Source organism: Phaethon aethereus (genome assembly GCF_964289735.1).
Source record: "Phaethon aethereus genome assembly, chromosome: 1".
Classification (NCBI taxonomy): domain Eukaryota; kingdom Metazoa; phylum Chordata; class Aves; order Phaethontiformes; family Phaethontidae; genus Phaethon; species Phaethon aethereus.
Window position 1 is genome coordinate 103,297,902 of NC_138575.1, and position 144,179 is coordinate 103,442,080.

Below are 144,179 nucleotides of genomic sequence, written 5' to 3' on the forward strand. Positions count from 1 at the left end.
GTTTCTCCATGAATAAAGTGGAGGTTATGTTCCCTATTAACTTCGGCAACCAACACTGAAAACATTCTTTGGCATCTTCAGATAGAAAATGCTTATTTTGGAAATTCAACATTTGTACTCTTTCCTTAATTGGACTAAATTTTTTAAAACATGGGACTGACTTGTCAGAAATATTTTTGATGGTCTCTACCTTTTTCTAGGGCTTTTGCAGTGAATAGCTGTGAATATTTTTGTGCAAGATAGAGACTATTTCACTGAAAATTTCTAGGAGAAAATTAACTTCTACTTAGCAGTAGCATTAAAGCCTTTGAATTAGGCCACATTCTGCTGCCCATGTAGTTTTGGGGACACCTGCAAAATATTTTGAACAGCAGGGAAGAACAGCGATTACCACAACACAGTCTCTCAGTGGTGTGAATACTGTGGGTTATTTTGCCTTTGACTGTTTATGGTCTATTTACAGCATAATCACACCAAATCAGCTTATAACACTGCTTTTTTTTTTTTTCCCCTTAATAGTGAAAATAGAATCTAGCATCATTTTTTTATTTACTGTAGCTTCCTCTAAGAGCTAAGGAATTTCCAGGCACTAAGCAAGGATGATTTCTTCTCAGAGGCATTCATAACTGAAGGAGAGACAAGAAGAAAGGTGACTAGGAAGAATAATAGGCCACTTATTTACCATTTCTGTACAGTTGCAATAGCTATACTATTGTCAACATAGCAAAAAATGGAATTACAAAGGGGACTTAATTGTGTATAGAAGAGGGATTTGATGATGAGGTGAGGGATTATTTTACGGTGTGTGACTGTCATCAGACCAAGCTGTGGACACACAAATGAGAACAGTTCAGTAAAATATTCTCATCACCCCACCCATACCAGGCAGTGGCACTATGTTACGGGATTAGAAGACAACACTTAGTTGTTCGAACTTGTAAATGGCAGCTTAAAAGGGTAACAACACTGACATGTTACAGATTGCCTGTTAGACTGTTTGAGCAAAAGCCTTGCCCAAGTATCTGCTCACTAGAGAAAATCTGGCCTAAAAATTAGCCAGCACTAAACCCCTGGCTTTCTAGCATCTCTTGTAGCCAGCGGGGGGGCAATCTGCTAGCCAGCACTGAGAAGACCTGGGCATCGCTCACCTGAGAAAGCAGAAGACGCAAAGTTCTGCCAGAGATCTATGGCTGGAAAGCAACGTCTCAGCTGCCTCTCCAGTGAGCCTATGGGAAAAACAGTATCAGATCAAAAGGGTGGTTTGCTAAGCTGATCCATGGGAGTTAGCAACGGAGACGTTTTCAAAGAGACAGCCATGTTTTCCGTTCTTTACACTATGGTACTATTTCACAATTCCTTTTTGTTGTCAAGGGGAAATGAGCTTAAACGAGAAGTTACATACTGGTTTACATTATCTTGTTAATAAGTCCTTGCTTGCTTCTCTTTTTTTTTTTTTTGTTTTTGTTTGAGACCTTGGCCTCTCTGTGGCTGTTCACTCAACTGCTCAGATTTTGGCTAGCCCAGCTCACGCTAAAGCCTGATGTACGCGGCGAGCAGCACCGTTAGGTCAAAGCCAGATGACCAGGTAGCCAGGGCAGGTGGCCAGAAAGACTTAAAGGGCCACGATGGAGCCATGTTCACCTGCAAATTGCTGTCTCTTGCAGCCATCATCTTTTGTCTGGCGGTTTCCTGTAAGTTTGAGACATCCAAACAGACCGTGACATTTTATTGGTGTCAGAAGTGGGACCTCTCTTGGACACGCTCTGTTGGCAAGCACAAGGTGCTTTGCCATGCCTGTTAAGGCAATCGGTTTGATGAGAGTGTAAAGATACTGTCTGTGTCTCTGTCTTTGTGCCATGAAAAACCAGACACTGAGTGGCAACAACTGGGATAAAAATTTGAGAAAAAGGGATGGCGAAATCCCAGGTGGGATTTGTCCTGGGTCAAGAGCCACTGCATGGATGCTGATCATATTTGGCAGGAGTTTGCCAGATGGTGGGCTGCTTGTAAGTTAAAGAAGGGAAAAGGGAAAGATGCTATGTGCTGGCTACCGGGCAGTTGTCATAGGGCAGCAACAGGTATGACTGATGAGTTGAAAGGGCAAAATGTGTGGCTGAAAAAGGAGAATGAGGAAAAGGAAAGTGGAAAGAATACTTAGGAAGTAAAGTGTAAGCAACTAGAAATGCAAAATAGGCTGCTTGAGTCAAAACTTCAGCCCCAGATCCTTGCAGAAGCTGAAGAGCGCAGGGGGAGGTGGTTGGAACCCAATTAAAGTCCATTGTGCCATGTATGATGCCAATGGGGATGGGGCTATCTGGAAGGAAGCAGACCTGCAAACCCTCCCCTCAGGGCCAGGTGACGGTGAGGATGATTCCCTGCCCTCTTGGCACCCCTAATCAAGACTGAACAACAGAGCATGCCTGCAGGGGCACAAACCTCACCTCCCTCCACAGCAACTACTCAAGGGTTTACTGCCCTGGAGTTAAGAAGTCCAGGAGAAAGGTACAGAGCTAAGCCAGAGGAGACACCTGTGGACTGGCTAGCACGGATCTGGACTGCCGGAGCCAACCAGCTCTACCCTGCTCCTGCTAAAGCTCCATTGTGAGCATTAGGTCTGGGAATATTGTTGGATACTGCAGGGCCAAACATTACCAGTCCCTTATGGATTTGCATTTTGTGCTGGGGAGGCATGGTGCATCCCACTGACCATGGGGGGAAAAGTGCGTGGGCCCTGGGCCTTGGCAGCCAGCCTGCAGACTGCCCTGCTGAAAACTATGATTTTAGCTGAACTAGAAGGACCAGCACCCATTGCCCTGGGTGCTGGACAACCCCCTTCCACAGAGCCACATCCCTGGGAGGTGATTTGTGAGCCTGGTAATAAAGAAAACTCAGGTGGTATTGAAATCTTTAGCTTTAGCCATTAAGACAGGCTTAAACAATATGACTTCCCAAGAGGTGCTTCAATGTACGCTAGCAGATTTACCACTACATGCACCACAGGATAAAAACCAGGGGAGAACTTAGCTAAAGTAAATGTAATGGAAAAGAGCCAGCCTGTCTCCATGCAAAAGGCAAAGGCGAAAAGGGGAAATTGGGAAATGCCCTCAGTTAGTACTTGGCATAAGAGATGATGGAAAATGCGTTTAGAGAAGGGGCTCGATCCGAGTCAGTGCAATGGGCTGCCAATTCCCCTTCTGCAGCAACTGGCTGGGTTTCCCTCATCCACTTCTCGTGATAGCGCTCAGCGACCTGTGCCAGGAGATGGGGGTAACACCAAAAGGGTAATGATTAGGGAGCCAGAGGGTGAAAGGATGTGAGCTCGGGGATATGCCCAAATCTATCAGCACTTACCTAGAGCATGAATATGCAGGGAGCTACGATGGGGGCTTGGTTCAGTGGCAGTACTGGTGGCTGCTGCTCCCACTTCTGAGGATCCCAGTCCCACAGTTAATGATGCCTGCCTTACAGCTTTCCTCATTGACACAGGGGCCCAAATATCGACAGTAGGTAAGGACACTTACAGCCTCTGCTTAGCAAGCAGTTTGTTTCTATTGTAGGCGTTAATGGGAAAATCACTAACCACCCACTGGTCAGGGCTAAACTCATTCCATCTCATGCACAGACGATCCGCCTGACCTTACTTTCAGGTTCCCGTAATATATTGGGTATGGATGTATTGAAGGGTCAGTAATGGCTGGACTCGTCGGGGAAATGGGAGATAGGTACACCACCCTTTTTGCCCCACAGTTTACATCTTAGAAATGCATCCCTGACTGTTAATCTGTTGCAAACAGCTGTTCCTCTACCCCATAGCAAGCTAGTTAATATTCCACAATACAAAATATATTCTGATACTAGTCATCCTGTTACTGAATTGATAAAGAAGCTATAAGAACAGGGAATCATTGTCATGTCTCATTTCCCCTACAGTTCTCCTTTACGGCCAGTGAAGAAACTTAATGGCAAATGGTGACTAGCAGTAGATTACAGAGCCTTGAACACTGCCACTGAACTGCTCACTGCAGCTGTTCCCAGCATAAATGACAGTCAGTTTTCTTAACGAACAATCCCCTGTGCTGAACCAACACCAGCAGGATGCCTGGTGTGGCATCCAGGAGATTGGATGAGATTTCAACACCCATCACTCGGAAAACACAGGGTCACTTGACAGCACGTCTGAGGGAAAGGAATATGGGAAACCGTGGATATTGTGGGAGTGAAATTAATTGTTATTGAGGCTTGGATACGATCCGAGACCTAGGTCTTCTTTCCCTTTCCCTAGGAACTGTTGAACTCCTGGACAAACAAGTGAAAGCTGTCATTCAACTTGCATACTACGGAAAGTATCCATCTAGAAAGTACACTAAGCATTCTCTGGAACTTTGTTAATACTTTCTGTGGTAAAGTGCTGTCATCAGTGATCATGTTGACAACATCTAAAAAGTCAAGAGCCTTCATGTGTCGGGCAATTCTAACCCTTGCATTGGGGCATCTGGCATTCTGTCACATAATGCTGATACTCTGTGCAATGATCAAATAAACCCACAGAAGCTGGTAACCTCCTGTCCTGGTTTCAGCCAGGGTAGAGTTGATTTTCTTCATAGAAGCTGGCGTGAGGCTATGTTTTGGATTTGGGATGAGAAAATGTTGATAAGGTGCTGATGTTTTGAGTTGTTGCTAAGTAGTCAAGGACAGTCCAGCTTCTCGTGCTGGCCTGCAGCGAGCAGGCTGGGGGTGCACGGGAAGCTGGGAGGGGACACAGCCGGGACAGCTGACCCAGGCTGGCCAAAGAGATATTCCATACCATATAACGTCATGCTCAGTATATGAAGCTGGGACAAAGAAGAAGGAAGGGGCGGAGGGACGTTTGGAGTTATGGCGTCTGTCTTCCCAAGAAAGGAGCCCTGCTTCCCTGGAGATGGCTGAACACCTGCCTGCCCGTGGGGAGTAGTGAACAAATTCCTTGTTTTGCTTTGCTTGCGTGCGCAGCTTTTGCTTTACTTATTAAACTGTCTTTATCTCAAACCATGAGTTTCCTCACTTTTACTCTTCCGATTCTCTCCCCCGTCCCACCGTGGGGGAGTGAGCGAGCGGCTGCGTGGTGCTTAGTTGCTGGCTGGGGCTAAACCACGACACCTGCACGACACTTTTAGATACGCTCTTTGCTCTGCTCGGGAGTATGAGGGGCCACCTCTGCTTAGAAGATAGGGATGAGGACCTAGACAGGAATATCTTGACTTTGGGTTCCTAAATCCTTTTCAGGCAGTAGAAAAATAGCCTGATTTTCATCGGTGTTCAATGTCTAGTAGCTCCAGATTACTCCAATGCCTGTTCAGAAATGAGTAGTGAACTTCAGTGGAGGAAAAAGCTGCTCCCTCAGAATATAGTAGAATTGTTTTCTCAGGACTACTCTCATACTTCCACAGCTTTAAAAAAAAAAAAAAATCTATACAAGGGGAAGTATTGATGAACACTAGTTTCAACCAAAACCTGACTTTCCTAGCATGCTCCAGGCTGAAATCTCTCTCTGAAAAGCAAAAATGCTCACTTGCAAGCGATCTCCACAGCCCAGGTCAGCAAGCAGCAATAAGTTTCTCAGCCACTCACTCTTCTTTCCATCTTCCTGATGGATATTTCATCTGAGTTTATGCTCTCCTCCCTCACCTTCCTTTCACCTCTCTGCCTCTCTTTCCAATAAGGCTATGATCTGTCACAGACTCTCAATGGACAAGACCTATACATCCCATCACAACACTGTCATAGGAAGCTACATTAGACAGGCCAGGATGAAAAGTGGTTTGGAAGGGAGAGAAGCTGTCATGCTTCAGGGCATAGACTTGAACTCTAACCAAGGGAGAGAGATGAAGGAGGGCTTTGGGCCAGGCGGGGAGGAAATTTTACTCAGGGCAGGTTATTCCATAATTGCCCACTTAAATTTTCTTTATACCTTCCGAGATGCACCTGGTTCTGGCCAACATCAGAGACAGAAGGGGTGGATCACTGCCCTGATCCAGGAGGGGAATGAGTTTCTTCATCTTTTTGCCGGTGCACTGAGTTTATAACATTTTCTGAAACCACAATGAAATCCCTTTCCAAACATGACCCTTGCTCTGCCAGTGATAGCCAAAACTCCTTCCCCTAGCCCTGTCCTTCACACTTCCACAAGCAATACAGAGAGAAGCTAGTACAAAGCCAGGTCAAGATGATAAGAACAAAGCCTTGAAGACTGCTCTTAGATACCAGCTTTACTTCAACAGAGGAGGAAATTTTCAAAGAGATGAACTCTTTCTGTCTCTCTCTCAGGCAGGAGTCTCCTGGGAGGAGAAGAAAACAGCTTTCATTTTAGCGAGTCATGATATTTATGGCCCTTTTATGGGTTTTGTTTGAAAATATAAAAGTAGATGGACTTAAATCTGTTTCAAAAGAGAGGTGATGGGGAGACACAGGGCATGTGAAGGGCAGGTGGGTCTGAATCAGCTGCCCATGTTCAAAAGAAAATCAAATACTTACTTTGTTTTAATATGGACCCCTTCTGCCAGTCATGAGGATAATGTCTGCCCTTTTCTTGCATAGACCCTTTTTATCCCTAATGACTTACAAATTTTATATGTGCTCTACCACCAAGAACACTCACCCTGGGATGAAACATGACAACTATTGAATTATGCAACTGCAGCACATGCAACAGTTCAGGTGTGATTGCTCCCAGGAAGCAGACTTTCAGATCACGTCTCCTGCAGAACTGAGGGCTTTATACTGAATTCTTGAGGGGCAACTGTCAGCTTCTGCTTGCTCACGTACCAGAGTCTCATGTGGGCTTTTATCCATCCTATTTGTGGCATCTGTTCAGCAACTGAGGTTGTACCCTTTTGAGGCCCTCCTGCTTTTCGTATGTGGAATCTCCTCTGACCCTTTGCCTCTAAGCAATACTTCTGATCCAATTCACAGACTAAGGAGCATGTGCCTTGCAAAATTATTGAGGGAGGGAAGTTCAAGTTGAAGAACTGGGGTTCGCATTTAGTTTTGAATGTAATTAGGCCTGTGGTCACTTTATCTGCTCTGGGAATGAACCTTCATAGGTTCTGACAGCTACCGGGAAATTTCTATGAGCAAAATGTATAAATTAATTGGTAGTTTCATAAAGGCTATTGTGGTTTCATGAAGCTCTCCCCTCAAGCAAGAAGGGAGAGATGTCCTGCCAAACTAACGGAGGCCTTTCAACTGGATCTGAGTTCAGTACGGAGTCATTGCAAAGGTCAAATTGCTGGGATGGTCTATGAAGATGGACCAGTCACACAATGTTTAATATCAGCTGGTGTGTGCTGTATCTCTCTCTTGATATGGAGAGATCACAAATAGGCAAATCTCCAAAATTAGGCATGTTCCTAGCAGGCTGTAACCTGAAGCACTCTGGCCAGTTGTCCACCAGTTCTTGCCACCATGGTTATTTTCTAGTATCACTCAGAAGTCTGAAAAGACTTGTAAGACATTGAGCTCCAGGCAGATGCTGTTAGTAGTTGGGTGATGCTATAAAAATGATCAGTTCCTTTAAATGTGTCTGTCTTCTAACTAGCATCACCTATGTCTGGGTTCAGTTTTATGCCCGCACACATGCCCTTCTGACTGGAGTCATCCTTCCTTTCATGGTTACTTGTGCAGAGTCCTTGGTAAGTTTGAATCACGTTTTAAGATTTATTGATCTGGCCTTGTCCATTCTGTGGTGTGTTCTTTGCTTTAATTTAATGACCATAAAGCATTCAGGCATGTTGGCATGAAGGGTGCACTGGAAAAAAAAAGTGATTGATTGATTGATTGATTGATTATGTAGAGACATTGTTCTCGCCATAGTTAACAAGCTAGTTATCCATTTGTGTCTTCCAGGGCATACATGTCTTAACTAAAGGTAAAACAATCTGCCTGCAGGTATGAATCATATGTGGAAGCAGTTACTCTCTTGTGTCAGGATTAAATTTGTCTATTTTAAAGATACATGCAAATAAAAATCTTTGAAACACAATTCAGAGGGGAAGGTTCAAAGCACAGACAGGATGTCCCTTCTCCTGCTCTCTAAGATGGTTTTCACATCACCACACCCAGATAGCTTGGCATAGACATCCCAACATTTACTTTAACCTGTTGGTCCTGGGAAAAAACAAATTCATATTGTTGCCTGCTTTTATAAGTCACAAATCATGTTTTCCCTTTATGTCTGTGTGTGTGTGCCCTTGTGTGTGTGTGTGTGCACCCTGTGGCAGAGGAACAGCAGTCACAGGAAAACACCAAGCTCAGAAGCTACTGAATGGTTGTAACAGGGGGATAGATGGAAGCAATACGAAATCAAGTCCTATATATGTTGAAACGTACCGAAGAACAAAAGGCAGTCTAGGGAAAAAAAAAAGGAGACAGGATTTTTCCACGTCCAAAAAATTTCTGTTCCTAGGCGTAGCCAAAACAACAGGGTGTTTATTTAAGTAGATTGTGCTGGTATTGGCAATACACAACCTAAATACATGTACTTTGAACCTCTCTCCATTTTTTACATGAAGAAGAATGTAACAACCTTATTGGCATTTAAATTATTACTCCCGGGCAAATAAGTTAGCACCTTGCTGAGACAACTGGGGAAATTCACACATCAACTATGCTCCCACCTCTCTAGAGAACTGTTTATTTCTTACACATAGTTCCAATTTTGGAAGTTTTCTTCACAATTAGAACAGCCAGATATTTAACCCACTTTCATTTTTATAAACGACAAGTGAAATTCCAGAGAATAGGTAGGTAGCTCTCAAAGAGATTTTGCTGGAGTACACGAGCATGCAATATCTGTTTCCAAGCCCTAGACAGTATTAATCACATGCTTTCTGCATCTCTGTTGGATTGTTTATAAATTTAGGAAGGTCATGGATACTGTGTTTTCATGTTATAATGTCTATATTGAATATATTTCAGCTAAACCCTTTAAGGAAAGGCAGGCAATACAACATAACCATCCCCAAGTAAAACTTTTTGTGTCATAATTCACCTGGCTCTCCACTACAGCTAATGCGTAAGCATTTCTCAGGGAGCAGTAAAAGAAGGAAATGGTGCTAAACTCCTTTTAAAATTATTCAGTCTAAACTAGTGCCACATGCAATAAATCAAACTGCCCTGAAGAGCCGGCGGGGGGGGAGTGGGCCATGGCCCCACACCTGTGAGCACTACCACGCAGAATGCAGCTGTTACACGAGGAATAACGTATTTCTGGCACATTTCTGCTTCCTTCCAAACTTGCTTCTGCCACTTTGAATTCCCAGTCTAGCACAGATGTCATTTTATCATCTATGTATGTCCCACTAATGTTTATCACCCTTTCTGTTTCTCACAGTCCCCTTCACGTTTCTCAGAAACCTGTAATTTCTGTAAATCCCACCGTCTCCTTCCTTCCCAGAATGGTTTCTTTCCCATAACCTTTCCCCAGATTTTTATCCATCTAAACAAATTAATATTTAGCAATAGCCTCTTCAGCTTACGTACATATCTTACTGTCTCCGTCCAATGTAAGCCCCCTTCTTAATCTGCCTATTGTCGTCAGATCTCTTTTTGAACACTTCTTATCTCCTAGCTCTCCAGCCTTCATCACTTTCTTACTTCTTACTTCACTCAGACCAACATCAATGGGTTTCTCTCTCATGTATCCCTCCTTAGCTTCTTTGCTTCCCACATACCCTGAGTTTCTACATTGTTCAAAGGACATTTAGGAAATGGGGTACTAGAAATGAGAGGCTAGCTGTGAAAAAGTGCAGAAGGACTTCGTTAAGACTGAGAGACTGAGCACTAAGTTGGCAGATGGAATTCAAGGCTAATAAATGTAAAGCATTACACACAAGAAAAATTAACATATAAAATGATGATCTCGGAGCTGACCATTGCCATCCAGCAACCAGATTTTGTGGATATAATAAATAGTCCCACGAAAATGTTACCTTGGTGCTCAGAAACAGCGCAAAAAAGCATGCAAACTCTTAGGAGTTAATAGGCAAGAAAGAGAGAACAGAATAAGGAAGGTCATTATGCCACAGGATAAATCCCTGCTGCACCTGCACCCTGAATACTGTGTAAGGATTTGGTCCCTGATCTCAAACATGACAAAGCAGAACTGGAAAGGGTTCGGACAAGAACAGCCAGGATAATCAGAGACATGGAGCAGCTCCCCTATGAGGAATGAGTAACTTGGGCTGAAAAATGGAGAGCTAAGGATGGGGCATAACGATGGAGATGGGTAAAATCTTGTGGGGCATGTAGACACTAACTAGAAACTATATGGCATCAAAGGAGGCTAGTGGGCAAGGGGTTCAGAACAGACAAAAAGGAGATGGCTTAGCATTCAGTGCAGTGTGAGTTGTGGGACTTCTTGCCACAAGAGATCACAGCGGCTAGCGGGTACAAGGCTATAATGGCTATAACTCAAAAATGACTAGGCACCTCCATAGAAGGAAAATCTATGCAGGGCTATTAAGTAAAAAAAAAAATCACATCTGGCTCAGGAAGTCCTTGAGTTGCAAATGATTAGAAGCTGGAAGATCATGCTGGGGAAATAATCACTTATATCCCTGCTCTTATATTCTTCCCTAGGTATTCATTGTTGTTCTCTGTCAGAGAGAGGATATTGAGCCAGATGGACCTTTGGTCTGACCCCATACAGCCTTTCTGATGTTCCTGTGTTTATATTCTTAACTGACTGTATGGATGCTCCTTGCACTTTCACCTTCCACTATACAATACCAAAAAAACCTCCCTCCTGCCTACAGCAGCAAACAGAGGCTGAGCAAAAACATCAGTCCCAGTGCATCTTTGATGAAAAATCCTTCCTAGATAAATATGGATACTTACCTACTCTTTTAATCTAGTGTCAGACCAGTGTCGTTGCTAAAAAAACGTTCACTCTGCAGCTCTGGTCACCTGAAACAATCTGTGCAGACCTCTCCCCTTTTTCCAATTCCCTGTCTCCTTCTAAATTCTCATCTTAAAACCTGACTTTCTAGCCTGCCTTCAACCTCTCCATTTCTGTCTCTCCTGGTTATTGGTCTTATGACTGAATGCTTTAATATTTTCACCATGCAAGGTCTTTATGTCACTGTTTCATGTAATTTATACCTGTGAGCTGGAGCCTTTCCCATCTCGCTTTCAAGCACAGGCCGTACACTGAATGGAGTCCAAAATGATCCCCACCCCCTTATTGCTTTGGGGGGTTGGCTTTATTAACAAGGATATAAGCAATAAGAAAATAAAGTTCAGCTATTTCTAAGGCTTCTCCCTCATGACTGCTCAGCCAGCATCTTAGATGGCCTCTCCCCAGCAAACCATTTTTATCTCCCTTTTACACCAGTGAACTAATAAGCCACCTACCTCAGTGAGTCAGCAGAACCCACTTAACCCTTTCCCAGAAGGGTCAAAACTCGCTGTCAGGATGGTTTGGCTCAGGCTTGTTATAGAACCATATTCTGCCCCTCAGTCTTGAATAATTTATTTGTGCGGCAGACCTAGATTACTGTTTAAATCAAAATGCTACCCAAACAAAGGCTGTGCTGTACAGTGCAAAATGAAACCAATTACTACATCATATCATGCTCATTTTTTACAGTGTAAGATGCCCCCTACAGTACTGCAGAGGACAGACATTGCTGTTGAGAACAGCAGCCCGCTGTAGGAAGCGTGAGAGAGATTTTTCAGCCTTTGACAAAAAAGTAAATTCAGTGCCAGAAGGGGCTGCACATTTCCACTTTGATCCATCGAAACTTAGGACCTTTTCTAGACTGAAATTAAAGCAAGCTCCATATATGCATATGCAAAGTTGTTTTCCACAGAGCAACTCACAAAGAAAAGAGGAAAATGCCTATCCTAACACACATTGTAGAAATTCAATATAAAATCTCAGAATGTGGATCAAAGCCTGGAATTCCACTATGTTAAAAAAATTACAATTCCCAGAAGTATGCTGAAATAAGGGATGCATTGTATTATATATAATATTGTAGTGGAAGTGCATTATAAGCCTTATAGAATCTCTGGATGCCTAAAATGTTAACAAGACCATATTCCTTATGTACTTCAAAAATGTAATGAGTTACTAAAAAAAACAACAAACCCACACAAGTAAAATATGCTCTTTTTCTTATTTTTCCACCCCCTTATTGTTCAATCACCAGATTTTGAGACTCCATTCACCTGACAATAAGTAGCCATCATTTACCCTAGTCCTGGCTGTCAGAAAGAGTCATCTTTATCTTCAGAGAAGCAGGGATAATGTCTAATCAGTGAGTTACCGTTGAGAGAAATGATTCTAAGTTTAGGAAAATTGGCAGCTGCATTTTGTTATCAGTAACCATTATTCAGATAGCATTGCTGATGTGTGTGGTGTCTAGAGACAAGGACAAAGACCAGGCCCTTGCCCTGTGGAGCTTACTGTCTATATTACACAATTAAAATAGGAAGAGGTACTAGCATAATAGTAATAGTGAGCTCTAAGCATCACAGTAGGAGGGAGAAGAAATGACAAGAAAAAGACAAAACTTCCTATGAGAGAGCAATACTGTATCATGCCTCCATTTGTGTTTTATACTCGGCTCTGCCAGAAGGTTTTGTTGTTTCAAAATATAGTCTGTAAAGAAGAGGGAACAGATAATTCCACAGTAGAAATCAGGAGAAACTGGCCTAGGTGTTTATAAGAGAGAGATGAAGGATTTTGACTAGTCATGAAGAGTTGGGTGCTTTGATGCGTCAAAGACACAGCGTCATAAGAGCCACAGAAGTGATGCTGTGGCAGGCCTGGCAGGTCGTGTCACACAAGCTCAGGAGGCTCTGCAGGGCATGGAAGGACCCGAGGCTCTTAACTTGGTGTACTCAAGTTAACATGGAGAGCGTGCTCCATCCACTCACTCTGAAAAGTGGGCTCTGTAGCTCATGATACAAACAACACATTAACTGTAACACGCCAACTAACCCTACCATTCTCCTAACAACAAGCTTCCACGTCCCACATTCAACAGACATACAATTTGTCTTTAGGTGCATGGTGCCTTGTACCAATGCTTTAGTTACACATCATTTTATTATGAGGTCATTTTGTGCATCACTCTCTTCTTTTAAGGCAATCATGTTGAAAATTAATACATGACGATCTGACTATAGACATAGCTGAGCTGCATACATAAAACAAACTGAAGTCAGTACTTCAGAAACCCAGTCTAACCTAACACGAATCCTAACCCTAACTCTGTCTCTTTAACTACATCAGAACATAATTTTTAGACGGCTGTTAATATTACTGCATTTTTCCCTTGTTCACCCAAAGTTATTATCAGGAACCAACCATACTGGAGCACAGATGACTCCATCTAATAACAAACAATGGTACCACAGGAATACATACACTACTGCACTGAACTTCTAAAAAGAAGGAGGCATCTTCTTTTTTCTAGTATTTCGCTTTGCTGCTGCTACTAAGTGAAGTAAAACAGTACATGTATTCCCCCGAACTGTCTTATTTCTGTAGACATTCATAAGACTGGTGCAGAAAATGGAGCCTACCTGGCATATCTTCTCAGTGGTATAAAGTAAAACTGATTAAGAGAGGAACATTCTTCAATCTCCTAGAAAAGGCTGTTGGCTTCTTCCATTTATGATCAAAAAGATCATAGAAAAAATATGTCCAGTCTTTAACGAGACTAGGAAATTGAAATAACCAAAATGGGATGTGATCGGTCTTTTGAATTGAGGTGCCACCATTACTTGCTTTTGCTGCTGAAACATCGTCTGGCTCCTAATGGCTTCTAACATTGTGTTCCTACCTACATTGATCATTTAATACTAGCATCATCTTTCTGACAAACCACAAACACTTCCAAAACTTGACCTCTTCCCTTTATCGCTTTTGATTAAGAAGAGAACTATCTGCAGGAAATGCCCTAAAAACCACAAAGGATTATCAGAAATATAATGATGAGTGATTCAGGGACTCTGTGGCTCTGCTTGTGTTCTTATAACCTGATCGTGGTCACTCTTCCCTTCGCCGCCGGAGCTTTGCCGTAGTTTCTTCTAGTCGGCTTCTCCAAGCAGCAATAATGGCATCATCATCCATCTCTTCTTCCTCTTCTTTACGCATGCTTCGCCTGTACTGAGAGAACTGTCTAGATGCAAATCTTTCTTCACTTTGTTCCACTTTTGCCTCCTTCTTTCCATCCTCTTCAGACTTTGAAAAGCTCTGGGTGAACTTTCTCTTGGCTCCAAATTCTGACGTGTCAGACCTGGCCTCCTCTTCACATGCCTCCACATGATGAGATCTAACTTGACTCTGTGTAGATGGTTCAGGGGATTCAGAGTCAAAGGACGGTTCAGGTGTTTGGCTGAAAACATGCAGCGCTGGGCTCTTTTCTCTGGAACTTGTTGTCTCACTAACCCTTGACCTTGTGAGCTTATACATCTTTTTGTCCTCTTTTGCAGAAGCAGAGGAAAATCTTGACGTGGTTCTCAGTGAATCTCCTTTTGACTCATAGGAAGAGGAGCTGTCTAGCTCTTCTCTTTGTGATCTGGAGAACCTGTAACTGGATGTTTCAGAATCCATCTCTCTAACTTTGGATGATCTGATGTATTTCTCTCTAGCCTTCTCACTTTGATCATAATATGACGGTGGTTCTTTTTCTGCTTTCAGGCCACTGAGCCACCTGGTAATATCAGTCTCTATCTCTGACTTCGGTGCACTTGTGTTTGCAGGTTGACTGGACAGATCAAAGACTGGATCGGTTCTGTCAAGATCTGCTTGCAAGGGGTGCCTGTGGCTGTTTGTTGTACTCTCTCTGTCATCTTCTATTTCATTTTCCTCTCCTTTGGTCATCTTTTTTTTAAACAGAGTGCTGCGTTTATTGTCTCTGATCACCTTTTCAATTTGATAATCTGACATTTTCTCTCTCATTTCCATTTGCATCTCCTTCTCCTTTCTCCTGAGTTTCTTTAGGTCAACATCATCAGCAAAGAGGCTGTACAGTGGCTTGCTTGTCTGTGTTGTCCTCATGTTTGAACTAGTCCCTTCTGTCCTTGTACTCACTGAGGTATTGCAAAGCAGGACAGACTGAGACTCAGCCCTGTGCACGTCCTGGTGGCGAAGCTGAGAGGTAGCAAGAGATGAGCCACTCTGAGCACTAAGAAGAGAAACCTTATCATCATCTACACGTCTGCCAAGGTCTCCTGACATTATGCTGGAGGCCATTCCAGACGATGGACGGGACAGCATCATGATCTCATTTTGCTTTTGAGCAATGGTTTCACTGACCACATTAGCAATCCAGTTCTGAATGCTTGCCATGGATATTGTGTCACCTGGGCCAACTGGGAGATTGGGAAGGGGTACACCTGGCATCTGAGGCTGCATTGCCCCCGTGCTGCTCCTGGTCTGTGATAAAGATGAATGATTTGTCTGCATGCTCAGTGCAGAAGCTGCATCCTCGGCACCGCTTGCAGAAGGTGCTGAGGGCCAGAAAGCTGACAGTGGGATACTCCCACTCATTGTACTGTCTGTCTCCCAGCTGCACATGGACTGGCTTTCTTCTAAAATTTTCTTTGAACGTTCAAGGAGCTCTACACGCCTCTGCTTCTTTTTAGCTGAAGCAGAATCCTCACTTTTGGCAAACTCCACAAATTCCTCCTTGCTTTCACTGCCCACCTTCTTCTGCCGCTTCATTTTCCAAGCCTGGTAAGCAGTCAGGTTAATATCTGACAAACTCTTCCCTTCTGTCCCCTCCCCACCTGCCTGGCTGCCATCTTCTGCTGGAGATGGTGCAGAAGATGATGATGGTTCTAAATCCTTCTTGTGAAAGCCAAACTGGATCCTCTTGACCTTCCACCTTTCTAGAGGAGTCAACTTGTCTTTGTTCTTTTGGCAGAAATTGTAAAAGGAGCTACTGTCTGAAAAAACACTCTCCTCATCCACATCCCTCTCCTTTCTTTCTGTTTCTGGGGATCGTCTCTCCCCACAATTTTTGTTCTTAGAATGATACCTCTGAGCAGCTTCTTTCTCAATCTCCAGAAGCCTCTGGTTCCACATGTCCCAAGTGCTCTCTGAAGACACAGAGCCTGTGCGGCTCCTCCTCATCCTGCTAAAGCTACTGGCTTCCAGCTGTTGTTTTAGGGTTCGGATCTCAAAACTGCTCACACTCTCAACATCGCTGAATTCACCTGATGGGTAAGGTCTTCCTCCCATGCTGGAATCTCTGTCCTCCTCCCTAGGTGGATCCTCCACTTGGTACTTCTCATTTCTGCGCTGCCAGTCATGGATCCTCTGTTCCACATCCTCCTCAGATTGTTCCCCTTCCTGATCCAGAAGCTTTGGAGATGTTGTTCTTCCATGGTTAACTCCTGGTTCCTTTGCAGGTAGGCCTTGTTTCTTCCTCCATTCCTCATACAACTGTTCCTCTTCCTCCTCACTGATGAGGGTGGAGTGTTTGGAAACCCAGCTAGTTTTTCCCACAGATGAAGAGCTCATAAGGCTACCCAGCAGGCTGCTGGTGTCCTCTTCTTCTACTGTGATGGAGTGGGCTTTGGCTCCCATGATGCTTTCTGAGTCCCCAGCTCCAGACAGTCGGGAAGAAGTCCCTGCATGGACAACAGGACTTTGACTAGGAGTGACTTCTTCATCTCCAGTATGCTCCAACTCTCGTTCCTCCAACAATTGCTCGTTGAGCTCCCTTAGCTGTTTCAGAAAGCCATCATTGGGGTAAATGGCACGCTTCTTTCTCAGAGTCATCAGAGCCTCCAGAACAGTCATATGGTGGTAGATCATCAGGTAGGCAGCCACCAGCACAGCTGAGCGACTGATTCCCATTTCACTGCTGACAAGGATTTTGCCTACAGATATTGAATATAAAAGTAATTAGTTATTTCCAATGACATAGAGAGGCTGTTCTAATATGTAGCACAAAAGCATCCTCTGAATACTGTTAAAAATTAGACATATTATATGTTTCAGTGACTGAAACTAATACTAAATATTTGTTAGCTTTATCTTAATAAAAATCTAGACACATATGAATAAAAAGCACATTAGTTTCAAAAGCTGTAGGAAGGCACACTTTAAAACAATCTAAGTAATATTTGTATTTTCACCTATACACTTCACTTCCCCAAATAATCATAAAACTTATAATAGGTATTAGAAAGACAAATGTTACGGTATTCTTGACTTGCTGGCTGACTTAGGGTAAGACATTTAAGCTTTCCATGCTTCAGTTTCCCCGTATGTAAAAAAGGAGATACTAGCATTAGCCTCAGGGAAGGTATTGGGAGGATAAGCAAATAACTTAATTTTTTATAAGGCACATTATAGGGCTTGAATACAATTTTATATTAATTTAATTATATTTTTGCCAGAATCCAGATCTGCTGTTTTGCAAGGTACACTCAAACAGTTACATCTAGACTGGCTGGAGGCCAGAGTCATAGTGTATCTCAGAACAGAATAATCAAGCAACTAGCATGAGAGCGCTGATTTTAACTCTGACAAACTGATACAGCTGCTTCAATCTACCAGGACCCCACCATTCTGTAAACAGTGACTGCAAGAGCTAGCATCAAAGCGAGGATCTACTTTATTTCATGGCATTTACACAGAAACCACCTCTTGCAGAAACCTAAGCTTTGGCACAGGAGAATTGTTTTTTTAAAGTTACTTTTATAGAAAATTACAGTTAAAAGAAAAGGTTGTAAATATGAAGAGAGCGTAAATGAGGCTTTGCTAGCTTGCAAATAACTGAAATTACTGTTTCTAAATGTGTGATAAACTCCAGTTCAATCAAACTGTTCGCACTGAAACTTAATGAAGCCAGTTTAAACACCACCTTTCTGACTGCTAGTATGTTACCACAAGTATTTAGCTACTGTACCTATTCCTACAGTCCCAAAATGTCTTTTACACCTTTCTTAGTATCAAAAGTCTCAGTTACCTTCCAAGTGTTTTAACAGCCAATAAAGCCTACCTAACTGCTCACCAAAAGGGGGAGATCTCATTTATCTGCTTATCTGCTTTCTTTTAAGGCTCTTCTGTCTCTGTGCATCCTTTCCTGTGTCGGTTCTGGTGCTCTCCGAGCCCTTTAATGAGCCAGTTCAGCTCACTAACCCAATGGAAAACCATCTCTTTCCTCCTGGGCTGTCATTTTTTCTGGGTTAGTGAGTTGAATGAATGGCCAGAAGCAGTAAGCATCTGTACCATGCCAAGGGTAGCAATGGGAGTTAGGAGGAAAAACATAAATGGGTAGAGTGTCCCTCCTCATCTTGTTGGTGAGCTATTAAAATTGTCTCAACTTTAAAAGTTCTCACTTTTCTTAATGTCACTTCTACTAGGACATAACCTCTTGTCTCCCTACAAAAACTATATGTATTGAATACATAGATGAAGAATTTCAGTGATGTCACTGATTGTGGTGTTCATTTTCATATTGAATTCCACAAAGATATTTCTAATTGGTCACTGAAGCTGCAACAAAATGACCAGTATGCACAGGAGGTCCACAGAATAACAGCTGCCATGGAGTTGGAGTCCAGGTGCAGACATCCAGGGGTTCAACCCAGCTGTTTGGATTGTTCTAGTAAATCAGCCTGTTCTTTTGTAGTACAGATTGTTCTTCTGTAATAAAGATTGTTTTGTAGTAAAGATTGTTCTAGTAAATCAGCCTGTTCTTTTTCTTTCCTGGCAAAGCTGAAACTTGCCGTGTACAGGAATATATCAATATATATAGTATTATACAATATGAATATAAAAATATATTTATTGGAGCAGGTTGGGGTTTTTTACCCTCTTTGCAACAGTAGGGTACTTTCAAAGCAGTTGAGGAAGGTGGCTCACAGCAACTCCAAAGACGTGGGGCTTGCAGCAGGGGCCGCTAGACTGCCTCTCACTGGTTTGCCCCCTCCTGTTTTGAATGAAGCATGGCAGAAAAGGGCAAGAAGTGTTCACCGTAACTGGATGCAGAAAACAAAGTATCTGCCTTCTACTCTATTACAAATGTGGCATCGTCTGTTTATCAGAGTAACACTTATACTCATTACCTCCAAAGCATTCTAGAACCACTGTAACTTTCTCATCTTACCCCTGTAAGTCAGCAGTGCTTCGTCAAGGAACTCTGCAGCTGGGCGGAAGTGTTTGGAGATATCCATGTCTGGAAAATCATCCACTTCAATGCCCAGGTATTGGATATTCAGACCATTGTAGAAACCTGGTCCTGTGTATACCCCTGTACCATGAGCTGCATTCAAGACATGCGTGATCCCCAGTCTCTTCAAACGGCTTTTGTTCACTGCAATACTTCTTCAGAAAAGAAAAAAATATGTTAGATATCATTGGTCCTATTTCAGGCAGGAAACCTGCACTCACCTGTAGAGCTGCATGCTCAGTTTCCACTCCAGCTTGATTTTAAACTCATCCTGCCATCCTAGGTTCAGACTGTTTACTTATTTCTCAATTTTTATCACTCCGTAATCGATGCTTTACACTATATCCCCTCCTAATTCTGTCTGGTCACTTGCACAGGTGTCTCAGACAGCTGAGCCATGGTACAGAAGACCTGACCGTTTCCACTTGATATTTGCTATGGCATTTCTTTTTAAACTCTCTTTCACATAACAAAGACTTTAGTCACAACTTCAGGGCCAAATTCCAATCAGAACAGTGTAATTTGGGCTCATTTTCCTTTTCCTCTCCTAAATTGTCAAAGCATCAAAATAGCATGGGAAAGCTGCTGATTCTATTCCAGAAGTATTTACTTTTCAGTGCAAAGAGATCTTTGTGAGCATATTCTGAAAAACACTTTGGGGCTCTCTAGGGATGAAAAGTATTAGATGCATGTAATACATGTTATGCCTTCTTCATGTTATGGTTCCATCTGACCCTTAACTGGGAATCTCATGCAACTGGATGACAAAAGCTGACACTCACTTTTCTGCTATGAAGACATTAGGCCAGACTTCATCCACAGCATCCCTGGGGGTCTCCAGCCTGTCCTTCACAAGTGCCCTCTGCAAGTCCATCACACACGGCGTGTTAAACAAGCTGGTGTCATCAATCTTTTCCTTAACGCGGTTGTACAGGTCTTCCACCATCAGCTGCTGTGCAGACTCTAACATCCTAGGACACACCGAATCTACCTTGGTGTCCTTTGTCTTCAGTTCTGGAATAAACTGACATTGTAACTAAAAGCATGTAAAAACAACACAAATATATGAGCTGTCATTCTTTGTTCCTGGGACAAGCCCTGTGGCTTGCTTTCTTTCCCAGTAACATCACACCATCCTGTCTGCAATGTGTGGATGTATATGCTTATCTAGTAGCCTCAACGTAGTTAGTAATGGGAAGAGCATATTTCACTGTCCTCTCAATCCGGAGACCCACAAGGGCCAAAGGCCTGGGCCTTAAGGGCACGCTCATTCTATCTGTAGAAGAATGCAGTTGCTCTCTGCAGCTTCCTGAGGGGACGTGGAGAGTGAGGTGCTGACCTGGGATCCAGTGATAGGACGTGTGGGAATGGTTCAAAGCTGCGCCAGGGGAGATTCAGACTGGATGTTAGGAAACATTTCTTTACCGAGAGGGTGGTCAAACCCTGGAACAGGCTTCCTGGAGTGGTGATCGATGCCCCAAGCCTGTCAGTGTTTAAGAGGCATTTGGACAATGCCCTTAACAACATGCTTTAACTTTTGGTCAGCCCTGAAGTGGTCAGGCAGTTGGACTAGATGATCATTGTAGGTCCCTTCCAAATATTCTATTCTATTCTATTCTATTCTATTCTATTCTATTCTATTCTATTCTATTCTATTCTATTCAGTTTGTTGCAGCGAGCAGCCAGCAATCAAACTGTATTCACCATTGCGGTACATGATTCTGTCACAGATTCAGCGCACAACTTCGAAGGAAGTCACCAAACCTTTCTGTAAATTGTTATTTCTTTGTATTTTTCATCTCTACCTCAGGTGGGGTTTTCTCATAAAGGCTTTTTTATCATTTTAGGACCTCTGGAGGAGAAAGGCAAAACCAGTGCAACTCAAGTCTCTATTGCTTACATAGTTCTTTTACCCTCTTACCTTCATTGATTATTTGTTTTGCAGCCACAGCAGATGACAAATGGATTGGCTCCATGAAGATGCTCTCTGTATCAGTGTCCGATATCACTGAATACCTGCCAACCAACCACACTGCCTATTAGGCAAATGCCCTCCACTGGGATCCCATCCCCAGGACTTTAGCCCTTTTCACCCCTTCCAGAAGAGCAGCAGGGAACTGGAGCAGTGAGGATCCTTTGATGGTAGAAAGGAAGCCCTAGATCTTCTCCCACTCCTCACCCCCTCCCTGCTCTCTGGTGTGGTGCTACAGCCTTCAAATATGCCTTGGTACCCAGTGTTTACAGGACACAGACAGGTCCAATGGAGAGGAGCTGCAGTGTGCTGGGAGTGCAAGAGAATGGACCGGTGGAGGAGTTTTTGGGTGGAGAAGATCAGTGTCTAGATTGAGACTGGGAGGGGGATGGATCACAAGAAATAGTCGCATAAGTAGCTCTCACTTAGACAGACAGACATAAACATTGTCTGTCCTGGTTTCAGCCAGGATAGAGCTGGTTTTCTTCACAGAAGCTAGTGTGAGGCTATGTTTTGGATTTGGGATGAGAAACTGTTGATAACGTGCTGATGTTTTGAGTTGTTGCTGAGCAGTCAAGGACAGTCCAGCTTCTCATGCTGGCCTGCCAGCAAGAAGGCTGGGGGTGCACAGGAAGCTGGGAGGGGACACAGCCAGGACAGCTGACCCAGGCTGGCCGAAGAGCTATTCCCTACCATAAAATGTCATCCTCAGTACATAAACTGGAGTTAGCTGGGGGCAGAAATCGCTGCTCAGGGACGGGCTATCGATCACTAGGTGGTGAGCAATCGCTGTACTGGGCATCACTTGTTCTTGTGCATTTCTTTGTCGGTATTATTATTGTTGTTATCATTGTTGTTTCCTTCTCTCTTGTGGTCCTATTAAACTGTTTTTATCTCAACCCATGAGTTTTTTCCGAATTTTCTCCCCTGTCCCACTGGGGGAGGAGGGAGTGAGGGAGTGGCTGCGTGGTGCTTAGTTGCCAGCTGGGGCTAAACCAGTCCTTTTTGGCGCCCAACGTGGGGCCAAAGGCTTGAGATAATAACAGTTGCAGGTCACGATATCAGTTTATTTGTTTTGCATCATGCTCTCCTCTTTGCCGTACATGTTAAGGATTGCTGTTGGTAAACCAGTCCTTTTTGGCGCCCAACGTGGGGCCAAAGGCTTGAGATAATAACAGTTGCAGGTCACGATATCAGTTTATTTGTTTTGCATCATGCTCTCCTCTTTGCCGTACATGTTAAGGATTGCTGTTGGTTTCTGCAGGCTGCTGTACTCTGCGACGATTAGTAATGTCTTGCCTGCGAGATTTGTTTTTAGAACACTGACCTTGAGCTTAATGTGGTATCATCTGAGCTCTGTACTAAAGCAGTTACTGTATTTTGGCTACTATCTTGTGGAGACAATTAGCAATTATACTTCTGCCTCCAAAAGGCTTTTTATGGAGGAAATGCAGAATGGTACCTTTGCTACCCTCTATCATAATGTTTCCACCTTCATCACAATAACTTTTCAGTATTTTGAACACCCTTGGGTAGTTAAAATACTCTGTTGCTACTTCTGGGGAACACTGTTTTAGTTTCGTCTAAGATCAGCAAGCAATTTAAGAATATCATCCAGAGATCTGCCCCAAGGCTGGATAGTCATAAATGGCAGGGTTGTGGAACAGCATGGGCAAATGCCTGGGGCGGTGGGCACCTCCGGTGTTTTGGAACTTCACTCCCGAACAAGTGCAGAATCCTGATAAACTAGCAGAATATTTGGAAGAAGTATGCTGTCAGCCTAGCAGTTCCAAGGAGACACAAATCATTGCAATGTACTGGGGCCTGGCCCGTGCCTACCGAGCTCTATTTAACACGATGCAAAGGGGAGAGAGGGTCTCCTGAGAGACCCTGATGGGGTCTCCCTCAGAGAGGACCTGATGACAATGTGACAGGCATTGCCACTCTCCATTAAAAAGGACTGTCGTGGTTTAGCCCCAGCCGGCAACTAAGCACCACGCAGCCACTCACTCACTCCCCCCTCCCCCAGTGGGACAGGGGAGAGAATTGGGAAAAAACTCATGGGTTGAGATAAAAACAGTTTAATAGGACCACAAGAGAGAAGGAAACAATGATAACAATAATAATACCGACAAAGAAATGCACAAGAACAAGTGATGCCCAGTACAGCGATTGCTCACCACCTGGCAATCGATAGCCCATCCCCAAGCAGCGATTTCCACGCCCCGGCTAACTCCAGTTTAGGTACTGAGCATGACGTCGTATGGTAGGAAACATCCCTTTGGCCAGCCTGGGTCAGCTGTCCTGGCTGTGTCCCCTCCCAGCTCCCCGTGCACCCCCAGCCTTCTTGCTAGCAGGCCAGCACGAGAAGCTGGACTGTCCTTGACTGCTCAGCAACAACTCAAAACATCAGTACGTTATCAACATTTTCTCATCCCAAATCCAAAACACAGCCTCACACCAGCTTCTGTGAAGGAAACCAGCTCTATCCTGGCTGAAACCAGGACATTGTCTTAACTAGAATTTATTGAACAATTCAAACCAGATTATACTAGAAAACTGTTGGGGTTTTTTTCTGTTAGCTAATTGCCTACAAGCACCTTTTGAGTTACCACAAGCTGCAATGCAAATATTAAGATTGAAGCCTGTGAATCTCTCCCTCGGTACTCAGCACATTGGTCACTTCATAGCATGAATCTGTGGTCAGTCTCTCCACTCACATAGTGTTATCTAACTGCAGGTCAGAAACAACTATGAAACCCACAAACACCTTTGAAGGGAGTTCTTTGACACATAGCATAAGTTTTTGTCAAGCAAAAAAGGTCCACAATCTTGAAAACAAATACATTTCCATCTGGGTCCACCTGTACAAGTCCAAGCAAATCTTACCTTTTTATTTAGACTATCTTAACAAAATATTTTAAAGAGCTTTTTCCCCTGATGCACACTCTCTATGTTTCCTCCTAAATAGATGGTACAGGTCATTAGGACAAGTTTGCTGCCATCACAGAAGCTATCGGACAATGCAGGAGTGCAATACTTGCAACACACTGTTTTTGTTTAATTAAAGCAGGAGAGGGCGGGTGATTACCGTGCAGTCAGGGTGCAGCACAGTGTCTGGAAAGCTAAACTGCTTTCATTCTCCAGAATCAAAATGGAGGGCACAGCCTTCGGAAACTGCTTAATAGGCTTGTCTAGATCATTTAGTTGGGTTCCAGCACTTGTCAACCGTGACTGAAAGTAATCCTCTTCTAGCTCTTCAAGAGGGTTTATGAGATGAGCAAGAGGAGTCTCAGTCTCATTTACAGGAGCTGACACATTTGCAGCTATGCCCTGCCTTCAATTCCTTTTGCTGTAAAGGTTGCCTCCAAGCTCAATAAAAAGATAACAGTTGGTAATAATCTGCCATCACTGCCTCAACACATTCTACGTGTAGCTGCCCCAAGCATCCCTGAAACACATGGGTGCAGAACTGCCCAAACCTGGATACTTCAAGGCCCTTGTTCTAGGCCCTTCAAGGGAAGGGAAGGGAAGGGAAGGGAAGGGAAGGGAAGGGAAGGGAAGGGAAGGGAAGGGAAGGGAAGGGAAGGGAAGGGAAGGGAAGGGAAGGGAAGGGAAGGGAAGGGAAGGGAAGGGAAGGGAAGGGAAGGGAAGGGAAGGGAAGGGAAGGGAAGGGAAGGGAAGGGAAGGGAAGGGAAGGGAAGGGAAGGGAAGGGAAGGGAAGGGAAGGGAAGGGAAGGGAAGGGAAGGGAAGGGAAGGGAAGGGAAGGGAAGGGAAGGGAAGGGAAGGGAAGGGAAGGGAAGGGAAGGGAAGGGAAGGGATAAACTGGAGAGGTGCTTCTGTTCATTTTGAGTGACTGATGAGCAGTAGGAGAGTGATTTACCAAGTTCAGTATATAATTTTACTTTATGTGAGCTCAGTGAACTTCCTAAACAATTTTTAAACACATGTCGTTAAATGAAATAAGCACTCTGTCTTCATTTTTACTGCATTTCATAAACTCCTACTTGAGGGCTTCTGGGGCAGGTTCTTTTCAAACTCCATCCCTATTCCCTGCCTTCAGCTAATCTCAAAGTGTATAGAAAGCCCTGCAGAGCATTTTGCTTTAGGAAAAGAGTACAAAGGGATGTGTTTTTCCTTGTATTAGGAGAAAACACATCTAATCATGCTTGTTTTGGTTGAGGCAACTCAATTTCTGCTTGTGCTGTGACAGCCTCCTGTTCAGTGCCTGAAGCCTGTAGCTAAAGATGGCTCTGAACCAAACCCAAATCCAAAGCCCCTCATTCTTTCTGGGGCCTGGAAAGGCTAATATCAACATAAAAAAATTTCACAGGTCCTTTATAGTGGACAGAAAGTTGGGGCTGGATTTGGGAAAAGTTGAAATCCAGATCAGAAGTTTCAGCATGAGGGTAGATGTGAGAGGATAAGATAGGGAAGAGCAGCAATCTCAATAGTAATGCTTTCTGCAATCTATCCCCGCTGTGTGCACGTACACTCTCAGCAGAGTGGACTAATTAGTGCAGGAGTCCATCTCTACAGTCTCCTTGCTGGCAGCCTAACCCCTGCCTCAGGGAGGGAAGCCCTGGGCTCCACGCCTGATCCAAGTGCCTGTGCAGAGAGGAGGCGGTGGAAGAGGAGGGAAGGCAAGCTGATCTACCATGTGCTACCAACAGGCCATGGCAGTGCCTGTGGCAAGCATACTCACCGGCTGGGTGAGGGGCTGCGGAGATAGTGGGCCTGCACGGCCTTCACGTTTGGTCCCTCGTCCTCCCCATCGGGCACCACCTGCTCGCTGTCTGAATCTCTGCCGCTGGCCATGGCAGCTGCGAGGCGATCCGCTACAAGGGGAGCACAGTAGGAGGGAGGGCCATTACAGAGGTATGGAAGGTCTGGAAGCCATCCTGCAGCTGTGGGGCAGCGGTGGCAGGGAGGGGTATAGCAGAAGGGGCTCCCATATCTTGCTCCCACCCTGTGAGCAGCTGTTGCTGCAAGCCAGCAGGCACTGGCTCCTCTGTCAGGGTGCTTGCCGTTCCTGAGGCCTCGTGCAGTTCCCTGGCTGCTGCCCAGCAAGCGTCAATGCCCTTCTTCCCTGTGAGTAAGCGTGCAGGAAGGCCAGGAAGGAAGGGGTGGCAGGGCAGAAACTCTATACCCTCCCTGGCCAGCTCAGCCTGTGCGTGGTGGCTGGAAGGAGCTGTACACAGAGCCGGACTGGAAGGAGCCTCGGGGGCAAGAAACATGAGCCCTCACCTCCCCAAAATGAAACACTCCTAAGGTTCAAGGCCGAAGGTGCTTTAAGCCTTAAGACTTTGTCCTTGTAATCCTTTGTGGGGAGGCTGCTGTGCCCACCCTGGGCACAGGAGAGCGAGGGGGCCCATAGCTCAGTTAGGACCATGAAAACACAGCAGCCGACGCTTCCCCAGGTCTGGCCAGAGTGACTCCTGACTCGCCATGCCATGACAGCTGGCAGCGGCTCCCAAGGGCCCCAGTAGCTGGTCTCAGGAGGGAGAACTGGAGCTGTGTGCCACTAATGGGGCTGAGGAGCGGCTGCTGCTCACGGGGCAGCAAGCAGGGAGGCAGGGGAGCAAGGAAAGGGCACTTACCCTCTGTGCCTGGGCGACTCTGTTGGTGGTCCCTGCTGGAGGCACGATGGAGTCCAGTGAAGAGGGCAGGAAACCTGGCAGGGAACGGGTACTAGAGGGGGAGAGAAATCAGCTGCCCCCTCTCGCTCTCTCTGCGGCTTCTTCATCAAGGGGCAGGACAACTGTCGGCACCAAACCTTTATCAGCTTTCTAAATATAGCGTTGTCCTGACGCTGGCTGCTGGATTGCATGGGGAAAGAATTCAGTGCCTCATAGACGGCAGCTGGTCAAGCACTTAACTCCTTCCCCGCTGTGGGCTGGATCCTCTGACATTTCCCAGTCACAGGAGGAACCCAGAGAAGAGTCCAGAGCCAGTGAGGCTGGACCTCCACCTGCAGGGATCCTCCAGGCAAGTGGGATCCCACCAAGTGCAACTTGAAAAGCTGGTATGACCTCTGATGTCCTTGGGAAATGCAGTGCAGGATGAGCACTCCAAGCTTAGTAGAAGTAAGCTACCTGTCAACTACCTGGACTTCTCTAAGGTCTTTGATACAGTCCCCCGCAACATTCTTACCTCTAAATTGGAGAGAGAGATGGATTTGATGGATGGGCTATTCAATGGATGGGGAATTGGCTGGATGGCTGCATCCAGTTACAGTCAACGGCTCAGTGTTCAAACGGAGATCAGCAACAACTGGTGTCCCTCAGGGTCCATACGTCCAGGATCCACTGTTCAATATCTTTATTAATGACATAGACAGTGGGATTGAGTGCACCCTCAGAAATTTTGCGGATGACACCAAGCTGAGTGGTGCAGTTGATTTGGTAGAGGGAAGGGATGCCATCCAGAAGAATGCTGACAGGCTTGAGGAGTGGGCCCATGTGAACCTCATGAAGTTCGACAAGGCCAAGAGCAAGGTCCTACACCTGAGTTGGGGCAACCCCTGGTATCAATACAGGCTCGGGGATGAAGGGATTGAGAGCAGCCCTGCTGAGAAGGACTTGGGGCTACTGGTGGGTGAAAAGCTGAACATGAACCAGCAATGTGTGCTTGCAGCCCAGAAGGCCAACCATATCCTGAGCTGCACCCAAAGCAGCGTGGCCAGCAGGTCAAGGGAGGGGATTCTGCTCCTCTGCTCTGCTCTGGTGAGACCCCACCTGGAGTGCTGCATCCAGCTCTGGAGCCCTCAGCACAGGAAAGACATGGACCTGTTGGAGCGGGCCTAGAGGAGAGTCACAAAACTGATCAGAGGGCTGGAACACCTCCCATGTGAGGACAGGCTGAGAGAGTTGGGGTTGTTCAGCCTGGGGAAGAGAAGGCTCCAGGGAGACCTTACTGCAGCCTTCCAGTACTTAAAGGGGGCCTATAAGAAAGATGGAGACAGACTTTTTAGCAGGGCCTGCTGCAACAGGACAAGGGGTAATCATTTTAAACTAAGAGGGTAGATTTAGATTAGATATAAGGAAGAAACTCTTTATGATGAGGGTGGCGAGACACTGGAACAGGTTGTCCAGAGAAATTTTGGATGCCCCATCATTGGAGTGTTCAAGATCAGTTGGACGGGGTTTTGAGCAACCCGATCTAGTGAAAACGTCCCTGCTCATGGCAGGGAGGTTGGACTAGACGATCTTTAAAGGTCCCTTCCAATCCAAACCATTCTGTGGTTCTATGATTTATGATTAGCTGATTTTTATTCTTGGAAGGGCTAGGCCTGAGGTACATTGTGTCTCCTCCAATGCCTTTTCAAAGAGGAAACCTCCAGTCCCCATCTCTTCATTCCCCAGCAAAGCTCATGGGCCAGGCTGGTCCAGGGCAGAACTAGATGAAAGCCTAAGTGCTATTTACCTGTACTGGGGGCTCCAGTTTCAAGTCATGCAATGGCATCCCACTGTTGATTCCTTTTGCAAACAAACAAGCAAAAAAGAAAGGAAGTGGAAAAGAGAAATGACCTACCTCATACTACAGATACCTTTCCTGCTTTCATCATGCTGGGCAGGGCCTGCATATCCCCTTTCCTTCTTACTTGAGTGCTGCACCCCCACATGGGGATGGGGCCACATCTGTAGGGATGCTGCATCATGGCAAAGAAGAGCCATTAAATAGGCACTCAAACCTTTGTGTGGTCGTAGCCTAGATGTGTGTTAATACAGTTATTGGGGTGAGCAACTAGGAACAACAGAAAGTGGTATATTGAATCTTGCGTGTCATATCAAGAGGAGAAATGGATTACTGATTACAGGTTTGAGGAGATCCTAATGGTTTCATGTACCAAAAGAGGCTGAATCGTGTTGATCCTACAGCTGCCTTCTCTGGCAATGCAGTTTTTAGCCATTTCTGCACAGTGCCACATGTGTTCTTGTTAATTACTGCTAATTGAGGTAGGAAGTGATCTAAAGACCTTTGCCAATGGACTTCCTTATTATCAGAGAACAGAGTTTTCAAAGGACCTAAATGTTGTGGGAGCACATATACCACTGGCATCCAATAAAAACTGATGCTTTTAAGTCACTGAGCTGCTTTGGAAAATCTTGTTCGTGAATCTTTAGGATACAGCTGCAGCAGGGGATCATGGCTAGACCTGAAAGACCTGCCATGCCCACCACAACCGTTCACATGTAGAGATGCAGACAAGATTGCATATGCTGCAGACTTGTGGAGAATACACAGACAACAGGCAACCTGGCAGCTCTTCCTCACTGCTTTTTACAAGTTGTTGCTTTATGGGATCAAGATGACCATGCAGAACAGAGGCAAGGATGCTAGAAATCTTTGCTAATCATAGAATCACAGAATCATTGAGGTTGGAAAAGACCTCTAAGATCATCAAGCCCAACTGTCAACCCAACACCATCATGGCCACTAAATCATGTCCCAAAGTGCCATGTCTACATGTTTTTTTAACACCTCCAGTGATGGTGACTCCACCACCTCCCTGGGCAGCCTGTTCCAATGCTTGACCACTCTTTCAGTAAAGAAATTTTTCCTAATATCCAATCTAAACCTCCCCTGGTGCAACTTGAGGCCATTTCCTCTAATCCTAATGAATGTATGCACATGCAAACATAGCAAAAAGTAAGCTGGAAGTGGTTGAGCATCTGTCATTCGTGATTAATATATATGTTCATAGATGAACCCAAACTGAACATGGCCAGGTACTGCCCTCTTTGGTGGTAAAGATGGGATCTTGATGGAAGGTTCCTCTTTCTCTGCCTTAACAGGAGTTACTATCATTTATAGTGTTAGCCCTATGCTACCTATGCATTAATCCTCATTGGCTTTTATAGGCGAGCCTCATCAGAGTATGTATTTTTAGCAAGACAATGAAGCTACCCCAGTTTCGTATAAAACTTTTCATGTCAATAGTAGTTTCATTTAAATAAGCTAATAATATCCTCTAAAAACCCTATATATCAGCAAAAAGATTCCACAGAGCTGCAACCATGAGCAAAAATAAGACTTTAAACGTTCGCATTGCCCATGGGTGAGTGATGAAGAAGTCAATGTCTGTCAGCCTATGCTAAGACATAGGCCTGCATTAGCCTACGCAGGGCCATGGCAAAGCTTTGGCAGTGTTGCCGGTACCTATGGCAGTTCTTTTAGCTGTGGTGCCAATGCCTGTGAATATTGGCAGCTCACACTAGACAGGGAAAGAAAGTCAATCCAGAAACAAAATGTCTTAAAATTGCCAGCTGACCCAGTCTTTCTATTTGGGCAGCTCTACCGACTTCTCATAGGTAAACTGTACATTTACCTCCCGCAGTCATCAACAGCTCCTGAGGCCCCAATGAGAACTGTCAGGGAAAAGTGACAAGAGATAAGTGCCTAAATACCTTTTCCAATCTAGGCCTAAATAGCTAACATAAGCAATAAGTAAAGTGCATCTGAACAAGTGTCTTAATATCAGATTTATGTAAGTATTAGGTGTTAAAGCATATGCTCTGTATGATACTTAGGATACCAGTCTGATTTAGCTAAGTCTCCAAAACAACAGAACATTATCAATCTCAGCACCAACTTACTCACTTGTAATGCAACTGATGCACCTTGTTACTTTTACAGTTAAACAACAAATTTATGTGAAAATAGTGCATTTGTTTCAGGGTTAACATGCAGTGCTTAATCAACATACAGTTTTTTAGACAGTAAGGTCACTAAGCTCAGACCTGCTTTAGGTGTTTAAAGAAATATTGTTATAGGCACTGTTTTCAGCTTAACTCTGCAAGTTCTCTCTATTGTGGGTTTTTTAGCAGCCAGGTGCTGATGTTAAGAAAACAGAGTAAACCCCATGTATTTCCACATGCAGTGGGATTAACAAGCCTGGTTTCCAACAGACGTGTGTCCTGCAGTCCAGGCACCTCAATACGATAAACATCCCTCAAGGAGCCATCAGCTCTTGCCCCTGTGACTACTCACTATACTGTATTTCCCTATCTGCCTGGCTGCGCAAGAGATGAGACAGGCCATGGTTAGGTGCATCAGTTGCACAACCACAGATTCTTAGAATGGAAGACAATGATTAATGCCTAAGAGGTACTATTAATTTAGATTTCTCTCTTATCCCAACTGATTGGGATTGATGATTTTTATGAAATTGAAAGAAACTTCCCATCTTTAAGCTTACTATCTGTCTGTCAAATTTAGCTGATATCAGTCAAGTGGATTTTGAAATTGTTGAGGAGAAGAGATATTGTATAAATGATAGTGAAAGTTTTATTTCTGGGTAAAGGATAATGGCAAGCTTACCAAGTTGGTACAGTGTCTGCCAGGGACTGTAACCAACTTCCTTCAGTGAATACTCAAAGCTGTTATGTAGAGAACTGAAAATTAACAGATGAAGTATGGGCAGATGGCGTACCGTGATGGCATTTCTGTCACTATCTCTGCTCATCAGATTCAGTTAAAATCCTAAATGGGAGCAAAATCAAGGAAGCTAGAGTAAAGATCCTACATGTCTCTCCCTGGAGGTGGTGGGATAAAGTCACAAAGATCTTAAAGTCTTAAAAGAAAGTAAAAATTTAAGGAACTCATCCTTGTGAGGAACCTCATCCTTGTGGGCTCCAAAGATGAGAAAGGAGACTACTAACCTTGCTCCAGTTTTGTTTACATCTCAAGTAATTTGTAGTTAGCATTTAGAGGTTAAAAAGGTCTTTTTTTGGAAAAAGGATCTGCTCACTTCGCAGGGTCCCTGCCATCTCTTAATGCCTGCAGCCTATCAAAGATGAGACGCATACAGCAGGATGGATTTTTCTACTGGCTGTCCTCATTTGGAAGATCGCTAAAGAATACAGTTTCTGTACTCTTATGTGCTTTAATTTGCTTTGCGCTAACAGTTTGTTTGAAGAGAACTGAAGTTATGTATCAAGCACAGAAGTACAGACTGTCTTTTCTACCAAAGGGATTGGATTTTCAGTCACTCCTAAGTCTCATTGTCTTGGAGGTGTTTTGAACAACTGTCATATAGACAAAATGGCAGTTTTTAGTGTGACTTTTGGCAGGTTTACTGTGCAAGTATGGGGTCAGCACAAGATCAAGATCCAGATCCAATTTATTGGACTAAACACAGGTATCTCTGGTGCAGACACCCACTTTTGAGGTAGCCTCCTTCAATAATCAAAACAGAGTTCATCAGTATTATCACTGCACTGTGAGTATGCTTAATTTAATCTGCAAATGGTATCTAAAGACATGAAGTCCCCATCTGAGATGCCTAAAATGACCATTCACACCCTAAAAGTACTTTGTCTCTCAAATGGCTAGAAATAGAGCATAGATGACTATCCCAGATGGAGGCATCCCTTGCTGCCTATTGGCAGTGAAGAGTTTAAAAGACATGATAGCCAGCTGCACTCAATTAAATGTAACGTCAGATATTTGCCTGAGCTGCCGTCAGTCCTCCTTTTATTCTTCAGACAATTATAGTAGCAGTTATTTGTGCTTTCCAAGTGCCCATCCAGAAGACATGAGCAGTGGCTGGACTTGCACTGCACGTGCCTCAAAGGATACATAGCTAGCATGCTACAAGCCATTGATGGTTTATCTAACACCTTTTTCAGTAGAAAGTACCTTTGGTACATACGGCTGCTGTGCAAGCCACACACTGGGACAATTGAACAGTAAGCATAAGAACCTGGCGTAGATGCCTCTCACTTATATTTATATAACCTGTTAGTCATCAAATTCTCAAAAATTACATATCCTTACAGGTATTTAATGTAAGTGGAGTTAGGCACCTCAGCTCCTTAAAGCCTGGATGTGGGCTGCTGCCTGCATTGTGAAACACTTCAATACCTTTTTAACTCTGGCCCTAGGCTCCCTTAATAAATATTTAGGATAAATGAGGCTTATCGTCCCCTAGTTTCATGTCATCAAATGCATGACTTCAATTGTTGTATTGACCGTACACGCCCAGTCACCACACCCTTCGGTTTGCCTCTTCTCTTGCTTTATGTGACTGCATGTTTGGAGAAACTGGAAAAGGCTGTTTAATCGGGGAAGAAAGTTCACAACTGGGGAAGGAGTTCACAAGTCTCCTCTCCGCCCCTAAGCAGGGAGCAGAAAGTGATGTCAAAGCCTACTGGTGATCTGGCTTGTCATTCTGCCTGGGAGGGAGTGGCAGATGGGAGAAGCAGCACTTTAAAAGAGACCAAGGAAGTGAACCTGTGATGCCATGATGAAGCAGCCCTTCAGCTAATGCCAATTACTTACCCAGCCACCTAGAGATTACAAGGAAGAGCACCCTGAGGTGAAACAAAGCAGAGATGAGGAGGATGGCAATGAAAAGTCTTTGGCTGTTCATTTTCAGTGCAAGTGAGTACTAATTTGGTTATGTCCTCAAGGGTTGGGTAGAAGAAAACAACATTACAAAGTCTGAGTATTCCAACGGACTTTGTGTCTTTCTTTTTGGTTTAGTAAAAGTTCCTTCATGTTTATGGTCAGGCAGGTGTGTTTACTGTCTCTGTGCTGAATGTCCAGACTCACAGGCATCTCCTGAAGGTGCAAGACAGTGTCAGGAACAGGAAAAGAATGCTATTCTTCATGAGGCTGGAAAATATTTTTTAAAAACAGCTTTAGTGGCTTCCGTTAAATACAATGTTTATCTCTGAAGAAAGAACTTCCTCAGCTGGAAGTGGAAAAGTCCTTGGGTTTTGTTCTTTTACACATAAATCTGGAGGTACTGTATGTCTCCGTCAAGCCTAAATCCTACTGTTTGTATGTAGTCTGATACAACTTGTGTTCTCTATATATTATTCACGCCAAGGGGATACACAGTGATCCCTACTAATGCATACTTATCAGCCAGCTCACCCTTGGCCTTCACAGACTTCCCCTTTCTCATCCTGCCTAGTAGAGCCTGCAGTCTCAGTTTCACCGCTTTTTGACCTGTCTTGTCTTCTCATACCAATGCTTGTACACCTTTTTCCAAGCTTCAAAGCAAGCTATGCCCATGGAAATCACTTGGGTTTTTTTACCAAAAATCCTGAAAACCTCACTTCAACAATAAGATACACAAGAAGGAAATTCACAAATTTTAATGTAATTAGAAAAAGTGGATGTGCGCCACACGCAACAAATATGACTTGGGTCATGATTTGATGATCATTATGTAAATTGTGTAACGCTGCTGGTATTCATTCCTTTTTATTCTCAGCATTCATGCTATCCAAATTATAGATGGGGAAACTTTTCAGAGCAGAAATATGTATGTTGGGTGAAGCTGCTCTTGCCTGTTTGGGCAGGACTCAAATGGGAATAATGAAATAGTGGCCTGTGAAAAATTTTGGGAGAAGGTAGAGTAGATTCCTGCACTGCACCGGAGTGGAGAAACTGCACAGCACATGGCAGTGCAGTGTTGGGATGCCAGAGCTGCCCTGAATGAGCTGCATCAGGATCTCAGCACAGGCTGACTTCTCTTGCTATACAGCTTTTCACTGCAGTTGTGTGAATAACTAGTACTGTGAACTTCTTGCTGAAGGAAAAGCCCAAAACTGTCATTCTGAATCAAACAAAATATTTACTTTTACTGCCAATTTCACATTTAAGAGGTTTCCCCTCTCCCACTTTGGAATTAAATTTCAGTTAAATTCTGAGGTCAAGTATTGAGGAATTAAAAGTTGGAGCATTTCCTTGTAAAAGTGAAATAAAACATTTCCACTCTTCCTACTTTTCTCACTAGCCAAATCTACCCAGACAAATCAGCAATTATAATTTTGCTTGATCAGAATCTCACTTTTTTTAGCAAACAAAATATTCCTCTAATTGCTTCCAGCTCTAATTGCCCTTCCTTCTGTTTTTATTAACACTTAGTAAGAAATGTGAAAGTAGACAGATCACTTTGATTTTCTTCCTCCTTCGTATGAGTACAAATATTTAAGCTGAGCAGAGGAAGATAAAACATTTCTCAGTTTCTTAAAATGTTAATAAACATACTAATTGATAACACACAAAAAGTAATTCTAAGGCTTAAATCTAGGTGACGCCATCCCTCTAGTACTATGTAGTATATTCATCCTCTCTCCTTTTCTGAAGTTCTTTCAGAATTGGCCCTCCTGTTCCTTCAACTGTACTTAGAATAGATTCTGTTTTCTCTCACAAAAAACAAACCCAACCCCTGAAGAATAAAGCCCCAATTTTTAGACATGCTGACTGTGACCGGCTGTTGGTGACTTTGTGAAGGAGTGAAATGTGGTGAGAAGGGGGAAGGAGGAAGTCGGCGTGAGTAAATGGTGTCCCAGAATGAAACCATGCAGCTTGCCCAAGAGCCAGAAGCCCTAACAAGGGAGGAGTGAGACCCAGAAACAGATGTCGTGTGTGAAAACCAGGAGAGTGGCAGAAGAATTTGGGCATTGGGGTGACAGCCACAGATGAATAAGCAGTCTTGCTTCTTAGGGGCTGTGTCTCTTGTATGTGGTGTTTGGTTTAGCTGTTCCCCGACTCTGCACTGAAGACATGTTTGGAAGAAAACAAAGATCTCAGTTATTGTAGGATTTGAGTCATCCAATTGGAAGAAGGAAAAGCATTTGTGAGGGGAAGCCTTAGGGTTGGGCAGTCTCTTCTCTGCCTCAGGGCTGAGTTAATGACCTGTCAGTGAACCCCAGTCTGGTGGAAAGTTTCTGAGTGACAAAAGGATCAGGAAATGGGTTTTGCTCCATCTCCTAGTACAGATGGTGGTGCTTTTCACCTAAATGCAGGAAAGTGCTTCTATCCAGTCACAACAAGCAACAAGAAAGCTTTTATAGGTGTCTCATATGGAGGGCACGATGAAAAACGCAGTCAGAAACAGCTCTAGGGCTACACAAACACAGCCCTTGCACTGGGTGCTCCAGAGCAGGGAAAGGCCTGGGAGTGGCTGCAATAAAACCATGCTAGAAATACTCTGCCCTGCTGGTTTCCCTCTCATAGCTGTCAGCAGCTGTAAATGAATTAATCCCCAAGAGAACAGAAACCACTGAGGAAGAGACTAAAGTAAAGCATGCTTAAGTAATTAACTGTGCAAGACCACAGAACAACTCAGTTATGGGACAGGGAACGCAGGAAGATCAGAACTTCAGCTACAAGCCTCCTGCGCTGGTCGCTCTGCTGCCTTTTATTACCAGGATGCGAACAAGCACAGAAGGTGGTCTTTGCACTGCTGCTGAAAATGTCTGAAGCTGCTTCTGAAGACAGCTGTGGAAGGTAGGAGGGCTGTAGGGGAGGGAAAGGTTTGGCTGCTGTGAAAATTCCATCAAATTCCTCTCAGGAGAGGGAAGATGCAGCAGTTCTGGAAGTATAGGCCACTTCTAACAGACCTGAAGGACCACTTGCTATGGAGAACAGTCTGGATACAGGAAGCTGTTACAGAACCTTTAGCCTCTACTGAGCGGGACCAGATCCCCATGCCAACCACCCCATGTTATCCTGTGCAAGCACCTGAATTGCCACCAGCAGGTTCCTAGCGCTGTGACAACAAAACCTTTTGGGTCCCTACACTGTTATTTTCTAAGGGACACTGTCGCTCACTGCTGCTGTAGTTAAGGATCTGGTCTTGCTCAACTTGTCAATGACTTACTCTTACTGACCTAATGCAGGTGTCTGTGGTTTTTTCCTGTCTTAAACATGTATGCACAATGAGTTTGCAACTCAAGGTGGAATCTAAGACGTCCTTTGCTCTCTCCCTTACACACTACACCTCCTTATGGATCTAATCTGGACGGATATATGGCAGAATGACAACCCAAAGCTTGCTAGACAGCAACTTTTCAGTCAAATCCTCTCCAGGAAACACTGACTCAGCCTGGTTCTTCCAGAAGCAAACCTTCACCACCACAGATAGCATGCCCCTTTTGGGGAGAGCATACATCTCTGCCCTCCTCCACTTTCCTCCTTACTGGACCATATTCCTCTTTGCCATAGGAGTGCCTCTGAGCAGCACTCCCTTTCCCACCTCCCTACACTCTCTCTAACCAGTTTCAGACTTAGATTTTTTTTCAAATTATTCAATTTGATGCCATAAAACAACCCCCACAAAACCCACACAAACTGTAAGGAGAAAGCAGGTGTTTTTAAACGTAGGTTCCCACAGGCATTAAGGTCATCTATGTCAGGGCAGAGGTAAACCTCCAGCCCAATTCTGAGAATAACTAACAGCTGCCACTAGCTAATGCTCTGGTATGATGAATTAAGCATCAAGTCAAATGGAATACAGTGTACAAGAAACACCTCCCTTGCTTCCACATGCTTCACTGGAGCACAGAGGGATTTCTGCTTTATTCAACTCTCGGCCATTCCTGTGCTCCACAGGCAGTAGCTACAGTTCTTGGAGAAGGGTGACTACTACCCTACTCATTTTTAAAAAAGAATAGCTATTCTTCTCTTGTTTCTGTCAAGCTCTCTTTGCTTTTCTAGGTTTTTCTCTTTTCAGGGCATTACCTGAAGAGGTTTTGATTCCCTAGCACAAAATGTCACTTCTTTATGGGCTTGAATTGAGGCAAGTTATTTGAGTTTTCCTGATCCCTGAAATTTGACGATATCAATTTGTTAGTGTAGCCTGAATCCTTAAGACTGCTGATGCACTTGTATTATCGGTTTATCTGTATTTAGAACTGTCAAAGGATGTCAGTCATACTGAAAGAGGGCTCAGGAAAAAAAAAATACATCTTTATAAACTCCATGGCAATGTATGTCCAGGAAAAGAAGAGCAAAGCAAGGAAAGGAAAGCAGAGTTTAGCTCTTGGCTATCCTGTGCAGCAGCTTCCTATAGTCAATCAACCCCAGCATATGTCACCTCTTGCTCAGTGGGGAATGTCATGGATGACAGAAGGGATGTGGGGTTGTTGTGGCATGTAAGAAAGCCAAAAAGACAAAACGTGGAACCCAGATGTCATTGATCTTGCTGACTGCAGAATTTATTCTCTTCCTAGTTCTGGTGACTGCTCATGCCCTCATTGTGGAAGCACCTGCCAAGGAAATACAGGTAGCACGAGGGAACAATGTTACTCTCCACTGTCATTTTAAAACGGAGGCTTCTATTACCTCAGGAGATGTTGTTGTCTGGAGGAAAATCAATAGTGAGGTAAATCAAGTTACATTAAAAAAACCCCATACAATAGGGCATCCAAGAGCAGGGGTGGGAGCAAAGGTGGAAGCAGGAATGTGGGTGTGAATATGTGTTGGAAGAAAAATATTCCTTCAAGACTTTCTTTAATCTCAGAATTATGCAAACAGAAACTCTGATTCTAGATGCAATTTATCCCAAAACTATTGCATGATACTCGCAAGCCCTCACCCTTCTCTCTCCTCTCTCTTGGTCTTGCAACTGTGTATTGAGGATACATCACTGTATGTACTTTGGGTTTACATCTATTAAAATGTGAAATACATACTTCATTAAAAAAGATGTATGTTTTATATGTATTATACATGTATATTTTTATATATATATCTGACACTATGTTAAAAGTTTTAAGTTAATGATAATAATACGTGACGAGATTCTTGAGGTCTCCTACATCCATATGCAGTATTTGAAGGTAGAGAGACCTCTAAAGTTCTCCTAGTCTACTTGGGAATTAGGAGAGGGGAAGCAGCCTTTGGAGATCTCCTTGCAGTAACTGCCCAGGGTTTCTTCTCTGAAGATCGTTGCTGGAAGAAAGCAAGGGAGTTTGTGTAATCATCAGGGAATCTGATTGACATATGGATCTCCGACAAGTGTCACAGTATCCTGTCATGGAGAGGAAAGGTGAATAAGCCCCAGCAAAAAAAAAAAAAAAATCAGTTGTCTCTGACTTCAGATAAGGTGGGAGAAGGGAATTCCAGACAGAAACACAGACCCTTTTGAATTTCTACATTTTTCTTGGTTTTTTGGCAAATTGTGGCAGTTTAAGGCCCACTTTTCCAAGCTGCTCTTAAGAGTTAAGAGTGGACTAATCCATTGAGTTAGGTTGTAGAATCACACAGCAGAAACTAAGATTGATCATTTTCCCTCCCTTTCTATCAGTATGATGCTGTCACTAGGTATTTTGATGGACTTGTACAGTATGGCAAGGGCTATGAAAACCGTATATGGTTTAGTGGTGATGTAAACAAAGGGGACATCAGTATCACCATCAAAGCAGTCACCATGGAAGAAAATGGAACGTACGCGTGCAACGTTCGTCTAAGGAATGACCCCCCAAGGCAGACCGCAACCTTGGCTCTTTTCGTCCTTGGTAAGCATGATGGATGCAACACCAGATCCATTAGGTAAAACACTGTCCTTCCTCTAATATCCACATTGCTTCAGACAACAGATTTTCTAACTGAAAAAAAAACTTCCCCAAAGAAGTAATCATCCACAATTCCATCTTTGGTCTTTTCCTACTAGTATAGAAGTAGGTTGGAAGGCTTAGAGCACCCAACTCCCTTATACACCTGACTGTAGAAAAGAGTCTTTAGAGTTGTATAGTTCACTTTCCTGATAACCCTTGCCTCATTACAGGGCATTCCTCATTCCCCCTGTGGCTTTTCATACTCTGGTCATCAAAGGATGAGTTACACAACACTATGAGGCATATCCCAAAAAGCATCTTACAAATTCTTGGCTGACCAGTGCCAAGAAGGGAAAAACAAATTAGAGACAAGTTCACTCCAGTTCCTTTGATAAGAAGGACCAAGAAGGTTCAAGACCAGCCTCTGTTTAGAAAGGATAAAAACCATTGGTGCAGGGGATGGATTGAAACAAACTACTTCCAATTAATGAAATTCCTTCCTTTTTTCTTCCTTCAGTTGCACCATCCAAGCCAGAATGCAAGATTTTGGGGACAGCAGAATATGGACAGACAATCAATCTGACCTGCATTTCTCATGAGGGCTCCCCAAAGCCCAAATATACCTGGCAAAGCTTCAATGTACAAAATGAGCCCCGTGGACTACAAAGAACAGAAGGTAGGGGAAATTCAAAGACACCAAGTTTTTGAGCTCTCTGTAGATCAGGGTTGGAAAGATTTTGAAATGCAAATACAAAAACACACTTAAGGCTTTCTCTAGCAAAGTTCTCTGAACAGGATTTTGAAAAGTTGTCCTTTTGATACAACACACACGCGCACACACACACACACACAAGTAACTTAGCAGGGGAAAAAGGACTGTTACATGAAGTAACAATGGTCAGTATGATTTTTCACTTCAGCCCTCACCTGGTAAGAAAGCTGGCTCATTCTGGAAGCAGCCAGAAACAATTACTTTGCAACTGCTGAGCATAAAGGGGACATAACATGAGGAATAACATCGAGTTTTCTAACTGACTGGTGTATCTTTATATCCCAGCTTGCTCAACAATGACCAGGTCACTTGCTGAGGTGAAGGGAAAGAAGCGTTGGCTCTGGAAGCTACTTTCCTTCCAGAGATGATTCCTCGCCTAGAGAAAGGTGGTATGAGAAACAGTTACACCATTCCTGCTTTGAGCATGAAAGAGGCTTCTGGTTTGTTATGACTGTCACACAGGCCCCAATATTTTATTTGCTTTCATTTTAAGTCCAAATCTAGGAAAAAAAAAAAGGGAACTGAATTTCCACAACAGGACCTTTGGTAGAACTATTCACACAGAAGTGAGGGTTTAGTACTCTTTGAAGAGTAGTAGTGACAGAGGACTTGGATTTATTCCTTTAAACAACTTTGTTTCTGGCATGTTCTGAACCTACCTCTTATGTATCTGAACCTAGCCTTCCTGGTTTAACTTACTGTAGCATTGCTATGGAGGTAAACTAAATATGATCAGACTCGACAGGATATATCAACACTCACTAGCTGATTCTTGCATAAATTATGCAAAAGATGAAATATCACCAGGGACACAAACCTTATTCACTTGACTGGCCACTAAGTGGTGCCAACGCATCACGCACAGCCCAGAACATACCAGGATGTGTTATCTTACAGCTGCAGCTGCCTGCCTCCTTCTGCCCTCACCCTGTTCTTCCCTGGGACAGGAGTCTCTTCTGATCCATTTCCACCTCAGTTCTGTTTTCATCAGAGTATCGATGTCCATGTAGTGTGCCGACTGTCCCCTTCTACCCCAAGCTGGCTGGATGCCCTACTGTCTCTAGAAACAATTTCTGTCTGTGCTAAGCAAGTCCCAGGGCTGCAGAGTGTGCAGGGTCCCCTTAGGAGCCACTGCAAAATTGATAGTATCATCTGACCTGCATTTTTCCAATTTGACCCACCAGTCAATTACTTTTGATTTAATATAGGAGGATTTACAGTCTGGTTATAGAGTGCAACTCCAAGAGCTATAAACATCACATTGGGAAAAAAAAAGTGAGAAGCAAGCACTGAGAGTATATTAAAAAATAATTAAAAAAAAAATCAAGCATGCAGTTTATTTCCTAGTTTGCATGCTCTTTTATTATCTGGCGCTAGGTGCCAGTAGAGACTAAACAGAATCCCAGTCCCACGAGTGGGCTGGAAAGAAGTGAGATCACAGGGAAAATAAAACAGGAAAGTCACTGAAAAGTATTTGGAGCCTTTTGCTTTTAAAGCAGGAATCTGGACCTTTATCAGTAGCTCAAGCAAAAAGTATGGACTACACATACAAATATCAGCTGGAGATGCAACAAACAAAATCTGACTGCTTGAGCAGACAGAGCTAAGCTTTAGCATATGGTTCTGAGCTCTGTTAGGTTGGACAGAAAACATCAGTATCACAGCAATCCCCTGTCACTGCATTTCTCTTCTTTCATTTACTTTCACATCCTGTGTGGCCTCTCCCAGTCTAAAAAACTATTTCCCCCACTGCTAAATTATTTAGATTTGATATTCTAAGAGCTGGAGGATTGAAGAGCTTTTTGTTATTTTACAAGTTAATTCATCAGATGGCCAGTTCTCAAAGCCAGATGCCGGGTTTGGGCCATCTTATATTTCTCGGCAAAATCCAATGAAAAAAAAGCTTTCACTAAGCACAGATACTTTTTTACCTTCCACCTACAATTTTCTTTCTAAAAGGAATGTTCAAATGCCACATGTTCTCTGTAATCAAAACAGCACACTTCTGTTTGTCCTCCCACAAATCACACTAGAACCTAGGGACTAGCATGGCATCTCCCAAGCAAGACAGAGCAATCCATCGGCTTTATTAACCTCTCATCACTCCCACTACCCTGTGGTGGAATGGAAGGGCTGCTGTCCCCATCTCCTTCTATGCTTTAATTCCTCCCTTTTTTGGACTGGATTTGTGTTTCACAACAGGGGAACAAATAACTCTGAAGAACATCTCGGCGGATACCTCTGGCTTTTATATCTGCACTTCAACAAACATTGTGGGAAAGGAATTTTGCAACATGACAGTCAGCGTTGTGCCACGTAAGAGGCGGGGTTGCTTGCTGGAAGAGTAGTACCAGAGAAAGTATCTTAGCTAAGTGTCAAAGGATTAATGGAGGCAATGCAGACAGAAGTATAAAATTCTGCTTTCTCTCTCTCAAAGAAAAAAAAAAGCACATTTTTTTTAACCTTTAAAACAGATTTTCTGCGTTGGTTTACATGCTAATAGAGCACTCACTAACTCATAGGGTTAGTTCACAGATGACCAAAAAAAAGTATAGAGGGATATAGGCCTGAGCCCCCAAAGCCTGAAACTAAACTGTATTGATGGTTCAGATACTGGTTGTTCACATCCACGGGCTCTTCCCTATCGTGATCTAACTAATTGCTCCTGCAAACTTATCAGCTACCCAGTACAGAATGAATTCAAGTTGCTGTAGTCAAGTAAGTGCAGCTTCCACTCAGTCTGGATCTTGTAGTGAGATCTGACATCTGGTGGTGGGATTAGAAGTCCAGTGATTGTGCTGATCGCATTTGATACCATTCGCACTGCAAAGGACTAATTCTTTTATTCCTGTGTAGCATCCATGAACATAGCTCTTTACGCTGGCATCATTGGTGGAGCTGTTGCTGCAATTATAGTTATTGGTATATTAGCCTATTGCTGCTGCTGTCGGGCAGACAAGGACAAGGACTATGAGATGACGTAAGTACCTTTCTTTAGCAAAGTGAATGGAACATATGAAGGGTTCACATTCTCCCTCCAGCACCAACATACAGAGTGGAAAGCACAGGAGAAAAAACGAAACCAAGAAAAGTGCACATTGCTTCCTCCTTTTAATTTCTACCCTAGAGGCTCCCATCTCTTGACACGGAATATGCCCAGTATTACCAGACACCTCTGTCTCTCCAGGGTAGAACCCAAACATTCAACCCTTAAAACTAGCAAGCCCAAGACAGTCAAGCATGCACAGCTATGTGATAAGCAAGGCCCAGACTGTTTCTCATTTCTCTGAGTCCCTGTAGCTGTTTCTGTCCTTGCTAGCCTAAATCACCATGAGGCTCTGTGTTCAGAATTATCATTCCAAGGTAGAAACCTTTTTTTTATTCTCATGATGGAAAGAGACCATTGGAAGAAAAGAGGGAAGAGCAAAGATACAGCAGTCTCCCTTTCTCTACATACATGCTATGGAAGAAAAAAAAAAAGGTAGTTTATGCACCTCTTGCACCACCATCAAGACTTAATTTATGGAGTTCAGTTTGGTATGCTTCCAGGTCAGCTTAGAGCAGGCTAGAACCATTCTAACAAAACACCTCTTCAGTAAAATTTCTAGCTGGTTTTAATTAACATTGCTACTCCTGAACAATGTTTTAGGGAGCGAGAAGATACAAATGAACCCTCCAAGGAAATACCAACAAGGAATCAGAGAGCAGAGGATGATGTTGAAGATGAATGAAGAAAGAAGCAGGAGGCCAATGCCATCTTCAGGATTTGCTGAGGCACAGACACCACTGTAGAAAAGAAATCAATCCTTCCTTCTTACTGCAAGGAGGTTTTTTGTTGAATAATAAAATGAAAGCTAATGGCTCTGCCTTCAAGTTCTGGGAGAGAATATCCTTGTCTCTCTGGAAAGAAGTGCTTAAGATACAATGAGTACTAATAGAGAATCTCATAGCAGAAAAATGCATGTGAAGCACTGTTTCACCCAGTCGTCTGAAAATAACCAGTCTTCTAGACTTCCCACTTTCTGAAAAAAGAAGCCAGTCAGGTCTATTTGGAGAACAGAGTTGCTGCTGTATCTCCAGATCCACAGAAGGTTTCAAGGTCACCAACTGCAAGTCACAGAGGAAGGGTGGTCTTGTTTAGGGTGTTATGCAAATGTCACAGCTTACAGCATTGTCCAGTATAGAAATTATTTTATGCAGACCAAAGCAAGCTGATTTTTAAGGACATTTTATTCAATGTGTTCTTTGTATATATTATACATGCACATATAAATAAAAATATGGGGGAAAAAAAAAATCACAGATTAACAACAAAAGCCTCCTGTTTGGAACAACAATGCCTACTTATGGAATGAATAAGGTAAGAAGTTAGACGGATTTGTAATTGGCAGCTGGTAAGATCTAGAAACAGTCTAGTAGCCTATATACTGTCAGATGCCTGAACTTATGAGTTCCAGCTCAGAGAGATCCTAAATACTAATTTTCATTACATTATTCCTTCTTCCTACCTGTTGCATGGGCAAGTCAGAAATAGTCGATTGCTCCTGTTTCTGAAAAAAATGACAGTGTGAAAGCATGTACATAGCAAGTATGTAGATGTATTTTATCTTTAATAAAAAGAAAAAAAAAGGAAAAGGAGGAAAAGTACATTTTTATTCAAAACGGTAACAATTTAATCAGAAGCGCCGTATGTGCAAAATGTGTGCAGATATGGAGAGAACTCCTATCGCTAGTATCTTATCTTTGGAAGAGAATGGACTGTCTGTCCAAAGACTGTAAATATGGTATTAAAGCTAATTAAGAGCTGTATGAGTTTGTTTTGGTTTGTTGGGTTTTTGGGTGTTTTGTTTTGTTTGTTGTTTTTAAACACACATTTTCAATAAATTACTTACATTACAATATTTATCCTTTCAAAGCTCTCTATTGCATCTTTGATTTCAGGAGTTTCAGAAGCTTACTGAAATGCCTCCCACATACCCTTTACCCCCAAGTAGTTACTTTTAAATCTGTAACAAAAATCTAAAATATAACTTTAAAGAAGAACCAGCAATCCTCCTACACATGGGCAGCATTTTCTAGATTTTGAACTATGCAAATAAGACTACCAGAATTGTTATTCTGGCTTGCTTTCTGGCTGCCTTTGTTTTACACAGTATTTAAAATATAAATATTCATTTTTACTAATAACTCCAAAGACCAACAACCAGAGTTCTTTACAAAGCACATACAAACCCAAATCTCTCTGGCAATGAACAACCTGAAATGCTATTCCATGAGACATTATGAGGACCTGCTCCCATGCTTGGTTTAGAGGCATGACAAAACACTGCAAAAATAGATGACTAAAAAATAATTTTGCACACAGAAGCTGAAGGTAGATAAAAAAATGAGGTGCATAGCTCAGAAACAGAGCTGATACTTATTTTATTCTCTTTTGTAAGAAGCAAGTATAGTATGAATTATCTAATTAGCATTGTAACAAGTTTTTACCATGAAACAGAAGCTATTTCTTTTATAAATGTGACAGACATTAGTCAGCGCTCCATGTTCCCTCACAAACACCTATACCCTGAGGCTGAAGAAGGCTTCTGCTGAGGAATAATAGTGTGGATTCTCAAGAATCTTAACTGGAAAGACCAGCAAAAGAACCTGACAATTATCAGAAGTATTTATGGCCAGAAACCGGCTCTGGCCTCTCAACAATTTTAATGCTGTGTTACCTATTCCATACTCTTCACGTCTAGGATACGTGAAGCTAAATTGCTACTTGTCCGTTGAAGTCTTGAAGTAACATTTGCACACTGGTCATTTTAAGCATAAAGAAAAATACAGATAATCTGCATTAAGTAATCTGAAGAAGCCAGCCACAAAATACAAAAGATTACATCATTACCCCCAAACCCATGAATTCAATTTCTGTAAGCAGGTTGCATAAGAACTGGCAGGGAAAAAGCAAGAGAGTCAAACTTGACAACCATTAAAGCAGAACTACTTACTTTCTGCAACAGTAAGCTCAGTTCTACACTGGGTAATAAACTGATACCACACAGAGAGATAGCTGAGATATTTCAGTGCTGCTTTTTTTTTTTTTAAAATAAGACTAACATTTTGGAAGTTATGCATTTATTAGGATGCTACATGTGGTTTTCCTCAACCAATTTGTTAAACTCAGTCAACCAGAAATACACATATTCAAATTCCTGTCTTACTCCAAGGTTTTCCTGTGACTGAATTAATTACTTGTATGTCTTTTGAAGCAGGAATAACTCCAAGAGCTTGTAGTATACCCACAATTTAAACAAAATTAAAGGAGCACTAATATATTTGAAGGGAAGATGGGGAAAGCTAGGAATACTTAATTCATTCCAAAGAATTCATGTATGTGTACCCAACTTCAATACTCACTTCCCTCAAAAGGCAAGAAGTAGGCAGAAAATTAATGGCCAGGCAGAAAAGTAAATTCCTACTTTACCCTTTACACAGCCTATAGTAAATTACTGTTATGTTCAACTTTCACATGGAAGAATATGCATATATAAGCTTTATCTGTGCATGAACAGGAAGAACCAAAACACAAGGATTTAAGACCTCGCCAAACCATTTTCCCCATCTGCAGGACTGCTGAGATCTGCTACCCCAAGTGGAATAACCACCACAGTAAGATTTTGATACATCATTACTTAGCAAGATTTCTTTTGTCAAGCACACCAAGAGGATATTTAAAAATTACCTGTTTTTCCTTCTGACCCTACCTCAGCAACCTACAACAGGCCATTTACTCTGTAATGAAGCACATGAAGGAAGCAAAGAAGTCTACTTCATCAGTCTAGCAACCCAATGAAACATAGGCAAGACAGAAATCTTGCCTACAATTTGAAGAATTGGTTCACCCTGCACTGCTCAAAGCGATTACATTAACCAGGACTATACCACATTTCTCTCTTGTGTTTTAAGGGAGGAGTATCTCCATAGTACACTGCTTCTTCCCAGTTTTAATTGTTTCCATTCACATTAACATTTTTACTTGCTTATAAAATTCTGAAGGTAATATACTATACAGCTTACTGGAGGGAAAAAAAAAGTGTTATTTGTTCCTAGTAACAGCCACTTAGCTTTTAGGATTTATTCCTACCTACACACTTTTCATCCAAGGAACTCAAAGGTCTACTGAATGTTGCAAGCAACTATCATTTGTGAGTGACAGAATGATGGGACAAAAGTTAAATGACCTGACTGGAGACTGACATCACCACAATGCAGAAGCATGGAGATAAGGAGTCAGGATTCCCAGTCCCCTGATACACCCTGCAAGGCAAGTATTCTTGTCAATACCCTTGATCCTTCCAAAGGATCCACCTTCCAAATTCCCTTTTTTTTTTTTGTTCCATTCCCTTAGTTTTGGACTTTCTTCTTGGCAAAATTGCTCTCCTGCCAGTCCTGACTGTACTGCTGCAAAGGGTTCTTCCTTCAAGGTGCAGGATTTTGCCGCATTTCATAAGGTTCCTGTTAGCCCACTCCTCCAGCCTGTTTAGGTCCCTCTGTGTAACAGTCCTGCTCTCAAGCATATCACCTGGCCTCCCCAGTTTGGTCTTTTCTGCAGGCAAGAGTACACTCCATCACCTCCGGATCACTGCTAAAGACACTACACAGGCCATAGGATAGAGTTCTCCAGTACTTCACTTGTTACTGGCCTCCACATAGTGTATGACCAGATTTTTACCCATCTGGTTGTCCACCCATCTACACTGTAACATCCCAAGTTGGATACAAGCATACTGTGACAGACTGTAACTGCAAGCCTTGCAAAAGTCACTACTGACCACTACTGTTCTTCCTTTATTCACAGTCTATCATGGAAAGCACCCAGGCTTGTCAGGCATGATTTAGCCTTGGGAAATCCATGCTGACCGTTTCCAGTCCCCCTCTTCTCCTTCACATACCCCAAAACATGTTCCAAGAGGACTCGCTTTATGAGTTTTCCAAGGAGTCCAGTGGAGCTGAGCAGCCTATGGTTTCCTAGATCATCCTTTTGACAGATAGGTGCAAATTAGTTGCCTTCCATTGCTGTGGACTTTCTGTGCTCTCTGTGACCTTTCAAAGGTGAGAGAACAACCTTGCAAAGGTATCAAACAGCTTTCTCAGCATCTTCAGATGCAGCCCATCTAGCTCTATAAAATTGTATGGATCTAGAACTCCCAAGTGATCCCTGACTTGCTCTTCATCCAGTGCTGGTGCTCTCCTCCCTGAACCCTTCCCAAGTATAAAGATCTGAGAGACCTTATTAGAAAAAAAGACTGAAACAAAGAAGATACTGAGCACCTCAGCCTTACCTGTGTTACTCCAGCCATGTTACTAAACCACCCACACCATTCAGGAGCAGGACCACTTTTGCCTTGTTCAGTCTTTTACTGCTAACAAAGTCATGAAAGCTCCTCTTCTTGACATTGATCCCTTGGCAAGCATCAACTCCAGGTGAGCTTTGGCTTTCCAAACACCATCCCTACAGGCCTGGCCAACATTTGTGGATTCTTTCTCTGTAGCCCACACCTGCTTCTACCTCCTTATACTGCACTAGGAATGTGCAGTAGTTCCATGAGTTCCCTATAAAGACAAGACGGTCCCCTGATCAATCCACCTGCATTATTGGACTGTTCTTGCATTTGGAAGTTCATTAAGAACTCCTTTTATTCTTCAGAGCTGCCCTGCAGGGATTCCACCCCTACCCATTCCCCACATAACCCCCAAGATCTCCACTCACTGCTCTCCTCACTCTTCTCAGGATTTCAAGAACTATTTCCAGTATTACAGAGACACGAAAGCCGGCGCTGCCACTGCTTATTACAAGATTCAGTATAGTACACAATTCAGAACTGATCAGACAGACAAGAGCTAATTATCTCACAGTTCTTGTTGCTAGAGTAACAGCACTACTTTTCTATTTATTTGTATCATCTGTTCCAGGAAAGACACTGAGGCAGTCTTTTATCTGAAGAAGTTCACAGTACTATCAGCAAACTGTCAAGATTAATTCCGGATGCATTGGAACTAGTACTAAGTTTATTAAAGCCCAACATAAAAGAATTTGGAACTTCTCTCTCTCCTGCTTTCACCTGTTCACTAACAGAGTGAGGGGAATTCTTTGAAAATGGTAATTAGAGAAGCTTGTGGGAGCTTCTAAGACAGAACCAAGGAAAAGCGAGGCAACAGAGATAATACAGGGTTAGACTAATAAAACTGTTTGCCAATTTCTTCATTTTACTGAATCATTGCAGTAAAAATTAATTAGCAGCTCATTCTAGGGTAGAAGTGAGGGATGATAATCCTGCAGAAGACATCAAGAGAGCAGAAACTAGATAACTTATTCCCCTTCCCCATTACATCTACCCTGCCAAATGGAAAGGTGTTGTTAAAGCCTTTGCAGTCAGCTCTGTGTACCTCTATCTATCCACAATAAATTAAAAACTCAGTTTCACACATATGCTTGAGATACTTAACTTTGGGGGAAAGTTTTAAATTCTTGCTAGGGGAAAGGATTAGCACTTCTTAATTCAATTAACAAGTCAAAAAGCACAGCCCCTCTGTATTAAAAGATATCAGGAACAGAAAACTACAGCTATTTTGCAAGGAAATCCTTGAATAGAGGTTTTCATTCACCTAACACAAATTTTTATTTGGGAGAATCTGACCTTCAGCACACCACCATCTGACTGTGATGGCTCAAGACCCAGAGTCCCTGGAATGGAAGCAAGTTTTCTGTTTGTGTATGATTCAGCATGGACCTCACTCTAGGTAGCTGGCAAAGAACACACCCACTGGAACTAATATAAATGGTGCCATTTGATCAAGGATTACAGCACTGCTTCCTCCATTTTGACATGCACCCGAACAGCAAAATCCAACACCTAATATTTGACAGACCCTCCACCCAGAAAATGCCCACCAAATTACTGCTTGCCTTTTATCTTTTAAGATTTTGATGACTGACATACTGCTAAAGACTTAATAAAGATTCATCTTACTTTAGACACAGCAAACACTCTCTCTTCTATAACTTAACTAGTTCAGATCCTGAAACTGCCACAAGTGTTGAGCCTACAGGCCTCAGGAGTAAAGAGATTACCAGGCTTCCCTTCCCACATATCATTTATTGTCCAGTTTGTTTTCTTACACTTGGGTGGTGAAAAGGGAGAGTTGCCCTTTACATAAGAGAGCAGCTGGAATGCACAGAGGATGAACAATGAGCAAGTCAGGAGCTCATGGGTTAGACATAGAGGGCAGACCAACATGGGTGACATTCTAGCGGATGTCTGCTGTAGACAGCCTTATCAGGAGGAAGTACAAGGCCTTTTTCAAACAGGAAGAAGCTTGACGCTCCTGATACAAGTGACTAAGGAGCCAAGAAGGGAAGGCGCTCTCTGCTAGACCTCATACTTAAAAACAAGAAGTAACTCGTCAGGGGTGTGAAGGCTAGGGGGCAAACTTAGCTTCAGTAAACCATGAAACGGGAAAAGGAAGGAAAAAAGCAAAAAGCAGGATCACAACCCTGGACCTCAGGAGAGCAGTCTTCGGCCTGTTCAGAGACCTGCCTGGAAGAATCCTGTGGCATATTGTCCTGAAGAGAAGAGAGGTCCAGGTGATCTTGTTGGATTTTCAAGTATCACCTCCTCCAAGATAAACAGGAAAACCAGCAGAGGTTGACCAAAGAGCTCCTAACAAAACTCAGACATGAAAAGGAAACATACAGGAGGTAGCAGCAGACACAAGCTATCTGGGAGAAATAGAGAGATGCTGTGTGAGTGTGCAGGTATGGGGTTAGGAAAGCCAAAGCCAACCCAAAGCTAAATCTACTGAAGCACATGAAGGGCAACAAGAAGGACTTCTGTGAGTGCATCTGAATGGGAATGGGGACCTGGTCATAAAGGACAAGGAGAAAGTCAAGGGACTGAATGCTGCCTTCACCTTGGTTTTTGCTGGTAAGATCAGCCTTCCAAAACAAATTTCAAATTAAATCAGAGACATCAAAACTAGGTGTTACCGTTACCTACAGTATATATGTACATATTTAAGAGAACACTTCTGCTAAATCAGAATACAAGGTACTGATAAGAATATTCTTAGCTGGAGCAGAAAGGACTGCTGGCCAATAGGAACTTCTTCCACATACCTAGTTTCTACAGTTTATTGAAAGGAGAAGGTGGACAAACCAGAAATGCACAATACTCAAATTCATAGTTTCTACTACATAGAAGCAGTAACTGCTGCTTACTCTACATAAACATGCTTTATTTTTCATTATCAGTTATATACTCTTTGAATAGAAGGTAAAAGAATATGTGATTACAGGCTAATATATTGTTGTCATAGACTAGATCAAAGTTGTCACCAGAGTCTGCTATGGTCTCATGACCCTCAGCAACTGTTGTCCTAGACAAAACCTTTATAGTAGAGAGTAGTACACACAATTCCACAATTCATCTACTTACTTGTGCAACAAGAAGAAAAATACCTATTCACTTTTTAATGTGTATGCAAAACCAGGATGGATTTTACCCACTGCTGTCACAGGACTGAGTAAGCTACACTAATAGGAGGACTGAGAGTCTGTGAGATGTCCCCTTTACAAACACAACTCTTCAGACAGTTCAATTTGTGTGGTACCAATACCTCCATATGTAGAGAATATTAAGTTACTGTTACTTTTACCATGTGGAAAGTACATGTTTAAAGCTCCCAGGCTGCATCGCTGAAGCTCCGCTCAAAAGCCATTCTACCTTTACTTGGTTTTATTTCCCCTCGAGAATTTTGACATGCAAGTGGGGAGAATTTTGTTCAGATTGATCCACAGCTTTTGCCTTAACAGTACTAGTTCTTGCACTTAGGAAGCGTGCTAAGGTTGTAAGTCACTTTTTCCCCTCATTTTTACTTTCGCATTAAAGGAGAGAAGCATTACTATATTGTCTTTATTAAGCAGAATTTATTTTTCAAGAAATCAAACAGAATGTCAAATTGCAAAATTCAGCCAGGGAAGCAAGCTCCAAAATGAAAGAATTTGCTATTAACCTCTAACAGCTGTTAGAGATCCCCCTCAACATATGCAGAATATTATTAAATGGGCTACATCAAGTTAGTGTACTCATTTTCAATATATAGATCTTACAATTTTCACTACAAAAACTGTCACAGGTTGTTGGTTATTACAGTAAGACAGTTACTGCCCTAGTTGACAGCCCACTGCCTACAGCATATAACTAGATTTTCTACAGCTTATATACTATTTTATGTACATAAAGGAAACCTAACTCTGTATTGCTCCATTTCTGTTCAAGACTGAGATAAAGAATTTGAAGATATACAATACCTTAAGCATATCAACAAATGCTCTTAGGTATGTGTGCCTACACTGGTACTGAATAAATTTTAATAATAATGAATTCTCCTTAAGAACTGAAACTTTTATTGCAACACTGACCTCTGAAAATAATTCAGTTCTGTAAGTTTTGAAATGTCAATGCAGTGATGGCTGTCAGTTAAGAAACTTAAAACTCAAACAACTCTATTCCAAGGCACAGAAGCCTTTACGACTACTAAACAGACACTCTTACTCCGTTACAACATTCCCAAATGCTTCATTGGTAAATCTCAGTCTTAGATGTTTATAGCCCCTTATCTGGTGAAATTTAGCCGGTAAAACAACAGCCTCAAAGGAAAGACATACAGAATAATTCAAGAAAATTCAGTGATATATGCAAACTGTTAGGTAAGAGGCATCAAAGTGGCTCAGTCATCCTGCAATACTGGAAGAAAGGCCTCAACTGGCCTTACAGCAACTGTAACAGGTTTTGAACTAAAACAACTGGCCTTTTTTGACATACTGATCAGCATGCTCAAGTTGATTTATAAACGTGCTGACCTCTTATTTTGGTTGGGTTTTGGTTGGTTGGTTTGGGGTGGGGTTTTTTTTCCCCTATCATCCAAAAGAAGAACTACCTGATTTTGAATTTCAGTTCCTACAAGGAATCAAAGAAGTATCTTCTTACAGTTAGTTGCTATGGAAATAGTATTTCACAACTGCACCTCTGTTGGAACAAAACGTAGAAACAACTCAAAAAAATAAGCTCTTATTTCTGAGAATCAGTTGCTTAAAGACACATGGACTAAGGATGAGGCTCAAACAACAGACAACTTTTTGGGGACTAGTCTAGGACTTGTACCCTCCATAAAATGGAAAATCTGACTTCCTAGTGATATGTCAAACAGCCTCCTAGTTTTTATGTGCCCTCAAAAAATTATTACTGGTATCTAACCAGCCTGACTAAACTTGTGTAATACCTTCAGATTAATTTATCAGTTTGAATTTTATATTCCTTTCAAAAAAAAAAAACCCCACACCCATAACACCTACACTCCTCTTCAGTCTGTAAGTTTGAAGGACATGTGTTTTTTTAAACAGAAAACTGATGCAAAGGAAAAAAAAAAAATCTATGTTGTACTTGTTCCTGATGTATAGAGCCTGTGCCTCTAAAAAAACATTAGTAGATGGATAAATTTGCATTACTCTAATACAGCTCTTCCTACTTCCAATGCTCCCCCTCCATCATTTTTTTGTGAGAGTGTTACACACTGAAATTCTATCTTCCACATTCAGAAGAAGGAAAGGAGATCATGAAAGAAGAAATAAAGCAACTGTTTAAAGTCATATTGGCCACTAAAGAATTCTTCTAACGCAATGATATTGACTAATCAATCTTGAATTTGCACTCCATCCATTAAGAAATAGAACTAGTATGGCATGTATTTTTAAAGAGAGGATGCAACTGTCAGGTCCCTTCAAAATAAGTCTTCCTGTAGATCATAAACAAGATTTTTGTCTTCTTTAAATCCAGTCAATAGATTTATCATTCTAACAAGGACTTGTACTGTCAAGGGTTGCAGATTAGATGAAAAACTGCAGTTTGGAGAAACTGCTGGTTATCTTAGGGAAAAAAGGAAAATCAGAATTTACAGCTGTCCTGGATGTAAAAAAAGATTTTCAATTACTGAAAGACTTGGATAGATTAGGTGCACTTTTCAGCAATCGAGTAATTCCTCTGCCTTGCATGGTACTTGTTCCATAAAGGGAAGTCTTCACACCACACGGAGAATCACCTATTAAATTAAATACAGTTTGCAAATCAAATCAGTCTTTAAAGCTTGCACATATTAATGGAATTGTTCTTCATATGTTGTGGAGCTGAACCTATTCAACAGCTCTAATACAAAAAGGCAGAGACAGAGGTTTCGTCCTCTATAAACACCAAGTCCACATGATCTCATGATTTATAATAGGAACAGTTTCAGAGTTTAATTCAGCATGTATTTTATATGCAAGAAAATAAACAGCAAACTCAGAATTTTCACAGTTATTTGTCTTGCAAACTTGATTCTGTTCCTCTGAAGATTAGCCGTAAACTGACCAGATGAACTGAGCTGATGTGCCTTCTATTAAAAAAATTTTGTCTCCAAAAAGACGACGACTGCTCATTTAAAGTCATAAACTGAGTTAGAGCACAATATTTGCAACAAGTACCAGCTGAGTCTGCACATATGACTTAAGAGCAAGGACAGTATTTTAACAATGGCCCTGCCTCAAAGCACCTAAGCATATGAGAACAGACTTCATGTAGCAGAAAAATAAGGGGGTATAAATCAAAGAGCAACATTTATAAGAAAACCTAAACTTTGAGAGACCTTTTTGACCATAAGATTGTGTCCAGTGAGAAAAGGGCAGCTCTTTATGTTTACATCTTCAGAAATTCAGTGAAATCCATAAGCAGAAACAAGCTCAGCTCATGCACAGCTGTTTAAGCTTTGCACCACTGACAGGCAACATCTAAGCCCAGAAATTTCAAAAAGCAGCAACTGGATTAAGTTTAAATACCTCTTTCCCTTTACAAATGTGAAAGTTTTAAACTCACAATTAGAAGGGACAAACTCTTGATCCTGACTTGAAGAAGTGAGATGTCTGTCCCATCCAGAACCCTCAGCCTTCATTTTCTGTATGAAGAAAAAAAACATTCAAAATAATATATGTGTCTTCTAAAATGCAGTATACACAAATATCCATGAAACCTACAAACTACGGTCAAAAATCACAAGAAATGATCCAGGTAGCGATTATGTTTCTTTCATCAGTCTGCCCAACACATGTCACAAAAGACAGCATCCAAGGAGAAGACAGCTAACCAGAAATTAGCAAGTGTGAACGCTTAACTAGAAATAAAACAGGATACAGTTTAAAGGATCTGACCTGAAAACGTCCAGCATCCAGTATCACCATCTTGGTATTTGTGCTTTCACCATAATCACAGTCTTGAAGAGGTAGGTGAGCTGCTGTCAGTGAGACTCCATACACACTAGCTAAAGATTTACTGATGCAATAACTTGACCAAGAAAAAAAGAAAACAAGAAAAATTTGGCTAAGAGGGCTGTAATGCCTACGTATGGAAGCACAGCATTTTTAGTTCTTCAACTGGCAAACAAAAGCAACCACAGACTGAGATGCACAGATCAGATGACAGGGCAGAAGGACATTATCACAGCAGCTAAATAGTTACCTGCATCCTTCCAAGACCACCCAGACTATTCTACAACTACACCTGAAATTAAAACAACTGCTTCCCCACATTATCAGATGCAGCCACTTAGTAGTGCGAAAAGCAACATTTTTTTGCAAGGCATAGCAGTACATAACAAGAGTTTTTTGAATGAAAGAATATTCATTATTATCGCTCTCAAAGTGCTACTACTACTGACTGAGATCTTAAATGGGACTTCCTTTTTGCCCAACTATTTGCTTTCCCTTTCCCTACACCAAAAAGTTTACAGAACCTTATGTATCTACATTATATGTAAGGCAGTATGAAAGTTTCCAAACTAGAGATATACTAGAATACAGAGAATTTCTCACCAAATACAGGTATACTAAACCTCTGAAGAAAAACTGAATTCTAATGTAATTAACACTTCTCTCAACTCTCCAATACTAAGCGGAGGTAGTGAAAGGATGACTACAGTGATGGACATGACTATCACAGAAATTAAATTACATCTAAATGCTAAGACTTACAGCATACTGCTAAGCCATAAAAGCAACAATGAAAGTAACAAATAGAACAAAATCTTGGGGGTGGAAGGAATATATAAAACTCAAGATCTAGAACTACAGTGCTCCAGGCAGTTAGAGAAGCCAGAGCAAAAAATGTGCATCTATAACAAAACAAAAAGTCATCATAGGGGAGATAACTCCTTAGGAATACTCACGCAATTTTCTTACAGGATGCCAAAGCACAGCAGAGTATATCGCTCTCTTCATGCCACTTGCACCTACATGAAATAAAGTTCAGGCTTATTTCAGGAGCATCCACATCTTTAATAAACAGTTGGTCTGGTCAGAACGAACAGGAACAAACATTAAATATGTTTGTCTCGGCAACCATATAGCACCTTTAAAATTTCACAGAGAACCAACATTCAATACCTAAGCTACAAGTGCTTTGTGCAGAGTTAGAAAGCTTCCTTAACAGGCAACCTGCTGGCATGCTGAGGTGGGGACAAGGGGGAAAAGAGAATCCTAAGAGACAAATGGAATTTAAAGGCAACAATTTGAAGTTTCCCATTAATGTGAAATAGTTCCTGTTAGTATAAGCAACCTCACTTTCCTCCCCAAAAGAGTATTCACTCTTGTTAAGGTCTCCCTCTAGTGTGAAGATACTCATGGAAGTGGAAAACTGCCCAACTATAAAAAGATAAGGTGATACTGATTATCCCAACAGATCTTAAAATTCATACTGTAAATAGACTTCCAAAAATAATCCTTTTTTTTTTTTTTAAGATCTACTAAAATTTAAGATCAAATTATTGGTTCTTACTTAAAACAGTAGCAGAAGAAAAGTTAAAGTATATTTCTAAGTTAACTGCATCACTAAATATTCCCTTGCAGCCCCACAAGCTACATGCCACTTCTTTGTACAAGCACGGAAGAATCTGAAAGCAGGAGAAGTTTTACCATTCAAGACATATGGGATGGGGCGGGGGGGGGTGGAATCCTACAAAGTAGATTGGATTCCAGATGTGTTGTAAAGAACATTCATTCCGGAAGAAAGGATCTAGCTTAACGCTTATGCTTGAGAATTTGATTTATACCACTGGCAAACATACCTTGTCCCTCACCACAGTAGCAGCATGAAGCATTTGCTGTATAGCAACAGCCAGGTCTCATCAAAATTAACCTCCTAAGAGAGTCTGAATCTTCTCAATTCTGTGATTTCAAGTTAAATACCACAATAGATTTTATTCCTGTTTTTTACCCCCTCCTTTAAATTAGTCCTCAGACTCAGCATTAAAAAGCCATCTATCTTTACACTTCTCTTGGAAAAGTAATTTTCATTTCCAGTTGTACTCACGAGGTGACAAGAAGCATTTCTAATTAGAAAGCTTACAGAACATTCTACCCTAACAGCATACAAACTTTATGTAGGGCATCAAGACATGTCAGGCTAACACGTTTCCACAAAGAACAACCCAATATACCTGGTATTACTGGAGAAATCCCACAGGAACACATCCAGTTCTCTACACACCCAAGTCTTGGATGGCTCCTTTTGGTATTTCTTCTGGTACAGTTCTACTACCAGGTCTTCTACAGCAAGAATCTCCATATGGCTCTCAATGCCTAAAGCTCAGAGAAAATCCAGGTCAAGAGAATAAATGAGTCTGAATATTCTGCTCAGCTCACTTCTCAGCCAGTCCCTGTTCACTGCCCAGCCTCTTACCAGAGCACTAAAGCTCTTGTAAACCTTAAGAAGTTATTCCACTAGTGGTTTTAATAAAACCTGTCTTCCTAGCAAAGTGGGTCCTATATTGCATAATTTTCTCCACCTCAGTAATTATGTATCCTACTTGCAGGTCATCTCTCCTCAGAAGCTGTTAGTTTTCCCATGTGTTATCACACGCTCACCTTCACAGTAATCTCACTGCCTCTAGTGCTCCTTCAACTGGCTGAGCAAGAAACAGTGTATGTTATTCTACAGATGTGCTCATTAGCCAGTTAGCTGGAGGAAAAGAAGAGGAAGAAGCATGCAAAGTAGTTCTGGCTATCAGTACCAGCTTTTATGAAACCTTTGAGATCCAAAGATCTTCAAGTACAGCTGTTCATGATTACATAACCCTTCTTTCTTGGGGAGAAAAAAAAGGCCAAAAATGATCCATTTCCCACCTGTTACGCTAGCCATTCGATTGAGACACCAGTTAATTCGGAATCTGTCATTAGACTAGAGGAAAGAAAATTTCAGTCACATTGAAGAAGTGCAGTATATAATTCTGACATCTGCAAGACCTCTGATTACATCTGAAAAAGTCACCTCCAAAACAAAATTCAATGTTTGTGGGACTGAATGTACACTCTTCCTAAAAATTATCTTGAAGAGGAACCAAATGCCATGGAGGCTTTCTAACCAAACCCCAGGAGAAATTCTGGACTAATGTTTGGGGACAGGTTAAAGGTTAACCCATACTACAGATACCTCCATTAAGTGCTATGAGATTTTTTTTTCTAATGTGTATTTCTTCAGAGCCCTATATTAATGGGTGGAGACCAAGATCTTGACCCTCCCTGCCTGTTTAAGGATTAACATTAGGCTCAAATGGAATTAAAACATAATATAACTGTCATGAAGCTTAAATGCCTCTGAATCTCAACGTTTTGTTTTGCTCATTGGCAAATGAAACTTGAGCAAAAATTAAGATGTACAGTATTCTCATGGGGAAAGTGTCATAAAAACATCCCTTAGAAAAGCAGGATTGCATGACTATTTTCAGTACAATCAACTCAAGTCAATCTTAAAAGACCTTAACCTAAGTCAAAACAATGTCAGAGAGCAAGTGAAATGTTCATCAGTGGACTAGAGCCAGAAGTGCAGGCTGAAAATAAGGCGGCAGAAAATGAGGTCTCTGCTTTATAAAAAAGTTACAATGGAGGTTTTGAATTAGGGCATCTTACTTTGACCTTGACCTTACCCTACAGTAGAAGCGAGGCTGAGCACCTCTGGCTGGCTGGACAAACTCAAGAAGTTCCCGTAAAACAACTGCGTAGCAAGTACGTGAAAGATGAAATCCAGATATAGGGATCTTATGAGTGGCATCACCTAATGAAGGGGGGGAGGGGCAGAAAAAAAACAAGTTATGAGAAGTCCTGTTTCCTTAAGTGATACAAAGAAAGAGGGAGTTGTATTTTTTTATATATATATACACACACACACACACCCCCCCCCTCGTCTTCTCTACAACTAGTGTCTGTGATTAAGCGATCAAAACCTTGCTTCCATCAGCAAAAGACTGGTGAGTCTGGGCTGTGAGCAGACACACACTCACTCACCTCTTAAAAGGCCATTATATAAGTATTTGACATTGGAAAACATGGGCCAAGTTTGTTCCCTCTATACACAAGGAGAGGAAGTGTCCTAATAGATTCCAGTTTTTTTCTATAAACACTACTTAAGAGTCATAAGGGAAACAAGGCAGGCCAAGTCAGACACAACAACAGTATAAATACTTTAGCTTTGTCAATATATGCAAAGCTGCAAAACACAATTTTCAAATACAAACTAGTATCTTTGAGTTACCCTATTATGAATTAGCACTTCATGCTGAAGATATAGACAAGGACTATGGAGGGGATGACGCTCTGCTCAGATGGACTTCAAAGCATTTAAAGCCATACAAAGTTGTCCCATTTAAGAACATACTGCAGTTATTATTGAATTAAAATAGGAAGATAGAATACAAATAACTCCGCCATTGCCAAAACCATTTTGGATGAAGTGCTCTGCCATTTGTGGGTACAAGAAACACACAAAACGTGACTGTGACAAGCTGCTCTGTCACTCCTTTGTCTTTAAAACTTGACAAGTTCCCAGAAGGAGAAACTGTAGACTTAAACATGTGGATACAGATCAGATAAGCTGAGTCTAAAACCGTACACCTTTGCATACCATTCTTTTCCTCCACTGATACTCACTAGCAGCCTGGCAGTGGTACCGAAAACCACGTGGTGGTACTTCTGCAGAAAAGCAGGGGAGACAGGAGAAAAAGAACAATCATTATCCAACTTCCACAATGACAGATCCTTAAACTCTCAGCTATACACCATAATTTCCAGTACAGAAAGGAAGAGCCTGGCCTTGTACAAGTGCCACAACTATTTTTAAAAAAGTTATTTTCAGTTATATGCATTTTAAAAAACAAAGTATATTGTATTGTGTGTGTTTAGGTCCAACCAAGACAAATATTCATTGGCATGAAATATAAAGCACAAACATCTGAAGGTCCTCCTGGATTTATTCTACCCTCTTTGTGGTTTCATGCAGTTCTGACACTTAAGGTCCCTCTCTTCAGAAACAATCACCACTGCTCTGATATTTTAAGAAGTCCAACCACTTATAGTCACAGAAATAAATCTGTCTTAATATCAGAAATCCAATATGGGCAGCGCTAAGTGACACTAGAAAGCCTCCCTCTCACCCTAAAGCAAGATGAACTACTTCTTGTCTCCCTTCCTTGGCACTCACCTGGATCTATGAAGTGATGGAAGTCAGCCATTATGCCATCCTGTAGGGAGTACTTGACACACCCAATCTCGCAAGGAAGGAAGCGCTGTTCACAGTGGGAAGGCAGCTTGCCATGGCTGTAAATGTTCAGGAAGTAGAAGACATCTGAAATCACAGCTGAAAGAAAAAACCAAAACATATTCAGAAGAGCCACCAGAGGTTACAGCAAGCCATCCTGGCCTCACCTCATCCAGTGAAGGCTTCAGTGCGCTTCATCACATGAATGAGTAGAGTAATGACCAAGTAAAACACAACAGATCTTTCTCTGTATCCAAGACGACAAGGTAACTAATACTTATGCAGAAGTCAGGCATATCAGTAGTCCTGGTACACCTTGCATAGATGCGTGTAGAGATCAAGGCGAAAAAAAAAAGCAAAGAAAATAATCAAACCACAAGAATGTTAGGAGTCCTGGAATCCAACAGGAACTACTATTCCTTTTTATGATAGGTCCATTCACCCTTTAGGAAAATAAGGTTAGAAAAAAAAAAAAATCACTAACTGCAACACAGCCTCACAAGCTCAATTCAGTACCTTACACAAGTTAAATGAGCTGGTAATAATCTTCTGGAGTAAGAGGAGATGCGAAGTCGGCTAATTAAACTATTGCTTCTCCTCTGTCAAATGAGCTCCCAAAGAAGGCAGCAAGAATACCCATGGCAAATGTTAACAAATAAAATTATCGTTTACTAATTTAAAAAGCATCCAACTATGAAAAATATTTCACAATACACCTTAATCCTTCTCTTCATGAATGTCACAATGTTCTCACTGAAGTTTAAGGTAGGTGTTTAATCCTCACCATTAAGTCCTGCCCCTCATCAAAAAATCCTATTTGTTCTACTAAATAATAGAGATGCATAACTGTTTATACACAGAAATGGTATGCCAGACATTATGGCATTTAGCACCAGTTGTCCTAAGCTTGCATGATGGTGCACTCTGACATGGGTCTTAAACTCTCCAAGTTGCCAGGTCATAGGAAAGATACCTCTCCTACCTGAGTCTGAACTGCTTTTATTATGAGAAAACGGCTATAGCTACAGGGAACCATAGCAGACTTTTCCTGAGAAGTATTAAGGAACAGCATCATAAAATGCATCTCAGTTATCCCTTATCATTATCCCTCTCATTCAGTTTAAAGAACAATTGTGTCAGCTCAAGCCACTGTGATCAACCTGATCAAATTTGCATCGCAATGACAGGGGAGCATGGCCTCTGGCAGGGAGAATGCTAACAGGTATTACACTTTTCATGGAGCTACTCTTTCTTGCCCCTCCATAACCATGACAACATGAAAACAGTTCAAGAGACTTGTTAGGTAAAAGGCTTGAGTTGAGACTTAACCACACAGCAGATACAGCTTATATTAACTGACTGGTTGACTTATCTTGTAAGCACTACCATTTATTATTTTTCAGAATAACACAATATTCATTGGGGAAAAGATTACAGATGTGTTCATTACTCAGTTCTAATAAAAACTTCTTGTCTGTACCCCCACTTCAGATTTCAAGAGTTTTTTCAATAAGGAAGCAAGCCAGAATGTTATAAAAGCACTGACAAAGTACATATCCCCTCTTTTATTCTCCCAAAGAGGCCAGGTCATAGTTTTATTTAACACCTGTACCATACAAATTTTGAACTTTGATATCTAACAACTCTTCACCATTTAAAATTAGTACAAGTATTCTTTTATACTGAATTTAGATTAGGCCTTGTAATAAATGGAGGAGCTGAAGAATTACGATTTTCTTAAAAACCTTAAAGTAATTGTAAAGAAACTATTCATGGCTATACTCCCATACAGCTAAAAAACAGAGGACAGAATTATTTTGGTGAGGGCAGAGAGGAAGGGACATTTGCACTGACTCCTTTCTATACTACAAAATACATTTTTTACAGCAGTAGACCATTAGTTTAAAACAAACAGTTGACACAGATGGCTATTAGCAAAATGTAAACGGGCAAACTTTTATCTACCAGGATCAACTGCTTTAAGACTACTATACCCTGATCATTCTTCCACGATGTAGCAGAGGCATCTGGAAGAGAAGTAACACTGGGCATCTTTGTGGTCAGACAAGCAGGAACCGGATGAGCGAGATTACATGTCTGAAAAAGATGTGAAAGTTAAAAAAGAAAAAAAAAAAATCAAAAGAGTCTACTAATCCCCAATGAAGTTCTTCATCTCCTTCTATGAGAGGAACATATGATGTCCACTAACAGTAATGGTTAGGTGGAACAAGTCTGCAGTTCATATTTAAGTGCCTGTGAACGCACAGACTGGGAAAACAAAATTTCTCTTCTAACAAAACAAGAGATAGGTATCTTAGCACCTTAGTCAACTCACTACAACTGGAAAGAGCTACAGCTAAATTTACAAGATGTAATTTAAAAAAAAAATATTTTTTTTTAGGTTCAACCACTTGTCACAGATGAGGAACTTTTCAATATGGAATTTTTTCCATAAACTTTTTCATAAAGTTTGGCACGTGCATTAGTTGCCTATGACTAGGAATGGAATTCATGAAAAACTGATAAAGCCTGAAGGAAGTCATCAGATTGCTCTGGCACAGAGCAAGTAAGACGGACGCATATGCCCACTAAGCACTGGAAATCCATGCATGAACAATAAGCTTTTAAGAGGACAGGAAGAGAAACCTGGCAGGCTTAGAGAATTCAATCATTCAAGACCCAAATTGGGAACAACATCCACAGCTAGGTACACTAATTCCAGATGACCATCTTAGCCAAAGTTTGTTGATTATCAGTTTGAACTATTTAAAATAAAATGAGGAATTAGTCCCATCCAAGTAAGCTTAGGTCACCTCCAAAAGATGACCAAGACCTTTCACTACACAAGATAACTGTGGTTGTCTGTGTACAGGGGTGTGATTAATAAATTGAGATGACATGTAATTGCACACATATACACTTCCCTATTTCCACTGACAGGCAATAAGAATGACGTTCTTTATTTTGGTAAAGCATTTATTCCTTTCCCTGATTACAGCTTTCTAAAATGCTACCACCTGTGGAAGGAAATACAGAAGTTTCCATTTATGACTTAGTTGTCATTTCCTGTGGCTCTCCATTACAGATGAAAATGGAGCTTCATTAATTACATACCCTAGCCTGCTAAATAACACAATGATGATGTTTTAAACAGCTCTTTCCCATACAGGCAAGCCCCCAAAATCAGAAACCATTGCCTAACATCTCCCTACTAGTTTAGATTGACTAAATTAACCAATCCAGGTTTACTAATTACTCCAAACTACAATCATCCTGTCATTCTCTCCAGCATCATGTTTAAAGCATCATTTTGAAGTCCTAAAATTTACCCTCACCAGTAATTCATATTTCATAGTCAGTATCTAGTAATATGGGATGAAGAAGTAAATGCAGTATTATCCATTTACTCAACCAGGCTCTTTGCTTTGACACACAAGTTTTTACACTGCCAATCAAGTCTGGAATAAAATAAGCTTTCTGACACCTCACGTAATTCAAACTCCAAAGCAATCTATCCTTCAGAAAACTGCTGGGAGAGGGAGACAGACAGACAAACAGAAGGAAAAAAGAAAAAAAAAGGGACACCGCCACCCTCCCATTCAAGACAGTAAATAGAAGGGATCTGTTTAGCAGTATTTCTGACCACAATCACATTCTGCTTAACGTAACTGCTTACTTCTACATTGTGAGATTCTGTCCTCTACCATGGCATTACTATTCCCTCCATAATCAAACCAATCTAAAAATAATAGCAAGGTATAATTATTGTTTTTCTGTGTAGGCTGCAACATTTCATTGACCTGGTCCACCACACAGCCACTCGAGAATGCCAAATCAGCTAGACATAAGATGTGGTTTCAGGCCATCAGACAAGAACCACCTAAATTAAGGACATCCACGAAGCAAAAGCAACATGAACCTGTGACCAGAAATCATACCAATTTACAGTATTACAAATAAAAAAACCCATTTTAAGTCAGTCACTACAAACTATTATTAAACATAAAGCTAAGTTGTTAGAGAACTACATTTGACTTCATAAAAAAGACCAAAGGAATAAGCTGTGCTGGTCATAAATGATATACAGTATTGTCACCTTCAGTTCAAACCAGAACAATTTTCTGGTTAACCTTCATAACAGTATGGACTACCTCAGCTGCCATGACCTCCAGAGGTTGGAGGCTATGGAAAGCAGGTGATCTTCCACAGCATCGCAGCTGACCAAACCCCAACACCACTTACTCTCCCTCTTATTTGGCTACATTGAAGGGTGTTCTTTCCTCAGCATTTACCTCTTTTGCCGTCTTCTGAGAGCATTTCTTTTCATTCCACTTGCGAGCCTTCTCTGCATACACCATCTTTTCTTCCTTAGTCAGCAACTTGAAAGAAAGCACACTGTCAAAAAAAGGTTTTTACTGATTCCTTCTAGTAGTCCCACAAACCAACAAACTCCGTGTAAGAAATAAATTGTGCATTTCCAAAGGACATTACTGATGCTTGGCAAGAACTGCCAACTAGTATTGACTCAAACATTTCCAGTAGCTTTCTCCCTAACGAAACTGTAAGCTTTGATTCAAAACACCAAGCAAGCACATGTTTTTGAGGCATCTTCAGACGAGGGCAAACTAGCACTGTCCCACCACAAACAAGAGGTCTTCTGAAAACCACTCTTGCCAGCCAGGGCCTCCACTACCCACCACACAGGTAAGCCAGAGCTGCCCCCCTGCAGCTGAGGGGAGGATGGCATAGGTTGTGCTTCTTGGCCAGAGAGAGCTGAGGCCACTCAAGATGACCACTTGAACACCTAAACATACAGCAGCTGAGCCACAAGCTAGTTTACCCTTTGAGAAAGGCCACCCTGACATTTTGTCCCAGGGGCACCTCACAGATCCACCTGATGAGCCGCCATGAAAGCCACAGCCACAGCCCCAGCACACTGCAGCTAGAGCAGGACCACGCCGCAGGCCTCCCCCCTGCCCTCCCTGCCATTAAGCTACGTTAACCCCAGGCCGTTCCCCTCACGCCACAAGAGGCCGGAGAGGCGAGGAGCCGCAGGTGGGAAAGGTCCCCTCCCCTCACCGCCCACGCCTGGGAGCAGTAGGGCACGGCATCGACCACGCGGGTCACGGGCAGCCCGCGCCGCTGCAGCTCGGGCAGCTGGTCGCGTACGAAGAAGCAGTAGGGGCTAGCAGAGCCCTTGCGGTGCGCCATGGCGGCAACCGCCAACCTCGCCTCCGCCACGCCACGCCACGCCACGCCAAGCGCAGGCGCTTAGGGCGCGGCGGCGAGTCCCGGGGGCAGCCCGCCCGCCTCTCCGGGGCGGGGCTCCCTGAGGCGCTGCCGGCGGGGCGCGGTACCCGCCCGCCCTCGTCTTTTGGCGGCAAGGGGAGAATAACCGTTACAGGTAACAGCTGGCCGTCCTCCTGCTGGTGTCAGCCGCGGGCCGGACGGTCCCTGCCCCGTCCTCGCCTCGGGTTTTAAACCGTCACCTCCAGGCAGGCCTTGAGGAGAGCGTGGCAGGGTGTTGTTTGGGGGTGGGGGTTTTGTTGCCTTTTTTTTTTTTTTAATGTTCTTTGGGTGCTGAAGGGTAATGGCATGCCCAGTGGGAGCAATACCTTGCACCAAGTTCTCGTAGACATTCACAGCGCAGGCTCCCTGCCCTCACAAAATGGCAATATACTGATTTTTTAAAAAATAAAAGGGTCATATTCCTCTATCTCCTCTCACTCTGAATAATGTTATACACTAAATTTAGCAAAACCCTTGTAGTCTCTACATTCATTTATACAAATAGATACATACATATATGTACAAGCAAACAAAAAAAGGATCAGAAGAAGAAGAAACCAACTGGAATTCCATATCCAAGATACATCCACTGGTATGTAGGACTTCTGAAAATATTCAGAGCTCATTATTAATGGTCATCTAGGCCAAAATGGACATCTTACTGCATAGAATCATAGAATCACAGAATCATTAAGGTTGGTAAAAGACCTTTAAGATCATCAACTCCAACCGTCAACCCAACACCACCATGCCCACTAAACCATGTCCCAAAGTGCCATGTCTACACGCTTTTTGAACGCCTCCAGTGATGGTGACCACCCCTTCCCTGGGCAGCCTGTTCCAACACTTGACCATTCTTTCAGTAAAGAAATTTTTCCTAATATCCAATCTAAACCTCCCCTGGTGCAACTTGAGGCCATTTCCTATCGTCCTTGCTCACTGGTGGGCAAGGTGTCTGCCCTGCAGCCTGCATGACCCCTCCTTGGCTCCTGGCTTTCCTTCTGGAGCCACCTGGCTCCTGCTGCTCCCTGACAGCAAGCTCAGGAGGATCTGGTACATTGTGAGACAAGATGAACATGGTGATGTGCCTATTCTGATGTTTCCAGTAATGCTTAAAGCGTTACCAGGACCTGGGGTCCTAGGTGAGAATAGGGGGTGGCAGATAACAGGGGGGCCCAGGAAATGCAGGAAGGAGTGGGGGAAGAGGCAAAGACCAAGTTCAGTAAAGAGGCCTGAGTTTGGTTTTGAGATAGGTGGTAGAACAGTGGATGAGGTGTGAGAGTATGTGTGTGCTTGGAAAGGCAAACTTGCTTATTGAAAATAATTTGGGAGCTCACATTATACAAAACTGATGCTGCTGTCCAGAATCTCTTTTTGTGGTTTTGGGTTGGGTTTTTTCCCCTTTCATCTGTCTCATTGACATAATTGACACTTCCTTCACTGAAAGTTTGCATAGTGAGTCACAGTTCAGATAGGATAAAGGTTAGAGATAATCTGATCTGCATCATCTTGATGTGCAGCAGGAGTTGCTTTCCCCCCCTTAAACTTTCTACTGATCTCTCTCAAAAAACAAATGATCTTCACTGGCCGTAGTTAAAAAAAAGGAAATTAGCAGGGCAATAACCACAACTGGCTTTAAAACAAAGTTTAATCGGTTTACAGAAGGAATTGGGAAATATGGTTGCCTGCAACAGAGGACCCTATGTTTGACCTAAGACAGGGTTACTGAAGTGGCAGTGTTGGCACAGGCCCAGATTAAATTCTGGCCAGGTTTTTCTTGCCCCAGGCATGTGATGTCTCCCACATTCCTCACTGTTCCCCTTGTCTTCTGGAGAACATCCTTCAGCATGTGGTTGCAGTTCCTTCAGAGCCTGTGCAGCATAATCAGAGCTATCACACTGCTTCTCACACAGCCATCTTCAGTGGAGCTACCCAGATAATCTCGATAGAAATGAATAGTGTAGCCTTCACTTGGAAGATTCTTTCCAATCCTCTGTCCCAGAGTCCGCTTGAACTTACTGTAAACCTAGACATGAGGATACACATGGTGATAAAACACCTCCATGCATTTCCAAATCACTGGAAAACCCTGCCTCTTGCCCTCAGTCTAGTTGTTTTTTTCATCTGCTGGTTAGGTAATGTAAGTCTGTTCAGCTCCAAAGGAGGTAGCTGTTGTTTACGCTTAAATCTTTGGCTCAGCTGATTGTGTTTGTCACTGCTGGAGTTGCTGGCAGGTAAGATCAGATCAGATGGCTCTTGCACCCCACCGGTGGCTGGTTTCTCTGAGGGTTAAAAAATGCTGGTGCAAGCTCAGTCTTCTGGAGGCTATTCTGTCTTGCTCAAATCCAGTGAAACAGCTTGTTTTATGTTTGTGAACCACTTACTGAATTTTCTGTTAAACATACAGGAGTCAATCACAATTGTTAAAAATGTGTAAAATGGTGATGTAAACTCAATGAGAAGCGGTGATCATTTTTAAAGTCATTTTCACTGTTGTGGAAAATCATTTATATTCCAGTCTAGTTCCTGATACATAAATGCTAAATCTCTGAGGAGAGACTGCAAGAAATAACTACTATCTTGTGAATACAAACTTCTGCGAAGAGTCAGAAAGGTGACTTTCAGGCAGAAAAGTGACTACTTGCTGTTATATCACTGTAAGAGTTGTTGCTATTATTGCATCTGAGCGCATTTGTTTTACTTTCCTTCACACCATGTTCCTTTCTCTTGTGTGCAGCTTTGGGACCCACCCTTTAGCAGCCCTTCCTTTTAAAGAAATTCAGATAATGTGTGCATCAGCTGTTTGAAAAACAGAAGGCTCCAGTGATAGCTCTCCTACGGCTAGAGGTGGGATTGGAAAATAAAATTCATAAGCAGTGGCGAGAGAGAGGATTTTCCTAGGTGGGGTGGGGGGCAGAGAAAAAACAAGGAACAGATCGTCTTCAGAGCACCATGTCATCACTATTCTTCCCCAGGCACTGCCCCCCCCAGTGCCTCTGAAGGAACTCGTGTTTTAACTGTTCGATTGTGTGCTGTTTAGCTTAGCTGGCAATGGAGTTCTCTGGACCGTTTATACTGACTTGTAAATAACTTTTGTAGTACTGGGGCCATTCCAGTGGATAAAAGGAAGTATTGTGCCAGTATTTATATATTACTTTTTTTTTTTTTAAACACAGTTTAATTCAATTAAATTACTTGATATGCCAACGCTTAACTCCTAGGTACCTGGCCTTGGAAACCCAGCTCCAGAATTATGGGCCTGTGCTTTCCCAACAATGCATGGAGTTTGTCAGGTATCTCAAAATAGGGTCTATGTACCCTATTACTATGTAGAGAGAAAAAAATATTTGGAACTTTTGTGCCACTAATACATTTTCATTCACTCAGGATTCATGGCTATAATCTTCTTTCCAAGGTATGTCTTACAGTCGCTCCTCAGAAAGAATGAGCAATTTTATTCTAAAAAACATGGCAGCGACTACAGCTGCTGCTACCCAGTTCATAGAATCATAGAATAGTTTGGGTTGGAAGGGACCTTCAGAGCCCACCTAGTCCACTCCCCTGAAATGAGCAGGGACATCTGCAATTAGATCAGGTTGCTCAGAGCCCCGTCCAACCTGGCCTTGAATGCTTCCAGGGATGGGGCATCTACCAGCTCACTGGGCAACCTGTGCCAGGGTTTCACCACCCTCATTGTGAAAAATGTCTTCCTTACATCTAGTCTTAATTTACCCTCTCTTAGTTTAAAACCATTTGTCCTATCACTACAGGCCCTGCTAAAAAGTCTGTCCCCATCTTTCTTATAGGCCCCCTTTAAGTACTGGAAGGCTGCAGTAAGGTCTCGCTGGAGCCTTCTCTTCTCCATGCTGAACAACCCCAACTCTCTCGGCCTGTCCTCATAGCAGAGGGCTTCCAGCCCTCTGATCAGTTTTGTGGCCCTCCTCTGGACCCTCTCCAACAGGTCCGTGTCTTGCCTGTGCTGAGGGCTCCAGAGCCGGACGCAGCACTGCAGGTGGGGTCTCACCAGAGCGGAGCAGAGGGGCGGAATCATCTCCCTCGACCTGCTGGCCACGCTTCTTCCGATGCAGCCCGCGAGGTGGTTGGCCTTCTGGGCTGCGAGCGCACCTTGCCGGCTCATGTCCAGCTTTTTGTCCACCTTTACCCCCACCCCAGTCCTTCTTGGCAGGGCTGCTCTCAATCCCTTCATCCCCCAGCCTGTACTGATACCAGGGGTTGCCCCAACCCAGGTGCAGGCCACTTATCTGCTGGCCTTGGGCTACAGCGCTTTCCCACAAAGTAAAATATTTGGTGCTTATTTTAGGGGAATCTGGCCAGGTCCATCAGCCCAAGAAAGGTGAGGCTGACACAGCTCCATGTTCCCAGGTCCAACTGACACAAGGTCGAGCATGTATTCCTATTCCAACATGCCAGCTCCTCCTGTGGTCTTGCCATTAGAGATGCACCATCTGCTCTCTCCGCCTCTCACCCCCACCTCCCAGGGCACATCACCCCCTCACCAGCTAGTCCACCTTGATCGTCACTAGTGCTCACACCCTCACTTGCTCCCTCTACCACCGCTGACTTAAGGCCTTCTGACCCCTGGTCCACATTAGCGGACAGCACTTGTCACTCACTCATGTCTCTCCAGTTGCTGGCACCCAGGCACACGGTGTTCTGGTCCCGGCCCAGCTTCTGGCACCCAGACCCTCACTCAAACCAGTTACTGGCCCCATGGACACATGGGGGCCCCTACGACCTGTGGTCCCAACTCCAGTTGCTGGCATTTAAGTTGACTCACTCCTACCTCTCCAGTCACCGTCACCAGGCACACGGGCTCTCCAACCCATGGCTTGTCTAGAGGCTGGCACTCAGACCCCCATACACAGGCATACACCCAAAATAGAGTCTCCTTAATTCAGAAAAAGAGTTATAGAAGAATTTAATAAGAAGATAGGAATGGGCTGTGCTGAGCAGGTGCAGGGCGTGGCAAACAAGCACATCACCCAGCAAACCATTCACACACAGCTGGCCCTTTCTATCCCCTTATCCCTCTATCTTCCCACTTGTTCCTTCCCAAATCACTTAGATCTCTCCCTTTCTTTGCCTTTGATTTCTCCTCTAAGCATCACATACAAAGTCCTGTGCAATCCCGAAATGCTCTTCCCCTGCATCCCATAATGTGTCCTGTATCTGTAGGCTTCAACCCCCCTCATTCCTAAAGATGCTGTGGTGTTGAACCATCTTGATGGGCTTCGTGCCTGCACCCTGGGGCTAAGGCTTTCCTAGGACAGCCCTGGGAGGGGCCTGGACAGGTTTTCCCTTCCTCCAAGTCCTTAATTTTGGTTCCCACCTGCCATCTATAGATTTAATGGAGATGGACATTTGATGGGCTGATGGCTGTTGTGATGGGTATGGGAGGAGCCAGGGCAGGGTATTATTTGGGCTACCCCCATGCCATTGTGGGTGTGTAGACAAGTTTTTACCACATAATCTCACAGTTGATGTCTCTTTCAGGCTGGTTATGGAGGTTTTAAACCTACAGTTTCCCTAGAGAGGAGTACAAAGTGGGAACTTTGCCTTTTCAGTCCAATAATTATTATTGTTTTATATGCAATGCATAAACATTTCAGGGATCAGAACCTGCAGGCTTCCCCTTCCTAGGCAAATGATTTAACCAGTAAGTTACAGCCCTCAGCTTTCTCCTGGGCTCACTCCTTTTGACATAGCGAATCTTGGGTTTCTTTCTGAACAGCTGCAAAAGGAGTGGAGGGTGCCTTTCATCTCAGCTGTGTGATTAAGAATGTTACTGTGAACACCTAAGAGTCAGGAGGCCTCTTCACAAAAGGTAAGCCATATCCCCCCCGCCTTGTTCGCCTTTGCAGGGCTTTGCTGAGTGTTAGACCTATTGTGAATGTCCTGGATCAGGCCTCACAAGGTGATACCAGCATCTTCCTTCCAGGTTTCTGGGGGAGCTCAAGTGAGAGCTGCTATGCTTCTGTCTGCTCTTCAGAAATAGTAGCATTTGTGCTGGGAGTTGCAGTGCAGCAGGTTATGGGCTTGTGGGATGCATGGGACTTGCTGGGCAGGTGCTGTAACCCTACTGACCAGCACATCCCAGAACCACTAAACCTGTTAACAAGGTACGTGGCAACCAGCTGCCCATGCATGGTACAGCTGCATTCCCTCTATGCCATAAATTTCAAACATCTTTAATGCTGTGGCTCCAGTGAAACCACCACATTGTTCCGGTATCCTGAACAAATACCGGAAATCCTTAATATCTGATAAGACTAGGTTTTCAGGTGGAAAACAGGGACCTGTCTGTGACAACCCAGATGTATGTAAGCCTTAGTTTGGGTGCTTGTTAGACATCTAAGTGCTCAGGAGCATCTGAACATGCAGAGAAGGAAAATTGTAAGCATGTAGTCAACTTTGACGGTACATGTGTGCTTTCAGTCTCAAGCTGCTGCTGAATGAGGGGTTTTTAGATTGCAGTTCTAAACGTTAGGTGCCAAAAATTTTCCAAAGTCTTGTTTTTGGATCTGGCCCTAAGTAGGGTGACCTGGGTAATTATAGACCTGTCAAACTGACAGGGATCCCAGGCAAAAGAATAGACTCACTGATACAGGAGTTGCTTTGATAATGAATTAATGTAATTAATGCCAATCAACATGCATTTGCAGAAAATAGATTCTGTCACATTGGTTTGTAATTGTATCAAAAAGATATTAAGTGTGGTTACTAAAGGTAATGCATTCAGACAACGTGAGGCCTGTGACTTGACCACACAACACCAAATCAAGGAAATGCAATGATACAGAGACCATCCAGTCCCTAGTTAAAACATTTGCTTAGGATGTCACAAAATGTAATTTTAAATGAGGAATTGCAATTGCACATTTTCAGCAAGATCTTTATTAGGTCATTTCTTGTCTGCATGCTACTAAACATTTGTTGGTATCTTTGAAGGAAACAGTCATCACAGACACTTGCAAATGATACAAAGATTGAGGGAATAGTTAATAACACAGGTGATAGAGTGGGATATCCACCAAAGAGCAGCTCCCCATGTGATGCTATATCAAAAGGACTAACAGCATGATCCCTGGAAGGATAAACAAAGAAATATTAAGCAGGAGTAATGATGCTGTAGTACTTCTGCTTTCACGCTTTTAGCAACTGTACCTGGGATACTCTTTGCAGATACGATGTTAGCTCAAGCATTTAGCAAAATAACAGTCTGTTGAACTTCCAAAGAGAATGTTAAAGGGTGCTTTGATCATAATCTGTCATTATGTCTGTTCAGAAATGCCTCAAGAAGGCCTTTCCATCTAGCCTGGCAGTACTAGAAGTTGAAGTTAGATGAAATTAGGGGCAGGGTGAGGTCCCTTGCAATCCAAAGTATTCTGTGATTCTTTTTTTAACAGATATGCTGTAGTTCAAACAGGATGTAGTGTGGCAAAGTGATGTGACCTGTTTTATTAAAAGATCTGGATTAGACAATCACAAAAGTTCAGTTTGTGAACTCCAGCTCTCTGAAGGTATTTGTGCTGCCCACAGTTTTGCTACAGCCAACAACCATAGAGGGTTTAACAGCTTGTTATCTCCTTGGCTATCTGTAGGTATGCAAGCAGAGTTTGTCTTCTTCCTGTTCTGTGTATTTTTCCGTATAGTGACACACAAAAGATTGTGAGCTAGGATGATTCAGTTATGATCGTCTACCTATATAATAACTTCACAAAATGTTATTGCTGATTTTACTTAAATGAAAATTTCAGGTTCACTCTGGAAGGGTAGCGAAGGTAAGCTATGATTTTTGGTCTCAAAAATAATCAGGAGCAGCATGGTAAATTTATACAGAGGAGTGAATACTATAGAAAGATGCTGTTCTCTTGGGTTTGTTCTGATGCTGAATTTATATTACGGAACTCCAGGTTCATTGGAATGAGAAAGTAAAATTTCTCCATTAAATATTCTAAACATTTGTTGGTACAAATATCATGGTTTACCAAACTACAAAAGCAGTTTACATATCCATATCACCCAGTCCTGACATTAATGGGAAGTAAAAGCTCTGTATTATCGTGCTATCAAATGTATCCAGGCAGCTCAGAAAAAGCAACATATACAGAGGGTGCATGTATTTTGGCAATGTCTTGCTGTGAAGCTATCAACAATTAAGAAGAGATTCCAGTGCAACAAAGCAAACGAGCAAAAGTTATAGTTAGTAGCTATTCTGAAGAGACTCACTAAATGCTATGATTTGATGATGTGTCACCTAATAGCTTCTGTAATGTGCTGGTCTCAGTACTAAATCATGAGAGCAGTGTCTAATGGCTGAACCTAGTATGACATCCTAGAAAGCTATTGAAATCACTGTTTCTATGGAAATTTCTACAAGGGGAATCCAGGGGCCTGAATGGATGTGCAAAAGTATGCATGAAGAGAAGTATTTTCATGCAGTATAGCGGGTTTTCAGGGATGTTGCTGGGATGGGTCATTCTGAGTGAGGTGCTGGTGTACATCATTCCAGATGCTGGTAATTTAAAGAGCTGACTCTGCTTATCAACAGAGGAAATGACCACAAAAGACTGGTACTGGAAGATGAAAGGAGGGAGGAATGAAGTAGTTGGCAAGAAAAGAAAAGAGCCATCAGCTACTACAACACGAGTAAAAAGTGAGTTTGTTTGTTTCCCTGTGTCGTGGTTTAGCCCCAGCCAGCAACTAAGCACCACGCAGCCGCTCGCTCACTCTCCCTCCCACAGTGGGACAGGGGAGAGAATTAGGAAAAACCTCGTGGGTTGAGATAAACACAGTTTAATAGGACAGAAAGAAAGAAGGAAACAACAATGATAATACCAACAAAGGAACGTACAAGAACAAGTGATGCCCAATACAGAAATTGCTCACCACCCAGTGATTGACAGCCCGTCCCCGAGCAGCGATTTCCGCCCCCCGGCCAACTCCAGTTTATGTACTGGGCATGACGTCGGATGGTAGGGAATATCTCTTTGGCCAGTCTGGGTCAGCTGTCCCGGCTGTGCCCCCTCCCAGCTTCCCGTGCACCCCCAGCCTGCTCGCTGGCAGGCCAGCACAAGAAGCTGGACTGTCCTTGACTGCTCAGCAACAACCCAAAACATCAGCACATTATCAACAGTTCCTCATCCCAAATCCAAAACACAGTCTCACACTAGCTTCTGTGAAGAAAACCAGCTCTATCCTGGCTGAAACCAGGACACCCTGAAACAATTCAATTGAATTTGTTCACGATTCCACTGCTTAGAGGAGAGCTACTCCAGGTAGAGTCAGGGTATCGCTTATATCAAACAGTGTTGTAGCGTGGTAGGTATTCTGATTCAGTCTGGGGCTAAATTATGCAGGACAGGCATGGGGAATTTGGTCATACAGCATCAAGGTTGTCAAGTGACTGGGGGAGATGAAGGTTGAAGTCTATCAGCATGCTGTTTTTAAAGGGACAGAGAATCCCTGCTGGGCTGTGGCTTGAAGCGATCTGACTAATTGCACAGGAATTTTACCCACCGTTTGAAGGTGAAATTGCGCTAGCTGCAGTCCTGCAGCTTTCTGTCTCCAAGAACTGGCTAAAAGGAAAGATGACATCCCAGATGACATTAAGCCAGCTCAGACGTTGCAATACTCAGGTCAAAGGTCTACAGAGATCTGGAACATCTATTCAGGGCTCAGGCATCCATCATATGTGCATATATACAAATGACAGCTCACATTAAGTGAAAAAGAACCGTACAGTGAGTTTGAGTATATGAAAATTTCAAAGCAGCTATAAATCCAACGTTACATGCAAAACAATGGTGCTTCCTTGTATTGAAAATCTTTCCTTCCTTTGTTTTGAGTCAAAAGTTTAGCAAAACTGATGTATGCCAAATGTATTTGCAAAAGCTGGAGTAGATGTAAAAAAAAAAAGCTAGGAGTAGCTAACAATAGTGACGCATACGGGATTGTACTGCTCCCAGTGTTAAACATATGAGATAATATCAACATCAACATTGTCTCAGGAAACTGTATCAGCCTCCTGGCCAATTAAGTTACAGAAGGGCAATGCACCAGGATTTCACTTGAAATTTTGAGGGTTATCAGGAAAAATGGCTAAGGGAGGGAGAGAAAAATAGCTTTGTGTTCACCTTTTAGGAGTCTTTGTTCAGCCCATACAAACCTTCATGGATTATAGCCGATACATAGGTAACAATGGTGAGAGGCTCTCAGCTGATGCGAAGTATTATAGCTCCATCTGAGTTTTCTGGAACTGGATGTATTTCTTGAGGCTGAAGTCGTGGCCCTTATGAGAGTTTCCACTTTGCCTTCCACCTGCAAGTATGCACAAAGGCAGTGGGGTGTCAGATCACTGCCTGCTGAAGGAGAACAGCACTGTGCACTGTTGCATATGTACATTTGTGGGTGTAACAGGGTCTTAGTTCTTAACAGTGGCTCTTCGCTTGCACTGCAAAACAGTTAAATTCATAATGTTTCAGGTCAGAGGAACATCAGGACACTGACTGGGGTGTGTGTGTTTGGTTTTTTTTTAAAGCAATGTTGAATATAACTAAACTTCTGTGTGAAAAGTATTTTTAAATAACATTGAATAGCTCCGAATAAAGCACTTAAAAACAGACTGTCTGCCTAGGGATTGTCTTTTTGCTTAATTCCACTTTAACTATATTAGCAGAGGGACTGCAACTGTTCAAAAACAACCAAAATGTTTCAACACATCTTTTATCATCGCAAACATGCTGTTTTGCTTTTTCACTCAGAAATTATTGATCTATTTTTTTCATGCTTTTGAAAAAGCTTATTTTGCATATAGAGAAGTTCAATCTGAAAGGCAAAATTATGAGGAATCTCCAGGCGATTGGAAAAAATTCTGCTAGAATGCACATGGCTTGCAGAGTTTTACTGCTGGCATCCCTGTGCACCCTGCCTTTAGCAGCAGGACATCTCTCACACCGCTCCCTTCTGGGGCCCAACTTGGCGTTAGAAAACTGGAATCATTTATGTTCTTTGGCAGATTCTAGATGAGAAGAAGTTGAAGCTGACTACTCCCATCTCTCATGGGGATCACTGACGTCTGCAGCGATGGCTACTTTGGCTATAAACACCAGCCAAGCCCCTGAAAAGAAAAAAATGCCCAAAGGTGAACAACACACAAAGGGAAGCTGTGCTGGATGCAGTGAATGGTGAGTGCCATGTTGGATGGTGGTTCTCTCTGGTGCTGAGCCACCAAAGGTGGCATGCTGCTGTTTAGCCAGCTGTAGGCCTACAAATAATTGCACTGGCTTATTTCGCTTTCACAGAAAGTTTAGAAGTTTTAAGTACAGTACATATATATACATGTGGGTCCACTGTGGCCAGGACCGTTTAATTTTAGAGCAACATCCATCTTTTTAAAAGTGATCTTTAGCTCTATTTCTAGTTGGCTGTCCCCTTCCTCCCAAAAAACTTCCATCCCCTTGCAAGACCATGTTGGCATGAAAATTTAACACCCCACAACTCGGCTGTCCATCGTTAACAGCCAAGCACCTCCTCCTCATCTAAAATTCTATCCCCTCTTCATCTAAAATTACAGTAATTAGGCGCAATGCCCATGTTCGAAGTGGAAACCCCAGGGGAATTCAGAAGCGGAGCAGTCTACATGCAGTTCCCAAGGCATACATTTGGTTAATTGGGGGGGAAATAGATGATCGGAGCGGACATTTTAAAGTGGCGACTAGAGAAGCTGCCCGCCGGGCCGGGGCCACGGCAGAGACCACTGCGCGCCCCGCGGGGCAGCCGGGGACAGCGCCTCGCTCCGGGCTGGGGGGCCGCAGCACTTGCAGAGAAACGTGCCGTGGTGCCCGTCGGCTAAGGACGGCCCCGGCAGCCCCCCAGCGGCCCCGGGCAACCGAAACGCCCCTTTGCCGGGGGCAGGGAGGCAAGCAGTTTCGGGCAAGCTGCGTCCCCGTTCTGTCCACCGCCGCCGCGCCCGGACAGCCGCGGGGGCGGCCTCGCCGGGCGCCTCCTCCCCTTCCCAGCCGCTGCAGGAGCCGGCAGCCGGCGGCGGGGGAGGAGCGGGGCGGAGGGAAGCGGCTCTGAGCCACACCACGCGGCCGCCCGCCCCGGCCGGCTCTGCGGGGAGGCGGCGGCCGGAGCGAGCTGCGGGCGCGCCGGGAGGGGCCGCCCCCGGGCCCCTCCCGCCGCCCGCGGGCCCCTCCCGCCGCCCCGCGGCGTGGTCGCGCCCGCCCCGCCCCGCGCCTGCCGCCCGCCCGGGCCAGCGGGAAGATGGATGGGCACGTCCTGGGTTGGATCGTCCTCCTGTGGCTCGCAGGTAGGGCAAGCGGGCTGCCGGGCACGGGCGGCCCGGCGGCCCCGACGTGCCTGTGCTGTGCTGCGCTGTGCCGTGCCTGGTGGGCTCTATGTCTTTCTTTAGGGCGAAATGGTGAGGTTTGGGGAAATTCCCCAGCAGGCTGCGGGAGAGCAGCTGCGGAGGGAGATAGCGTAGTGTGGCGGTCTCTTCGGCGGTGTCCCGCCGTGCAGTTTGCGGACACTTCGCGGAGAGGGGCTGGTCCCGTCGGGGACGGGGGGAGGCAGCCGGCGGCTTCTGCCTGCCCGGGCCCGGCCGGGGGGGGCCGTGGGGCAAGTCCGGGGGAGCCGCTTGGGCCGCCGTTCACCGCCGGGCTGGAGAGAGGGGAAGAGTAGCACACTTCTGGAGCGGAAGGTGGGAGCCGGCCCGGAGAGGCAGCAGGAGCGCGGCGGAGGCCGGAGTGTCCTTGGCCGCGGTGCAGGAGGGATGGCGGCAGGAGGGCTACCCCAGCCCGCCCACGCCGGGCCGGGAACAATTGCAGGAACTTCTCCTTACCCGGCGTCCTGGCCGCACACGCCGTCTCACAGAGGTGTGAGAGGAGGGGGCTGCCCTGCCTCCGCCCCGGCTTCCAGGGGGGCAGGATCCGGCCCTCCCGGTGATGGTGCAGTGGTGCCCAGGCCTTTGTGAGCGCCGGACGGGACTGCCTCCCGCAGCGCAGCTCGCCAGCCGCCTCTTGCCCGGCCAGCTCCCAGAGAGGTCGGGCAAGCCCTCTCTGAGCAAGGGGAGCCGGAGAAGACAGCAGAGAGGGCTCTGCGATGGGGAGAGGGTAGGGGACACAAGCCGAAAACGAGCTTGGTCCGAGGGCCGGACAGCGAGGAAAGGAGAGGGTAGGGATTACAGCAGAATGAGAGTGGCCAGGCAGCCGGGAATCGAGGAGAAAGAGGGAGCTCTGTCAGGTCAGCGGCAGGATCGGCCACCCCTGAGCCGGTGTAGCAGCCGGGCACAGGCAGGAGCAGGAGGCTTTAGGAAAAGCTGCAGCACGCTGACTTTGCCAGGCAGGCTGGTTACAGACTGAAAGAAGAAACAGACACGCTTGGATTAAGTGGCATGTATTTCCCACCACCACCAATTTATCCCACATAAAAGACCTCAGGCTCTTCACTCTTCCTATTCAGATTTAGGATTCACAAGCAGTAAATTCAGCTTTTAGTCATAACACCTCTCACCCACCACCCACCCACCCCTTTCCTTGCTCTTTCACTCTGAGTCATCTTCAACACCGGCGCCTGCCTACTGCTCCCTTCCAGGGTTTTGTGGCCTCATCTGGGGCTTCAGCAGCTTCCAGCTCATCCTCCCTCCTTGCCTCTCTCCCTGCCTTCCTCCCTGCCATTTGGCTGCTTCCAAGCATATCCCACTTCACTGAGTTGGTCCAGAGTGCCAGCGCACCCACAACTACCACTACTTTCCTACTAGCCATAGTAGTATGGTGATAAATAGCATCCAGGGACTGGTGAAGGAGTACATGGTGTAGATAAACATGACGTTACATTCCTCCCTCTTTTTAAAGAGCTTCATTATCTGGACATGTCTGGCTAGGTCAGGACTTTTCCATGAAGCTAAAAGGCTGGGCTGTTGACACCTTTCTCCTTCCATTAAAGGTAGTTGATGATTACTGGCAGTGACCGCCGGTTCGGAGCATGCGAGATCTATGCAGAGAGGTACCGCTGCAGTAGGAAGACCTTCCAGTCTCCTCTAGTCCTGGGTTTTTGAGACAGGGCTGCCTGCTGCTGGTGTTGTCGACCTCCAGCAGGCAGAGGCTTCCGGCAGGCAACAGGTTAGCCATAGCTCTGTGCTGAGAGATGGAGGCAGTCGGCGTCAGCTTGCTCCCCTCCAGCCTCCCAGCTGCTGCCGCCCGGCGATAGGGCAGGCGCTGCTGTTCTTTTTCATGGCAGAGAGAAAGCAAATAAGCGAAGGGGTGTGTGTGAGAGTGAGCGTGTACGTGTGTGCACAGAAAAGGGAGAGAGGCTATCCAACATGGATTCAAGATTTTCCTCTCTCCAGTGGCTGTGCAAAGGAATGAAAGGTCTGCATCAAGGTAAGGAGCCCTAATCCAGCCAGTGGTACACTCCACTCTGGAAAGAGAAGTGGGGGTTGGGAAGTGGAGGGGCCAGGGTAAGAGGCAGAGTGCAAGATGGGGAGGAAGCAGGGAGACAAAAGGGAGCAAGAGAGAGAGGCTCTCGCCCCCTTCTCTCCCCTCCTCCCTCCTCGAGGTGGGCTGAGAAATTTCTAATCAGCACTCGCAGTTCCTTTCCTCCCAGCAGTAACTCCTCTCTGTCCTTTGTTTGTTTTTAATTTTTGGCTCTTGCGTTTGTCTTTTGTTTGGTTTTGTGCGCTGTGGCTCTTTACTGCAATTTCAAAAAATCCTGCGTGAGGTACAATGGATTTGGTTTGGCTTCTCTTCCTCCTGCCCTGCTCTCCCACATGCTTAAAGCTAGTGTTTTAATAACAACAGCAAAAGGATGAAGAGCAGGTCATCCTTTTCTCCCTTTTGTGAAGTGACATGGGTTAGGATATGTGTGGGACCGTGTTCTTCTCATTCTAGAAAAAGAAGGTAAGATTTGTCAAGTATCCTTAAGCCCCTGTGTAAAGCTGTTTCTTGTAAACTACCATGTGCAGCTTGATTCTGGAATGAATCCTTCCCTTGTGTTTGCCACTATTGTTATTAATACTGTAATTCCTCATGCATTTAAAACTAGAGACAAGTGTTGCACTGGAGACTGAACACCAGTTTTACGTACAGAGCAAGCAGAGCAAAATTTTTTCCACTTCACAACTCGGGTTAAGCCTGGAAAGATTGCAGTTAGAAGACTCCACATTAGAATGTCATCTTCTCTCCCTTTTAAGTAATTTTTCACCAATAGTTTAGCACTCGGTACCGGTTTACTCTTCCTATGCAGAAGAGCCACTGCAATGCAATGGTATAGTACAAAGTGGGCTAGATTTATTACCTCTGCTTTCCCAGACACAGTTTAAGAGGGCAGGCAGAGGGGACATGCAGGAGCAGAGTTGTGTTTTGCCCTTTCCTGGCCAACTGAGCAGACTTCTTGGGAAGGCAGGGAAATGGATGGACTGTTTTATCTGCCTTGATTTAAAATATTCACCTGACTTCCCTTGACTGGCTGCACACAGCATAAGCATAGTGTAACTGGGAAGAAATCTCACATTTTTCTCACTTTTTATTCCTGTGAGATGACCTCGAGTCAAACTGGCACTGGTGGAAATCGCAATGCCACCCTAAGGACAGGTGGCGTGGTGTTAATAAGGCTTGGGGAGACCTCCCATTTCTTCTCCTTCGTTCTCAGGTTTCTGGTGGTGAACGATTGCAGAGTGATAGTTCTGGGAATGATTTCTGGGATGCTGAACCAAGGCTGTAAACCAGGAGCTGTCTGACAACTGTAACAGCTTTCAGGCAGTAGTAAGACAGGGTGGGTTTGAACTGGTGGCCACAACTGAGATAATTCAGCTGGAAACATCCAGGGTGACTTTTGTAAATGTGTGAAAGGGGCAAGTCTTAAGAGAGTGTAATGAGCGCAGGGAAGCTGGTGAAGAGAGACCGATACCCAGAGAAGCCCATGAAATGTCCTGAGCTCTTGTGAAAGCCCTTACTCAGTCCTTGCCATTTCAGGGCTGCGTACTTCCCCAGAGAAGTCGGGAGCATGGGGTGCCTGGGGGATGGCATCACAGAGAACGGGGAAGACCAAGGAATAGTCCAGTGTCCACTGCAGTCAGCTTGCAGAGTCTGAGCCATGTCCTACATGGAGTGTTTTTGTACTGAGGTTCTGTGCTGGGTGTGCAAGGCTGTGCTTTTCTCCGACTGCTTTGTTTTTGCCTCTTTCCAGGTTAATCGGTTAGGGAGCTGAAATTCTCAGTTTTGCTGTGGAGCTGTAAAAGGCAGTACCGTGCTTTCACCTCAGCTGCAGCTGACCTATTTAGGCATTGGTTTCTTGCTGGCTGAAAAAGTTGTCAATTAGTGGCCACAGAGCTAAGAACACAAGTCTGATAGGAGCCAGACCAAGACATCCAATTCATTTCCCATAAGCCACTCAACACAATCTGATGGTGATGGCCTTTGCTGATAAATTGCATGGATTGGATTTAGTCCAGCATGAGTAGACAAGAATCTGTGCAACACAGTCTCAGTGATCCCACTGGCTCTCCATTCATCTGTTTGCACATCTGTTCATAATCTCTGACTTTTCAGTCTTGAAGCCCAGATCTCGTACTTCCTGTTTCAGGCTTGATCCACATTTGAAAGTGTGGATGGTGTGCCTTTATTCAGCAGTGGAGCAAAGAACATTTTTAATTGGTGCTTAGTAGCCAAGGTACAAAAAAGAAGGATATAGCATCCTTTTGCCCAACAATTTATTTTGTTTGGGGAAGTGATACAAACTACCCTAGGAGCGCTATCTCTTACCAATGAACGTATGCCTTTCCACCAAACCCCTTAGATATAGTCCAGGAGTAGTTCTCCTGAGGTGCCTGATTCCGGGCCCAAGGACTTCTGTGCTCCTGTGTGCACAGCTGACACTCCTGTCAATAAAGGTGCATAACATTGGGGGATGTAATTTTTGTAGTTTCATGGCATCAGCTGTACTGCCTCAGGCAGGTGGTAGTGTGAACCAAATAATTGCAAAGAAAGAGATGTGATGCGTGCACAGATAGGGAGACCTGTGCTGACCTAAAGAACAATGTGTGCTGCCTTCTCTTGGACTCAAATCTTACCTTACGTGCTAGAAGGATGCAGTCCGAGACCTACTACACTGAACTACAGTATTTGTCTTTGCCATTATTTACAGGGATTAGTGCTTCAGATCAACTTCATTCTAACTAGATGATCTTTAAGGTCCCTTCCAACCCAAACCATTCTGTGCTTCTATTCCTAAAGGCTAATTTAAGGCCATGTAGTGAAGCTAAATCTTCTGGGATTCATCTTGCCTCGGGGAGTCACAGGCTTCTCTGGTGGGCAACTGAAAAGCAAGAGCCTAAGTTATCACCTCTCAGTTGCCTTCTCTCTTTCTCATGGAAGGCACTTATGAAGATCAGGCTCACAAGGCTCAAATGCACCCTTATAAATACCCCTTCTATAATCACTTCCTGGAATTTTCTCTAATCACCACTAAAATTTATTAGTGGTAGCTTGTATGTAATGTTGATTGCATAGTTTGAATGCATCATCTGAGCATAGTTTAGGAAAAGATTCAGAGGGAGGAGACAAATGGACATTGCCAATGAGAAACAGACAAAACCCATACAATTATATTTCTGAAGTGTGATTATTTTTAAGCTCTTTCTCTGGGAGTGGATATATACAAATGCACAGACAAACAAAACCATGGATTCTTTTATTTCCTGGGAGTAAGGATGTCTGTGTTTTTAAGATGCACTTGATTAATATTTGCAGACCTTTTTCTGGGGATTTAGGAGAACAAGAAAGAAGGAAAGCAAAATCATCACGTAGTCATGAGACTCCCATGAGCTACATTTTTCTCGTGAAAGTTCAAACATTGTGAAATTCACAATGAACAGGTTGCTTCTCTGGAGTGCAAGAATTACATTTCCATCACGGTTTTGAAATAAGGGCTAGTCTTTTTCTGTCTGCATTAGTGAAAACATAGCAGAGCACAATTCAGTTTCATTTTAGTCCTACTTGTATTAAACTAGGCAAAGAGCTACCACCGTGCTGTCACTAAGCTTGTCATCCTTTTTCACATCTTTCATTCTCTTTTGCTCTGCTGTATAAAAAGCCCAGAGTTCTGTCCTGTGTTATGTTATGTCTGAGGTTTTTCTTATCTTGGCTAGTTTCTTGAAGACGTCTGAGGTCAGCAGTTTCTTCTTGAAGTTGAGGAAGTTCCAAGCAGACCTCTGTAATTCATGTGCATGGATGTAACTGATAGATTACATATAACTGATATATTACTGATAGATATAAAGCCACCATCTTTGTCTTCAGGCAGTCGAACGTCCTGTTGGCCTTTTTGGTGGATGCTGTTACAGCAATGACATACTACATGAATCGATTCTGAATGTTTTTGTTGGCAGAGGAAATAACAGGTGTATAATTTCCCAGTTCAGCCATATGTAATTATATATAATTTGGCTTAAATAGATCTAGAGTTTCCACTGCTCCAGTCTTCCAATCTGAGGCATTGTGTTGCTCTTAAATGCCATTTCTGGAAAGGATCCGAAAATAATGCTTCAAAAGTTAACAAAGAGCTTGGGATAGGATATAGAAGATGCCAGATAATTTACTGCACATCTCCCAAGTTCTTTTGGGTAGAAAAAGTATTCTCATGTTTTCCCAAAAGCTGCTTTTCTTTTCTTGATACAGACATTCACATGGGGGTAGGGTGGGGAAAGTTAGTCAGATGAGAATTTTCTAAAGCTCAGATAATCATTTATTAAAGCAGTCCTTGGCTTGCCAAACTCATTAATCTCATTAACAGGGAAGGAGGGCTACAGTGCATGGTTAGCTGAAAGCACTGTGTTTACTAAGCAGTGTACTTCGTTCACAAGGGAAAGATTTAAATATTCAGTGTCACTGTTTTATCCCTGAAGCTGAAGTAACGTGATGAGTCACTTGATCAGCTCATGTCACATGCTGGCTTTGGCCACAGACTGCGGTGGGGTCGGGCATAGAGTTGCCAGATACAGGTCTGACCTGGACCCCTTCATTTTTCAAGGTGTTCGTCATGTCTCTTGCATTGAGATGCAAGCTGGGAAGCACGGGCCTCTGGAGAGGAGAGAGAGAATAAGACAACGTCACCACTTGGTTCACCTTGAGAAGCAAGCAGCAATGTTCTCTTCGTGCTGCATGGCCCCCACGTTTCTGCCTCCCTAGTCCCTGGGAGAAGGAGGCCTGGCAGAAATGTCCCAGCTGCCACGTCTTGAGTTATCTCTCTGCCTGTGCCTTGGGAAAGCGGGGGAGATGCTTCATGCCCCTGCCTCTCCTATAGGAACATCTTGTTGGGACCTCAGCTGTGTTTTGTGGTACTGTGGAGAACACCCACACTTAAGCATTTAGATTTGGGTCCAGGTGCTTCTGGCAAAACTAGTGACATCTTCTGTGCATCTTCCACATGGCACAAGTACGATGTGCATAATGTCATATGTCGTAATGTCAGTAACTTTTTGTTAGTATCGGTCACTATCTTACCTCTCTGAAATATGCTTTCCCCTAGGTTCTGTCCATACTGTGTTTTTATCCTGTGACTCATATTTGTAGACTTTGTTGTGATTTATAGTTTGGACATTGATAACTTTTTGAAATGAATATTCGGTCTTGGTCCAGCCTCTTTACTTTCCTTTGGCAAGATCTCTGCTTGCTTTTGCTTTTCAGGTCTTCAGCTGTCTCCAACTTGACCTTGTCCCTTCATGCCTGCTGTTGTCATACTGTTGATGCATTTATTGCTCTCTGTCTGCTTCAGCTCCAGTGCTTTAGTCTATGCCTTTTTTTTCCCATCCTAAAGATATCTCCTGTCATTTCACTTTCTTTTGCCAGCTTCCATCTCCTTTTCATCTCTAGCTTCTGGAGTGGGTGGTTTATTTTTGCTGACTCCATTTCCTCTCCTCTCTACATCATTTCTACATCTCCTGCAACCTGGCTCCAGCCCTTTGAAGTTATTTAGACCTAGGCTGAGACACCTTCTTCAGCTGCTTCCAGCTGAACATAAGCTTCCTGCTTGCATGATTGTCATCTTGCTTATCCTTCCTATACTTACCCCAATACTTTACCCTTACTCTGTCTCTTTTCTTCTTTCTTGGCATTTCCCCGTCTCTCCTACTGCTTCCCAACATCAGGAAGCCATTCTTTGTGCTCAGTCTTCCATTCTTCCCTAAGCTTCCCCCTTCCCAACATCAGGAAGCCATTCTTTGTGCTCAGTCTTCCATTCTTCCCTAAGCTTCCCCTAACTCCATCAGTCCTTCCTGATGTTGTGTAAACATCCTCTTCTGCTTTATTCTCTTGAATGTTTTCTTGTGTCTTGTCCTCTTTTTCCTTGTGCAGTGCTCTGGGCCTTGGGGTGTATGGTAACTGGGTGGAGGGAGCTGCCATCATCAACATTTCCCATACTGAAACTGGTTCCCTTTTCTCATACGAACCGTCACTGTCAGGCCCTTCTGCCTGTCAGCTGCAGAGAGTGCCCCTGGTTGCAAACTTCTTCTTTCTTAAATGCCCTCTCCTTGCTCCTGGACTGTTCCTGTGCCCCCACGGGCCGGCATATCCCTGCTCGGGGAAGTGTCAGTACGTGTTTCTAGTGTTGTGTAGGTGCTCTCAGTCATTGCCGCCTGCAGCGCAAGAAGGAGGGAAGCAATGAAGGGCATGTGTGGGAGGTTTTGGCCATTCCCCTGCAGGTAGATGGAGTACCTCACTCTCCCGAGGACTCTCTACTGGTATTGCTGACTGACTCTTGGCTTCTTCCTAAGCTACATAAGGATGTGGCAGCAGTCTCACGAGTCTTCTCTGAGGCCTTAATACACCAGCTCCAGGCTGCAGCTCTCCCGTCAGCTGGTAGATAAACATTACGTGTTGAGATCCATCTCTTCCCTGGGAATGTGAAAAACTTGAGTGTTTGGGCCATTTTTCTCCGCACCTCCCACATGGAGCAATTTCTCTCAGTGATACATGCCAGCCCTGGCAGGAGCTGTGCAATTTGGATCCACTCCTTCATGCATCTCTAGAGTTTGGCAGAGCAAGCAGCACTAACTGGGCACCAGTGCACAATGGGCTGGGCTAGGCACTGTGTGCTGCCTGACTTTCAAAGAGGAGGCGTAATGCCATCAAAATTGGGAGGAGGGTGACTTACTCTGCCTTGGGATTGTTATGAACTCAGGATCTGGCCCCTTGGCTGACCTGCTGTAGAAGTGGAGTAAGGCCATCCCTAAAATACCTCTTCCTTGTCTGTGAACCAGCCACAGAAGCCTTCAATCGTTACGCCACTGTGTTAGGGTTTCTACAAAGCTTAAGAATACTACATTTGAGCCTTCAGCCCAATTGTGCTCTATTTTAACTTGTGGCTGTAGGCTATGAAAAAAGCAAACTTATTTCTACTGCCAACATCTGTGCTTACATGCATTGAGGAGTATTGCACCCTAGCACCTGAAACAGGTGGACATTTTAATTTTATGTATGTGGGGAGAATGATGCTATGATAAAATGCAGTAGCTCCCTCTTCAATTAATGCCAAGGCATATGACACTCATGTTTTTGTCTTTTAGCTGAGGTGGAGGGGTTGCAGGTCACCGTGCCTGAGAAGAAGAAGGTGGCCATGTTGTTTCAGCCTGCTCTGCTTCGCTGCCATTTCTCTACTTCTTCCACCCAACCAGCTGTGGTACAGTGGAGGTTTAAATCTTACTGCCAGGACCGGATGGGAGAAGCTTTGGGCATGGCGACTTCTGGTTTACAAACAATGAGCAAGAGGAACCTGGACTGGGATCCCTACTTGGACTGTGTGGACAGCAGGAGGACAGTCCGCGTCGTGGCCTCCAAACAAGGATCTGCCATCACTATAGGGGACTTCTATAAGGAAAGAGATGTCAGCATTGTCCACGGTAACTCTCCTGCCCCAGTGATGCTTGATGGAGGTTGGAATGGACCCCTAGCAATTTGGGATACTGGAGGCTGGCAGTAATTGTTCAGTTAACTCACTTAGGCTGCTGGAAGGGAGCTCTTGTATGTCAGACATTTAGGATTCAACCAACCAACCCTAGACCCAAAGGTCGTTTCCTTTGATGCTTCCCTTCATCTGACTCCATGTAGGTCTCCAACCCTGAGACAGTATTCTTTTTCCTTTGATGAAGTGAAAGGTTTTTATTCCTAGCTTCTGCATATTACTCTGTATATAGATTTCCCTTAACAAAGGGGTGCCAGCAAAAGAAGTATGAATTCTGTCTCTGTGGGCTAGGTTTTTCTTCCTTGCAAACTCCACTGATCTTTTTTTTTTTCCTCTGTTCCGAAATACTAAAATTATCCTACACCTCATGTTTGCTCAACTGTGGACTTCACAGCTTACCCTGTCATGAACCTAAACCCACGCAGCCTTGGGCAGTGTGAAAGGAAGAGTTTTCCATGGGGTGAAGTCAGGTTAGGTGGAGATGGGGGTTGGCAGGGTCCTTAAACATTTGGTCTGGAAAGCTGTGTGAGAAACCTTGTCCCTCAAAAGTACAAGGCTTCTGCTCTACTCAGGAGACCACCTAGCCAGAAGTGGAGGCTCCTCGGTGTGGAGAGCATGAGATCAGCCTCAGCAAGGGGGAATATTTTCCTTTGCCTTCCTCTAGCCTCTTTGGCAGATGACTGAAGTGCTGTAGAGAAGACACTGTCTAAGCCCTTCTTGCATGGCACGAATACTGTTGGGACCCCAGGCCTTAGGTGATAGGAAGGACAGAGAGTGACATTAGTTACCTGTTCTGCTCTCAGCACTTGCAGAGTGAGCTGCCTCTGTGGCACTACCAGCCTGCCCACTTAGAGCCACAGAGTCCTGACCCTGTTGTTTTTTCCTGAATATTGTGATATTCTGATAAGATTAACACCTCTTCTTAGTAAGGAAATGAAATGGATTTGGGACGTAGAAATGAACCCAGTGCTTTCACTTTTCCTATAGGTGTGGGAGGGAAAGCCTGACTTTTCTTTATTGCCTTTCAGATGCAGATCTTCAGATTGGGAAGTTGATGTGGGGAGACAGTGGGCTCTATTACTGCCTTATTATCACACCGGATGATGTGGAGGGCAAGAATGAAGAATCGGTGGAGCTGCTTGTGCTCGGTAAGCCCCCTTGCCAGATTGCTTTTTCAGCACATCGCTGATGTGTCTTTCCTTCTGCTCTCTCGCTTTCTTTACGTATCTGTGCACCGTATTACTATGGGTGTAAGATCTATGTAAAATAGTCCCTGCAGTACCTTCACCATTGCCTTGCACCTTGTGCAGTCATTCACACCTAGGCAAAGTGGGCGGCAAATGCTACCAAACCAGAATAGTAATGTTTACACCCACACTGCTCACACCTTACACAGGCGTAAATGACTACAGAAAGTGCAGGGCTGTGGAAAGTCAGAATACTTGTTTTTAAGGCATAAAACAATAAACTTGCAGCAAAGTGAACACTTAAGACAGTCTTTTAAAAATAGACACCCAGAAGGCATAAAATTTTGTGCGTTTTGCAATCTTTTAACATTCTGTTTGTCCCACTCTTCTGACCTGTGAGGATTTCAAGAAGCACTGTGTTTGCTTGTGTCAGTTTGGGAGATTTTTCTGTCTGCCTAATTATACTTGTCCAGTTAGAGGTGCAGTTTCAGAGTCACTCTAATCAGGTCTAAGCTAGTGCTGGTTTTAAAAGGACCTGTCCTCTCTGCGGTGTCCATGCTTGGCTCTGTTTCTGTTAAGCTTCCTTGGGCAGTTAAGCTTCCTGCTCCCACTGAGCAGGATCAGTTTCTTTCTTATTTGCTGGGTTAGCTTTCAGTGATGGCTTCCACAGTCCAGCTCACTGTAGAGGTCAAAAAAGCACCCATCCCAGCTAGGGGAGACAAGCAGAGTGGAATGGACCTTTCAGGGACGTATGCTGAGACTGCCTTGAGACAGCTGTAGTACTTCACCCCTGGACTGCCCCAGGAGAGTAAGATGAGTTTTTCCCAACTTACCTTAAGACCTGGCCACGTCAATGTTCGTCTGGTCAGCATGCTTGCATGGTTCTTGTGTGTACGGATTCTGTACATACTGTAAAGGAAATGTTAAAAAGGTTGGGTCTATAGTGTGTAGGTGATACATAGAGACATACGATAGAACATGTCTGTCAAGTGCCTTTGCTCTCATGGCTAAGGTCAGAGTTTAATTGGCATTTATATTTGGAGCTGTAGTTGTCATCACAAAGTAGACCAGATTGAATGGGTTAGTGACTCTAACAGTGCCGTCACCTCCCCTCACTCCTGCAGATGTCAGTCAAGCAATGGACAATTGGAGAATGAGTCCCTCTGGAAAACAGTGTCATACCCCTGTCTAAATCCAGAGAGTGACTGTGTATCATATGCTAATCAATAACAGGCCCAAAACTGACCTGTGTTAGTTCAGGTGAGGTTATCTCTGCCAGGTAGCAGTGGTAGCTGTTACATAACCTCTCCAGAGGAGCTGTCTGTGGTTGCGTGGTGACAGGCTGCTGAATTTTGTCCCTTTTTCACCTTCCTGTTCAGGAATTGGTGTCTTCCTCTTATGTGTGTCTACAACTGTGCTCAGACACCAGTGATGAAACAGTGCCATGGTAACAGGAAGAATCTGTTTTTCAGTGAGTACAGAAGATTATGTGGGGGGGGGAAACAAAGAAATCTCCTCTTCTGAAGATGGCCAGATGATGTCCCTGGCCCCAGTTTGCTGTGGTTATCTTGGGAGGAAACATGTAGCTTAGGCTGTGTTACCTCGACCGCATCAGCTTTTCTGTTCACTACAGCCTGTGGGTCTGACCTTGTACTTTGTGCAGCACTCTGCTAAGTTTGGCAGCAGCATGAAAGCATACTTGTCGTGGGCATACTTTGTTCTGCCTCACGCTGTTTGGCGCAGCTTGTGTGTATTTCTTTTCCTGGGTAGTGTGTACGGAGGCAACATTCCAGCTTTCAGAGCAACTCCAGGTTACCTACCCGTTTTCCTTCCTCTCCTTCCTTCCTCTCCTTCTGCCTTAGCTGGTATTTTTTCTTCCTTTTCCTTTACCTCTCCCCATTGATGGCTAAAGGAGGAAGCAGCCACTGGTGAAAATACAGTTTCTTAATATTCTGGCATCTTCTGGGACATTTTTTATTCCATCCCACTGCTTGGACGGAGGTAGTGAGTACAGATGTAGATCGGAGTGATTCCACAGTCCTAGGGGATGTGTGGTAAAATGATTTTGTTTGCTGCTTTGCTATTTGCTGCTCTTTGGGTGGAACACAGGTTCCCTGTTAGAGCAACTGGAGCAGTGGAGGTAATTGTGTCTGTGAGAGACACTACGATTCCCACAGCACATTGCTGTTTGCTCCCTGCTGACAGTGGTCTTTCAAATATAATTTACATTGCTTATTTTTGGGCTGCTGCATGATTTAAGCATAGATTAGAATTTTGAATAGAGCAGAGGTTCTACCCGCTCATGTTATCAGTGGGTGAAGACAGGAAAATCAGAATGGAAAAGGAAATGGGAAAATATCCCTTCTAATGGTTTCACATTAATGCCAAGTTGAAAGGTGTGTTTAGGTTAGAGAAAGATACTGCTGGACAGGGCAGTTTAATATCATGTAGAGACCTTGAAAGGTCTGAGAGGCAAAAATAGTAGATAGCTAATAGCATCAATAAATTAATGGAAATTTGCATAGCTAAAAGTGGAGGATCCTGCTTTTATACAGTGAATTGCACCATTAAAAATTGGTCAAAAGCCACTTCATCACAACTTGGAGGAAAATCCAACACCTGAGCAAATTACAGTATTCCTTTTTTCTTAGGAAAGCAATCAGAGAGACTTCCAGTGAAGTTTAAGTAGCCAGTCAGCCTGGGTCATGATGGGAATGCATGTTGGGTTTTGTCATCTGGATGCATCCTGTTGACAGACAAAGCGGCTGAAAAACTCTAGGTAGCAGCAGAGAATCCTGTGTGCTTTTCAGGCCTATTTCAGAAAAGCATATAAGCATTTATTTATAACCATTTGCGCTCAGCAAAGCTGATGGGACTTATAAAGCATACCTGATGTCAAGCATGTGGTTATGTGCTTTGCTGAAAAGACCATTCAGTAGGTTTTGCTTAGTTAGGCGCTTTAACCCTCTCTAACAGAATCAATGCAGGCAAGGGAAGAGGGGTAATAACCTCTGTGCCTCAGAAACACAGGAGATTGGCTGGTAGTGAACCTCCTGTAGAGTAAGGAAAGAATTGAAATTAAAAAGTACCATTACACTTTTATTAAATATTGGTATTTTGGTGACCTTTGGAATCTCCAAATGGGGTCTAGCATGCTGGAAACTCTGAACTCTGTTTCAGCTGCAGCAGGACTAGACTATTATGGAGCTTAGCAGTTCCAAAACAGGAGTCAAGTGATGCTCTCTGCATTTATGAGTTTTACGAGGAATGTAGAACCCTTTGCTGGTATTACAGCTGGGCTAATGAATCTATTTGCAACTTTACACATTTTTATTTTTTAGAATTAATGTGATTGAATCAAAAAGGCTGAATTCTAAATTTAAGAAAGTCTACCTTTCTTTCTTAGTAGCTAGCAGCTGAGTGTCCTGTTTCTTGAAACACAGACAGCGCTATTAATCAAATTGTTATTTGTAGCCCCTGTGCACTGCTTTTTATATGAGAATGTCAGTGGGCTTCAGTAAAGTTATTCATTGCAGCCTTTGTTGACGAGAACTGCACGTGTACCAGTGCAGTGGATGCAGGGTGCCTGGAGTAACCTTCGAATAAGAAGTACAAGGCAGTGTCAGCGGATACCCCATCCTAGCTTCATGTGACCCAGCTCACATCGGGAAGCAGTCTAGCTTAATTGCATGGGATTGCATATAACCTAGTAAGCCTTTCCAAGAGCCAGAATTTACTAATCGGGTGCAGGGTCCTTTGAAAGCAGCTATACTGCTCTCTTCCCAAGCTGGTACAGCTATAGAGCAGTAGCTGTAGGTATATCTAGGCACAGCTGGCTACCCTGAGATGCGTAGGTCTGTGCAAGCTCGGCAATGTTTGCATGATGAGATTTTACATAGCTTAGACAAGCTTCACAAAACAGTGGCTTCATTCCCAAGGACGTGTCAAGTTCCTGGAAGAGGCAGGAAAGCAATCCACTAATCCCAGTTGTTGGTTTGATGCTTTGGTTAGTGATCCATGTGCTTTGCTAGACAGCTGTTGCCTGTTTTTTTTCCCATCCAATTTGGCAGCTAATACTACATAAATTATATATTAGTGAAATATTATTTTATAATCAATCTTTTAGAAGTTTCAGCTTCTACTGTTGTTAGACTTTAAATAAGAACAATTAGCACTTGAGGTTTTTGCTAATTTCTGAAGTCAGCTAGCACTTAAAATTGGTAAACTGACATCTTTGGTAGTTTGTATTGCCAGCCAATATCGATATAGGCTAAACCCCAAATTTATCAAGTCTAACACCCATAGGTAGGAAAGAATGTAGGTACATATACACACAGCATGTTGCACAGTAATTAGTGTGCTAATAAAGACATGTGTTGGCTTTCAGAGAGGATAAATCTCTACTGGGAGGTGTGTGTATGGAGTGCAATGCTAATAAGACAGTTCTTACTCAGCAAAGTGACTCAATAGCTGGTATAAATATAGCCAGGTTTGGAGTCTCTTGTGTGCCAGGAGAGACTGTATTATAAAAGTTGATGTGGTTTTGGGGACGGAAAAGTTGGCAAAATTTTCCCTTATGAGATGATGGTTTTAGGATTTTGCTCTTTGGCTGAAAAGGTGCCAGTAGCGTCTGAGCCAGTACTTGGTCACAGCAGTTGGCAGAGGCGTCAGTGCTATTGGCCATGTGTTGGGGATGAGAGGGCCAGGTCTCAGCTGGGGAGGTGTCTGCGAGCAGCCTCATGGTGAGGGCTCTCTGACCTTGAGCTGCGCCTTGGTGACCAACGGCGGGTAGTGCCAGCAGGTGTGGGAGGTGGTCAGCACGGGAGCCCTCCACTTAAAAAATCCAGGAAAGGCGTTGATGCCAGGAAGGCTGCTGGTGTCCTCCCACCTCCAAAGTGCTAATCCTGTCCTTGCTAGGTGCTGCTGCCCTGTCGCAGACCACTGCGCTGCCGCCTTTGTAATCTGGGTCCAATCCCCCTCGTCCTAGCCCAGCCTACTCCTAGTTATTTATTTCATACCATTTAGAAGTGCTACTTGTTGCCAAGGTTTTTTACCCCTCTTTTCCTCCTTATTTGCCAGCGACAGCCACACGCTGGTAAAAGACCTCCGTTACTAAGGTAGCCATGGCAACAGCCTCCTTGGAGGTCTTTGTTGCCTGCTAAAACTTTGATCACCAAGAATGGCTGCTGCTGTTTCTGCCTCCAATTGAAGAGAAAGACGGGAAGAAAGGATAAAGTTTACTCCGAGCAGAGGGAGCACGGAGGAACTCATTGCAGAGCCATCCTCTGCCCATAAATCTCACTGCAGCTTCCTTGGCAAAGTATCTGATTTACAAGGGCCACACTTCCTCTCCTACACTTTCCAGGGCAGTGTCCCATGCCAGGAGCCTCTTGCTGTGGCACAGGTTGACAAATTTTTCCAGCACTGAGGAAGAAATAGTTCCCCCTGTAGCTGCTGCCTCCCGTGGCCCCACTGCTTGCAGGTAGGGCTGTGGAGGCAGCCCTCAACAGGGAAGCCAATTCAACAGTTATTCCCATATTACTCAATATTTATCACATCTATGCAATTGCCAGTACTTACCATGTTCCCTTATTTACTCAATTGCCATGTTCCTGACTGCACCTGCGCCTGCTTTATTCATGTCATCGTTTCTTTTCAGCTGCACCACTTACCCCAATTATTTTTGTGTCTTTTCTCTGCAGACTCTCTGCTAATTGTCTGCTTGACTCCAGGTCCTCCCTGATCTGCCGCTATTTGCTCTCTCGCTCTGCCACCCACCTGCCTCCTGTGTATTGACTTCTGTCCTCGCTCGCCTCTTCTGTATCTCTGCACCTTCTGGAGCCACTCTGCGCCCCCTCAGCTTTTCCTCTCCCATTCCTCCTCCTGCCCTCCGCCGGTGCAGCCCGGGGGCTCCCTTGCGCTTCGAGGCTAGCCGGGGCCTGGGGTGTGCGGGGTGCCTGGTGAGAGGCCGCTGCGGGCCGGTAAAGCCCCGCAGCAGCGCGGTGGGAATAGAGATGGGAGTGTGTCCCAGATCTGTGCTGGAATGAGGACAAGCTCTGAGCTCCAACGGAGCTGCCTGGGACAACCCTGGTAAACAGGGCCATCGTCTGTTCCCTCTTTCCCCCGGGGGTGTCTGCTGGGGCTCGGTGGTGAGAGCTTGCACAGAGGACGCGTAGCCCTTGTGGGTGGGGGCACAGAGCTGCGACTTGGCAGCCATGCCCAGCCGTGTCTCGGGGTGCCTGCGGTCCTCTTTCTCAGGCGGGCAGAGGTGGTGTGGCCAGATGGTCTCTTGGCAGGACGTTTTACTAAATTGTTTTCTCCCCACCAATTGCTATCTAGTCTCAGCCCTCCACTTAAAGTTTCCTGTAAAAAAAAAAAACACGAGAAAAGTGAGGTGAGCTTAACGCCCATGGAAGGAGCAGCCTCGGCACAGAGGGCGGGCACTGGCCGTGGGTGCTGTGGCTGCCTCCTGGCTGGCTTTCCAGCTATGGGTCCGAAAGGAGGCCTTGCTCGCTGAAACTCTGCCACAGCTTCAGGCACTGTGCGACCCACGGTGGTGCCATCCTGGGCTCCCCTCTGCCGGCTGCTGCCTGGCTTTGGGGCATGACCATGCCCAGGCCAGGCTTGCACAGGGTGGGCAGGTGGCCCTTGCCCACCCCGAGCCACCCTGTCCCTGCTCCACTTGTTGCTGGTGGCAGCAGCAATGGGAGGAGGAAAGTGGCAACGGGAGGAGGAAAGTCGCCTTCAGTGAGGGACAGTGGTGGGGAGCCTAAGTCGCCTTCAGTGAGGGACTATGGCAGGGCAGCCATAGTAGCGGGCAGCCCCAGCCTGCTGGCTTCACCCGCTAAGGGGGAAGCAGCATAGTGTGGGGAAGGGTTATCAGTGAATTAATTTGGCCTAGAATGGGGAGGGGGTGCATTGAAAGCTGCCGAGGGCACGGCAGTCCAGAGGTGGGCTTTGGGCTTGCTGGCTATCAGCTGGGGCTAGTCAAGGCGGCAGCATTCAGTCTGAGCCATGGTGGGGTTCGCTGCTGCCACGGGCCCTCCCGCGCTTTGTGCATCCCCGCTGCTGGCTCTGGGGCCCCAGGGCTACATGAGCCCCGCTGGCAGGGCAGGGGAGCAAACCCCCCAAGCAGATACTCAGAGCCAAGTGAGGCTGCACAAGCAGGGAAATACCTGGCTGCTTGTAGGTAGCACAGAGGAACTACTTTGGTTGTCTTTGTAACGACTTACCAAGTTCTCAAGCACTGTTATTTTTGAGGAATGCTTCTTCCCCCTTGAACATGAGCTTCCTCCTGGGGATCAGGAGGCACCATAAGACCCAGCACTAGCAGGGATCAAGGCTCTTTGGTTAGGTTCAAAATAAAGCAGGTGCTTATTTGGACTCGTGAGATGTAGCTTCTGTTCTTCATAGATGTCACTCCCTTACCTCTGGTACCACAAATCCCAGCTCTAAGTTAGCTATATACCTCCAGCTGTTTGTCCATTGGCATCTGTGCTCAGGCTAGGGCTGCACATAGTTTGTGCAGACAGTAACATGTGGGAGGCAAGCTGCATGCCCATGTCTGATCATATGTTCTGCGTGCATGTGGTTTATGTGTACATTGTTTACATACACACACGCAGGCCTATGAAAGAATTGCATATTTTTTTGTGTGTGCTAGGAAGTTAAGGAATATATTTAATATGCACATGAAACATAATTTAAATCTAGCATGCTGTGACACAAGGTATACATTTAGTGCATGTGTTTGGAGCCCACTTGTGGCACCAAAGACTTAAGCCACACATATGTTGTATACATGCCTGTATCTTGTGAGCAGAAAGCGTACATGAGCACTTTCCCATAACAAGGTAGTTGTGAGCAGTTTGGACACTCGATCCTTCCAGAAAATGGACTGCAACGCTTTGTATATGTACATGAAAATGCTGCAGTAGACTGATGGCAAGAGTCCTTCTTCAAAATAGTAAATGAGGAACAATTATCTGAAGGATCACCATAGTATCTTTTACTAAGGCTTCAGTCTTGATGGCCTCGTCTTGATGGCATTACTGTGAGTACTAGACAGCTTTGATGAGTTGCAACTGGTTGCAAAGCACTGACTGCATTTAGAGTATGTTTATTATGGCTCCAGCAGGTATCCTTGTGGATTTTTGATCTTTACAGAATCTCTGCTGAAGCACTGAGAAAAAATGGACAGTGGGAATTTGCTTATAACATGCTTCAAGGACAGACTAGAGGCCAAGGAACTTGGGATCCAGTTCATCATTGTGTCTGAGTGCTGCTTAGTGCAGGACCTGAAGGGCGTGTGGGGAGGTTAAAGGTAGTTTTCTACCACTTTTGCACTGGCTTACCTGTAGCAGCTTCTGTTATATCCATAATGTATGTCTCTCTTCAGAGGGCAGGTCTCCTGCCTTATGCATGTCTCTAAAAAACCTAACAGGACCCTGGTGCTGTATGAGAGTACGCAGCACAGCTGCATGTAGGGCTGTTCTGCTGATGTACAGGTGTGTGTAAATTATAGCTGAACACTGTACAGGATGCTTGCTGTGTATTAGAAATATCTTAGACATTCAGTGCCAAAACAAATAGGCACCAAGCTGCTCGTGGACTTGGATTTTGCTTGTATTCAGTTATAAATTAGAAGTTGACTTGCCTTTTTTTTTTTTCCTTTTGCAAAATGATTCCACAAATTATTCCACAAATTTCTACATGAATCCTTCCCTGGTTGGTTTGCTTCGCTTGAGAGTTGGCCTTATATCACACAATCTTATCGAGTTGCTTTTGCATTTTGAAATAAGTAGCACATACTCACAGTCATGCTTCAAGACTCCTTTTCGGGAGCTGTCTCTGCAGTTGCAGAGCCCCACATGGAGAGCAACACCCATGGATGTTGGATGCATGTGGCTGACTTGTCAAGGGCCCTGGGTTATAGATTTTTCACATCTGTCCAAACTACATCAGTACATTTTTGAAGTAAACAATCCTTCTGTTTGAGGGCTGTTGTGCATTTCCAGGAGCTTTTTGCATGTGTAGAGCATAACTCCAGAAAGATGTTACCATGTAACCATGCTAAGAGGACCTCCGTCTTCTTGTCATTTTGTGCCTGGATTGGAGCAGCTCTGTTCCAGATTCTTTTCCGCCAGCTCTGCTGATAAAGGTAAAGTGCAAGGACACAGAAATGGCAGAAGTGCAGAGGCAGACACCAGGCATCGAGCAGGATGACATCTATGGCTGATAGGAATTCACTTAACAGAGTGCAAGTGGGCTGATGAGGAAGGGGACTGGAGGCTAAGGCAGGGGCTGGGGAGTGTGTTTTTCTTGCAGTAACCTCTCTCCTTGTTCTCCTCCTTCTGTCTTTTCTAGGCAGGACAGGGCTGCTTGCTGATCTCTTGCCCAGTTTTGCTGTGGAGATTATGCCAGGTATTCAGTCATTTCACCCTTCAATCACCCAGTCCTCTGTCATCTTGTCTGTTTATCCTTCTGCAGCATCCTTATGTGGTGTACATTTCACTTTTATGTGTGTTTTATTTGGTGATAAAAAGAGAAAAGCCTATTGCTTACTGGGAAAGTATGTTGGGTTGAGATCTGAGAGAGCTGATGCTGCGGGTGGAATGGCCATGCTGGGAGCCAACATAGAGAGATGGTTGATGTCATGCCAGGATCAGTGTGAGAGCAGAAATGCCAGCACTGTTGAGGGGAAGTTTTATATCAAGCTCTCTGCTCTACCCCTGCTAGCACAAAGGTAACACTGCTCCAGCCTGCAAGACCTCGGCAGCCTCATGTGCCCGTATGGCTTTGTACGTCAGCTGCTCTCGTGCAGTAGTAACTTCCGCTCCCCAGACCCTATCCTGTGGGTACCGTTATAGCCATCGCCACAGATGGTAGCACAGGAGGTGCTAGAAATAGAGCACTGGTTAGCAACCCATCAGTGGCACAGCCCCTCTTGTGCTGCATGGCCAGGGCATTATCTAGGTAACACAAGGTGGTTGGACCAGACATGAAAGCTCTGTGCCCATGATAAATCTCTTGCTAGCCAAACTAATGAGAGCCACCAGTTCTGGCACTCCTTGCGGAGGAAACAGAGACTGTGCAACAGATTGTCCTTGAAAGGGAAAAGCTGTGAGAACATTTAGCCCTTCAGGTCATCTGATCATCCCCTGACAGTGCCCAAGGAGTGTTTCTTTCACACGTTTGTGTAAAAACGCAACTCCAAATAAATGTGCGAAGCTATTTTCAAGTCTGTCCTAGAGATGTGAACAGAGAGAAGGCAGACTGTTCCCTACCTCCAGGGTAACACAAAGCTCCCTGGAAGTTCAGTATGGCAGGAGAGGGATTGGTCTTTTCAGCATAGACAGAAGTTGATTCTCTGTTGCTTAACACTTACTGTTCCCCCCTATTTACAATTTTACTGAATGTCTATAAAATTCTTGTGTGTTGGCTAGGTAGCTTTCTGGTACCCTCACTGCATGGGTATAAACAAGGAGAAAGTGTAAAAGGCAGCAGAAAACCACATTTTAGATGTTAGCGCTGCCTGTTACCTGAGTAAACAAAAGCAGATGCTTCTGCAAGTATGGAACAGTAGTTTCCAGACAGTGAGGACACATAGCATTTCAGTGTGGTAGTCATTTGAATCTCAGGGTTACACAGTTGTATCTGGGACTGGTTGAATCCCAGTTTTGTGCATAAAGGAGGAGCCAGCAGGCTCTTCTGGTGTTTTCTTAACCTCTTCAGAGAAGCAAATGGTCTAACTTCCTGTGAAGTAAAATCCTTCCTGATTGATAGGTCCCTGTGACTGGGACACTGGTTTCAAACATCCACTCCTGGTGCTGCATATCTTGCAATGTACAATGTACATGCTAACCTGACCTCCTTTTGTACTCCTGGAACATTTTTAGAGACCACAGATACAGTTACAATGGACTTGCTGTTTGGTTTTTTCTTCTGCCAGGCTTTTATCGTTTATGGAGTGACTGTGAACTGTTCACTAGTAGCTCTGGAGATCTGACATCTGAGCTTCGTTACATAGCTGCGGCTGGCCACTTCTGTCATGCAATACTATTTCACCACCTTCTCTGTATCAGTCATGGTCGTGGAGAACAAGATGAGAACATGACAAAGGAAAAAGCCACTAAGCTGTTTTCCTGCTCAGATTGGCATGGATTAGGAAGTACAGGACTGGAAAGGATAGCCTGGCTCGCTGTCTTGCGTGCTATCCTGAGCGCCATGTAATTTCCTCCTTTCCGTAAGCTTAGCAAGCTTAAGAGTAGTCTGGGTTTGGCCTTTCTCTCTCCATTGGGTCGCTTTCTTTGATGTGCTGCTTCTAGCTTCCATCTACGTTACGCATAGCCTGTTTATGCTCATTATATGTAAGACCTTTAACTATAATACTTGCTTTTTCTCTTAGCATTCATCCTCCTAGCATATTTACAGGCAGCAGCTACTTCTGCTCTCAGCCTTCTTTTTCATAGGCTAACACAGCAAGCTTCAGCTCTCCTGCTGCAAGGCAGGCTATTGAGTCCCTTCATCCCCTCAATTCCCTGCTTTGCGTCAGCTCCAACCTGAACTCATCTTTTCTTGTACAAAGATGACCAGAGCTGTATAACATCAGTAACTTCAGATGAAGTTACATGGAGACCTTGTATGATGGCATTAATATTTCCCTAACACTACTGGAAATTCCCCCTCTATTGGGCATAGGATTACATTTGCCATTTTTGTGCTGTATTGCGTAAGTGGTTACAGTTCTCCTATGATGGAATAATATACTGGATCATTTCTCTTGTTTTTCAGTTGTTTTCTACTAATGGAAGCCCTGTTTAGAACTGAAATTGTTCTTAATATTTGAACATGTGACATTGAAAGTATTGCTGCATACCTTGAAATTCAGTATATTGCTGCATTTCTTGTTTCTTATTGTAGGCTCAAAGACAGCTGGCCCTTTCTATAATATATCCCAGTCTTCGTCTTTAGTGACAATGGTTCCCTACCTCTTGCTCTCAAGATATATTAACACATTCCTATTTTCTGTGTCGAGGTCATTCATGAAAATATTAAATAAGATAGATCCTAGAACCACCACTTGAGGAACTGTATCAGTAATCTCCTCTCAGCTCTTACTTTTCCATTCATGAAATGCTTCCCTCCAGCCATTTCTATATTCATTAGCTGAATTTTTCTCAGCATATAGTAACTTCACCAAAAAAATTATTCCACAAGGACCAAAATTATCTTCAAATTTAAGTGAAAATCATCTGTTTCAGCTGAAAAAGAAATAAAATATTCAAAAAATAGGAAACATTTCACTTGGCACTTCTGAAATGAAGTGTTTTGATTTGTAAATGCCAGATCTTTCACTGACATTTTTTAAAGGAAATCTTTAACTTCTAGATTAAAAATGGCATTAAAAGGAATTGTTTGGAAAAGAGTTAAGGAAAACTCTAACAAAGCAAAGAATTTTACTTTTGTTCAAACAGAATGCTGTAGATGAATCAAAAATGACACTTCTTTTTGCGTTTTATTCAGAACTAGTGAAAACTTCTGTTTTGATTATTCCAAGTGGAACATCTTTCCTTGACTTCTCAGCTTAGCAATGCAGATGAGAGGTGCACTGTTTTTCCAGCATGATTCTGTACTCACATTGCAATCCTTGTGTCAATACTTTTCATCTTAAATGTACCAGGAGACCCCTTAGTGAACGCTGGACTTCTGTTTGGAAACAAGTGGTCTACTGCTTGTTTTTTCTCTGGGGTAGGGGGGTAAACCCTACCCCACTGCAAAGCAGCCCCACCACTTCTTTCTCTGCTTTCTTCCCATCTTTCCAAGGTGGTTGAATAACCACCTGGGTACACCTGGAGTCTTTCCCCACCAGCAGTCTGACTTCTAGATAGGTTGGTGCATCTCTCTGATGTAAAACGAACTCCAGGCCTCCTCTACATTCAGAGTCTTGAAATGTCTTGCTCCCGATGTGTTCACTGACCATTACCTTAAGCCAGGGAGCTCCCACATGGCAGTGGGCGCAGCTCTGTGCACGCAATCCCCTGCAAAGCGCAGGGTGGCCAGGTGCAGAGCTGGAAGCTCCCACCACGGCTGCTGCCGCTGCAGATCTCCCAGCAGCAAAGTTTGAGAAACCTTTTCTCGCTCCCGCTCCCCTTCCCATTCAAACCCCATCCTGTTTTTTGTAGACCAGCTCTTCTGTGCTTTCACTTGTAGGGTGTTTTTCAGCTGCTCCTTTTCGGGGCCTGGCAGCCATCATCTGAGGCTTCGGCGGGGAGGAGGGAAGTGGTTGTTAGGTTTCCTGGCTGGCTGCAGTGCCTGAATAGGATGTTCGTTCGGCACATTCAAAAGAATAATTGCATGCGTGGGCCTAGTTGCGAAGGGGCAGGCCTGGCTCATTTACTGGGCTATTTATAGCCTGCTTTTCACCATCGTTTGTCCCATTAAAACTAGAATGTGGGTAGGGAACAAACACACAAGCTGGGCATGAACATGGCCAGGAAGAATGAATCTTTCATGAGATCCAAATGCTAATAGAGCATGTCCTGTGGCATTCATACAGGTCTGCTGTGGTGTGAAGGGTTTTTGTGCTGGGGAACCGGAGCTCCTACCTCTGTGCTGCTTGCCTCTCAGCCAGCCAGAGACGTCGCAATAAGGGGCGACATTTCTATAGCCCCATTTCTCACTGTCATGTGCCATTTCTGCTTCGACACAGAGGGGGATGTAGTCCTAGACCTGCAGGGAGTCAGTCCACTTCTATTATTCACCTATCTGCTTTGCCCCTATGCTCTCCCGTGGGAGGATGTTGCTGACGTTCCCTTCCACAGTGATTGCAATCCTGTAAGTATCTCCCTTTCTTCCCTTGTTTTTCAGAGTGGGTCTTTGTGGGCCTGGTGATCCTTGGGGCGTTCCTGTTCTTCCTCCTGGTGGGGATCTGCTGGTGCCAGTGCTGCCCACACAGCTGCTGCTGTTACGTCCGCTGCCCCTGCTGTCCTGAGTCCTGCTGCTGTCCCCGGGCATGTGAGTGACCCTGTCCAAGCCTGATGCAAATCTTCTCATGCACTTCTGCTCCCTGGCTGAACAGGAGGAGAATCTGCTAATATTGCTTCCTTTGCCCTGAGCACTTTGCTTGACTGAAGAACTAGTTCTCAGGGGGTAAAGCATCTGACCTATTGCTCAATGGTTGAGTGCTCAAAGTTAATTACAAACGTAATTCTCCGAGCCCTCCCCACCTTGGCAGCTGTGCCTCCTTCTCCAAAGTGTCATGTTCCCCTTCCAATGTTGTTTGTTGTGTCAGTGAATTTTGTGGGTCAGAGCTAAGAGCATCCTGGGAGGTTTCTTTCTGGCAATGCAAAGTAGCTGCCCTCTACAACAGTGCAAAATCCTTGCAACCCAGCAAGGTTCCTGGTCAGGCTGAGGCACATCTGTCGAGTTTCATGAGCCTCATCCCTGCTACTTGAGGCATCAGTTGTTTTTAAAGCTGAACTGCCACTAAATCATGGCAGCGGTAATGCTGGCTGTAACATGCTGAATGTCCTTCGGTTGCTGGGCATCTTGCAGTGCTCATCTGACCTGCCATGGGGATTTTTTAAATTCCTGTCAGTGCCCTTTGAGGCTTAAAGAAATTCAGATTGGTCCTTGTAATTTCATTTGTGCAGTTGTCTCCTGCTGGGTTGTCACCAGTGTTGGTGATGTGCAGGTTTCGGCCACGTGCCATGTGGGTCAGGGGGAGGCTGGTGTGATGCTGACTGCTGTTCTTTTTCTTTTTCAGTGTATGTAGCAGGCAAGGCAGCAAAAGCTGGGTACCCTCCTGCAGTCTCCTCCATGCCAGGTCCATACTACATCCCCAGTGTTCCTGTAGCTGGTGTCCCGTCTCCTGCTGTGCTGATGGATAAGTCTCATCCCCCTCCGTTAGCGCCAGGTGACTCCAGCGGAGGAAGCCAAAATGGTAATTTGCAGTGCCAGGCACAACGTTCAGGCTCGGAAAGGGAGGAATGATTGTCAGTGATAGAATGGTATGAACAGAAGAAACACAGAGAAACTGCATTTTAATCCTGATTTTGACAGTGATGTTTGCATCCCTTAGAGCCACATGGTCCAATTTTTCTAGTGCCATTGGCACATTGACAGTTTGTGGGTGCCTAATTTGGTCAGCAGGGAATGGGAGGCCAAGTTCATGCCCTAGACCCTTCTCATTAGTGCTGCAAACCTTTATTTGCAGGGGAGAACAGGATAAAGACGGTTGCAGGAGAGCAGAGGCAGTGGCCTTTTTCCCCTTAGAGCTGATGCCTTGCAAGCTGCTCTGTCTTGGTAAACTGTTCGTCCTACCCTGTGTAGGGTAGTGCTTGCCCACTGGCTGCAGTGTGTTTTACTGTCCCCATGGCATTTTGGGCACAGGGTTACGCTCCCTAGGCATTTCTGCCCAAGAGCATTTGGGGCTGGACCCCTCCCTTACCTTACAGAAGTCAGTAGGTCGCTTTTTTTGTTCACCCTTTGCATTTGTGATACGTGAGTGATAAAAGACTTCTAACTAGAAAGGAGTTGTGGATCAATGTCAGACATAGAGTATCAGTATGATGACTGTCTTGGTGAGGGTCACTTCTCCTGCTGCAAAGGAAGCTGCCATCAAGGAAGAAGAGGGTAGCTATTTAGCTAGGATCAGAGTGGCTGTCTAAATTCAAACATGCTGCAGCAGAAGGGACTCCCACTGATGCCAAGTCACCATACCGATGCAGTATGTTTGCCATTGATCCAGCCACATGTCTGATTTCAAAGCACCACGCTACTTATCAATTGTTAAATCTGCTCATGAGAATGTGTTGATAAGACAGTTCTGAAAAGTCAAGATCAAGGAGCATAATCAAATAATTAAGCTTTCAGAACAACTCTACACATCCTTCTGCTGCCCTAGTCAGGATATTAACCTTTCTGGAATTAATTTTCCTTCAACAGTTATACTTTCTTTCCCCCCGCACTGCAATCAAACCAGAGCTCTGGAATGGAGCATTTTGAAATAGGAAATAAATCAATCACTGATCCAAAGCGGAATGTAGCCAATTCAAAAACCTTTTTTCAAAAAATGATGGATGACAGCCCAGTGCTTAATTTTTTTCCCCTCTGAAAAATGTCACTGCATGTAGAGCATGGTGTTGGCCATGGAAACTCCAGGGATTTTTTTAAGAGTCAGATCACAGCCCCAGTCTCATCTCTGCTGTATGTTACTAGCAGAGCAGAATGAAAACTGTGGATGTGTTTGGTAAGCAAATGCAATGGCTCTTAGCATCCCATGTTCATTACACAGAAAGATGCATTTATTATATAATCCACATGAGCTAGCTGGACTTAATCCCTCAACTCAGGACTTGACAGGAAATACTACGTGTTGCAAATAAAACCATTATTGCAGAGTTTTAACTCTTGTGGCAAGACAACAGAGGTTCTTAAGCTTGTTTTATTTTAATTCATGTCTTTTGCAATAATATGGACAAACGCTTAGTGTGGGTCATGCACCCATTGTGCAGGGAGCTGCACAAAAAAGGTGTTCCTTGAACTGTGGAGTTGAGGAAGGGTGATACCCTGCACCCTGTTCCTCTTAAGGACCTCTGCAATGCCAGAATATCCCCTAATTACAGGCTGTAGAAGAGAAAACATGTGGCTGTTCCAAGCTACTTATTTGCTGGTTGGCCAGGCAGCAAGCTGAACAAAAAAGCAGGTAATGGTTGCGTTTAAAATAAAGGCCTTTTCTCAGAAGGAGCACTAATTATGGTCTCTGTGTCCTCCATGCAGCCAGTATAGGTCTGATCTGAAACCTCGTATCTTTGAGACTTCAACATTTCTGTCAAGTTTATTTTAAAAAAAAAGGAATCAGAAGTGCTGGGGGACAGAGACTGGAGGATTCTGTAATCCTGGCTGCCAGGCTAAAAAGGACAGCCTTTGCCCCACATAGTTTCTGTGCTTATAAATGACCCCTGTGAGGTGATCTAGTGAGCAAACTCAGGCATGAGGATATTTAGAAAATTTGTCTAGGGTTACATAAATCCATGTGACAAAGCTCCAGTGAAGCCTAGAAACTCCATCCTAAACTTAAGGCTGAACAGGGGAAAAAATAAATTTTCAGCTCTTAGGAGAGTGTGAGCAACACATAAGTTAGGACGTGTGCTCTATCTATTTTAAAGGCAGTGGTTACCTGGAGACTCTTGCATAGATTCCTTAAACCATGTACACAGGGAAGCTGTTGATCCAAGAGCTGGACTCCAGACCTTTAATATGGAAAATGTATATGGGTGAGAAATCATTTACTTCCTAACCACACTTGTCTGAAAAAAACAATAGTGCTGTCCTTTCTGGGGAGGGAAACAGCTTACAGTTTTGGCTGACTTTGTTCTACTCACGGAAGAATAAAAAAGTGTCCATAGTTAAACACAAATTAAACATTAGAAATTTATGACCTGTTCAGGAGAAAATATGGTCTAACAGGGAAGAATGTTCCATTCCCTTTGACTTCATTGAATGGTTCTGGACAAGTGGTTAACATCTCTGCATCTTCATTCCCTTATAATTAAGATGGGCCTAAAAATATTCAGACCTGATTAAAGGGTTATGGCAATTTACAGCTGAAGAAGGGTGTGAGGAGGAAGCAATAATATTTTTGGTTCTCACACGAAGGAATAATAAAGATTTAATAAGTTGAACATTCGGTATCATTGCAAGAAGTATTTAACAAATAAACGTTGAGACAAAATATGCTTTATCTATAATGGAAAATACTTTTTATGAGCTCTTCACATCATCTTTGCAGATTTAATTCCAAAGTTAATTTCTAGATGCTTATAGAATTAACTGAGAAATTAATTTTCCTTTTGATACACAGCTGCAATAGCAAGTTGAGCATGAAGCCTAGCTAATTCTCCATCAGTTCCAGGAACTATAGATGTTGCCCAAATAGATACTTGGCACAGCTTCAGCATGAGTAGTGGCTCTGTGGAGGCAGAGTCTGGAAGCTGCCTGTTGAGGTTCCCCAAAGGTTATTGGTAGGTCAGAGTCATTTCCAGCTGGTCGTTTGCTGGCCTGTGTATAAATGAGATCGTAGCTTAGTTTTGCTCCTAGTAGATGCATCAGAAGAAAGAATAGCAAGGGGCCTTTTTCCTGGCAAGGTACCAGACAGGTCAGTCATGATGAAGTGGTGGAGAACAACGCCTTGCTGTTGCTCATGCAGCGTAGGAGGAGTCATTGCTTCTGAGGCCAGTCAGTCTGGCCCCTCTTTATAGCAGCAGTCTCACTCATGGAGGTGTGTTGGTCTTCTGCTTTGGAAGGCAGAAGCAGGGTTCCTTCTGTTCTGTAAATCACTATATGCATTTGCAGTCATCGTGCACACATTCGTGGGGATAATAAACCACAGCAAAATTCCAGACTGCTTTCAGCTGAGCTGTCTGGAAACATGTTGAAAGCAGACCCTGATAGACCCATACTATGTTTTAACATCTAATACCTTTCCCCAAGTACAGGTACGGAAAGTAGTATTTCAGAATGTAGTTACTTACCTTACATGTGCACAGTCAAAACCCACAGTAAAGCACTTTCCTCCTGAAGCAATTTGTGGCATTATTACAGGAATCATTCTACCCATTTCTATGGCACAGCCGTTTCTGAAGCAGATCATGGTTATTTAATAGTGCACAGACACATGCACAGCAGTTTAGGACAGAAGGTGCCTAAGAATACCTCTGCCAAGTCCTTGTTCAGCCCACACGGTGCATCCTATGCAACGTACTACCAAACGCATATATTTGTAGTTTGATGTATTGGGGTGTGGGATAAAACAGAAAGAACAGGTTGGCTCAAAACCACCGTCCAAGTATTTAAATCATGCTACAAGAGGAGTGCTCATGCAACACTGCAGTATTCACACAAGGGAACAGATTACCCTCATGCAAGGCAGACAGGCACCATTTTGTAGTGCTAAGTGAATTGTCCTCCCAACGGTTCTTTGAGGCTGGATTTGAGGGTTGTAGTCCTTTTTTGTACTTAAACCTGTGTTTCTGTCAGTCTTGAAATAGCCTCAGGCTGAGACCTTTCTTAAATAATCTGCTATAAAAGCCTTATTTTCTTCAGAGTCCTGGTAGGTGGAGTTCTCTGCTTGCTGACTATAGACCTGCCTTGAGGTAGTCAGGCTCTTTGTAGGGTTAGCAGGTAAAGTGTGCATGGCGCCAGCCTGCCAGAGGTAGAGCTGCTATGGCTCCAGGTGTGTAGGGGCTTCTTTTGTGCATGCAGGAATGTGGAAAAGCCAAAAAAACTGTCCAGACTTCCCCTGCAAATGGAGTAACGCTAGGAGTCAAGCACTTGATGTATAAGACATACCTTTTCTGTAAAATAAAGCATGTAAAGAATGCCAGAGCAGGCAGTTTCGGAGTTACCCAGTGACCTGATTGGCCCCATCATTGGATTCGGTGTAAGTCTCAAAGCAATGTGATGTGCTTTGTGGGACTTTCTGTGTTTCCTTCTGTATTCTCTGGAGCTTCTCATAGCACATGCTTTTCAACCTGTGTGAGCAGAATTCATAGGGATGGGAGGGTGAAGTGGTCCTGTAGAGTGACAGCTCCCAAATGCTCAGCCACCTGCTTCCTCTGCAGACTGGGAGCTTACGGCTCATGCTGCGTAGAGTAAGCCTGATCTTTTGGGACTGCTTCTCCCATACCATGACGAATTCTTTCTGTAGTGCTGAGGAAGGGGAAATGAGTGCTGCTTTTCTCTCTGCCATCCTCTGTGGGAGGTGGAATCACTCTGTGGCGATGACACCACTTGATGCATTTGGTTGTACAGATTGGGCATTTCCAAACCATTTTTGCTGTTACTGCAAACTTCATAAGTGATGCAGCTGCTCACAACTTCGCATCCCACGTTATAGACAAATTTCTTCTAAAGCAAGGATTGACTCACTCTGTTTTGGAAGACACAGCCTACCTGCCTGCAGACGTGAACTCAACTACAGCGGCAATATTGTCTGCAAGCCTTCTTGGATTTAAATGTGTTTTCCTCTGATGCTTTTCTTTTCTCCCCAGCAGTGCGCAAAGGGTACAGGATCCAGACTGACAAGGAAAGGGACTCCATGAAGGTGCTGTACTATGTCGAGAAAGAACTGGCTCAGTTTGACCCAGCTAGGAGGATGCGAGAACGATGTGAGGAGCAAGCATGATTTGATTTTCTTCCCCCCGCTCTCCCACTGGCCTGAAAAAGACTGCAAATTCGTAGTTAAAAAGTTCACTGGCTTTGCCTCAGAACCAGCCTCTAGGATATGATGTCCAGGATATGGTATTTGGTGCAGATAAAGTCTAGATTTTAGGCATCTACAGGTATATTCTGATTTTAAAGATCTGCTGCTTACCTAATCATCCTTAATTAGAACAAACAAAGTGTGGGAGATTCAAATGCTCATGAAAATTGTCCACTCGGATAATTAAACTTTTGGATCATCAGCATCTGAAAAGCCAAGTCCGTGCTCATGCCTTCTACAGCCTGTGGTGTGATAATAGCTGGGATACTGTCCTCACAATTTCTATGTGTCTTACAGTGTGCTGCCTGTAAATCCCCAGCATGGAAAAATAGGAGAGGGATGATTTTGTTGAAAGCATGTTTTGTGGGCTGCAATGACCACGGTGTGGTTCGAAGGATGCAGAAGGGTAGTTTGGAGTGACTGTTGCCCTGAGGAAGGAGCAGGGACTATAAGAAAGATTCAAGAAACCAGGGGATTGTCAGGTTTTGTGGTGCTGGTCAACATAAGATCAGAGGTGTTACGCACATCAGTATGGACAGCTTGGCAGTCAGACAACAGCAAACGAAGGGGAGGGAGGTGGTGAGTTGGGACATGATGCAAACTCAGAACTGAGCTGTGTGGAACTCCTCACTGTCTTCCGATAGCCTCTTACAAGCTGTATTTCCCTAAATAAAGGCTGAGGCTGCACTTAATATGTGTCAGGATACAAACCCAAGTGAGGACCTTTCCATGTTAGGAGACAGAGGTGCAGTGGGGGGACAAGGGGTGTGCATGAAGAGGGCTTGCAGTGCTGCTTTATGTCCTCTGGCTGTTCTGTGCAGAGGACAGCAGCAGGCTGGGGTCTCAGTTCCTCCGGGTAGCATCCGACTCACGCAGAGCTAACCCATGTTAGGCACTGGTAGAGGCTCATTTGAAACAGGCGCGTGAGACCCTGCAAATCAATGAAGGTAAGGGCTTTAGGGAATGACACTACATGAAAGCTCTGTACTGATTAGGCGTAACTAACAAACTGTATGTACTTCTAAAACAGTCATTGCTGAGCACACTTTCTTCTCCACCCACAAGATTTACTATAAAAAGACCTCTCCAGATTGGTATGTCAGGCCTCCAGATGTCAATGTGCTTGACGGGGTAGAGACTGACAGTGATTCAGACAGTCTCTACTTTTTTCTTCATCTTTTTTTGAGGGGGTTGTTTTTGTTTTAGCTGGGCAAGTCAGGCCAAATCCAGAGCCAGCCTGTCTCACACCAGGGAAGGAGGAGGTAGCACAACTGGTGTGATGGTGTTCCACCCCCAAGTGCAGTGCCCACCTCAGGAGGGCAGGGAGCTCACGTGTTACTGAAGCATGGCTGAGGGGGCATTTCTGCACGAAGGCTGAACTCAGTTGTCTGAACACAGGCATCTGATGCCATTTGTGGTACCCTCAGAGTATTGCACCTGGTTGCCAGCTACCAGTTCAGAAGACTCGTAGCTCTGACAGCAGCTCTATGTCCAAATTGAGCCCCAGGAGTCTTGGGCAGGATCAGTCAAGGGTTTGGAGAAGGGCCTTGGATTCCATTTTGTTTTTTTTCTAACAGAGAGCAGCTCAGCTTCTTTCTGAAAAAGCTGCAGCTGGGCTCACCACAGCCTTTGTGTCCTCTTCTCCCTGCTCATGCATGCTATCAGGTGATGCCTGTCTCATTTCTTTTCTGCAACCTCCCCTGCAGATAACAACACTATCTCTGAACTCAGCTCTTTGCACGAGGAGGATTTGAACTTCCGGCAGCCCTACCGCCAGGCACGAAGGAAACCTCTGCCTCCTGCGGGGGACCTGGATGGCGATGCCGAATACTGGGCAGGAGTGATTGGCGGGGGCAGCACATCAAGATCACAGGCTGTGTCCGATTACAGAGATGAGCGGGACAGTTTCCGGCACAGGTGAGGAGTGCTGTGTTGGGAGGCAGCTGTATCTGGCAATGTAGCAAAGAAAGGAGAAGGGGCGGATGGACTGGTAGCTCTTCTCCATTTCCTGCTGCTCTGGTTCTCCTTAGCAGGACAGAGGGGTTAGAGAGAAACAGGAAAACTGGAGATTTCATTAGATGAGGTCAGAATCAATCTGATTCCCTAAAGTCTGCTGATGACTACTTAGCTGGGCAAAGCTAGGTACCAGCCCCATTCCAGGTGTGATGTAAAGGTAAACAGGAGACCAAGCCGCCCTTCCCAAAGTGCTCTCTTGAGATTTGTACCTGATCCCTCCAGCACTTCTCAGTGCTGGTGCCCTTACTAGGAGTCGCACCCTGGTGCTTTGGTGCAGGAAGAGCTGTACTCCAGGCCTGGCAATCTGGTGCCTGGAAGGGACACATCACATCCTTCCCTCACGTACCTGCAGGGCAGTCTCCCAAAAGCCATGGCAGGGATTTCCTTCCCTCAGTAGAGGGCTGTTGTGTCAGTTCAGTCCCTTTAAACCTGCTTCAGAATTGCACTCCTATGAGTTCTATAGCCAGGTTCTTGGGTTTTCCCAGCAGGACATACACCTACAAGCTTTAGGGCCAAGCAAGTCCAGCCCTGCATACTGGAGGACAAAGGAGGTGCACTCCGGGGTTAATCCTGGGTAATGTTAGACATGTAGAGGCCGAGCTAAGCTGCCTTTACAGTCAGCAGAGAGAAGCAGGGATTTCGGGGATGTGATACATCTCTTCCTACAGGTCAGGGGTGCTGATGGGTCAGATGATTCGTGCCCCAGGAGTCCCTGTTCCCCTCCCTTGTCTGCAGAAGCAGCCAGGGGGGTGAGCATCGCTGAATCCTGCCCTCTAATGCTACCTCTTCCCTCCTGCAGCCAGCAGAGGTCCAAGTCCGAGATGTTGTCCCGCAAGAGTTTCTCTGTGGGAGTGCCAGCCGTCTCTATGGACGAGCTGGCAGCCTTTGCGGAGTCCTACAGCCAGCGGACCCGGCGGGCAGACAGCCAGGAAACTCGGCGTTTCGAGCGGTCAGAGTCGCATGGTGGCCGCGGCGGAGGGCTGCCCCACCAGGATAGCTCCATGGAGGAGTACTACACCAAGCGCAGCAGAGGGAATCGAGAGCCGCTGACGGACTTGGATCGGGGCTGGTCATACAGCCCACCCCGGAGACGGGCCCATGAGGAGAAGCACCTGCCTAGGCTGGTGAGCCGGACGCCTGGAGGGAGCCAGAAATACGATCACTCCTACCTCAGCAGCGTCTTGGAGAGGAAATCCCGGAGCTACGATGAGAGCGGTGACCACAGTGAAACCCCCTCAAAGCTGAGCTCGCAGCCCAGCCAGAGAGGAGGGGGAACATACTATGCCTGGTCACCACCCTCTACCTACAAAGCCGAGAAGTCGCAGCAGCAGCCACAGCAGCCACCACCACCGCCTCAGCAGGAGGAAGGGGAGGACACCCTGCCCCCCTACAGTGAGAGGGAGCTGAGCCGAGGCCCTTCATATAGGGCCAGGGAGCAGGCCTACCTCAACGCCTCTGACAAGAAGAGGAAAAAGGACCCCAAGAAAACAGTGAGGCCATGTTTGGTGTTCCTGGTCCAAATAGGCTGAGCAGGGAGCCACCAGGCAGGGGTTACTAACCAGAGTTTAGGGGCAGGGGGGCTCTCCGGGAGGGTAGAGCCCGGAGTCCGAGTTGGGGGAACCCCAGGTAAGGGGAGTGACTGTGGGAAGAGGGCAGTCACTGTGGGTGTAGGAGGCCAGAAAGGGAAATAGCTCCTACACAGGACCCCATGGTGGAGGGCAGAGACAGCTGTGCCTGGGACTGGGGAGGTAAAGGATGTTTTTGGCATCTGTGGCCTGGTGATCTAAGGAAGTGGGAGTTCATCCAGGGTTTAGGAGGGTCATGGTAGGGAAGGGAGCTTACCCAGGGCTTACAGAAATTACAGGACTTTGGCCTTGATCCTTGTTAAGGAAGCGTTGAGAGGTTCTGTTCTTCTGGACTGGGACAGGGCTAGTAGCAAAGCATGGTGTAAGAGACCTCAGGTCTTTCTGAAAGGGGTGAGATGACAGACTTCTGTGGGTGCATGCCCATGGGTGTGTGTGCAGGCCATGCATGCCAAAGGCATTCCTCACACAGGATACCAGCCAGTGCGAAACATCCTGCCACAGTCTAGTGCGGACTGGTGAGTGTATGGTTGTTGGGGAAGGGGAGCTGGCTGAAGTTTGTTCCATGGGGGAGACCTTGTGCTAGAGCAGCTTGGCTGTTGTTAGGCCTGAGCTTAAGTGGCACGTGTGAGAGAGGACGGGTGCGAGCGGACAAGGCTTGTTGCCATTTGATTGTGTCTCTGTCAAAGCTACATCTGTCTCTGTCCATTCCGTGGGTGGTTTCCTGTTGACATTTCTCTTCTTTCTTTCCTCTCAGAATGATTTCCCAACAAGGATGTCCCTTGTGGTTTGAAGTTGTCGGTAGACATGTCATGTTGAAGGGCTGGGTACCGTGAGGTGACTGCAGTGGAAAAGATGCAGAGCAACAAGCAAGGCAGGCCTCAGTGAATCTTCGCAGCCACCAGCCATGGAATCTTTGTTTCAACCGTTTCATCGGGGGAGCAGAGGTCTCTGTAAGAGACAGACTCCCATGAACAGCACTCAATCTCAGAGACTCTGGGAGTCTGCCAGGAGAATGAGGCCAGGGCTGTCTTTGGCACCCTGCTTTCCAGTGCCCTCCAGCCTCGCTGGAAGGCAGCCACCTCCCTACTGTCCCTGGAGCCCTGAACTACAAGCGAGGCTGCCTTCGTGCCTCTTGCCCTGTCTGATGTGCAGCGAGAGGCCTGGGTGTATACCTCTTGCTCTCTCTGTCTCCTCAGTTCTCTGTTTGGATTAAATACTGCCTCCATACTTAAACTGAGAACCTTTTCTGTAACATCCCCATGGTGGGAGGAGGCCTTGTTCTGCAGACTGCCTCCAGCTGATCGGGCCCTAAATTGTGAAAGAAAATCTCCATCCTTTCAGACACTGTAGAAAAGGACTGATGAGGTGTTACTTTGGCAAGGGCTGAACAGAGAGAGAGAGAGACACAATTATGGGCTGGTTTGTTCAATATATTTAGTTCTGTTCATTGTGTGATGAGAGTTGCAGGTGAGATTGATGTATTGTTTTGAAAGTGGATCCAAGTAGCTTTTATTGTGATGAGAGCATGATGTATTTTTTCCCCCATCCCCAGCTGTGATTTGTTTTGATACAGTTGCATTTTGTTGCAGCTGAGCTGTGACCCTGTAGAACTTAAAGATAGAATATCTACTCCACCATATGATAAGCAGTGTTCTAGCCTTGCCGGCGCTCTGCTTCCAGCACCACCAGACACTTCTGCCCAGTGAGTGGCCCTTTTGTTTTAAAGCGGCAAAACGGGGAAAGTCTCAGTGAGAGGGCAGCTGCAGATCGTCATTCATCCATGTGCTACTGGTATTACTCCTTTCTGGTCATTGTTCCCAGACATTGAAGAGAGCAGTAACAGCAATGGAAAAAGAACGCTGTGGGCGAACACAACCTTTGAAAGTCACCTTTTTCACTTAATGACCATTTCATTCACGTCAGTTGTGGCATGGTTTTAGTGGCCGTTGTCTCCGGAACAGCTGAATTTAGAAGTGAGTGCTTCACACCATCTGGAAGCCCGACACTCTGGTTTTCATAGGGTATGCAGTCATTTCTTTAATTTTGAGCTGCTAAAATTATAATGTGAAGGAGGATGATGGGAACATTTTAAGGTCCAGCATCCTGATCCCTATTATGCCTAGAAAAAACTTAGTGCCCTCTTGTGTTATGGGCATTGTCAGCCTCTGAAATGCCATTTCTCTTGTTACTCTGGAAACTTGGAGAGCTGTCTGGCCTCAGGTGCTCACTCTAGCAATACTGTTTCGAACGCGAGTTTTATTAACATCACTGCACTTCTCCATAAAAATGACAGATTCATTTCTGTATTACTCCTTTGCCATATTATTAGGCAAAGGAATAATACAGAAATGAATCTGTCATTTCATGGAGGAAGGATAATCTCCATGGATTTGATGACAGTGCAGTTTCTATGCTAGAAGGTGAAGTGATGAAAGGATGGCTTTCTTCTCCCATGCTCCCCTAGCAATGAATGTAATTTTGGAAATCCCAGCCCTGTGTCTTCTTGGCCAGAGAAGGACTAGCCTGCAGGGGCATACGATCATGGAGTCACAGAATGGTTTGGGCAGGAAGGACCTTTAAAGGTCATCTAGTTCCAACCCCCTGCCCATGGGCAGAGACATCTTCCACTATCTCAGGCTTCTCAAAGCTCCAGCCATCCTGACCTTGAAAATTTCCAATGATGTGACATCCGTGACTTTTCTGAGCAACCTGTTCCAGTGTCTCACCACCCTTGTTTTAAAAAATGTCTTCCTTTTACCTAATCCAGATCTACCCTCTTTTGTTTAAAACCATTGCCCCTGGTAAAAAGTCTCTCAGTCTTTCTTATAAGCCCCCTTTAATTACTGGATGGCTGCAATAAGGTCTCCCTGGAGCCTTCTCTTCCCCAGACTGAACAACCCCAACTCTCTCAGCCTGTCCTCACAGGAGAGGTATTCCAGCCCTCTGATCACTTTTGTGTTCCTCCTCTGGACCCTCTCCAACAAGTCCATGTCTTTCCTGTGCTGAGGGCTCCAGAGCTGGATGCGGGACTCCAGGTGGGGTCTCACCAGAGCGGAGCAGAGGGGCAGAATCACCTCCCTCAACCTGCTTTTGATGCAGCCCAGGATATGGTTGGCCTTCTGGGCTGTGAGCGCACATTGCCGGCTCATGTCCAGCTTTTCGTCCACCAGTACCCCCAAGTTCTTCTCAGCAGGGCTGCTCTCAATCCCTTCATCCCCCAGCATGTACTGATACCAGGGGTTGCCCCAACTTATGTGCAGGACCCTGCTTCTTGGCTTTGTTGAACCTCGTGAGGTTCACATGTTCTCATTCCTCGAGCTTGTCCAGGTCCCTCTGGATGGCATCTGGTCCCTCAGGCATGTCAACCGCACCACTCAGCTTGGTGTCATCTGCAAACTTGCTGAGGGTGCACTCAGTCCCACTGTCCATCATTAATAAAGACTGAACAGTATCGGTTCCAATACGGACCCCTGAGGGGCGCCACTTGGTACTGATCTCCATTTGGACATTGAGACATTGACTGCATGCAACTCTTTGGATGTGGCCATCCAGGCACTTCCTTATCAATTGCATAGTCCATCCATCAAACCCATATCTCTCCAATTTAGTGACAAGGATGTTGTGTGGGACCATGTCAAAGGCCTTGTGGAAGTCAAGGTAGACGACGTCAGTTGCTCTTCCCCTTATCCACCAACAGAGTCACTCCGTTGTAGATGACCATCAGATAGGCCGGACTTGCACTTTGGGAAGCCATGCTAGCTGTCTCGAATCACCACCCTGCTATCCAAATGGCTTGACATAGCTTTCAGGAGGATTGGTTCCATGATTTTACCAGGCACAAAGGTGAGGCTGACTGCTTGGTAGTTACTAGGGTCCTCCTTTTTACCTTTTTTTTTTTAAAATGGGTGTGATGTTTCCCCTCTTCCCCTGTCACTGGAGACTTTGCCTGACTGCCGTGACTCTTCAGATAGGGAGAGTGGCTTAGCAACTACGTTTGCCAGCTACATACCAACTGCATCTACTTGTATTACGGCTGGAGAGACTAAATTTTAAGTATTTTCATCTTTTCTCATCTTTAGTGTATGTTCCTAGGAAAATCACAGCACAGTTAATGAGGTAGGCAGGTGGTTGCCATCTGAGGTCTTGATGGCCTTGAGAAGTCTACAGAGCTACACTACATGTTATTTTAAATTAAACATTTCATCCCTGACATACGATGATACTAGCAGCAAGAAATGTTGATGTTTTGTTAGTCTGAAAACCTTGGGAACACCTATGCCACAAATTTTGAGGGAGTTTAGCCTGCTGTCTTTTCCATCAGATGTCCAGCAGACCCAGGAAACATTTTACCTAGAAATTTGAAAGTTCATCTGCAACAATGACTATGTCAGAAAGGGGCCAAAGCAGTGATTTAACAGTCTCTGAATACCTGTATCTTTTATATCATACTGAAAGCCACAGCATCACAGTCTCCTCATTTCAGTTCTGTCTGCTCATCTCAGTCATTGTAGTTTACTTGATCGTGCCCTCAGGAATGAGTTGTGTGTATTAAAAATACAAGCCTTCCCCTCATTTATTTGAATCAGGTTTGTTTGCTCGATGCTGGTACTTCAGGGCATTTGTACACCATGTGTAGGAAGTTACCATTTATGTATCTAACTTAAAAATAAGTAGTTGCAAGCTAATTCTCTTAAGAAAACTATTTTAATTGTAGAAACAACTGTCATAAGGACTGTCCAACATTTCTTTTGAATCCAAGTACCTGGAAAAGTATTGAAGATTTTATGACTAGTGATTTCTGAGAGTTTTACCAGCTGCTAAAAATTTCAGCCTCAAAAAAAAAAAAAAGAGCAGGTCTTAATCCCCTGAAGTCAGATCTGGGCAGCACCCACCAGTTAGCTCTGCCTTTGCTCTAAAATTTTAGATTTCATATCTCCCTCTACAAATCTGAAGGAATTTTCCATTACTGATAGTGTCTGTCCTCAGGCCATCTTTATTTTTCCCATTAGAAATGTGTCTGCAGCAGCACCAAATGGACCAAATCAAAAAGTGAGGGCTTCCATCTCTATAGCTACACAACCCTAATGACCCATGACTCTTGCAGCAGACAGGAGGGGGGGGCCAGAGGCTGATGGAGAGGCTGAGAGGAGCCTCTTGTTTCTGAGAAGAAGCAATGGTTTGTGTCTGCACCATCTTTCAGAACACCTGCAGGATGCTGGCACTGGAAAATAATGAGTGATTATTATGGGTTCTCAAATTATAAATTTTCCAGTGATCGATTTTTATTGCTGGCATAAAATTAAAATCCTTTTCATACAGGATATGAATGTCTGGGTCATGTCAAGTACACGGATGGTTTTGTGGCCTTAAAATGAAGCATCACAACAGCAACTTGCTAAGAAGACAACTGAGATGATGAGTTAATCCTGTAAAAAAACAAACAAACAAACAAAAACAAAACCCCTTAGAGCCACAGCAGGATCAAGCATCAGTGTTAAATACGTCTGTGGTGCTGAAAATGTGATCTGGGCTACTGAAAAAAGTTTTGACATAATGGAATGAGAAAATAAATACCAATGGTAATAACTTCTCAACAATCCCATTATTCCTTTAAAGTACACTGTGAAAATTCCAGGGGGTGGCTTCAGTGTGAATATCCTCAGACCACTCCATTTCCACTGAAGTGGAAAATTAAGAAAACCAGCACTTTGAATACTGACAAATTTTGAAAAACTCCAACGCAGATCACCTGAGACAGGCAGCCAGAACTATTCAGGTCTTTCTGCTGGCATACAACATAGGAGACTGGAGCTGTAAGCATCCTAGTCTTCATTGCTATTAGTAGGTCAGAAATAACGACCATCAGCAGCGTGCACCAGGCCCACCTCACCTTCCCTGCAGGCAGCATTGGCAGCGGTGTGTGCCGAGCTTCCCTGAGAGGTCCCAGCTCCTGCTGTGATCCCTGGGTCCCTCTGTAGGTCACTGAATCGTGCCTTTCATTCTGGCCTGTGACTCTGGGTCCCTGCTGCTGTGTGGATCAGCAGTTACACTGCTTTCCCAACCTTTGCCAAGCAGCCCCCTCCAGGTGGGCAACACCAGTTCACCTGTAACAGAAATAAGGCAAATGGTTTTGCAATCACCAAAGACACTTTTATGTGCCCGTATTCTCCAGAGACTTCCCTAAAACTGGCCGGAGAAATTTGTGGGAGAGAATAGCAAAGAAAGTAGCAGACATTGCAAGATGGGATTTACTCCCTTTTGCAGGGAGGAGAGAAAGGGCATCCTCAGGGCCTTCTGAAAAATATTTCAGGAGAGGTAATCACATACAGATGCCACCACTGGGGTATGACCAGCTTCCTCTCGTAACGAGGTGTTCTGACATTGCGCAGAAGAGCTTTTCTTGGTCAAGTTGCCTACAGTTCCAGGTTGCCTTGAGCAAAGAAACTGCTAACCCTCTGTATACTCAAAGAGGACTATCTCTCTTTTGACCCAAGGTCCCTCCCAAAGCTTCTCTGAAGAAATGCAGCACAGCCCCTGGGCTGTACAAATACAGATCCCAGAGAGGGAGCAATCACAAAGCATTTCAGAAGTCAAACATAACCACAGACTGTTACAGGTACATAAATACAACACCGCAGTTCTCATGCCCGGGCTATTCTGAAAATAAATTTGATGTCGTGGAGATGGCCTTGCTGAGAAATCGCTTGGAGCTATCTTCCATTTTCTCCAGGGAACTTTCACACAGGGTTGTGGGTGAGGATCTGTTCTGTGTCACTAAGTACAGGGTTTGGGACATGTGGAAACAGAAGCTAAAGGGGCTTTAGCTCATTTCTTGACTGGGTCCAGGAGCAGAGAGACCTTTGGCATAAGCCAGATGCTGCAGATCTGACCCCATGACTCCAGAAGTCTCTGGTACAGCATCTCCATTTGGCTATACTGGCCACACATGCTTTCTACGACAGCTGTGATGTTGAAACCACCCTCCGTGCCACTTGGGGCTCCTGAAGCCCCTTTTCCATTGCCTGGGAGATCAGAAGAGAGATCCGTTACGTGATGTGGCAGGACAGCTATCATTTTGATACGATCTTAAAATTGCTAGCTGGATTCCCAGGCATTAGAAACAGAAAAATCATAAGAATAAAGTTAGCAAATACTGAAGGAATGAATCTGCCATGATTCCCATATGAATTCCCTTGTGACCTTTATAATTGCTTTTTGACATTCGCCCCTGCCTGCTCGGAGGTCCTTTGCCAGGAGAGACCTTCACCTCCTCTCCCTTTCTGCCTGTCATTTTTTTGTCATGCCTGTAATCCCGCTCTGACCCCTCTGCTCTCCTTGGCTATTTCCAGTTAACCTTCAGCATTGTGCCTAGGGGTTCCGGTCAATTTAGATGTAGAGTGAGTAGCATTTTGTAAAAAGACATTTTTACCCCCCATAAAAGCAAAAATTACAGAATACACAAAACAAACCCCCAAGCCCTCCAGATATTCTCTCAAGCCCAAGCAGGGATGTTACTGGAAACATTTTAAAAATTAAAGCTGGACGTAATTTCAGAACGAGTAAGTATTTTTTTCAACCCCAGGGCAGCTGCAGTCAGAGCTCTGAAGTGCAAACAACAGAAGCAAACGCATTCAGTTTTCATTGTCCTTGGTGAAAGCAGTGTCAGAGAGAAGCAGCATTTAATGAGTCATAGAAAGCAAATGGGATTCCAAGATGCTATTAGTTAACATTTGAGTTTAAAAGTATGAATTAAAAGTTGACAGGCTCATTTTAATAGCAAAATTTGGTTCAAGGAAATGGTGAGGTTTTAATCCCTAATTCCTGGTGGTGGCTCTCCACCACACCTGCTCATTTTACATAGAAAAATGTATTTTTTTCTGCCAAGGGTCTACTAGTGCTCTGAGAACAACATACCCACTGTGCCCCAAACACCAAAACAAACTCGGAGGTGAGAGGAGCCTCTTGTGCATCCCTGTCCCAGCCAAACAGTCCACAGAACACCAGCGCTGCGCCCACCATGGGCTCATCTTCAGTTCTCTTTGTACAAGCTACATCCTGGAGGCTCTGGGGTGGGAGCTCAGCACCCGCTGTTACTGACTTTTCATAGACTCAGTCGAAAGCCCCAGCCCAGGGCTATAGTCCTCTTGCTGTTCATCAATGAGCTGGGTTTTGTTTGGGTTTTTTTGGTTTTTTTTTTCCTGCAGCTGTTGCTCACCTGCAACAGCCATTTTCGCCCATTATGCAATGAGTGGGTGGCTTTCTTTGCTGTACTCAGCTGTTGTTATTTTACTTATATTGCCCTTCTTTCCTGTAATTAACTTATTTTAAAAATGGGGGGGCGGGGCAAAGGACATAACAATACTCTGTGTAATGAAAATACCACACTTTTGTAGCTTTTTGGGACACATCCTCATCCCCAATTACCAAACATTATACATTTGCCATGCTTGCAGTTTCAAAGCTGTCACTTTTGAGTTGTCACCATGGAGAATAAAAGCAGGAAAAGCTGCCGCCAATCTGCCTTTTTATTATCCTGCAGGCAAACAATTTTCCCACTTTTTGCTAAGAAATGAGCAGTTCATATGAGCAGTTTTCAACTCTTTTTTTGATTAATGGATGATAAACCAAACATTTTCCAGTGAAGCAGCAGACCCCTTCATAAATTTCATACCTAGCTCACAGGGTAACATATAGGAGCACATTCTGCCCAGCCCCCTTTCCCGCAAGAAATCCCTAGAAGTACCACATGGAGCCACACTACTTCACAGAAAGGAGAAACTCTCCCCTGGTTTTGCAGACCTAAAAACTTTTTTCCCCCTGTGGATTTTATTGGGAAACCTTCATCTTTTTTCTACAGACATCATCTTTCCTTTTGGCAGTTTGACCCCTTTGTGCTTATGTCTTAGAGTACTGCATCAGTACTCTAGACTGATATTTTTCCTCTCTCATAAACAAGTAACTTCATTCAGATCCCATCTCCATGTTATAAATAACACATGTGGACTCTCACACTGTTTGCAGATGTAATCTGAACAGCATTTACACATTTAAATCCATATCCTCCAGGCATTATAAGCCATCAGGTGCAGGAGAAGTGCATGCAGCTCCCAGCTTCGGTCTGTATTTCCCTGTGCAGAGTGCGTCATCCCTTGGCGTGGGATCCCTGCGGAAAGGGAAGCAGTCCAGGGCCACCTGTTTCCTAGGGCAATGCTGGTCAAGTTCCAGCGAGCTCAGCCCCGCTCTGGATGCCTCTCCCAAATGCCATCCTGCATCACAACCCCACTCAAGTTTTCTAGATCTGCGCTGAACTAACACCCCAGCTTTATACCTATGGCAAATATGCAACCACATACAAGTGTTATAACCCAGTCTTGATCCTCGCATTCATAGAATCATAGATTTGGGTTGGAAGGGACCTTCAAAGGCCATCTAGTCCAACCCCCCTGCAGTGAGCAGGAACATCTGCAACTAGATCAGGTTGCTCAGAGTCCCGTCCAACCCTACTAAGTCAACAGCCGTGGCACCTGGGCCAAAAATACCATGGAAGCAAGCCCCCTTGGAGACCCTCCAGGCCCCTCAGCTTGGAGCACAGCATCTCAGTGCTGGGGGAACTCCCCCAGGTAACCCGAAACAACACCTTCTACCTCCTCCTACCACCACGACCACCCGCCTTCCCAGCTAGGGAGAGGAGCGGGGAGAGTCGCTTCAGCTCCTGCTTCGCCCAGAGGAGCTCCCTGACCCACCCGGGCCGTCCCGCTTAGTTTTAATCGCCCCGTCACAGGCTGGCGGTGGCCCGGGCAGCGCCCCTCCTCCGGCGCCGCCTGTGGACGGGCGCCCCCTGGCGGCCTGCCCGCCCGCTTGCCGCGCGGGAACGGCAACGCGGAGTAACAGCAACGCGCGCTAACGGCCGCCGCGCGCGCGCGGAGTGTGGGGACGGGCGGGAACGCCCCGCGGCAGGCCGTGAGGGCGGGTCGGAGGTCTGGCGAAAGGCCGATCGAATGGGGCGTGTAGCGTTAAAGCTCTCTAAGCTGAACACTTGCCTCTGAAAATCGTCATGAATCCTTTTTCTTTCTTTTTTTTTTTTTAAGTTGTTTTTTTTATCTTTATTTGTGAAGGTGCTCAGTGTTTCTTTGGGCCTCTTTATTCCTCCCTCCTGCCCTCAGCACCCCCGAAACGAAGAAATTCCCAAACCTACGAGAAGCAGGAGAGGTGCCCGTACCTTGAAGGCAAATGGAGGCAAGGCGGACATGACAACAGAAATACCGAGCCATCACCCAGCTCTGTGGGAAGCTGCTTCTGGCTGGGGAAATGTTTATGCTAGTGAGGTAGCAGCCAGAGGTGCCCCTACAACTCCCACAGTAACTTCTGGTTACCCCTTGTACAGGTAAGGCTCTTCTATGTCCAGACCCAGTTAGTCCAGAGCTCTTGGCTGTTAGGTACAGGTGTTGTGAGGCAGGGCCATTTCTGAATTAAGTGAAATGAGCCTGAAAAAAAATTTCCCTAAAAAGTGTTACAGGACCACTTATTGCAGGAAGTGTAGCATTCTCAGTTAGTCCTCACTGCAGGATAGAAATCCTTTCTGGTTATGTCTCAAGTTTGTTTCCATCAGCCCCTCTAGAGCAGGTGTTGGTGATTTTCATGTCCCAGTTATCACATCTTCTCTCTGAGCAACAGATTAGTCATCACGCTTGTTTCTGAATAGGTACTCCAGGGTAGTGAGAGTTTGAGCTCCAGCTGGATGCATTTTACACTCAAAAGCCTACTAAATGATTAATTTATTTAACTATTGAATTAACTATTTAACTAAATAAATTAATTTCTTCAAGTTCCCTGCTTCCTGGCAAAGCCAGAAAGTGTGTTTCTGCAGGTATCAGTCCTGCTTACCTTGGAACTGCAAGTTTTGGCAAGGACTTTACCCTCCAGTAAGGTGGAGGTAAAACTTTATCATAAATAGCTAAAGGCATTACCTCTTACGGGCCGCTGCATCTCTCTATCACCACTAAATCTATGTACAGTCACAGAAAAGACGCTTGTGGTCCATGCAAACGGACCTCCGACTGGAGGATGTAGAGGTAAGTATGGGTGAAAGCAAGTCAGCCTGGAGAGAAGTGCCCAGGAGCCTCTGGCGCTGTGGGATTGTGCCCTGCTGGGGAGGGCATAGCCCAGCCCTGCTGCTGACAGCAGCCCCCTGTTAGCATTCCCCACGAGGGGAACTGGAACCCCTCTCTCATCTTCAGATCAGTAAGATTCTGCAAAAAGGGTGGGGTTACTAAAATGAAGACTACCTGAGCTACATAAGCTCTTCCTGGATTTCTCTTTCAAGTTTTTGGCAATCTTAGATTTTGAAGGGTAAGCCTGTGCAGTTAAAGTTTGAGGAATACCTGCCTAAAATGCAGGTCCTACAAATCTTGCGTGGACTTGGCTACTACTACTGAGTGCATGCAGAAAGAATGTGTGGGCCTGGTACCTGGAATGTTTTTTCTTTAGAACTGGGAGCCCCGACACCTTGAGCTGAAACTATCAGCAGAGTCAAGTGCTGAGGATTTCTGAGAAAGTAAAACTACTCAAATTAGCAAAAACACAGTCTGCACGCATCCCAGTGTAGCCAATTTACAGAGACTGCACTGTGCACCCCCAGCAGCCAGAACCAACTGATGCAGCGCGGAACCTGCATCTTTGCCAAATGGAGCTGCTAAGACCAAGAGGGGAGCACTTGCTCCCATGCACAGATAGGCCTCTACCTGATGACCAGAGTGACAGAACTTGTGTGGGCAGACTCGGAGCCTAAGGTATGTTTTAAGTAGTACTGGGGGAGTGAAATGTGGTTTGTTGTTGTTTTTTTGGTTTATGTTGTGTTTGTTTTTTTTTTAAATAGAAGTATGTATTTATATATAGTAATTTTCATCTTCACGTCTAAGAAGAGAGATCTGAGGCTGCCTTCTGTTCGGGCCAGTATGGTGCCTGAGTGGAAAATTTCACTCAGTTTCAGTAAGATGCAACTCAGGCTGATTCTTGTCAGTAGTTGTAAAAAGAAAATTACTGCAGTAGAGCTCTGTAATCAAGAGGTCTCCATGGACAGCCTGTCATTCTGATGAGAGGTGCTTCTTAAGTAAGCAAAGATGCTGCATTGTAGCTGAAACAATTCCCAGGTGTCCCAACTTCCCTCATCATATCAATGAGTTTGGAGTTACAGAGCTCCCAACAAGAAGGGGTTTTAGAGGACTTGAATTATAAGCCTAAAAGTTCAACACTCGAGCTTGTGCAGCATGCACAGAACACATTTCAAAGTGTGTTTAAAGAGCAGTAACACAGCTTTGTACTACTGCAAAGATCTTTGAAAGGAAGAGTGTGGGTAGCTTCCTACTCTGAGATCCACGCACTTCTGTGAAAAGCTCAACTTTACTTGCAGGCAAATCAATTAAGAAGCAGCCCTTGCAGTTAAGCTTAGCTGATTTCCTGTTTGAGCACCTCAATTACACTGATTTCATGATTAAACTTGTTCCTATTAGGGGGAAAAACAGAAAGAATCCATGGTCCAAATATTGGACAAACTGTTTAAGCTAATGAAGGAGGACACCGGTGTTTGTGTGGTAGCTGGTAGTCAGAGCCTGGAGGAGAAAAGGAAAACAGCTGCCGGCAGATAAACACTGAATTCAAGCCCAGGAGCAAAATGAAGGGGGACGTGCTGGTGTGCTTCAACACATTAAGTGGCAACACAGAAATGCTGCATGAATATCCATCACCTTACTCAGCTGATTAGTGCTCTTAGGTTAGGTCTATACCAGTGTGTCATAAAGCCCCAGTGAGTGAACCCGGGTGCTCAGTCCTTGATCATCTGCTCTGCATAGCATGTTAGTGTACTACATTCTATGCTATATCCTGGAGTAAAATCATTTGAAATCATCCACATTCAGTACCTCTGGTGGCTCCTGAAGGACCACCAGTTGAAACAAGGCTGTCCATCAGAGCACCCTGCAAGAGCTATGTGTCTGGGCGATGAGGGCACAGGTGCACCAAAACCAACACATGGTCTGGGCCATGTCTGGTTAGATAGCAACCTGGCATTTTTGGAACATGAAAGCCAGATCTCCAAGCATGAGATCTCCAATCATGCAGCAGAGTTACTGGCGAGTCCTCACAGCGTTTTTGGTTGCCTTTCTTGGAAAGAGACTGGTCACAAAATGGCCCAGGGTCCATTCTTCCTTGTACCTATATGCATGACTAAAAGAGAATATGAGAGGTGTAGAACAGAAAATGTCCTCAGATGTTGTTGCCTAGCTCTCCCCCTACCCCCCGCCCCCAGGTAAGGGAACCATATATTAAGCTGAATTGTATGCTATGTGCTTTGAACTAGGAGTTTGTAACAACCGAACAGAGAGAGCGCTAAGTGCCCCAGCTTGTCGTGGCAAGAGTGAACAGTGTGAAGGCACAGGGGCGTGCAATGCCTCGAAGCAGTGTCTGTATGAAGACTCATAGGCTGATACTCCAACTCCAAGACAAGAGACATCTTTTCAGCCAGTTTATGGGGGAGAACTACCGTTCAGAATAAAAACATATTTTGGTAACAGTGTGTGCAGCAAGGGCACCACAGAAATTAATTGCAGTTTCCACCGTATTGTGGCAATGGGGGTCTTCCTGATGGGGCTGGGGGAATGCAGAAACAATAAAGGCAATCTGTCAGGCTTTTCTGGGTCTAGTCCTCCCTAGAAACATTTTTAAAAAAAGGAAGAAAAGCAACAAACATCTTAAATGATGTGTTTCTTGGGAACTAACAGCAATACTAGCCACATTATTTCCTTTTTTTCTTTTCCTGTTCTCCTCTGACACCAAGCCTCTCAGTGGTATGTACCCTGCTGCTTGTGAGGCTGTGGTCCAGACTGGACTAATGCAGTTTAAAATGAACTCTCCAAAGTCTACCATTTAAAAAACACGGATCATCTTATGGACCTGATTTAGGGCACAGCCACGCGAACAGTTACTCAGCACAGTTGTACGCATTCAGGCTCTAGGGCAGAAGGTGGGAGTAGAGTGAGACCGAATGACTTAAACCAGCTCTGTTGCCAATGAAGCATGAAGCTCTGGGGAACTACAGGCCTGTCAGTGTGACCTTGGTACCAGGGAAGATTATGGAGTGGTTCATCTTGAGGGTGCTCACAGGGTGTGTGCAGGACAACCAAGGGATCAGGCCCACCCAGCATGGGTTCATGAGAGGCAGGTCCTGCTTGACCAACCTGATCTCCTTCTATGACCAGGTGACTCAGTGGATGAGGGAAAGGCTGTGGATGTTGTTGTCTACCTGGAATTCAGTAAAGCCTTTGACACAGTCTCCCACAGCATCCTCCTGGAGAAACTGGCAGCTTGTGGCTTAGACAAATGCACTCTTCCCTGGGTAAAGAACTGGCTGGACAGCCGAGCCCAGAGAGTTTTGGTGAATGAGGTTAAATCCAATTGGTGGCCGGTCACAAGTGATGTTCCCCTGGGCTCAGTACTGGGGCTGGTCTTGTTTAATATCTTTATCAATGACCTGGATGAGGGGATAAAGTGGTCCCTCAGTAAGTTTGCAGATGACACCAAGTTGGGTGGGAGTGTTGATCTGCTGGAGGGTAGCAGGGCTCTGCAGAGGGATCTGGACAGGCTGGATTGATGGGCTGAGGTAAAGTGTATGAGGCTGAACAAGGCCAATTGCCAGGTTCTGCACTTCAGTCACAAAAACCCCATGCAAGGCTACAGGCTTGGGGAGGAGTGGCTGGAGAGCTGCCCGGCGGAAAAGGACCTGCGGGTGCTGGTTGACAGCCGGCTGAATATGAACCAGCAGTGTGCCCAGGTGGCCAAGAAGGCCAACAGCATCCTGGCCTGTATCAGAAATAGTGTGGCCAGCAGGAGTAGGGAAGTGATTGTGCCCCTGTATTTGGCACTGGTGAGGCCATGCCTTGAATACTGTGTTCAGTTTTGGGCCCCTCACTACAAGAAGGACCTTGAGGTCCTGGAGTGTGTCCAAAGAAGGGCAACAAAGCTGGTGAGGGGTCTGGAGATCAAGTCTTACAAGCAGCAGCTGAGGGAACTGGGGTTGTTCAGTCTGGAGAAGAGGAGGCTGAGGGGAGACCTTATCACTCTCTACAACTACCTGAAAGGGTGTTGTGGTGAGGTGGGTGTTAGTCTCTTCTGCCAAGTAACTAGCACTAGGAGAGGAAATGGCCTCAAGTTGTGCCAGGGGAGGTTTAGATTGGATATTAGGAAAAATTTCTTCACCGAGAGAGTGGTCAAGCATTGGAACAGGCTGCTCAGGGAGGTGGTGGGGTCACCATTGCTGGAAGCATTCAAGAAACATGTAGATGTGGCACTTCCGGACACGGTTTAGTGGGCATGGTGGTGGTGGATTGATGGCTGGAGTTGATGATCTTAAAGGTCTCTTCCAACCTTAATGATTCTGTGAAGCTGTGCCCTCTGCGACAGCAGTTGGTGGCTGAGGGAGGTATGGATATGTAGCCAGTAGTTCCAGTCACATTCCTTCTGCTTCTTGGGGATCCTGTGCTCTTCAAGCTGGATATTCTCTTTGCCCTTACAGATATCCCCCATTTGGGAGCTCACCTCCGAGTGAAAGCTCATTGTTAGCATTAGGCCTATATGCAGTGCTGAAAATAAAAATTTTACAGCAGATTTGATAGCTTCATTTTCTAGCCTAAAGCACACTGTGATTTCTTCCCCTGTTTGGCTCTGTGGGTGGAACAGGCATTTCAGTACGCACTACCGCGTTTGTTATAGGGAGTTCTTCCGCATTAGAGATATTAACATCTTTGTTATTACTGCCAGTTCTCTCCTCCCCCGTACCAAGCGGTCGCCTGAGCTAGCATTCCTTTTAAGGACAGACTCCCAGTAGTAGTATTCTCCTCCTCAAAGTGAAGATGATCTCTACAGAGGTCAGTTCCTTCTGCTTTCTCAGAATCCTGCCTCCCCCATATTCCTTAGAAAGTCATTATTAAAGATGTCAAAACCACTTGCAAAAATATCACAGACATTCTAGAAATCCGTGTCACAATTACCTCTTTGCAATCATTAAAGACTCAAAACCATAGCATTTGATTTAAAAAGTTTTATGCAAGAAAATTTAACATTTAATATAAAATCAAAGTTTGACATAGCTTATTTTTCAAACGTTATCCTTTTTCCATTCATCAACTGACAATTAGAAGATCACAATTAAAAAAGTCATCCTAAATACTTTTAAAAGCTTTATAAAAACATTCATAAAGTGCCACCCACAAAAGCACCTAAACAAGAATCTGAGAGCAGTACCTATTAGGATGTTAATTTACTTAAGTGCTGCTGAGGACAGCAGCATAATTTGTGGAACTGTCAAGTTAACAACCATACAACCCAGCAAAAATACCACTCCATACCTCCATAGATGTGGCCCCAACAGAGCATCAGCAGGGCCCGCAGAGGCACCCAGCACAGGGGCTGTGGGGTTTTAAAATAAATAGATGCTAACACCACCTAAAACCAAGAACACCAGCAACTGGGAGATGCAGATTCTAAGGGGAGTGATCATCCCAGGCTGTGGCTTTACTGCAAGGGAAAACCCAGGCAGCTTGTGTGGAAAACAGGTACAGATTTTAGCTGGTTTTTACTGGGATAAAAATCACTCCCCACTAGAAATAAAAGAACAAGGCACTGATCCTTGGGACATCTCTACGTTCTCCTCTCTGGCCTTGAACGTACCATTACAATATAAGCACCTTTCTTTTTCCCATCCCCAAAAGAGGGGCTCAGAACAACCACCGCACCGCAGTGAACATGCACTTGTTTGTTCGGTAGCAGCCTCTCTCTTTGCTTGAGGGCCTGGGCAGCGCTCACAGGTTTACTCAGAAGAAAAAGGGAGAGGCTCTTAGGCTCCCTCCTCCGAAATTCACACCCCATATGAGGTGTCCAGGGAGCAGCTGTGTGTCTAACACCACCAGGTAGCTGCCTATGGTCCACATGGCCTTCTCCTCCCCACCAACTACTCTGTATGGTGCTTCTGGTGGCGCACCAGCTGGGGCTGGAACCGAAAGCTTTCCCCACACCGGGTGCAGTGGTATGGCTGCTCCCCGGTGTGGATGCGGGTATGCTTGATGAGGTTGGAGTTGCCACTGAAGCCCCGCCCACACTGGCTGCATTTGTAAGGCTTCTCGCCAGTGTGGGTACGAGCATGGTTAATGAGGTCAGAGCTCTGCCCAAAACGTTTGCCACACTGCCCACAGGCATAAGGCCGGATGCCGTCGTGGGCTCGCTGGTGCTGAAGGAGGTGGGAGTGTTGGCTGAAGCTTTTCCCGCAGGCTGGGCACTTGTAGGGCCGTTCACCCGTGTGCATACGCTGGTGTTTGATGCAGGTGGAGCTGTCACTGAAGATCTTTCCGCACTCGCTGCACACGTAGGGTTTGAGCCCGGTGTGGATGCGCTGGTGCTTGAGGAGGTTGGAGCTCTGGCTGAAGCTCTTCCCACACTCGGCACAGGTGTAGGGTTTCTGGCCCGTGTGGACCCGCCGGTGCTGGATGAGGTGGGAGCTCTGGCTGAAGCCCTTGCCGCACTCCCCGCACAGGAAGGGGCGCTCCCCAGTGTGCATTCGCTGGTGCTGGATGAGGTGGATGCTCCGACTGAAGCCCTTGCCACACTCAGAGCAGATGGTGGGCCGCTCTGCGTGAGGGGCTCGCCGTGAAGCTGCTGCCATCCTTCTCTCCTGTCTTTTCACCAGGCCGATATCAGAGCAAGGCAACTTAGCCTCCTCTTCCTCCTCGCAGTCACCTGGCCGAGCCTCTGAAGAACCATGCCGACTTCCATGGCTGTCCCTCAACTGTTCCTCTCCTCCCCTGGACCGCTCTGCCAATACGTCCTGTACATCTGTGCTTGCAAGGTGATCTGGAAGGGGACCTAGCTCACAACCTAGGTATGAAAGGTGATGAAAAAACGTACGACTCTGTGATTCTTGCTGGGAAGCGGCATAGCAGAGAACAGGCAAGCTGTTACCCCAGAGAGCCTGGTCTACGCCATGTAGGAGAAGCAGTAAAGGGAAGGACTGGGAGCAAATGGAAACCTAGCTGCAGGAGAGGCTGTGTGGCCTCATCATGCGACCCAGAGCAGATGTGCCACGGACAGCAGAGCCAAGGGCAATGCTACAGGTGTCTCCTTGCCCCCAAGAAATCTTCATATTTTGTCTTCTTAATAGTCTGTCTTCTCATACATACCCCTAACAGCAGGCTGACAAAGGTAGGCTATCTGCCTGCCCTGAGGGGGAAAGAGCAGGTCTCAATATGAGCTGCATGAAATAAAGTGGCTTAAATAATACTGAGGCAGCTCAAAGAGCGTTTTGCTTGCTCTGTGTTTATAAACTTCTCTAACTTATTCCTCACCCATGTGTGTCTCCTTGAAGGCCTCATGATCTTGTTCTTCTCCTTGGTCCATCTGGGCAGCTACGTTAGGTTCATCAATCAGGAATCCTTCTTGCAAAAGCAAACAAAAGTCATCTTAGTTGACTACTCAGCAAAGGCTTGTCACATAATATGTCTTAAAATCTACTGCCCCTGCTGAATATGGGGAACAAGCAGAGTGGTTGCATAAAAGAATGGAATCAATTGAACAACAAACATTTATGGATATCCTGTGCGCTACTGAGGTATCTGGTGTCAGATAGTTTCTCTTCTCACCAGAACCCGATTTTCTTACTAGCTACCTCATCTCTTCTTTCTCCTCCAAGACTCTCAGGCTGAGGCACCAAAACCAACAAAACAGGCAATCTGATGTCTTGTCTACTCCAGCTGGATTCTGTTAGCTCCCAGCCTGGCATCCCTATTGCGCTCCAACAACAGCCATGAATGCAAACTCCTGGGCAGGAGGCTCTTACAAACGCTACATCAGCACCAGAGACAAGGATTTTTCCTTCAGTATGTACTATTTTAAGGTCAAAATCAAATGGTAAGCAGCAGCAGTTAGCATTGAGAGGGCAGGCATTAGCAGTTGCTGCAGAAAAAATGCAGAAGAACAGAGAAAATACGATGGTATGAAAAATCCCACTTTATTTTAAAAAGTAAGAATCAAAGACGGCAGGGAAAGGATACCACGTGGATGAATCTAGGACTGGAGACTGATGTGCATCACAGCTAAAGCAGAGACTACACACAGGAATATTTTTAAAGCAGTTATTAATTCCCCTCCCTCCCCCTTTTAATCTTTATACAGTTTGCATCACTTCAAAAATATACTCCCTGAACTTTGCTTCAAGCTAGTAATCTCTCTTGTCTACTTATGGCTGATTCAAGGGAAAAATATACCTCTGGACAACTACTCGAGCTCCAGATGGAATTGACTAACTGGACAGATGGGTTCTGGTGCAAACAAACACTGTAAACTGATGGGTGCCTGGTCCTGGACCACTGCATCCATCACTAACAGCTATTTAACAGCAGGTAATGGGTAATAAGGGGTTAGATAGTGTCAGAATCAAGGAGACAACTCAGATGAAGGGAACAGTTTTGGACCTCAGATGCCAGTGACTGTAAAGCCACCAATCTTGAAGTCATTGATCCTAGGTGGCAAAGCTGGACAGAAAGAAAAGGAGCAAGCAAAAGACTGGAATCTTGAACTGTAGAATCACGAAGAAAAAAAAAAAATCAGAAAAGCAAAAAAGAAGCCTTGGGGAAAAAAAAAAAAGCAGCCTGAAAATAATCTGAGTTCCTACTTTAAATATTTACTGAACGCTGCAGTGGACCACCGCTGCAGATGGATCATTTCTGGCAGTTCCAAGGTGATATGCAAAGGGAGGTTTGCTTTCTGCCGCTCTACAGCTCTCAGGACTTTGCCACTACCAAGAATTCCTACTGCAACAGTTTGGCAGTTCGAGCCACCCAAGCTATTTACGTGCTGCAATATGTACCATATGGCCCACCCCTGCTCTGGAGCAGGAGGAGTCAAAACCCTGTCCACACACAGACCTTTCCCCCAGGCAGCTAACCACAAACAGCAGGATTTCTCTCTGAAAGCTGTCAAACAATAGGAACAGTGCAGGAGCAAATCCCTCAGCGTTTCAGGGGTGGTACCAGCATCTGACAAATGTCCAACAATCACCACCTGAGGAAAAATCTAAGCAAGCAGACAAGGCAGAAGTAAGAGTTCCCTTCTGACCTTGCAAAAATTTCCGAGCTTGGGTTGCTACTGACAGACTGCTGCTAGGCTCAGATTTGCTGTGGCAGCTCAGGAGAAAGCAGATAACCTTTATACAATTCACAGGCTAGTCTGGAGTTAGAGTTTTGTCCTTTGCCAGAATCACAGGATCATTAAGGTTGGAAAAGACCTCTAAGATCATCAACTCCAACCATCAACCCAACACCACCATGCCCACTAAACCATAACCTGAAGTGCCACGTCTACACGTTTTTCGAACACCTCCAGTGATGGTGACTCCTTCACTTCCCTGGGCAGCCTGTTCCAATGGTTGACCACTCTTTCTGTAAATAAACTTTTCCTAATATCTAATCTAAACCTCCCCTGGCACAACTTGAGGCCATTTCCTCTCGTCCTAGTGCTAGTTAACTTGGCAGAAGAGACCAACACCCACCTCGCCACAACCCCCTTTTAGGTAGTTGTAGAGAGCGATGAGGTCTCCCCTCAGCCTCCTCTTCTCCAGACTGAACAACCCCAGTTTCCTCAGCCGCTCCTCAGAAGACTTGTGCTCCAGACCCCTCACCAGCTTTGTTGCCCTTCTTTGGACACGCTCCAGGACCTCAAGGTCCTTCTTGTAGTGAGGGGCCCAAAACTGAACACAGTATTCAAGGTGCGGCCTCACCAGTGCTGAGTACAAGGGCACAATCACTTCCCTACTCCTGCTGGCCACACCATTTCTGATACAGTCATGTCTCTCTGAAAGGAGGGGACAAACCCCATTGACAAAGGGGATGCTCCTTCAGGGATTTCATCTGTGACAGGCAGAAGCACATCCCCAGGCATACGGGGTTATTGCCTGAGCGTGGAAACGGAAGCAGGAGGAACATGTGTGTACGTGGGTGTGTGAGGTTACTGTAGGCAGCATCCACAGCTTTACTAAAACAAGACAGGAAGGGTGTCTGATTTGGACCTCCAGCAGGGGCTTTGCAAACACACCATACTCTTCCCGGGGCCTTAGCTTTAGGATTGCGATAGCTTACGCAGATTTTGCAGCTGGGTCCTACAATTTACGTTCTTTACCTTGGCTACTTATTTTCTCTTCCGACCAGTCAGCTCTGTATTCCTCTCATGGCTGCACCGGGCTGTGGAGGCAATGGGATTCATCCTAGTGCAGAGCTCCATACTTCCAGCTTCTCGTGCTCCCAGGGCGCTGTCAGTGGCTGAGCACTCACCACTCGGCCATGCCAGGCACAACAGGACGAACCTGCAATTCAGAAGAAGGCATTCAAATCTTCCTCTCCCCAACTTCTATCTGGGATAGATAATGCTCGCAGTAAAATCAAAAGGAGGTGCCCAGGGCAAGCAGGTCTTGTGTAGCTTTTGGGAACAAGGATTCTCCACGGGGCAGAGGTGGGACAGCGGTGGGAGACCGCGGGTAGGAGCTGGAGAAGGATTTCGCTCTGCGGCAGGTGAAAGAGCTGGAGCGGGGGGGGCGGCACTATGGGTGTGTAAGTCGGGCAGGCGGGGGCGGCAGCCGCAGCGGAGCGGGGCCTACGGACGGCGCAGCCTGGCTTCCCCTTCTCCGCGCTGCGCGTTTTCTTCCTCTCCGGGAAGCTCCTTCCTCCGCAGCGCCGGCAGACAAAGGCTCAGACGCGGGTTGCAAGCCCGGCTCTCGGGGCCGGCCGGCCTCCCCCGGCCCCGGCAGGCGGCACAGACCCGCGCGGGCACCCACGGCGCAGCACCCCGCTGCCGCCCTGCCCCCCAGCCGAGCGGGTACCGCGCCTACCTGCAGGGCACCCGCTCCCGCCCCGCTACGCGCCGGCAGCCGCTTCCTGCTCCGCGGGCAAAGGGCGCTTCCTGGGCGGAGCGGGAGGCGCCGGGCTGGGAACCGGGGCCGGGATTCCCGCAGCTCCCCCCGTGGCTGGGGCACTGCGCGGCGGCGCCGTCCGGCCCCGCTCCCTGCGCTCCTCGCCGGGGGAGCTGCACCGCCCTGGGCCTCTCGGCCTGTGCCCGGCAGCTGCCCGCCCGTGGAGGCGCGCCGGAGAAGGGGTGGGTTATCCGCGTTTACAGCTGCTCCGGAGCCTGAAATCCAGCGCCTGGCGGAGGGCTGCTGCCCAAAGGCGGGTCCGCGCCCGCCCCAGGGTTTTGAAGCGGCACTGTTGTTCTATGGCCCGTATGCAGAGTATCGTATTTGCCAAAGTGCTTTCCCGTGGCGCCGTCGAGTGCTTTGACATCAAAGTGTCAAGCTTAACTTCAGGGCAGAAGGGAGGCAGCCGGAATGGGGCGTTTAGTACGTGTCCGTGGTAGGCAGCGGGACACACAGCAAGGCATTTCGCAGCAGCTTCTCGAGAGGATGCCATGCCGTGCAAGGTGGGAGAGGAGATGGGAACTTTGTTCTGGAATTACTGCCTCATTTGGAGAGTTTGCTCAGGGGAAAGGAATGTACACGCGGTTTTACAACACGGTGCCTGCTCTGCTTAATCTCTCCATGTAACTCGTACCTGGGGGGAAGAAGGTAGATGACTACATGTGTTTTTGTGAAACGTGGTAGGAAACATGGAGGTCGGGTGAATAAATTTGTTCTTCCCTCATTCACGTTGGAGGAGTTCTCCCTACGCAGTAAGTGGCATAGGAAGGGGTTAACTTAGGCCTCTGCAGTTCTGAACTTAAGCCCAGAGACCCCCTTCGGGGCACTGGAACACAACTGCAGGTGCTAGAGAGCTGTTGGGTTGGGACTGTACCAACCAGCCCTCCTCTCCCCAGGCAATTCCCAGCATGGCGGTCCCCACGCTGCTGCTTACTAGTATAAACCAGGCCTTTCCACTTGATGCACCTGCTGCGGCACACACCTCCAGCTTTGTCCCAGCTGTCTGCTTTCTTGTGCGGCTTGGGGGCATTCGTTCCCTTGGCCTTGCAGGGTCAGAAGTCTGATTCTGGGGGGGCTGCACCTCAAGCCTGAGAGGGACCAGCCATCTATGAGACCACAGCTTTTCTTGCCGTGGTGACCTGGGTGTTTGCTGTTTTCTTGGCATGGTGACATCTGGGTTGCCCTGCCACCTTACCAGAGTGGGCTTGAATATGGAGGAAGGCACCCTGTGACCACAGGTGCAGGTAGGAGACAGCAGATGTGCTTCACTCCAAGAGGTCATGAAAAACAAGCAGCTTTTCACCTTGGCCCTGGTATCCCAACTGATAAATACACTGACTGTTTGGGTGGTGTTTTTTTTCAAGCCACCGCTTGCTCCAAGGTGATAATATGGAACATCACCCAGCCTTTCTAGGTGCTAAAACACCCAAACGCATGCTATCTGCTTAGCAGTGGTACAAAACAGGCTGGCCATGAGATGAGGACTTGGATGAGGGTACAGAAAGGAGTGGTTTTCCCAGAATCTGGAAATCTTTCTTTCTAACAAAGCGAAATGTACTCTCAAAGCGTCCTGATTCCCTTTCCACTTCAAGCTATTGTTAGCCAGACACAAGTGATTTGAATGAGTTGGAAACCTCAGTGACTGTGTGCCCTAAACTGTGTGGGAATCGCGGTAAGAGGGAGGTGAACAGGGTTCAGTGTTGCCATGCTGTGGCTTTGTTAAGGTTTAAGCATCAATTTGCATTAAAGACTTTTTCTGTTGGAGAAGTGACGACCGATATGGGCTCATTAGACTCGCAGTCTGTAATTTCACTGGCTGTGGACAGATGGAGAAATGGTCATCAACAAAATAAGGATGGCAATACTGAAATAGAATGAAAGGGAAAACACAGCCCCATCGATTTACAAAATGGTACAACTGACAGGCACATCACTGTGCTGTTGTCAGGCTCAGAAGAGTGGAGGGTTGAAGATCAGTATGTTCACAGTACAACTGTATGCAAAAGAAGGAAAGAAAGAGGAACGCAATCCTGGTTGCTGGATCTCCATCCTTCAAGGTTTTTGAAACGTGGCTTGACAAAGCCATGGCTGACCGGATCAGGTGCTGCTGATATTTCTGCTTCGGGCGGGAGGCTGGACTCCAGAAGTCTCTTCTGATCAACAGTTCTGTCATTCTGACCAAGATGTGGGCAATTACAGGTTACCATACATGTAGCATCCTGCAGACAATTCAATAACTAAAAGCTCTTAATTTGGGAGAAATCTTCAGAAAAGGGTTTGGCTGTCTTAAAAATGCATAAAGCAATAAAGTGCACAAAATGGGTAATGTGACCGTATTTCAAGGCAAAGGGAAGGAAGCAAAGTGTCTCCAGGTTGACATAAAAGGTAAGCCAGCATTTACTAGATCACTATTAAAATACAACTGCCTGAATCTATACAGATGGTATTGAAAAAGTTCTTGCATTTCGAAATAGCTGTATTATCAGAAACACTACCATGTCAAGCCTTGGCTCCATTTTTTACTACTTCAGAGCAATTTCAGTGTTTGATGAACTTCAGCTGGCTAGTGATCTGGAAGTCACCTTTCCTTTTTTTTGATTTGACAAAGTTGATGTATGAGTTTTAAAAGGTTCTATGCTTTTAGTGTTAAAAGTGTTTTCTCTTTAAAAAGCTCACGATGCTTAAATAGTTGAAATGACCAAACCCACATGTCTAGTGAAGAGCTTGTTGGAGAAAAGCAATGAAAAAGCCATGGTGAGAATGACACCAGATAAGGAGAAGTACTACCTACAGGAGTAAGTGTTCTTCCATTTTGCAGTAAGCTCTCGCTAACCTTCAGCTTTACCCTTCCCTTGGTATTGTACTGCCAAAAGGAACGCTGTACCTACCCGACAGCCTTTACAGTAATTCATTTACACTCAGCAAAACTGCCACCTGAATAGAAGGAAGGAAGTTTTATTAAAGACATTTGAAGGATTGTGGCTGCCCACTGAAGTTTGTTTCTTAAACTTAACGTATTGATCAGCCATTTTCACCTGCACTGAAAGAGTTTTTGGTGCGCAGTGATACATTGGTCACTCATATGTAGAGCACGGACACTTCTACACAGCTGCTAAAAGAGAAAGGAACAAAGACAGCAGTTTTCTGTTTTAATCCTCTTCAGACCCATTTGACAGGGAACACTATTCCAAGCATTTCAGCTCCATCAACACATGCAGCTTTCCGTAGCGTAAGTAAGACTGCTTGTTAACTCTGCGAAGAGATATGCGCAGTGCTTTCCAAGAAGATAATGACATCTGTTGGTTTGGATTTGAAGTATTAAAGCTTCCCCTCCGGCAAATACTTTCTGATATGGGAATTACAGAATCACAGAGTGGCTGAGGTTGGAAGGCACCCCCGGAGATCGTCACCCTACTCAAGCAGGGTCAGCCAGAGCAGGCTGCCCAGGACCATGCCCAGTCAGGTTTTGAGTATCTTCACGTCTCCATTATATTTCAGGGAAAAAAATGACAGGAAGCAAACTACTGCTAGATTGACTAAAAACCTGGAAAGCAAGCAGTTGCTATATCAACGCTAAAATGCAGCTGCCCCAATCTAGGCGTATGCTCGTGGAAAAAACAAGCGAACAAGCAAACTGCCAAACAGTTTAGCAGCATCACTGTGTCATGCTCCATTTTTCAGTAGTTCAGGGCAACTTCATTGTGTTTCTGGGATATACGTTGTGCAGACTACAACATGTGGCAGTATGCTGGGAGGTTTCCAGCTTAAGGTATTCACATTGTGTCCTGGTAGTAACTGCTGCTTGCATTGAATCAAATCTGCTAGCAGCCTTAAAAATAGATGCAGAAAGAAGAGCTGTCTGCCAGGGGACTCAAGGACACCTATGACTGACTGGAACTAAAACCACCATCAAAGCTATTACATACACATGAGCAGGGCAACCCTTTGTTGCTACAAACTTCTTGCTAGGTTTGATTCAAGCTTACACAGACTGGATAAATTACAGCTTTTTTTCTTTTTTTTTTAAAAAGGGGGCACATCTGTGGATCTGCTATTTTTAATGTCTTCTTTTGTTTACAAATGATGACATACACTCCCTTTTTGAAGAAATTGGCCTCAATGTGTTTGGCCAATTATATATGAGATGCAAAATCAAATGTGATTCACCACTTACTTTGGCAAGTAACATATAGCTGAGGAGATTTACTCTACTTGATGTTTAACCTCTCCTGTAAAATCATAGAATAGTTTGGGTTGGAAGGGGCCTTTAAAGGTCATCTAGTCCAACCCCCCTGCAATAAGCAGGGATATCTTCAACTAGATCAGGTTGCTCAGAGCCCCGTCCAACCTGACCTTGAGTGCTTCCAGGGATAAGACATCTACCACCTCTCTGGGCAACCTATGCCAGGGTTTCACCACCCTCACTGTGAAACATTCTTCCTTACATCTAGTCTAAATCTTCCCTCTTTTAGTTTAAAACCATTACCCCTCATCCCATCCCAACAGGCCCTGCTAAAAAGTCTGTCCCTATCTTTCTTATAGGCCCCTTTTAAGTACTGGAAGGCTGCAATAAGTTCTCCCCAGAGCCTTCTCTTCTCCAGGCTGAACAACCCCAACTTTCTCAGCCTGTCCTCACAGGAGAGGTGTTCCAGCCCTCTAAGCATTTTTGTGGCCCTCCTCTGGGCCCGTAATCATTGGGGGTTTGCCTAGGTACACTCTTGTAGACCAGCAGTCTGCAAGCTGACATGAATGAAGGTTAAAGTAAGTAACCTGTGATGAACTCTTCCCTCACCAAAAATGGAGAGTAGCTGTCACTGCATGATTTTTTAAGATTCCCTAAGTAAATAGAAAGAGATAAGGAAAAAAAGCCCTTAAAGAGATGAAGGAGTGTAACAGCTAGGGGAGGAAAATCAACCAGTGAGTAAGCAGACGCATTCCCGGCATCAAGTTACTGGAAAAAAAATATGAGAGGACTAGAAGAACAAGCAAACACACCTGCGTGAGTCTCTGTGTGAATTCATTGGAGACAACCCGCAGGCTCCTAAGGCTCCCAGGACAGCTGGCCGATGGACTGCTGCAAGCTTCTTAATGGAGGTTACGTTTTATGTACTTAATGTACATACCCAATAAAAGTTGTCAGTTAAAGGAGCGACTGCCTTTATCTCAGTTACTGATTGCTTAATTACCCGCTACCTAGATTTATTGCTTTGGCTATGCTCTTACAAAACCAAGCAAGGGCTAAGAACTGGAAAAACCCCGAAGTCTGAAAAGCAACTGGGAAACTGTACTGAGGAGTCTTTCAACAGATGCTGGATTTTATCACATCTTTAGAAGACAGATACGATTCAAATAGTGTGCTAGTTAAATAGTCTTAAATCTTTTTACTTCCCTGTGCAGCCTGTTTCTTCATACCACGGGAAAGGGAGACTCCTGTTCATGAGATGGTGGCAGGTGATGCTTCCCGTGCTGGCACAGCGGTGCCCAAGGACTCGTGTGACCCTTTGAGCCCCCTATTTCACGGCGCTGGCCAGGTCTGCGCTCTTTTCTTCAGTCTCCCTTTAATGCGCCTGTAATGGAAGGATGAGGAGGAACTGATGACGCCTCCGTCCCCCAATATCTGGGAATAACCAAGAAATTTCAAGGAGCTGTTAGAAAGGACGTCTGAAAAGCTGTCAGCCACATGAAAGAACAACAATTCCCACGAACAGGAGCACCTAATGCCCATTTCCCCCCATGACGAATCGTAGCCCGTGGCCTGGCGACAACTCCAGGCTGCTCGACCGCTACCCGGTGACGGCCACCATGGGAAGTGGAGTCCTGCCACCACCGCCGCCGCCGCCGCTCCCCTCTACCCTTTGCTGGACTACAATACCCAGAATCCACCACCATCGCGCGGGAAGCCACGCCGCCAACCCGAGGGCGCGACCAAGTGCCAGGAGAGGAGGGCACGCATGCGCAATAGGGACACGGTAGGCGGGGTCACGACGTGGTTATTTAACCTCTGCCACTCCATTCTTTGCTCTGTTCCCCGTTCCCGCGGGCTCCTTGGGCCTCCGTTGTGGGGCGTTTTGCCGGGCGCGCCCTGAGGGAGGGAGCCGGCCCCATGGGGGTCCCCTCGCCGCAGGCGCGGTGGGGTAGGGGGCGGTTGTCGTGGCCGGGAGCCGGCGTGGAGAAAAGCGGGAAGGCTGTGGGGGGAAAGGGGGCGATGCAGGGGAGGGGGGGGCGGTGTGGAAAGGGCCTGGGAAGAGGCCGCTGGCCGAGGGAGCGTGGCTGCAGGCAGCAGATGCGTTGCTGCCCGTGTGGGACTTCAAGGAGCCATAAGGGAGAGGGCAAAGTAATCTGCCTGGCACTGGTGGGAAAGGCAAAATGGAAACCATTAGCTCTAGCTTTCCTTTTGGCCCGCGCTACCCACTTCCATTAGCAAATGGCGTCTGTTTCTGTGGTCGCTGGAGAAGGACTGCCATACCCAGTCACACTGAAGATCCTCCCCTGACGGCCTGCCTGTAAGAAGGGCAAGCGCAGGGTGATGCTTCCCCTGTGAGACCCTTTCAAGTCAAGCTTGTCTGTGGCCTGGCTGCTGCACTTGAAGATTGTGTCTGCAGCTTTGCATTCATGTGACTGCAGCTGCGGTACTCTGATCCACTTACCTCAGGAGTGCAACTTATCACTTGCATCACAGTTTTACAGACTTTTTTAATAGTGTTATCCTTGCGGATATCTGAACGTGATATTCCAGTAAACACCTTACTCTTACTCTTGAGTTTACTGATTACAATACTGTTTACTGATTTCTTAGTTTTAATTAAGCTGAAAATGTAGTCTTAGTAGAAGAACTCAATGTGTATAGGGGAAAGTGCCTCTAATATGTGGAAATGTTGCAGTAAAGCACTGCAGTTTGTTCCTCATGTTTTACACAGGTGTTTTGAATGGCTCAAAGTATAATTCAGTCTCAATTGACACTTTTGTCTGTGGGAAGAAAAAAGGCGTAATGAAATGCTTTCAAGAAAAAGGCAAAGGTCATAGCTTGTGCCCTGAAATAGTGTTTTGAGTCTGGCATTGCTGAAGCTTACATTTGTCTCCTACCGTATTTTTAATACCCAGATATATTTAAACATTGTGCTTGGTGACTTGTGAGTCAGTACTCTCATTCTTTTATGTTTGTGTCAGAATCAGTTTCCTTGGGGATGTAGCGTCTCTTGTCAGGGCATTGATTAGGTATTTAGAGAAAACATGCAAAAAGAGCATACTGAGCAGCAGCAAGAGGGAGTGACAGGTATGCATTCATTTTTCTAGCAGGGTTTTGGGAAGTAGGAAGATAGTGCTGACGTAGTCTTGTGTATGGAGGGACATCAGGCAGTTAACAGCACTGGGAAGCCAACCAGAATGGGTGAAGTGAAATGTCATGTATAATTGTGGGAGAATTGGAAGGAGAACCACGAATGAGGTGCTTATTATCTATATTTGAAAGCTTGTTGTTTGTTCAGCTTTAACTCTGCTTTGCTAAATTTTTTCAGTTAGATAAATGTCCCAAGGTGTGTTAAGAAAGCTAGATTTTGCTCTCAGATAATCTGGGGAATAAGATGTTTGTGTACTGAAGGGGGCAGCCTTTCCCCATTTATTCCCTCTGGCAGTCTGGTCTTGAATTACATCATTTTAAGAGATAGTTGATCCAGGAATTGAGCTATATTAACACGGTTATTGGTTTAAATATGTATTTTGTCGCCCTCATCAGTGTAATTGTAAAAGTAAATTGCAAAGTAAAAGATAGCAGCCTCAGGTCCCATTGCAGCTTTGTTTCAATTGGAACCGATCTGCTGACAGGTTCTAAGTGAAACTGCATACCTGAAATTGCATGCCCATGCCTTATCTGCCCAAAGGTAATGGCATGTGCAAATTATTTGGGCTTCGGTGGTCTGTGGGTGCTGAGAAGACATGATTAACAATGGAGACTTTTTAAACAGTTCAGGTAATTATAAGAATACTGGAGGCTAGCACTCTGTGAAGGTTTTGCATGGCAAGCCCATCAAAGGGAGGCTGGAGTCACTCAGCTGGTTTTCCTGTGAGTCTTCTCTGATTACAATGACTGCTTGAGGGTCAAACAAGCATGACAAAGCTTAAAACAAAAAGCACAAATAGACCTGCACATAAATATGAGCACAGGCACATGTACACCTTCACACATGTATTCATCATAGCCTGAGAATTACGAATGGCACACTGATCTTAAGAAGACCAGTGTGGCTAATGGCGCAAATCAACATCTTTCCACTCTGAACCCAAGATAAATCTATAGCTAAAACACTGACTACCACTATTCAGCAAGTCTTGCTGCTGTTTTGGGCTGTGTAAAGACTCAGACACTTACTGACTGACTGATAAATGTGCTGCCATTTTCCCATGTAACAAGGAACATCACCAGTTTAGCGTGGCAGGCAGGCAGGAAGAGGCCCTGCACCACCACTGGTAAATCTGCAGTCAGTCAAATGGATGCCTTTGGGGACCCACACTGCTTGTGGAGCTCATTATATAGTCTAGATGTAGGCTGCCATGCAAGGATTGATACCAGGGAGGGCGCATCTGAGGCAGCATGCTGTCCATCTTTGTTACGGCGAAAGATGTTAATTATTGGTATAGCTGCTCTCCTTCAGAGATCTTTTGAAGCTGAACGATGTTTGCTGCTGATGGTGCTGGCAGACATCCGGCTATTTATCTGGCTTCATTAAATCGCCCTATTCATTTAGACCTCTGAGTTGCTGCAGGAGTGCACATGGTTTAGACTTCTTGTATGTGCTGGCTTTTTGTACTTGTTTCTTGCTATTAATTTGAATGCTTTTGTGTTGAAAGAAGGTAGTTTGCAGTTTTTCCTCCCTTTTCTTTTGAATGTGTAATCATAAGTTGGTTGTTTTCAGAGTGCTTTTCACAGTCTCCATATTTGCTGAAACAAGGCAGCAAAGATGACCCACAAAGCTGTA

At 44.9% G+C, this 144,179-nt stretch overlaps 4 protein-coding genes across 4 annotated transcripts; 2 read left to right on the forward strand and 2 right to left on the reverse strand.

Moving 5' to 3' along the window:
• Window positions 1–14,035: 14,035 nt before the first annotated feature.
• On the reverse strand, window positions 14,036–25,969 carry STYXL2 (serine/threonine/tyrosine interacting like 2; the record flags this gene model as incomplete). Its single annotated transcript, XM_082014176.1, has 5 exons — window positions 14,036–16,878; window positions 19,116–19,333; window positions 19,961–20,192; window positions 21,100–21,194; window positions 25,857–25,969. 5 exons carry the CDS (start codon window positions 25,967–25,969, stop codon window positions 14,036–14,038), a joined length of 3,501 nt encoding a protein of 1,166 aa, XP_081870302.1.
• A 7,520-nt stretch (window positions 25,970–33,489) lies between these two features.
• On the forward strand, window positions 33,490–43,956 carry GPA33 (glycoprotein A33; the record flags this gene model as incomplete). The annotated part of the gene is made up of 7 exons (XM_082014198.1): window positions 33,490–33,538; window positions 38,128–38,279; window positions 39,204–39,414; window positions 39,971–40,129; window positions 42,428–42,541; window positions 43,082–43,205; window positions 43,875–43,956. The coding sequence occupies 7 exons, from the start codon at window positions 33,490–33,492 to the stop codon at window positions 43,954–43,956; spliced, it is 891 nt and encodes a 296-aa protein (XP_081870324.1).
• Window positions 43,957–54,254: 10,298 nt separating this feature from the next.
• On the reverse strand, window positions 54,255–66,640 carry MAEL (maelstrom spermatogenic transposon silencer; the record flags this gene model as incomplete). Its single annotated transcript, XM_082014029.1, has 12 exons — window positions 65,965–66,640; window positions 65,178–65,264; window positions 62,880–62,982; window positions 60,829–60,984; window positions 60,279–60,320; window positions 59,279–59,406; window positions 58,479–58,533; window positions 57,794–57,935; window positions 56,525–56,587; window positions 55,512–55,644; window positions 55,180–55,258; window positions 54,255–54,370 (listed from the first exon to the last, which is right to left on the reverse strand). The coding sequence occupies exons 1-12, from the start codon at window positions 66,094–66,096 to the stop codon at window positions 54,255–54,257; spliced, it is 1,236 nt and encodes a 411-aa protein (XP_081870155.1). The 5' UTR covers window positions 66,097–66,640.
• Window positions 66,641–78,462: 11,822 nt separating this feature from the next.
• ILDR2 (immunoglobulin like domain containing receptor 2) lies at window positions 78,463–113,997 on the forward strand (the record flags this gene model as incomplete). The annotated part of the gene is made up of 10 exons (XM_081996450.1): window positions 78,463–78,508; window positions 87,758–88,090; window positions 89,181–89,300; window positions 98,706–98,762; window positions 103,209–103,355; window positions 104,107–104,283; window positions 109,394–109,510; window positions 111,312–111,522; window positions 112,421–113,111; window positions 113,962–113,997. 10 exons carry the CDS (start codon window positions 78,463–78,465, stop codon window positions 113,995–113,997), a joined length of 1,935 nt encoding a protein of 644 aa, XP_081852576.1.
• Between the last annotated feature and the right edge of the window lie 30,182 nt (window positions 113,998–144,179).